General features: G+C 42.6%; 2 protein-coding genes across 2 annotated transcripts; one reads left to right on the top strand and one right to left on the bottom strand.

Annotated features, from left to right (window-relative positions):
* Nucleotides 1–23,901: 23,901 nt before the first annotated feature.
* Nucleotides 23,902–58,015, top strand: LOC134222512 (cytochrome P450 18a1). Its single transcript, XM_062701662.1, has 5 exons — nt 23,902–24,714; nt 45,190–45,311; nt 45,443–45,872; nt 45,969–46,233; nt 57,156–58,015. Exons 1-5 carry the CDS (start codon nt 24,330–24,332, stop codon nt 57,553–57,555), a joined length of 1,602 nt encoding a protein of 533 aa, XP_062557646.1. The 5' UTR covers nt 23,902–24,329; the 3' UTR covers nt 57,556–58,015.
* A 1,588-nt stretch (nt 58,016–59,603) lies between these two features.
* On the bottom strand, nt 59,604–113,355 carry LOC134222520 (cytochrome P450 306a1). Its single transcript, XM_062701671.1, has 6 exons — nt 113,131–113,355; nt 98,021–98,330; nt 96,326–96,471; nt 95,972–96,177; nt 82,828–83,317; nt 59,604–59,995 (listed from the first exon to the last, which is right to left on the bottom strand). The coding sequence occupies exons 2-6, from the start codon at nt 98,328–98,330 to the stop codon at nt 59,636–59,638; spliced, it is 1,512 nt and encodes a 503-aa protein (XP_062557655.1). The 5' UTR covers nt 113,131–113,355; the 3' UTR covers nt 59,604–59,635.
* Between the last annotated feature and the right edge of the window lie 30,824 nt (nt 113,356–144,179).

Genomic DNA, 144,179 nt, shown 5'->3' with positions numbered 1-144,179 from the left:
TCAGAACTTTCGAAGATGTGCCAATTTTTTAAGTCGTTGTTGAAAAAAGTTGTGAGTTTTTAGAAATCGCTTGTTGAGAAATGTGAAAGCATAATTGATGCAATCTAAACGGATAGCCACAAGATGGTCCTGAGGTTCTGAGGCTCTAGAAAATCCAAATGAGTGGCCAATCGTTCAAATACATAAAATAATGCAGCGACTTTCAATAAATCGTTCGTTCACTTCAAGTGGTGGAATAAAATAGGATAGTACGAAATCGTCTTATGACAAGTGAAGACACTCCACTAGAAGCTCTAAATAACCTATGACTGACGTATTGTAGAGCTCCATAATTGTCAATCTAGAGTGATGTTCCTCGTTCCTTCAGTTTTGCTAATTGTTTAGGATTCGATTCCACCGCGAGCAGCAGCCAGCGTGTTCGTGGCCTTCCACGAAGTCGCTGGCCTCTATCCGGATATCTGGTGAATATTGTTTTCTGCTATTCTTTTTTCCGACATTCGCACTAAGCGACCAGCCAACTGGAGTTTGCCGTATTTTATACGATTCACAATATTTTCTTTTTTATACACTTGATACAGCTCGTGACTCGTGCGTCTGCGCCACACATCATTTTTTAGTTTCCCATCGAGAATTGTACGTAGCACTTTTCGCTCGAAAGCCCCAAAAGCTTTCCGGTCCGCCTCTTTTTACATCCTTACGAATCAAAGCAAATTTCGTTTCCAATATTCGAGGAAGCCCCTATTCGCAGCAGCAATACGTCTTTTCACTTTACAGGAAACGTCATTGTCACATGTCACAAGTGTTCAAAGATAAACAAATTATTCAACAACTTCCCCATCAAGCACTATCTCAGCACTAACACTAATAGGTCTACCTTTATCTTCACCCGCAACCATGTACCCAATCTTGGTAGAGTCGATGGTTTAGCCTATCCTCGCCGGCTTCCTTTTCATTAGGGCAAAAGCCTCCACTACTGCCCTGCGATGGTTACCAATCTAGTCAATGTCGTCCACAAATATCAGGATCATTACGACCATATGATGATAGTGCCATTCTTCTGCAGAAATAGTTATTCTAATGCTTCTGTCATTTTTGTCATAGATTGAAATTAAGGACTACACCCACCTTGATTTCTGATAGCAATCTGGACAGAGATGTCAAATGAAACATGAGTATCACTAGTTTCCAGTCCACGAAATAATTTATAGTAATTTATTTGTTTTCCACATTTTTTTAATTATACTTATTTTTCATATTTCATTATATTTATTTTTCATATTTTAACATTTTAAGTTTTTAAGTTTCCATATTTTTATAATTTTATATGTTTACATACTGTTATTTTTTTACTTACGTATTTTATACTTTCCTAATCTTACACATTCAAGTTTCATTATTTTTGTGTGTTAAAATTTTCATATTATTATGGTTTTATATTATCATATTTTCATATTTCTTTAAATTTAACATTACGCTTTCTTATTTGATACTTCATGTTTTAATATTTTTAAATAATTACGTTTCATATTTTTGTATTTTCATATTCATATAATTTCATGTTATTACACTTTCATATTATCATATTTTTATATTATCATATTTTCCATATTCTTATATTTTTCTTATTTTTATACTTCTGTATGCTCATATCATGATACTTTTATATTTTTATATTTTCATGCTTTCACATTTGTTATACCTGTATATGTGGAAATGTTTATACTTTTGTATTTTTAAATTTCAAGTTTCATATTTGAATCTTTTGTATTTTCATAAATTTGTATTTTCTTTTTTCATGCTATCATATTTTCATGATTTCTAATATTTAATTTTAATATTTTAACTTTTTTTATCTTTCTTATATCCTCATACTTTCATGTTGTTATAATTTAACTTGCATATTTACATATATCTATATTTTTCATGTTTCCGTTTGCATATTTTTTTATTTTTATTATTCAATTTTTTATACTTTCATATTTCCATGTTATATATTTTTGTGTTTTAATATTTTTATATTATCTTATTTTCAGATCTTCATATTGTCATATTTTCAAAATTTTATTCTTTAATATCACCCTTTATATTTTCAAATTTTCAATATTTCTCGGGTACTTATTCAAAAGGACGTGTGTGATTTTGTAGACAAGGATTCCAACGTCGATTTGTCCAATCTGATGGCTCTCCCACGCAAAACGACAACACTAACAGGCAGTCGAAGGCTTCCCCTACCTGTCTGTGGTGATGATTTGCGTGGGAGTGCTATCAGATTGGACAAATCGACGTTTGAATCTTTGTTTGCAAAATCACATGCGTCCTTTTGAATAAGTACCCGAGATTTTATGTTTTTTTGTATCTTCATTTTTTAATTTCATGTTTTCATTTTTTTTTTTCATATAGTAATTTTAATTCTTTTATTACATTATATTTTTATGTTTCTTATTTTTGTATTCTAAAATTTTCATATTTTCATGCTTTTATATATTTATATTATTTTATTATGTTCCTTCATATTTTCATGATTTAACATTTTCATAGCCCACTTCAAAACATCCCAGGACGGAAAACTTCACAACCTGCCATGTAACCTTTATGCAGACGACGTCCTGGCACATGACCTGCTATTTGATACTCATAACATTCTAAAAAATAATTAAATTCTTTACAATTTCCAGCTTTTTCTACACGAGATGTACATCCCGGGTTAACTATGGCTCCTAGTTGATGTTATATTCTACAAATATATATAAAATTTGATATAATTTCTTATTATAATGTTATTCATTTCACTACATATTTATATACAACTACCAAAATAAGAACTTAAAAAGAACGCGGTGCGTATGGTAAGGTATGTCCACGCATCCTTCAACCCCTGTAGATATGTACCATGTTGAAGTGACTACTTGAACACGATACATGTCGAAGAATCATCTCTGCGGCAAACACAACGCAGTGGGCCTGGCCGCTTTGAAGTTTATGTCATACCACTGGTATGCTGTGAGCCTCAATATTGACAAGAAAAATAATTGGGCGTCATCTAACTCAATGATTTTCCAGGATGCTTTCTTTGTACTGGCTGCGTTTGTGTTCGATTAGATTAGATTAGATTAGATTTGTCACAAAAAATAATTCACGATAACGCAACTGTTGAAAACAAAATGTAAGAAATGACAATTGCTTCGGGAATTCCGGTATTTCAGGGTGACTTGGTGGCCACTCGGGATCAATGAACGATATTCGCAATCTCGCGCTTAGAATCATAGGGGCGTAGCTGTATTGATCGATTTATCTTCGACGATGTTTTCTTTTCATCAATGTAGTGAATTGCGGTAGTTTGCCAAAGTTTCATGGTTGTGATAAAGAATGATTGCATCTTCCACCTCTGCTTATATACTCCTATTACAAACGATTTTCGAAAGTTTCTAGAACGAACTGCAATAATTGACCACTGCTCCGGATGCCCCTGCACTTCTTGAACACCAAACAAATGACGAATTTCAAGAATTAACCACTGTTCCGGATGATCCGGAGCTTTCCAAGGAAAACTTAGTGTTCACCTGGAGTCGATTAGTGGCCCTGGACATTACTTTACAACGGATTGTTTATAAAAAAAGGCCCAAATTTCTTGAACAAACTTTCGAAGAGTAGTGCATGTATTGGTTTTAATGTGACAATGTTAAAACAAACGGTTTATGAAAAGTCACATCTGTTTAGAATAATTTCTTGAATTGATCATATCTCCGAGTGTCCGGAATCTTATGGTGGGTCTCCTGCTGGTCACCCGGCGTCAATGAGTGGTCCTTGCATTGATTTTGCACTCACCTTGCTAAAAAAATTGATTTAAAACAAAAATGCGGCTTTGAAAAAGTTTATGAACTCGGAGGTGAACTAGCCTTGGGCTAAAAACCTCTTTAATAAAGATTATAATAATAAAGTTTATGAACATTCTTGACTCCTCAAGGCACCTATTCCGGAATTGGCAATCTGGGGTAAACTTATTTGATGATCCCAAATAGATCAGAAATAAACACTTGAGACAATTTTAAGAAGTTTGACACCCATATTGTTGGGGTTCCAATGAGAAGTGTTTTTGGCCAACCCTGGCTCAATAAAAATCAATCTACTGATGAAATTTCAAGAAGTTTGATACCCATATTGCTGATTAGCTATCGAAATCCACGATCAGTATCATTTATGCAGGACATGTTCCTGGAAATCCGGATTTTCCGGGAATCGAATTGAGCTGATAACATCTTGATACAAGTGAAAATTATGAATCGAATAAGCCCAAAATTGTTGAAATCGGTTGTAAATTTCCAGAGATGTAAGCATTTTTGTTTCGTGGTATCGCTGCCTCCAAGCACATTTTTTGTAGATTAGATGCGATATTCTAGGCCCTCCAAATGCCCTTCTGCAGTGTGGACAGTCCTCAGTCCTCTAGTCCGCGTTCTCAGAGCCCACGTTTTGTACATGAAGATGCGATGTTCTAAGTCCTCCAAATTGTCCTGCAGTGTGAATCAAATTTAAGAATTTTTGAAGGTATATCTATGTTTTTCTAAGGACCAAAAGGGAATGAACCTTTTAAAAAAAGTTATAACAGATCTTTGGCTACGCGTGTAAACCTTAAGCTACCGTGCAAAATCATATTTCGGACGCTTAAGGAATTTGTAACAATAAAACGGGTCAAACACACCAACTATTAACCATTTCCTTTCAAACACAATTAAATACAAAACGTAAGGGACACAGTATAGGGTTAATTGTTTATATTCATTCGTTTGATTCTAGAAAATTCATTATCTTTTAAAAAGATTGTCTTCAGCTGTAATCTTAATTCGGACACTTGCAGACTGCGTTTCTTATTTCGGACACTTCAAACTCGAACTTCGGACAGCTATTCCTAATGACACTAGCAGTGAAAACTTTGATTTTTTTTTCCATAATTTGTTACGTACGACATTTGAATAAACAACCGATTTAAATTAACATGGCTAACTATGGTTGCAGTATGTAATAATTACGATTTAACGTGCGCTCCTTTGAACGAGCTCGTTGACAGATTTCAAGTGAAATATTTCAAAAAACTTCCCATACAAAGTCTGCTGTCCGAAGTTAAAACGCGTCCGAAATATGAGTTTGCACGGTATATGATCTACTGAATTCTTGGATCACATGGTATGCAACCATTTTTGGAGATGCCAGTTTGTTTCTCATGTTCACAATTTGGTTCTATGGATTAAAAAGAGCATGAACCATTTTTGAAAAAAATACAACAACCCTTTGGTAATGCGTGTAGATATTGGAGCCTACACTGAAGAGAATTTTTTGATGACCTGGAATGGAATAATTGTTGAATGCGTATCTAATATGTATTTATGGATCAAAAGGTGATGAACCATTTAAAAATAATAATCCTGTAGACCTTAAGATCGTTACTCACTGACTTTTCTTAATTACCTGGAACGGAACAATAGTTGAAGAGGTATCTAATTTAGTCCTATGGATCAAAACGGGTATGAGCAAGTTTTTTTTAAAAGAGATAACCGCCTTTTGATATTCATGGATGATCTGCAATGGAACAATAGTTGAAGCCGTATTCACTTTGGTTCTATGAATCAAAAAGGGCATGGCCTAGTTCATGTGTGACTGGATTTAGTCACAATTAAATTGCTACAACCTAACTTGTACTGCTCGGGTTGTTACCGCGGCTGGGGACATCATGATTCGGTTGGCTTATTCGGCAGACTATTTGATTCAAACTTCAAAACAATTTAGAGACCTTACAACATCTCATACGCCTAGATATAAGAGGCAAATGAAAGACAGTTACTCGGAGAACATAATAGGGTTGATACCATGGCTGGGGACATCATGGAAGCCTTGGTTGATTTGGCAGACCATTTGATTCAAACTCAAGGACAATTAGGAGATCTTAAAACAGCCTGAATTTGAGACGCGAGCGAAAGACAAATACTTGGAAGACTTAATTTGGCGGTTACCGTGGCTGTGGACAGCAGGAAAGATTTGGTTGATTCGGTAGACCACTTGATTCAAACTCCAGGAAAATTTGGAGATCTTAGAATAACTCATATGCCTACATTTGAGACGCAAGTGAAAGATAAATACTCAGAGGACATATTTGGGATGAAACCGTGACTAAGGAGTCTAGGGAATTTTTGAATGACCTGGAAAGGAACGGCTGCTTAAAGCATATTGGATTTGGTTTAATAGATCATATAGGGCATGAATCATTTTAAAAAGAGATAACAGCCTTTCGGTTACGCGGGTAGACCTGAAGACCTATACTCCAGGAAATTCTTGGATGACCTGGAACGGAATTTGGCTTAATATATTTAGCTTTCAAGGGAAGCCTCGGCAGTGGTCAATGTGCCAAGATGCTCTGCAAATTACTTTTATTGTATTTGTGTTGCAAAATCGTGAAGATACATGTGAGTTAAGCTGGGTTTCAAAACTAATTAAAAAAAGACCATTTCATTGGGGAAGGGCACCAGTTTCCCAGTGATTCTCCAGATATGACCAATGTGCTCAGATCCTCTGCAAATGTCTTCTATTGTATTTGTGTTTCTAAGTCTTAAAGCTGGATTTGTCGCGAGCTAGTATTCAGAACCATTCGAAAAGTGATCGCTTCTCTGGGGGGCACCAGGTTCCTATGAATCTTCCGGAAGTAGCCAGTGTGCCAAGATGGTCTGCAAATGTCTTCTATTGTATATATGTATGATGCAAAATCATGAAGTTTAATGTGTCACAAGCTGGGTTTCAGAACCTTTCAAAAAGTGACCCCTTCCGTGGGGAAGTTTCAAAGTGCTCACGTTTTCGAGGGCAGACCACTCGATACGGAGGCATTTCCAATATTTCTAAATAATGAATAAAAACGATTGCATCATTATTGGGATCATTTACTGCTAGTTATTTACGATTAAAAGGAGGTTGACCTATTTTTGACCCCTTTTGATCCAGGGGGACCCTCGATAAAACCGTCTCAATGGACCCTATCACCAGATTAATACATCTACACAAAAATATAGAGTATAATGCATCTTTCTCCAAATTTCATGTTAATCAGTTAAATTACAAGGGAACAGTGAATTTTATAATTTGAAATCGTAGCCCGGAACGCGTTAAGCTTTAGACGTACGATTTGCAATCCAAATTATTTCGTTGCAGATTTTTAAGTGTTGCACATTTTTGTGGAGTAACTCAGTATGTTAGGATTTATTACCAGGCATTGTTGATCTGGTATACCAAATGATATAATCTTCAGAACTATTTGGAGAACCTAGAGAATCTGGCTTTGGCTAGATTAAATAACGGGTTATTCACAAGAGCGATAGGGACTTACATGCACATGCTGAATTGCTTGATGCCAGGCTTAGTTGATATGGTAGACCAGTTGATCTGAACTTTTGGAGAATTTAGGCATCACAGAACATCTGCTATCGGCTTATTTGAATAGTGAATCACTCGCTTGGAGTTTGGGGACTTGGAATTGCATGCTGGATGGCTATTGGTATGATGCCTGGCGTAGTTGACCTGGTAGACTAAATGGTCGGTATTCCCGATCAAATTGGAGAGCCAGTTGTACTATTTTTAATAGCAAATTATACGAAAGGGCTTCAGATTCTTGCATGAAGATGGTGAGTTGCAATTGGTTTGGTATCAGGCGTAGTTGACCTGGTTTTCTAATTTATCTAAATTTCAGAACAATTTGGTGAACCTAGAACATCTGCTTTGGACTTTTTGGAGTGGTGAAGCATCTGCAAGAATTCCTTGGATTTAAATGGACATGTTGGATTGCTATAGATAGGTTCATGCTTCATGTACATAAACCCTCCATTTATTGAGAAAAGCTTCCCCACAGATTTCCTGATGTATTGGAAGCCCTAGAAAACACAAATGCACAAATTTCATACAACTGAACCATAGTGACTCATTCTGGTCAAACGGATTGAGTCAGGACTATCAGATCGTCAAATATGACCAGTGATATTTAAAACTGCCTAAAATTACGCATCAGAGCCACCTAAGTAGGTCTCTCAAGCATGACAAGGAAAGAGGGTGCGAAGGGGAGGTTTATTTGTATAAATGTATTGCTATTCCCCTTGATTTTAGTGAAAGTTTCAAGCAAATATATACCTCCAGAATCCTCCGAGATACATGAATTGCAAAATAAAAGGTTCGTCCTGGGTATTTATGGGTTACTATAAATAGATTGAATAAGTTTTATTACCCTATGAAAAGTTTTTTTTCTAAAACCTACTGAATCCGAGTGAATGACCTATTCGGGTAGTGACCGAACAAGCTGTAAGCATCCGAGAGCCATCGTCGTGATTCATTGGCACTCGAAAATCGTATCTGTTCCCAACAAGAATCTCTTTCAAAGGGTCATATCTACAGCTGATTGCCTCTCTCCTTGCCGCTATCAGCAGATTCGTTTTGTCAAGTGTTCAAGGAGGAATAAAATTCTTTTATGCTACCGCCAACAACCGACGACGTACGACAGATATATTAAATATTATTGGGGAAGTGTCGAGTGCTTCCATTCTTCGAACAGGACGCCCCACCGAGGATGGACGGAACGTGGAAGGCATCCCACCGTGGGAACGCGGGCGGCGGTGGACTTTTTTCGGTCCCCGGTGAATACTCTCGGCCAGGGTCACTGAACGGTTAACAAGCTCGTTCGAGATAGAGGTAAAATAGCTCGAATAGTTGCCGAGTTTTGCCAAAGTGGCTGATAACACGCCGCTATTGGCGATGGTGCAGCCTAGACTTAACTACTCCGGACATCTGTATTAGCTAATATTTATTGCTCTCTGTTCTGCCGCTTCTGTGGCGACACTGCCGTTGTGCGCGGATCTTGCCCCCGTGACGATGATGATAAATGCGATGCGGTTCCGCGAGTGAGCGGCGCAACTTTTTGGACGACGGCACCGGCGCAGATTTCGGTATGCAAATCGTCGTTGCTCTGAAGGATAATCATTAGCCGGTCAGTCTCATCGCTAACTTGCATTAGCGATGAACTTCCGTCAACTCTGCGCGGACATAAACCGGGCATTGGCTTCGTGGGTGTGTTCGGGAGATAACGGTTTCGTGATACCGGGCCGCCCGTGCTCGCTGGTTTTGAGGAAGCGCTTTGTGCAAGTGACCTTTCCATTGTTGAAGTGGGAAGCAGAGTATGAGAAACTGCGACACTCACTGGGGGTATTATTAGGATTGATGATTGGTCTTAATCGGCTACACGTCGAAATGTAGTTCAAGGGTTCACAGATCAGAGAGTGTTCTTCTGAGCAAACTAATCTTGATTAGTGAAAGTGAATCGGGTTAAGGCTTGATCCATTTAAGGAAAGTGTTACGGTTTGTCGCGTCACTGGCACTGCTGCCTTATCTTATCAAGCAAAATGATGAAAAACAAATTAACTTAATTCATACGTCATATATTTATTCATGTGCGTTTGTGCAACAATTGGGAAACGTGATTCGAAGAACTTTTACAATGATGATCTCTAACTCGATGGTGAAGGTACCACTAAACGGTTTGCTTTTCAATTGGATAATTTCAAAATTATCAAGATGTTATCAAAATGCAGCAACAAAATAGCAAAAAAAATCCAACAATAATTACAGAGAAGTAAGATGTGGAATTAAAGTCATATCGATGATAAAATGTGCCGGAAGACGGCTTCCCTGAATGAGTAGAGACAAAAGATTAATATTTTATCGCACATTTAACTTCATCTTAAGCTATGATGCATATAGCGAAAGAACAATACATATCACCGCTTTTTCGGGAGAGCAATTACCGAAACGAAGAGTCATAAACTTTATATGATCCGCAATTCGCATGCCAGACAAAGGCAGCATTTCGCGAAACCATCAAATCCTGGTGCATCGCCCAGAGACTTCCTGCTATAGATGCAGAAACCGGCGAGTCACCTCTTGAATTCGCATTCTGATGGCAATAGCAGTCCGGAGATTAGTTGCACTCGAAGCGCCAAATTAAAAAGCAAACATTGCACACCGGCATAGTCACCCGGCCCAAAAGCATCCAGACTAAGTCTAAGTGTTCAAAACCAACCGAAGCGCGATACAGCAGCAGACTATAAGAAGATGACGTCCGATTGCGATTGGTCCAAAGTCAAAAGTGTCAGACGATTTTTTTTATCGCTCGGTTACCGGCCGGTGTGGTGGCTGCGGCCATCCAGCCGTTGAAGAACCGTCGGTCGTCAGTCCACGCGCGAGGAGTCGGTAATGAATTACGTAGATGCCATTCTTGGAGTTTCATTCCACATCGTGAAATCGATTGAAAAAAAGTAGAATTTACTCGTCGTTGCGTTGGTAAAAAAATATGCAAAATGTTCGATACGAACGATTCTTGTAGTCATGAGCGATATGCCATGGGAAGCATATGTTACCCTATCAATGCACAACAAAAAAGAGCTAAGTCTGGGTAAGTCGTGCATTTTAGGGTATTCTAACTAACTTTCGTTCAAATATCAATTGCATACACGAAATATGTGCTTTGGCAAAAATCTAGCATAAGAACGCTGTGATCTACATGATGCAATATTTGATTTGTCGAATGTCAGTAATCGGCATTTTTGACGATTTGACACTCGAGCCTACTGCAATGCAAGTGTCTTCAATATAACATCAAACCGCGAGCATGCGCCTCCGTATCAATGTGACGGAATGATGGATTCATTTTTTGATGCGCCGCTCGGCACCCCCGCGATGCAGGACAAAATGGTTAAATAGCTTATAATGATGATTTATTGAGTGGTGCCAAATAGCCGGATGAACTCAGCTCGTCATTGTTTTGGTGTTGCTTCTCGGTACAATCAGCGATAGCATTTTAATTTATATTCAGAATATTTTGTTTTATGTTAGATTCTGTATAAAATATTTCATTTTTTCATGTCTTTTTCTGACGGGAGAATGGGGAAGAAGGGAGATGTCTCAATTCATCTCTCCTTTTGTTAACTAATTTTTTTGCTAATTATCTAATACATACTTGATGACCAGCTTTTTTAAATTCTGAGTTTGAGACAAGTTAGGAACGCTGATATTTTTCCTTAGTTTGTTGTAATTATTTATTATAAAAACCCTGATTAATCTACCTAGCGGTGATGGTGCCTTTCTCGTGCATTATAAAAATAGTATTTTGCCCATTACTCTTGAGCCCATAGTCCGATCTGGCCAATTTTCAATAGGGAACAATGGGAGAGTATTCTGCGTCGAATGCAACTTTTTGCGAGTAAATCGGTTAAGGATAAGTGCCTGAAAAATGAGTGATATTTTTTTTTGGGTGGGTGCGCACAGACGCACACACATACACACACACACACACACACACACACACACACACACACACACACACACACACACACACACACACACACTCCCGATTGCGCGATCGGCTCTGAACACGGCCATATAAGTGCGCCCGTGTCAACCCTAGCATGGACCTCACTGCTTGCAAAGACAATCCATGGATCATAAGCGACTACGTATGACGGGTGGAGATAACGGTTTGGAGGGGGGACCCTATAGAATGAGTAATTCGACAAACAACACAGAAGCAGATGCAGGAGCGGCGAACCCGTTCGCCAGTAGTGGGTTGGTGAGATCACCGCCACCAGCGACAGTAGTGCTACAGCAACAACAGCAGCAGCGGCCTGGGCAAAGTGAGTTAAACAAGCCCTCACAAAAGCCGAAAATAGTGGCAGCGAAGAAATTGGTAGAAGAGCTCCACACTTTCGTGGATGGGAGGAACAACGTCCATAAGGAGATTAAGGACATGGTTCACAAGATCCGGAAGGCGCTAGTATCGGCAACGAATAAAATCGATACAGCAGCATGTAGCGGAGCGCACATTAGCGCTGACTAAGGCCCCTGCTGTCTTAGCTCCACCGGAACAGGGCCATATCGGCACAGTTCCGTTATACTCTTAGAAGCAAGGGAAAGAGAAACTGGCTGGGGTGGGGAGTACATCAGTCTCCATGCCTCCCAAGAGGGCCAGAACCTCGCTGGGAAACGGGAGACCAGGCGGACTCAAGCAACAAACGCGGGAGGACGCAGTCGAAGGAACAGACGCTACTTCACAGGGAGAGGGGTGGAGTACCGTAGTAGGCCAGAAGGAGAAAAGAAATAGACAGTTGAAGCGAAAAGAGGCGAGAAAAATGGAGCAGTACAAGAAAGGAAAGCCTCCGTTGCGTCAGAAACCGTCTAAGGGACAAGCCGTACTTGTCAAGGCCAAAGACGCTACGACGTATGCAGCGCTCCTGAAGAAGGTTAGAGAGGATCCGGAGCTGAGGGACTTAGGCGAGAACGTAGTAAGGACCAGGCGCACTCAAACCGGAGAGATGCTCTTCGAGCTAAAGAAGGACCCTACGGTTGATAGCTCGGTTATGCAAGAGCGTATTGCAAAATCGCTGGGCGCAGAGGCGGAAGTTAAATCCCTGACTCCAGAGATGGTAATAATGTGCAGGGATCTAGATGAGATCACGTCGGATGAGGAGCTCAAGGATGCACTAAAGTCACAGTGTAATCTGGGTGAGGTGCAAATGACTATCCGAATAAGGAAAGCATACGGAGGCACACAAACAGCGATGATTCGTCTGCCAGTAACCGCTGCTAAAAAGTTCTGGAGGTAGGCAAACTGACTGTTGGATGGTCAAAATGCCCATTGAAAGCCGCCCCGCCAGTGAACAAACAAATGGAGAGATGCTTCAAATGTTTGGGCTATGGACACCGGGCAGGAGCTTGCAAAGGTCCGGACAGATCCAACAAGTGTTGGAAATGCGGAGAAACAGGTCATTTTGCGAAAGACTGCACGCAAAGACCCAAGTGCATGCTTTGCACACCAGAGGACGGAAATGACCATCAGACGGGTGGCTACAAATGCCCTGTATATCAGAAGGCGATCGCAGGTCATCAGTAGTGGACATAATTCAGATTAATCTGAATCACTGCGATACCGCACAGCAACTGTTATGGCAGTCAATAACAGAAACGAGGTGTGACGTAGCGATAATTGCAGAGCCGTATCGAGTTCCTCCTGATAACGGAAACTGGGTGGCTGATAGAACGGGAATGGCTGCAATACAAGTTATGGGCAGATTTCCTATCCAAGAAGTGGTAGAGAGTTCATGTGAGGGATTCGTGATCGTCAAAATCAGCGGCGTTTACGTATGCAGTTGCTATGCGCCTCCAAGATGGACAGTGGAGCAGTTTAGCCAGATGCTAGAGCGGTTAACCGACAACCTGATCGGACGAAGGCCGGTAATTATGGAAGGTGATCTCAATGGCTGGGCTGTGGAGTGGGGCTGCAGAGTCACCAATACGAGAGGGTATATTCTCCTGGAAGCTCTGGCGAAGCTAGATGTACGACTGTGCAATGAAGGCTCCGTAAGCACATTTCGAAGAGAGTCTATTATCGATGTCACGTTCTGCAGTCCTTCGTTGATGGCGAACATGAACTGGAGAGTTAGCGAAGAGTACACCCATAGCGATCACCAGGCGATTCGCTATTGTATTGGGCGACGAAACCATGCGACAACACAGAGAAGAGTGACCGCTGAGCAGAAGTGGAAGACGAAAGCCTTCGACAAGGACCTCTTTATAGAGGCACTTCGACCGGACAACAGTTTCGAGAACGACGATGCGGCTGAACTGGTAAGAAGGATGGTAGCGGCTTGTGATGCCGCAATGCCGCGAAAACTGGAGCCTAGGAGCAATCGGCGTCCAGCCTACTGGTGGAACGAGAGGCTCAGTGCACTACGCGCTGCTTGTCTTAGATCCAGGAGGCGGGCACAGAGAGCGAGGACGGAACCAGAGAGAGAGGAGCGCAAGGCGGCGTTCCGGGAAGCTAGAACCGCATTGAAACGGGCAATCAAGATTAGCAAGTCAGATTGCTACAAAGAGCTATGCCGAGAAGCAGACGCCAATCCCTGGGGCGACGCGTACCGCGTTGTAATGGCGAAGATTAAAGGCCCGTCGACGCCAGCTGAAACGTGCCCATACATGCTGAAGGAAATCGTGGAGGGTCTCTTCCCGAAACACAATCCGACTACGTGGCCACCGATACCGTACGGAGAAGAAGAAGCAATTTCCGAGGGTCGGCAAGTGTCCAATGATGAGCTGGCAGATGCTGCGAAGCGCCTGAAAATGAAGAAAGCACCCGGTCCAGATGGAATACCAACCGTGGCCCTGAAAGCTGCAATTTTGGCATATCCGGATATGTTCAGAACGGTACTCCAGAAGTGCCTAGACGAGGGTAACTTTCCAGAAATGTGGAAGACCCAGAAGCTGGTATTGCTGCCAAAACCAGGAAAGCCGCCGGGACATACGGCCTCGTACAGGCCTATTTGCCTGATAGACACAGTTGGGAAACTTCTGGAGGATCATCCTAAACAGACTGACGAAGTGTATGGAGGGTGAGCGTGGACTGTCAAACATGCAGTTTGGATTCCGCAAAGGAGTATCGACAGTGGATGCAATTCGCACTGTGCTCGAGAGTGCTGACAAAGCATCTAAACAGAAGCGAAGAGGAGATCGATACTGAGCAGTGGTTACGATAGACGTAAAGAACGCGTTTAACAGTGCCAGCTTTGAAGCCATTGCCGCTGCGCTGCATAGAATGCGGGTTCCTGAATATCTTTGCCGCATCCTGAAGAGCTACTTTGAGAGCAGAGTCCTGGTGTACGACACGAACGAAGGGAAAAAGTCGATGCGTGTTACAGCGGGTGTTCCTCAGGGCTCCATACTCGGCCCAACCCTCTGGAACGGAATGTATGATGGAGTCCTGACATTGCGGCTGCCCAGGAAAGTGAAAATCGTGGGTTTTGCGGACGACGTGTCATTAACAGTAATGGGCGAGACACTCGAAGAAGTGGAGGCGTCTGTGACAGAGGCAATAGCCACGATCGAGAGCTGGATGAATGGAGTTAAGCTACAAATAGCTCACCACAAAACGGAGGTGCTATTAGTCAGCAACTGCAAGGCTATCCAGCGGATGGAAATCGTCGTCGGAGGACATGCGATTGCTTCGAAGCGATCACTGAAGCACCTGGGTGTGATGATCGACGACCGGCTAAATTTCAACAGCCACGTTGACTACGCCTGTGAAAAGTCGGCGAAGGCAATGAACGCAATAGCGAGGATCATGCCAAACGTTGGTGGCCCACGAAGCAGCACGAGGCGTCTGCTAGTTAGTGTCTCGTCATCGATACTGCGGTATGGGGTTCCTGCCTGGGGCAAAGCACTGCAAACCAAGCGGAATCGGGAAAAGCTGAAAAGTGTGTTCCGGCTGATGGCCATACGAGTTGCTAGTGCGTATAGAACGATATCGTCGGAGGCAATATGCGTTATCGCCGGGATGGTACCCATTTGCATCACCCTGGCGGAAGACATCGAGTGCTACCAGTGGAGAGAAACCGGAAACATGAGAAAGGTGGCGAAAATTCGTTCGATGGCGATGTGGCAGCAGAAGTGGGACAGTACTGATAAAGGAAGGTGGACCCACCGGCTCATTCCAAATCTGTCGACGTGGATGAACAGAAAGCATGGCGAAGTAAACTTCTACCTGACGCAGTTCCTGTCGGGTCACGGATGCTTTCGGAAGTATTTACATCGGTTCGGACACACCAATTCCCCGCTATGTCCAGAATGTGAGAATGTTGAAGAGACGCCGGAGCATGTGGTGTTCTACTGTCCGCGGGTTGCGGAAATTCGTAGAGAAATGCCTGTCCCAAGCGCGGATAATATCGCAGAGCGAATGTGTCACGAGAAAGACACGTGGAATTCGGTAAGCAGAGTCGTGACGCAAATACTGTCGGAGCTGCAGCGTAGATGGAGGCGAGATCAGCGAATAAGTGCCAATTCTGGGGAGTATTCAGCGCGGTGAGCAGTGTTTGGCTTCGGGTCGTCGCGGCGCCGGTGAACCGGAAGTTTTCTGCCAACCGGAATCGTCGGACCGACCTCGGCACTCGAACAGTCAACCTGCAGAAGAAAGAAGAAGAAAGCGATTTGGGTACGTAGGGCACCTGAGGACGATGTCGAGGCAATGCGTGAAAGTGTCCCCTGCGATAGCCGCCGGTAGTCGGGGCACCACCAGTGCGGAAGTTTCCTTCACCGGAACTGGTGGACCACCCTCGACGCCGGGGGGAGTCAGGAGGATTCGAGTCAGGAAGTTCGGTGCATGGCCGTCGAGGGATCGAGACTACGTTGCAGTGGAGCAGTGGATTAGTCAGCCAGTCGGCGAACTAGCCTAAGCTAGGGGCCGGAATTTTAGAAGAAGTGCATGAGCACAGCCCCCAAGTAGTCGCAGCATCCCGTGGTCCCAGGGGATCGAGGCAAGGAGGATAAGGGACCCGGTTTATCCGGGAGGCACATTTTAGCAGGTCAGGAGGAACCCATCCCTGTTCGCCTTCGAGCATAGTGTGGATGCTCGAGGTGTCTGTCGTGCAGATTTTGATGGCCTTTAACCCTTGTAAAAAAAAAAAACACACACACACACACACACACACACACACACACACACACACACACACACACACACACACACACACACACACACACACACACACACACACACACACACACACACACACACACACACACACACACACACACACACACACACACACACACACACACACACACACACACACACACACACACACACACACACACACACACACACACACACAGCGAGAGTGCTGAGAAGGCGTCCAAGCAGAAGAGACGAGGAGATCGGTACTGCGCAGTGGTCACGATAGACGTGAAGAACGCGTTCAACAGCGCCAGCTTTGAAGCCATCGCGACGGCGCTGCACAGAATGCGGGTCCCCAACTATCTGTGCAATATCCTGAAAAGTTATTTTCAGGGTAGAGTTCTGACGTACGATACGAACGAAGGACATAAATCGATGCGCGTTACAGCGGGTGTTCCCCAGGGCTCCATACTTGGTCCAACTCTTTGGAACGGGATGTACGACGGAGTGTTGACTTTGCAGCTACCCAGGAAAGTGAAAATCGTGGGTTTTGCGGACGACGTGTCACTAGCGGTGATGGGCGAGACTGTTGAAGAAGTGGAGGTGTTGGTGATGGAGACGATAGCCATGATCGAGCGCTGGATGAGCGGTGTTAAGCTGCAGATAGCTCACCACAAAACGGAGGTGCTATTAGTCAGCAACTGCAAAGCGATCCAGCGGATGGAGATCGTCGTCGGAAGCCATGCGATTACTTCGAAGCGATCACTGAAGCACTTGGGAGTGATGATCGACGATCGGCTAAATTTCAACAGCCACGTTGACTACGCCTGTGAAAAGTCGGCGAAGGCAATGAACGCAATAGCGAGGATCATGCCAAACGTAGGCGGTCCAAGAAGCAGCACGAGGCGTCTGCTAGCTAGTGTCTCGTCATCGATACTGCGATATGGGGTTCCTGCTTGGGGTAATGCACTGCAAACCAAGCGGAACCGGGAAAGGCTGAATAGTGTGTTCCGGCTGATGGCCATTCGAGTCGCGAGCGCATATAGAACGATATCGTCAGAGGCTGTATGCGTTATTGCTGGGATGCTACCCATTTGCATCACCCTGGAGGAAGACATCGAGTGTTATCGGCGAAGAGACACCAGAAACGTAAGGAAGGAGGTGAGAATCCGATCGATGGCGAAATGGCAACAAGAGTGGGACAGTACGGAGAAAGGGAGGTGGACCCACCGGCTCATCCCAAACCTGTCGGTGTGGATGAACAGAAAGCATGGTGAAGTGAGCTTTCACCTGACGCAGTTTCTGTCGGGTCACGGATGCTTCCGGAAGTACTTATATCGGTTTGGACATACTAATTCACCGTTATGTCCAGAGTGCGAGAATGTCGAAGAGACTCCAGAACACGTGGTATTCGATTGCCCAAGGTTTGCGGAAGTACGTAGAGGAATGCCTGCCCTAAGGGCGGACAACATCGCAGAGCGAATGTGTCACGAAGAAGGCACGTGGAATGTGGTCAGCAGACTCGTGACGCAAATACTGTCAGAACTGCGGCGTAGATGGAGAAGTGACCAGCGAATAAGCGTAGTCTCGGGGGGAAATCCAGTGTGAGTCCAGTGAGCAGTGTTTGGCCTCGGGTCGTCGGGGCGCCAGCGAACCGGAAGTCTTCTGCCAACCGGAATCGTTGGACCGACCTCGGCACTCGAATTGCCAACCTGCTGAAGAAAGAAGAAGGAAGTGCTTCGGGTATGTAGGGCACCGCCAGTGCGGACGTCATCCACCACTGGAACTGTCGGACCACCTCTGCAACCCGAAGACGAAGACGGCGCAATGCGCGAAAGCGTCCCCTGCGATAGCCGCCGGTAGTCGGGGCACCATCAGTGCGGAAGTTTCCTTCACCGGAACTGGTGGACCACCCTCGACGCCGGGGGAAGTCAGGAGGATTCGAGTCAGGAAGTTCGGTGCATGACCGTCGAGGGATCGAGACTACGTTGCAGTGGAGCAGTGGATTAGCCAGCCAGTCGGCGAACTAGCCTAAGCTAGGGGCCGGAATTTTAGAAGAAGTGCATGAGCACAGCCCCCCTCCCTCCCCCGAATTAGTCACAGCATCCCGTGGTCCCGGGGGGATCGAGGCAAGGAAGATAAGGGACCCGGTTTATCCGGGAGGCACATTTTTAGCAGGTCGGGAGGAGCCCATCCCTGTTCGCCTTCGAGCATAGTGTGGATGCTCGAGGTGTCTGTCGCGCAGATTTTTGATGGCCTTTAACCCTTGTAAAAAAAAAAAAAACGCACACACACACACACACACACACACACACACACACACACACACACACACACCCACACACACACACACACACACACACACACACACACACACACACACACACACACACATTCGGACACACCAATTCCCCGCTATGTCCAGAATGTGAGAATGTTGAAGAGACGCCGGAGCATGTGGTGTTCTATTGTCCGCGGTTTGCGGAAATTTGTAGAGAAATGCCTGTCCCAAGCGCGGATAATATCGCAGAGCGAATGTGTAACGAGGAAGACACGTGGAATTCGGTAAGCAGAGTCGTGACGCAAATACTGTCGGAGCTGCAGCGTAGATGGAGGCGAGATCAGCGAATAAGTGCCAATGAATCGCCTGCTTTGAGCGTAATTACAGCGGCACACTAGGAGTTAACTTTCTGAAATCAGTATGGCGAAAGGCATCTAAGGTTCGATTTCTCAAAATTAAGCACCTTCATCGAAAACATATTTGGTAGGTGTAGTAGCGGACACCTTCCTACATAACCGGTACCAAATAGTTTTTCATGAAAAGTTCGTAATTTTGAGAAAACCCGCGTTAGATGTCTTTCGCCATACAAATTTCTGGCGGATAACTCATGCTGGCTATTTGCGCATATACGATAGCGCCTGGATGTGGAAGCGGCGAGTAGGAAATCAGCCACTGCCAATAATTCATTCTGGGGAGTATTCAGCGCAGTGAGCAGTGTTTGGCTTCGGGTCGTCGCGGCGCCGGTGAACCGGAAGTTTTCTGCCAACCGGAATCGTCGGACCGACCTCGGCACTCGAACAGTCAACCTGCAGAAGAAAGAAGAAGAAAGCGATTTGGGTACGTAGGGCACCCGAGGACGATGTCGAGGCAATGCGTGAAAGCCTCCCCTGCGATAGCCGCCGGTAGTCGGGGCACCACCAGTGCGGAAGTTTCCTTCACCGGAAAATGGTGGACCACCCTCGACGCCGGGGGGAGTCAGGAGGATTCGAGTCAGGAAGTTCGGTGCATGGCCGTCGAGGGATCGAGACTACATTGCAGTGGAGCAGTGGATTAGCCAACCAGTCGGCGAACTAGCCTAAGCTAGGGGCCGGAATTTTAGAAGAAGTGCATGAGCACAGCCCCCTCCCCCCGAAGTAGTCGCAGCATCCCGTGGTCCCGGGGGGATCGAGGCAATGAGGATAAGGGACCCGGTTTATCCGGGAGGCACATTTTTAGCAGGTCGGGAGGAGCCCATCCCTGTTCGCCTTCGAGCATAGTGTGGATGCTCGAGGTGTCTGTCGCGCAGATTTTTGATGGCCTTTAACCCTTGTAAAAAAAAAACACACACACACACACACACACACACACACACACACTGCACTGGCCCCCCTTTGAAGCATTACTTTCTGGTTGTACCGAAGGGACTATGGGCTTGGCGGCAATGGAAACGGTTTAGCGGGTCGAGATGTAGTCCTGCCTCCCTCGGTGATCCCTAACCCCGCACTTCCTGGTCAACCCAGGATGTCTGTTGAGCAGATTCCCCCTCCATTGTTTAGGAAGGAAAAAAAAACACACACACACACACATACACACACACACACACACACACACACACACACACACACACACACACACACACACACACACACACACACACACACACACACACACACACACACACACACACACACACATTTTGGGGTGGACACCCTATTCCCGGATCCTAGCTCCTGTTGGCCTGCCTGGTTCTCAGCAGCCTTGGCCATACTGCTGGTACTGGCGCAGGCAGCAGTAGCAAGTACCAGCAGTATGGTCAAGGCTGCTGAGAATCAGGCAGGCCAACAGGAGCTAGGATCCGGGAATAGGGTGTCCACCCCAAAATCGGAAAGTAGTGCTATTCAGGAGGATCTACAATTTGGGAGGTCCAACCTGATGGAGGTGCGGAAGCGAGTCAACGAGCTCTATGACTTCGTGAAGGACAAGCAGAATGTTCACACGAAGATCAAGCTTCTAGTGACGAGCATCAAGTCCGCCGTTAAATCTGCTGAGCACGAACAGAACGCGCTCAAAAGAAGAGCGGAAGCAGCTGAAAAATCAATGAAAGATGCAGCGGAGCATACAACAGTCGAGGCACTGCAAACACCAATGAGCTCCCGAAATACTCACTTTGGAGAAGCGAAGCAGGGACTCTCCAGGAGAGCAGGAAATCCCGAAGAAGCAGCGGAACGTGCAAGATTGTGCTAGCGTACTGAAGGAAGGCGTCAAGAACAGTGATTGGCAAACCGTGGAAAGTCAGCGGGAGAAGAGAAAGAAGCAGAAGGAGTACGTGGAAAAGAAGAAGGAGCAGAAGAAGAAAGAAAAACATAGCTCTTCTCGTGAGCGGGTCAAGGGGGACGCCTTGATAGTCGAAGTGAGCGACAAGACGACATACGCAGCGATATTACGGAAGGTGAGAGAAGACCCGGTGCTCAAGGACTTGGGTGAAAAAGTAGTGAGGACTAGGCGTACTCAGAAGGGGGAATTGCTGTTCGAGCTGAAGAAGGATCCCACGGTCAAGAGCTCGGCCTTCCGGGAGCTCATTGCCAATTCCTTAGGTGGTGAAGGAAACGTAAGGGCTTTAACGCAGGAGGCCGTGGTCGAATGCAGAGACCTGGATGAGATCACTACGATAGACGAACTGAGGGATGCACTGATCTCACAATGCACGCTGGGCGAAGTTCAGATGACCATTCGGTTGAGGAAAGCGTACGGTGGTACACAAATAGCAGCGATACGACTACCGGTAGATGCCGCCAACAAAATGGTGGAGGTGGCCAAGGTGAAGGTCGGATGGTCTATGTGTCCGTTGAGACTCACCCCTCCCTTCCCCTACACTGTCCACACTCGCATATTGGATTATTAGTCCCATATCGTTTTTTCGTATTTCGGAAATCGCAACTTCCATATAAAACTTCAAAAAAATCTAATAAATTGAAACATCGACGGATCTTGTTGAAATTTTGATGAGTTGTTTATTATTCGATAGATTACTCTGAATTGATTTAGTTTTATTGAATTTGTTTAGATCCGTGCAGGTCTTAATTGTACTATTTTGCGGGTGTTTTCGATATGCGGGTATTTTCAATAATTCAAAGTCAAATAATTTCAGTTTTTATTATAATTTATAGAAGTAGGGAAGTACATTAGGAATGAACACTGTTCCTTAGGTTAACTCAAAAATGATAAAAGTCAAATGTGACTTATACGCTAGCAAAAATGAGCGGTACAGTGTCACTATCTGATTTTTTGTAGAGAAGCCTGTAATCAAGCAACATTTTTTTTCCACGACCTTTTGTGCTTGGTCCGCAACTCGATTTTGCAAAACCCTGCTCGACATCGGCGTTGTCATGTGATGCAGCTAAAACTGTCTGCATTATCTTAGTTACAGGAAGATATTCATGCTTATCAGTTGCAGTTTTTAAATAAAAAAACTGGATTCTACACTACTCATTTCTGTACTCTGTACTCTAGGTCTGAAATTCGTATTTTAACAAATTCCATTCGTGAAGAGCAAGACTATAGTTGACCTGAATCGAAAGTAACCTGGCGATTCTCACAATACTCCCCGGAAATAATTATTCGCTTATTTTCATACAAAATTGTCACGTTTGTGGAAAATGTTTTGATATTTAGCGATTCAATTGAGGACATTTTTGGCATCACAGCCTTAAATAATCTAAATTTTTAATTATTGATTGTTTTATGTATGCATGTTTATTGAAAAGGCACGTTTTATAAATTATTTTGTTGTAAAATATAATTGGAAATCATTATAAAGCCACTCCACTTGTATAGAGTTTCATATGGAAGAGGTGGCTTTATAATTATTTCCAAACCAAACGTGCCTTAAACATGCATACAAAAAACAATCATAATTTGGGATGCCAAAAATGTCCTCAATCTGATCGCTAGAACTCGAGATAGTGGTCCTCAAACATGACCATTTTGTATGAAAATCAGCGAGTGTTTTACAATTATTCCCGGGGGTGTACACTTGACGCTTTTAGGATAATACTTCAAATTTATACATTACTACCAGATTTACATTTGATTCAGTTGATAATAAAAGTAGATACAAATGATTTTTATTTTGATCTTTTTCCAATAGGCGGTGCAAAAATAGTGACTTTAGTGACCATTTTCCGAAAAATAGTGGCCTTAGTGACTTTTGGATGCAAATAGTGACTTTTTAGTGACTAGCCTCAAAATAGTGACCAAGTCACTAAAAAGTGACTTGCTACCAGGCCTGTGCAAGAGAAAAAGGGTACCTAAAATGTTTGTCTTGTTACAGATGTTCATGTAAATTCATAATGATAATGATGACTAAAACAACACGGAAAACAATGAATTTTTAGTTATCTGTTTAAATGGTATTTATTGCTTGCAACAATAAAAAAACAAACCAGCGTCATACATAAATAGGTCGGCGGGTACGATTGTTCTACGCATTGAACATACTTCGCTCCACCTGAACGGTTCGTCACCTCTGCACTAATGATGTGCTTAATTCATGCATGCCCATGTATCCACCCATGCCAGCCCAGCCGGAGATGCAATGCGGCAGATAGCGCGCAACCTTCTGTCGAAGAAAACGATCTTCTGCCTTTCGCCCTGGATGTGCGCAAACAAATCGCGACGCTCTCCGTTTTTCTCTCTCCGCCCCCACCATCACCAAGTGAAAGCGGGGTCGGGCATCCCCTTCGAGGGGAACCGCATCGCGCGCGAGAATTGATCACTCATGCTCGCGAGTGAGCGCGCAATCTTACACACGCGTTCGTCGATCCACGTGCTCTGTTCGCACCGAGGCAGTTGGGCGCGACACCTGGGGATCATTCCCCGTGCGATCGCTGATGCGATCGGATCGCGTGTGTAGGCGAGGATCGTCCGAGCACATGGTCGATCCGCTTCCCCTCCGTAATCACTCACTCTCGCTCGCTCTTTCGCTCAAGAGAGTGAGAAAGGGAAAACAGCATCGGGAGGGTGCGCGCTCTGGGTGCTCTCGCCGATGGACCCCCACCGCTGTCCTCTCCGGACTCGCGCATTTCTCTAGTTGCCGGGCCTATAAAAGTAGCAAGGACATATAACTCTACTATAGTAGTGCTTTTTATCGCCGATGCCGACTGTTTCAATTGCTCCGTGCCGTTCGTGCGAGTGAGTCGCGTTTTTTGTTCGCTCCTCCCTTCAACAACCAAAGTGGTGGACTCAACAAGTGTGCGAGCTGTGTGTGATCTGTGTTTGGCTGAAACTCTACTTGATTGAAGTTCGAAAAATCTAATGAATCTGAATCTTTCCCAACACTGTGACCCATCAGAGATCTCAAAAGCTAGAAAGCAAAGTTATCGGTCCTGAAACCAAATGAACAAACCTAGTGCAGATTAAGTGATATTGATTAACAATCGAAGATTGGTGTGATACGATTAACGAAGACAGTTATCTGCCAAGGCTGGGCTTTGGAAGTTCCTAATTACAAGAATCGAGTGTGCGAGAGTTGGTTGGTTTCGATCGGAGCGCAAGAAAATGTTCCTCGACACGTACCTGTTGGGCGTAGTGCAGCAGGAGTTCTTCGATGCGTCCAAGGCGCGCAGCACGCTGCTGGTGTTCTGCTGCACGCTCAGCTGCGTGGTATTTCTGCAGTGGCTGTTCCGGCTGATCTGCCAGATCAAGAAGCTTCCGCCGGGGCCGTGGGGAGTGCCAATCTTCGGCTACCTCACCTTCATCGGCCACGAGAAGCACACACAGTACATGAAGCTGGCCCGGAAGTACGGGTCGCTGTTCAGTGCGAAGCTCGGCGCCCAACTAACGGTGGTGATCAGTGACTACAAGATCATCCGCGAGGCGTTCAAAACGGAGGACTTCACCGGGCGGCCGCATTCGCCGCTGCTGAAAACGCTCGGCGGTTTCGGTGAGTATTTTTATGACCGATGGATGGATGGAAGGCGATTTGTGATGGCGCAATGCTTGACGGGTGAATGTGAAATTTTGAGTGCGTTATGAAACGTGATGATTGTTCTTCGTTTTCGAGGCCGGGGCTAGTAGCGATATACAAAATTCAAAAAGTAATTTTTAATGTGATGGACAACAGTGAGTTCGAAAAAAAATGTGTTTATTAGTTGAAAATGGTTTATAGGGTCACCTCCGAGTTTCGACTCAAATAACAAAACTTAGTGATTAGGTTCGTCGAATTTAGCTCCATACAAAGTAAATATATTTTAAAAACAGAAAAATAAGTTGAAATTTATTTTAAGAGATTTCAAAAATTTAATAGTATTTTTTATATTGAGTTACGGATCATCAAGAATTAAAGAATATATAAAAAATGAATAATCTAAACCAACAGATTTCGATTGGACCATTGATGGAATAGAAGACTTGCTATAAACAGACATTTTGTGCAAACTTTCATCGATATCTGCTGACCTCGGCATGTGACTACCTTTTTTTTCTAAGTTATACTGAAAAGTGGGGAAAGATGTGCGAAATTTGCAGAAAAAATTATCACAATCATGTCTGAGGAATAAACAAAGTCCATGGTGAAATTTGTTATCAACCGATCATTTCTCCATTTGATTGGCGAATCAGTTTCAAATAGTGATAATTTACAAACATTGTTCCACTTCTTCGGTGATTCTTGTTTTGGTGTTTTATAGTCGAAATGAACGTCAGCGAATAATATCATCCGATTTTCTGATACTTTAAATATTTTTCGGGTAATCTGTCGAGTTTGAAATTTCTTAGTTGTATTCTAACGGTGTTGCTTGATCCGCTAGTTTTTTTTTTAATTTCATAAATTTATTTCGATTTATCTAGCTATTTCATCTGTTTGTGATTAGAAAGGTGCTAGTGCTGTTAGTGAATTAAATTCAATCCGAACACGTTTGAACACGTTTATGTAGAATCTGTGAATGCGTTCAATGCATGCTGCGATCTAAAAAGAGATTTTTTTAAATTATTAGGCTATGTGATTATTGTACTGAGAGAAAAAATAGTATGCTGTGCTTGCGAACGGACGCGTTTCAAACTTCCTGTCACGGTTCAATTTTTCTAAAATATTTTTTTGTAATTTGAAAGTATCGGATGGGTGTGCTACGTTATCCAAAGTATTTTGCGCGTTCAATGTTAAAGGTGTGCTAGTGCGGTTTTATTTTAATTCAAATAGATAATTAGGTTTCGAAAGCGCAGTTTAAATTACGACTGTGGCAACCGTTTTGAAATCGTTCCCGTTTGTAAATTTTTGTCGAAAAAAATAGAAGCTTTTTCCAGCTAGTATATGCACCATGAAGTTTCTGGTCTCCGGATATGGATAAATTTGGTGAGATTGTTTCAAAATGTTGCTTACTATTCGAAGCATTCGGAAGTTTGCTTGTGGAGCCATTATCCAATTGATAATGGTAGCATAAACAGGCGGGGCTTATTGTGAGCAAAAGTGACCTCGTACTGGTCATGAAATGCCAGGCAGTCTGAAATGGGTCACTGGAGCTGCAGTAGAGCTAACAGTTTCTAACTCCTGGAGTAAATCTTATTGTAAAATTATGTTAAACAGACAGTTTTCTTCCGTAACATCATGGCCAGCAAGTGTTCATTGCTGACAAAATCACAAAAATGAGAAACAAATCAAATTCCATTAAAAATTGGAGCTATGAGATGAAGTCCAGGAGCAATAACCCTATATCTCGGTGAACATTGCGAAATAATAAAAACTGGATCTATGAATTTTTGCAGAATTACACCGTGGACCTGAGAAAAACCAAGTCCCTGCTGGATAAATATTTGCATTTGTACGCTTGAACATTATGAATTCCATCATTTGTAGTTCTGTGTCCGAAGAATTCACCAGGTTTAATAGGTTGATATCTTACATAAAATGTATAACGTTCCGCTCAGCCAGTACATTGTGCCGTAAGGTGGATGTCGTGTTATTGATATTGATGGCAATTCAGGCAGCTTGGAAGATATGATAGTTGTTGATGATGTGGTTTGCCGTCAGTTGAACTTTTCATGCTAAGTTAATATTAATCCACTTTAGGGGAACATTACTGTCTGAGACAGCTTCATTTGCCTGTATGTAAAGAGCCTCGTCAGAGGCAGAAAATAGCCGCGGCTTTCTTCCTTTCTTCCTATCGAGCAGAGGTTTGGCAGATGGTACGAATGATCTTCTAGGCAACAAAGGTGACACCAATGCCAACTCTCCCTTCGACTCTGTGAAACGGATTATGGAATCCAGGGATTTGATCGAAATTCGGTTGTTGAACAGGGCCACAGGCTAGGGGTTTTCTTGAGACTTCTTTTCAGGAAAATATTCAATTTGGGTCCTATGTTCCGCCAGCTTATAGCTCGGTCGCGTTAACAGAAGCTTTTTTCTGGTGCTTTCCATATTACCGATTGTTTTGCTACACAGGGCTGGAATGGCCTTGAACCGGAATGGCACCAAGCAAGCCTCGGTGGTTTCGAAGGGAGGAGTCCGAAGGTAATCCTGATGGCACGATCGTATCTAGATTCTAGTGTCTTCAAAGATTCCGGGAGCTTCATATTTACCAATTCCAACGTCGTAGAGAAGTCGGCTGATGATAATGGCGTCGGTGACTCGCAACCGGTCGCTTCTATTCCTTCCTCTAGAGAAGCATTTGACCATATTGATCCTGGGCAAACAATCTCTCCAGAGTCCGGACCGATTAAGATGGTCATGGAAGGTCGGATGGCTGTTGGCTATGGTGCCCACAATTATAACAGTCTTTCTAGTGGCCATCCATGGTGATGGGCTTACTTCTGACAATTTTCTGCCGATATTTATGTTAGATTAGATTAGATTTTTCTGCCAACATTTGGAAGCCGGCGGACTTTACCCACCTTGACACGGTGCTAACAGCAGTTTAGATCTTTCTCGGGTGCATTTGAAATGCTTTCGCAGTCGCAATTAAGTGATATCGCCGTGAAAAACTCTTCGAAACATCTACGGGAAACTTTTTGGAGTTTTTGCGGGAAGTGCTTTGAAATTTCCAGGAATTTCTAGGAATTTTCACGCGAAGGTTTTCGCCGAAAAATATTCGACCGAATTCCTTGGACGAGTTGAGCATTTGACCGACGATAACGGCAAAAATCGATAGCGGCGCCGGTCTCATATGTACGTGTGTACGTGTGTTAGGAAGGAATACTAGTAGGTAATGTTTGTTATTTAGAGACCGTGTTTATCTCTGCGTCTTCATGAAAATGATTTTTTAGTGGGCTGGTATCGTTGAGCGAGGATTCACACTGATAAATGGTCAATAGATTTATCGACCACACAGAACCGAATCAAATATTCCGATGATCGTGCTATCGTTCTGCGTGCATAAGGAAACAGGATGAAACGAGCAAGCCCATTTACCCGAATAGGTCGTTTGGCATTTTCGACCAAATTTCGGGCGAAATGGTCATTTTCGCAGAAGTTGATGTTGCCGAAAATGACGTTTGGCCAAACGTTGATGAATACGAAAAGTGTGATATGTTTGATGATAGATGAGAAGTGAGGTGTAAGAAGTGAGATGAAAAAAGTTATTTCTTTCTACTCCCTTCTCATATCTCATTTTTAATTTATTACTTCTCACTTCTCAATTACCATTAATCGCTTCACTATTTTCATATTCACTTTTGTTCGACAAGACAATATTCTCGGCCATATGACACATTCAGCAATCGACAATCACGGTAATTTACCACATGACATTTTGTTCGAATGCTTTTAGGCCGAAAGTCATCTTCTGACTGGGGTTTAATCACCGTGGACACTTATCTGTTGTTTTAATTGTTATTTTCCGGTGACAATTAAAGAAATTGCTGTTTTGATTTAATTGTCACCGAAAAAAGCCAACTAAAACAACAAATGAAAGTCATCTAGCCAAGATCCATTCGGCCGAATTGAGCATTTGGCTGAAACGACCAAAAGGCCAAAAATGGTTTGGCTAAAAATGTTACTTGGCCGAAAGGGCCGAAGATGTCGTTTGGTTGAACGGGTCTTTTGGCCGTAATGGTCGCTTGACAGAAAATTCAGTTTGCTGAAAATGTTGTTTGGCCAAAAATGGGGTTTGATTATTTGGTCAAAAAAGACATTTGGCCCAAAAAGTCCGAATGATCGTTGGTAGAAAGGACAATTTGGTCGGAAATGTAATTCGACCGAACAAGGCATACCACTGAAAACGTCATTCGACCAAACAGTTCAAATGGCCGCACGGGTCATGTCACTATGAATGTCGTTTGCTGAACGAGTTTTCTGGACAAAATGTCATTTAGTTCGCGATTTGGGCGTAACTTATTTTGTAAACAAACTTCGAACGGCTAATTCCTGCTAATACAAGCACTTCCTAAAAAAAAACCACGGCATGTATCAGGCAGAATAAGCTTTCCTCTATCAGATAAGAGAAAAAGTTTTGAATAAAAATGCTTACATTCTACGGAATCGATAAAGCAAAATTTGGTTACAAAATAAGCTACGCCCAAATCGCAGATCAGTTCCGAATTATTGGAATTTGGAGTGAAAGTGCAAAATGAGAAGTGATAAAATTGAAATCAGAAATTCGGAGTAAGATATGAATAGTGAGTCGTGTCACTGTTTAATCTCGCTTCTCATTTCTCATTTCCACTGTGGAATGTACGAAGTAAGAAATGAGGTGTGATGAGTAAGAAATTTGAAGAGAGACGTCTTACTTCGGACTTCTCATATCTCTTTTCTCTTTTTAACTTCTCACAATAACAGGTGTACAATAACAGGTCCACTTTTCATTTCTTATTATGATAAGTGAGAAATACGAATCGTAAAGTGAGAAGCAACACCTGAAGGAAAGGAGTGAAAAAAATACATCTCACATCTCACTTCTTACGTCTCAATTGTTGCTTCTCACTTCTCTTTTTTTCTCACTCACAGTAAAAAGTGTGCGATGAGAGGTAAGAAGTAGCATATAAGAAGTAAGAAATGCGATATGAGATGTGAGAAGCGAGAAACAAAAAATGAAAAGTGAGAAGTGCAAAATGAGAAGTGCACTGCTAAAAAAGTTTACACACAAAAGACTTTGAAGTATGCTCTTTTGACTATAAAGTATTTAATTATGACTTCAAAGTACGCTCTTTCGTGGGAGAATGGGACTACACACAAAAAGGAATAAATATTATGCATAACTAGCAGACCCGACGAACTTTGTTTCGCCTAAAATTGATTTATTCTCTGATTAGTTCTCAAGTTAAGCAGAAATGTGTGATCCATTTGTATGGGAGCCCCCCTTTCCAAAAGGGGGAGGGGTCTCAAACCATCTTAAGAACCTTCCCCGACCCTAAAAACCTCTGCATGTAAATTTTCACGCCGATCGGTTCAGTAGTTTCCGAGTCTATAAGGGTCAGACAGACAGAAATTCATTTTTATGTATATAGATTATGACTATCTTATATTCACAAATGAATAACATTTATGCATAAAAACAGGAAAGTGTGTAAAACTTATTCTTTTTATGCGTCAAATTTTACTCCTTTTGTGGGTAGTCCCATTCTCCCGCAAAAGAGTGTATTTCTGCCGAAAAGAGCATACTTTCAGCTGTGCGTGTGAGAAACTAAATGTGGGAAATGATTTGTGAGAGATGAGAAGTGAGACGTTCCACTTTTCAATTCCTAATATGCATTTCCTCATTCTCACTTCGCATTGTAAAATGTAAGAAGTGACTAGTGAGAAATGAGAAGTTATAATTAAGATATATTTTGGGTTTTTCAGTCTGATATATTCAAAACGGGTTTATATTTGCATTGCCCGACGTTTCGGCCCGTTTATTGGATATTTTTTAAGGGAAAAGCTGTCTGCCGTTCTTCGTACACTCCAATCCTAACATACATGTTTATAGTTGTTAAGTGTACAAAGAACGGCAGACAGCTTTTCCCTTGAAAAAGACCCAATAAACGGGCCGAAACGTCGGGCAATGCGAATATAAACCCGTTTGAATATATCAGACTGAAAAAGCCAAAATATATCAATAAACACCCCAGTCGGACTGTACTCAAGTTATAATTAAGTGTTGGGAAGTAGGAAGGATGTACGAAGAGAGACGTGTCACTTATGTCTTCTCACATCGCATTTCTCACTTGTACTTCCAACCTGATACTTCTCACTTCTTATTTCTAACTTTTCACTATGATAAGTAAGAAATGAGAGTCGAAAAGTGAGTAGTAACAACTGAGAAGACAGAAGTGAGAAGTAATACGTCGCTCATCTCACTTCATAATACTCGTTATTCATTACTTCTTAATTTTCATTTATCACAGTGCAAGGTGTGCAATGAAAGGTTAGATGTAACAAGTGAGAAGTAAGAAATGTGAATTGAGATGTGAGAAGTAAGAAGGGAAACATATATCTCTCAACTTCTTATTTTTCATAAGTATGTGATAGGGTAGAATACGGCTTTGGCAGGGTGCGACATTTGTTGGCACCCTCAACAATATTTGCGTTTTCCAGCAAACATACACTATTTATGAACATAAATTTTATTCAATCACACAATTTCAAGTCTGGGCTTTCATTTGAATAAGTTGTTTGTGTAAAAGTGGCAAGATTTGACGAATTAATCACCGAAACAAATTTGCACCTACGAAATCCTTGCCATTATTGCATTGCCCAAGAAAGCAGCAGACGAAAAGCAAACTGTTACTTACTTTTTTGGATCGCCTGTTTCTTCTCTTTATCGTGTATGATACGACAAATTAGGTACCTAAACTACTTTTTACACTTTATTACCACTTGATTATCACCACAAATATAGCAAATTTATCCAATATTTGCTCTATGTTTCACTAAATAAAATTGGGACTGTTCGTTTTCTTTGGCAGCAGCGCACTTCGGAATAGAGCGAGAGAATGTGTTTGTGAGCATATCAAACACACGCTAAAAAAATACCACGCACAATTCCATGTGATTTGATTTTAGCAAAACTACGAACAAAATATCCGGCGTTGGCATTTATTTTAAAAAAGTGTTAGAATACAAGTGCTTCTATTCAGATTTTTACTCAGACCATGAATTATATCAAAAGTGATAGCCACACCGTAGTATTTTAAGCCTTATGTGGCTGACAGAACCGTTTTCCTTTTGCAACTTTAATACTTTCCAAGCTAATCAAAAAAATCATAACCATTCCCGTTCCTACTTAGCGCATTTCAACCATAAATAATTGCCTACTTTTAGGGTATTATCAATTATTCAACTGTGAAACGTAGTGTACGAATGAGGTGGCTCCAGCTCAATCTTATGTGTATAGATTTGGTTTTACATAGTTTACATCGTTGTACACAACCCCCATGATTATTTTGATGAAACAAACATATCATGTAAAGACCTTCAAATCTAAGGATCGTAAAGAGCAAGTTGTATATTTGAAACTGGTTGATAGACTTTTGCTTACGCGTGAAGACTCTAAGGCATTACAAAAGACAAAAGATTTAAATCTTGGCAGTGGACGAAAAGTATGTATGTTCCCTTCTCCAAAATGGCCAACATTATTCAAATAGGTTAAAAATGGTAAAAGTTATGAAATTGTCAATATCTGGGTACACGGGTACCCTATCTGCCATTCACGTCTGTTTTTTGTTGGCCGCATAAGGGGTAAAATTTGTTTTACAATGTGTTAAATGTTTTTGCCTATCTTCCACGTGACATAAAATTGATGCCAAAGCTAAAATTCATGTTTTGTTTTAAGCCAGTTTTGATAATTGTTAAATTTTCTTCCAAAATTGAGTGAAGCGAGATGAGCGTGCGGCCGATTATTATGAATGAATTTTACTACTAGAGGATATAAACAACCAGCATCTGGCACCAATACATTACTAGTTTTCTACTTCCATGTCTAGTTGCTGAAGGGAGCAAAATCATTGCTGATAATAGAAATTGCTATGCCAATAGAAGAAACGTTGACTTGTTACTTTATATTAAATTTACTAAGTTTGTGGTAAAAGATATTATATTAAGTGAACACCAATCATCAAAGGAAGAGCATACGAATGTATACCAGTTGAACTATACCTGTGTTTTAGTGTAATTATTCATTATTTTTATCATTCAATTTGGCGAATGTCTTAGACTGCCAAGAATAGGTATTTTCCCCTAAGTAAGAAGAATCACTTTTAACTTCTTATTCCTCATTTCTCACTTCTCTCTTCGCCCTTTTCACTTTTCACGGTGATATATGAATTGTCTTATTTCTTAGATCCCTTTTTCATTGCTTATCACCAATTTCACACTTCTCACATCCCAAACGTAATTAGAATAGGGTTGCTTTTTATGCGGTTGTTTTTCGTCAATTTTTCGCTCTACCTCATTATCTACAACATTCAAAATGCCATTTGATTTTTTCTTCATTTTCTGTGGATTTCTACGTGGGGTAAACTCAATCTTTTATTAACTCCTAGGGCCACAAACAACCGAATACACAAAAGAAGAAAGACAAAAGACATTTTCAGCCATATGACCCGTACAACCCCAAAATATATTTTCGTCCATATGACATGTTCGGCAAAACGAAACCCTCGGCTGTATGATCATTACGGCCAAATGACATGTAGGGCCAAATGTCCTTTCCTTTTCTGCCAAACGACCATTGCGAGCAAATGAGATTTTCATTTTCATGTACTTTGACCAAATAACTTTCGGCCAAACGACCCTTCCCCAATATTTCCACCAAATTACCAAGTTGAAAAAGTTCGGTCTTGTCTGCCGTACTAAATTAATTGGTGTAGTGATATTGCAGACGCACTAGAGGTGCCGTCCGACGTTGCAATCAAACCACTTGCAGCGAGAATTTTGCTTTCAGAAAGTGACATTAGTCAAATATTTTTCAATGTCTGACTACACTGAAAGTGATTGCATCTGACAGCTGGCATGCAAACGTTTGCTTGCATAAAGTGATTACAAAAATTGCAACTCATAGAAACAAAATTACGCTTCAAAATAGCACTAGCAAATGTTTCACTCGCAAAATAAAAAGTTTGTTGGGATGCACTATTGCACTGCAAAATATAAATGGGACTCAACTTTTAAACTACCTAATTTTAATTAGATTTTAGTTTTTGTTTACACTTCCATGAGAGTTAATTTAGCATTTGCAGAAAGTCAAAAGTGCTGTCCAATGAGCAGCTCGAAGTAGCTCGAAGTTGTTCCCGTCCTGCTAGTTCTTTTTTGTCAACAAATGGGCATGAGCAGGACAGGGAGAAACTTCGAGCTACTTCAAGCTCTCATTGGACAGCACTAAAATATGCTACGTGTGACGTGCAGATTTGCTCTGAGAAATCATTCGCTCGCATCTGGGGCTCGCATAAGCGATTTGCTTGCAACGTCTGACGGAGCCTTAACCAAACACCGAAGAGAACTTTACTCCGCAGGGTCCTCAATATTTGACGGTTAACATATCGACCTGACATTTTGGGCTCATGATGAGTTCGAGCCGAAATGATGCCTTTTTAGCAGCAGAAGTTGCTCAGCCTCGAACTTTTCCATAATGACAATCCGAAAATGACTCTGCCACAATGCCCGTCTAAATCCTCGACTCGCGCTTTGAAGGTAAAAAATCTCGAATAATGAATGGCCAACAAACCTGAGAATAATTTCTTTAGCATGCTGCATCTCACTTTAGCTTATTGCCAGAATTAAAGAAAGATCGATTCATGTATTTCGACGATGTACTATTGTATGCAACGAGATATGGCTCTCAGACCCTTCTTCAGGTATAATGAAATGTAATTTCTTAGGTTAAGGCGTGAGTCAAATGACTATAGGTTAAGATTCACGTTAATAAATGAACAACAACAACAACAACAACCCTTCTTCAGGAAATGTGTTTTAGTTTCAACTGAATGAAAATTTATTTGAATTTATTTCCACAAAAAGTTCTTTTGAACTTTTTTTAGGAAGTTCCTTTGATTATTACATTCTTTTGATTTTTTACAAGTTTTTCCATTGGAACTTTTTTACATGGAACTGTAGAGAAAATTGAAAAAAAAACATGTTAAGGGGGATTACTGACTAATAGGCAATGTGACTTGTCGAATTGATTGACTGACTTTAATGAATGTTGAATATTTCGAGTCACACTGCATCAGACCAGTCACTAAAAGTGAATTTGTATTCCGTTGCATTGATGCAAAAACCAAGGTGCAGCAAAAACCACGAATGCATGCTTCTCTTTTTTCATTTGATCGTTGTTCTAATGCAGTTACATCATTAAAGAATAGTGACGGGGTATTGTGTCAAACATTGCTCATGCCATACGCACTTTCGTTTGCAAATCATTTCACCACAAATATAAAGTGGTCATCAGTGATCATAGCACAGCTACATCTTCAGTGATTGCACCTGCACCGCTAGTAAAATCAGTGGCACACCATCCGCCGCTGCTCGTCGTGGTCAACCTCGGATTGACGCATGATTTCAATACCTCTTATGAATCCGTATCTTTCGATTTCCGCAAAGCCGACCATCATAACAGCACTGAGCTACTGTCTTCCATCGATTGGCGTAACATTCTGGACCTAGAAGATGTGAATATCGGAGCGCAAACTTTTTGCAATGTCTTGGCGTACGTCATTGATCAACACGTTCCAAAGAAAGTTTGTCGTAAGATAGTTAGTCCTCCATGGTACTCCAGCTCGCTGCGACGGTTGAAAACTACTAGAAAAGCTGCTTTACGGCAGTTTTCCAAGCATCGTTCAGTCTCACTGCGCAACCATTATGTTAGGCTCAATTATGAGTACAAGCGAGCCAGTAAGGAGTGTTACTCTCGATATCAGCTTAATATTCAACGCAACCTCAAATCGCATCCTAAACGCTTCTGGCAATACGTCAACGAGCAACGCAAGGAATCTGGATTACCTTCCTCCATGACGCTCAATGACAACACGGCATCTACGACCCAGGACATTTGTTCGCTCTTTTCCGAGAAGTTTTCGAGCGTGTTCTCAAACGAGGTACTAACAGCCGTGGAAATTGAGAACGCTGCGATTACTGCTCCGACCGTCAACCAAACTCTTGGCGCCTTCGACATTGATGCAACGATGGTTATCAGTGCTTCTTCTCGGCTTAAATGTAGCTTCTCTCCGGGACCCGACGGTTTTCCCTCGGTTCTACTGAAAAGACATTTGGACGTTCTGGTGACCCCGATACTTTTTCTCTTCCAAGCATCAATCAATAGTGGTATTTTTCCTGCTTGCTGGAAAACTGCAAACATGTTTCCGGTTCACAAGAAGAGCAACAAACGCGATATCAATAACTACCGCGGGATCACTTCGTTAAACGCTGTTTCCAAATTATTCGAGCTGGTTATTTTGGAGCCACTTGAGGCCCATTGCAAACCGTTTCTCAGTAACGACCAACATGGCTTCACGTCTGGGCGATCGACAGCTACTAATTTGCTCTGCCTGACTTCCTTTATAACAAATAGTATGGTACAACGTGCGCAAACCGATGTGATTTACACGGACCTGGCCGCTGCTTTCGATAAAGTGAATCACGACATTGCGATTGCAAAAGTGAACAAGTTCGGCATTAACGGTAGCTTCCTACATTGGTTCCGTTCATACCTTACAGACCGCAAGACCGCGGTTATCATTGGAGATAACCAGGCTCCCAGCTTTATTCCAACATCAGGGATACCTCAAGGTAGCCACTTGGGTCCATTCATTTTTTCTATTGTACTTCAATGACGTGCATCTAGCTTTGAAGGCACCACGATTGTCATTCGCTGACGACCTCAAGATGTTTTGTCTAATTCGCTCAACATTCGCTTGTTGCTTTCTCCAACAGCAGCTTGAATTGTTCGCTGATTGGTGCAGACTCAACCGTATGATGGTACACCCGAAGAAAAGTTCAGTAATTTCCTTTTCGCGGAAAAAAAATCCGATTCACTTCAGCTACCGTTTGTTGAACGCAGATATCGTACGCGTGGACAATATTAAGGATCTGGGAGTTATCTTGGATTCCCAACTCACATTTAAACAGCATGTATCGTATGTTGTAGCTAAGGCTTCTCGATCTCTCGGATGCATCTTCAGAATCGCCAAAAACTTCAGCGACATCTACCGCCTGAAAGCGTTATACTGCTCTTTATCGCGCTCCATCTTAGAATACTGTTCTGAAGTCTGGAGCCCAAACTACAACAATGGCGTTGAGAGAATCGAGTCGGTACAACGCAGATTTTTGCGCTACGCACTACGCAAATTACCATGGAGAAACCCTGTTCATCTGCCGAGTTACCACGATCGTTGCCAACTAATACATCTGGAGCCCCTGTATGTGCGTAGGAATACGGCGAGGGCTTTGTTCATCGCCGACGCTCTTCAAGGTCGCTTAGACTGTCCAACGATTGGGCATGTGAACATTGACGGTCTTTGAGAAATAACCTCATGCTCCGTTTACCTTTCCAACGCACCAACTACAGCATGCACGGTGCGATTACTGGATTGCAAAGGATCGTCAACAGAGTGGCTTCAGTGTTCGACTTTAGTGTTAGTCGTCCTAATCTTAGACGAAGGTTTTCCAATTTGTTTGCTATTCGTACATAGTTCTACTTTTCGTTTATTTTGTAACTTGTTGAACCATTAAGAGCCTGTACGCTTTAGTATTAGTTTGAATAGCATTATATAAAATCATTTGGGCTGTAAGACGCCTGTTGATAAACACATTAAATAAATAAATAAATACCAAAGCAAAGGTCATGAAATAAGAGGTTCGAAGATCAAAATTTAGTCAATTGTCTGAGAGATGAATGTTTTACGATAAGAATCTTCAACTCTTGCTAATAGTTGCTTAATAGTTTTGATACGATTTTCACATATATATAAAAAAACAACATTAAGTGCCAGCAGGCTTTTCAATTGTCACAGCGCGCTGCAGCGGCACTAAGTGTCTATCCAAATATATGCAAAAAGCAAAAAAAAAACTTCGACGAAGAATCGAACTCTCATTTTACAGTCTGTCATAACTGGATACTGATGATGTTAGCTAGAAAACCACATAGAACGACGGCTCCGAGGGTTGAGTGGTAAGCGTGACTGCCTCTCACCCCAGCGGGCCTGGGTTTAATCCCAGTAAGTAAGGTAGGATGTCCCGGCTCATGTGTCGAGGGGTATGATATTTAGGGTCCAGTCGGAGTTGTCATCGTGGCGTCAGTGGCTGTCTTCGGGAGAAGACAGGCCGACAAAAAAAGCGATTAAATAAAACACTTATCCATCTTTTAATTACTCCAACGTGAATTAGTTTTTCAAAAATCTGTTTGATAATTTGTTATACACAAATTTAATTATTCTTTCCTTAATTTTTATTCAGAGCATTCTAAAAATTGATTACTAACTGTGCGTTAAAGTGATTAGCCGAATTAAAGTAGGGGAAGAGGCCCCAAAACGCTTCTCGATGCAAATCGCCTTTTGGGTATTTCCTCATATTTATCGTGTTTGGAATGGCCGTGAAAAAACTAGACCTAAAGTTATGCAGGATGGGTGACAAAGTGTCAAAATACTAGATAGGAAGGTAGGAAAAACCGAAACTTCCCCATTTTGATGAAATATCTAACAAATCGGCAAGGCAAAACGCCCTAGTGGGACTCACTTACAATGTACAACACGTCTCCACTCACTTTTTATACCACAATGCTGATTTTGCGTCGTGTGGTGCGTTGTTACCTGCCAGAGCTGAAGAGCTGCCAGCTAAAAGGCGTTTTCCGGCAACAAAACACCCCCACTTTTTTAAAATGTGAATTATCAATATGATTAAAATTTTCTACAATTTAAAGATGGCATCAGATAAAAATATTACTTAACCCATACGTTACAGCTAAGAAATCAAAGCAGCCTTTGCTTAGCTATGGCATATTGTCCCCCTTCTCCTAATTACAAGAAGTCACTGAAAATAAGTTCCTAGCCCTGATCTAACTGTTGTTTCAGATTTATTTTTAGGGAACCGAATCGAAAGTTCAAGATTATTTATATTGATTTCGACAAACGTCCCTCATCAGATCAGCAGGTCAATGAGTCAGTCTTGATGTTGTTCACACCTAAATACGTGAGTTGAGGAAGGTCGCATCGAAGATTTTTCGAACTGATTACAGCACCAGACTGCTTCAGTCAGCACACGATATAACATGTTTACCAACGGCTGCCCTTGAGAGTGGAAGTCACAGGAGAAGCTACCGAATTGGTTCTACTGATAGAGGCGATAACACGATCATAAAGTAAATTCAGAATTTGATAGGCAGCTGATTAACGCACTTGTTGCGCCTCGCCGCGATTAGTCACACGCAAGTCAAATGAGTGAAAAACAACGCCAGTATCCCACCGTCGATCGATCGGATTTTACGCGGCGGCCCCATTAATTGCGCGAACAAGAGTGTGTTATTTTACGCGGCAGGGCCGAGCCTACTTTTCGTTTGACGTCGAAGAAAGCAACACCGACTGCAGCTGGTGGTTGCAAAAGTTGACCGGTGGACAAAGCAGGCCGACCGCGCCGCGACACCACACAGTGCAAATGTTTGCTTTACTACCGAATTGACCGAACACACGGACTGCGATCGGCAACAACGACAACTGCGCCGCGGTTTGGTGACTGTCACTTGAACCACAACGCGGAGCAGCCGCACTCGACGACGGTGCGATTAAATGGTGTTATGTCATGTCGTCATTCACATGGGCTTGGGCTTCTCTCGGATGGGTGTAAACAAGCGCGGGCTGCTGTGTCGGTCGCACTTGTTTGTGTTTATGCTTTACTTTTTGATGAAATCGCGCAAACAGCAGATCAATACAATGAGCGATCGCATCTCAGTGGAACTCTTTGTTTGGTGGAGTTATGTAAGGCTGTAATTATTTGTAATTTGCACCTTGAATTATTTGAACAAGTGAAGTGCGTGTCTTACCGTTAAACAGATTGCCGGAAAAGTTGTTCAAACATTTATTGCATTTCTCCTTATGACAAACCTTTATGCGAACTAAACTTTCATGTAAAGATTTGATAATAATTGAACAAATCAATTATTTTATAACAAATTTGTCTCACCAAAGTCTCAAGAAGAACATAACTCAAACGAGTAAGAAAAAGTAGCGTCGCACAGTCTGTAGCCGGGGGGGGATTGCACTGTTCCCACTTCGGTTCAACATACCCAATGAATGGGATCGGGTTGTCTTGAATGAACGAACGTACACACATCGATGCAGGGTCTTCTTCGTCTTCTTACACCTCTTCCATCGCATTGGTTACGTTCGAAAAGATCCCATTCATGCGACTTTTTTCAACGGCTGAAAGGCGATAAAATCGCCTTTAGGTCAATATGCGTAAGGGTGAATCACCGCGTGGACAATAAATCAATCCTTTAGGTGAATCAATCGGTGGTTTCATTTTTCGAACCCTGTTGTTAAGTAGTATTCTGTTCGACCATTCATCAGGTGTGATGATGATTATGCTGTTCGCCGTACACACGCCATCGATGGTCAGCGAATTGGCCACCGAAATCGCATGACACAATCGACCGAAGAGCAAAAAAAAAATGCAGTTACGGTGCAGCTGAGGTCACCTGATACGACATTACTGAAACGTTACTGTTACGGGCGTGAGTTGGCAGTTTGTCGTCGGTTCCGGTGTCCGAGGCGGGAGTAAGAAATGCTTGAACTGCGGACGCAGCACGACCGTAACTTGAGAGGTGCTTCGAGTTCCTTCACTTTGTGTTCCTCCTGGAAATACTACGACTTTGTTCGAACTGATTGGGATAGGTGTTTTACCGAGAATTTAACTGTCTTATCGGACTAGGCTAATAAGTGCTGTTGAACTCAGTTTATTGCTGTCTACCGTGTTTATTGATTCGAATGTGACAGATAAGTCGATGTGTTGTTGAGCGCCTCACAGTTGATAAAGTTCGTCAAGCTGTGTGTGGGATTTCCCGAAGTTTCTGAACGTTGGTGATGTCAGATGTGAGAAGAGATGGGATTATTTTCATTCCCCAAGAGGATAATAAGCGGGAGATTAATCGAACCCTATTTTATTGCCAATATTTGTTTCAATGTTTTTGAGCACGATCGTTGTTGTAGCATTAACATTTTTTTCACTTAATTAAGGCCGTTTACCACATCTTCCTCAAAACGTCTGCAATGCTTTCGATGATAATTACGCATTAATTCTACACACTGATAACATTCTTCGCAGGAGGGCAGACTATTCTAAACAATAATAGCTTTCAATTGTCGGCACTAGCAATCGTTCGTTTCTAATCACCAACACAAGAAGAACCTGCTGACGTTGCTTTGTTCTCATTCCTGTTATCAAATAATTCAACAGCTCTTTGCAGCGTAATTCAAATTCTTCAGAATTTCTTCAAAAAATTAATCGGCATTTGTTTCGAAAAGTTTTCCGAATATGTTCGGTAAGCTCTTCAGAATTTCCACAGAAAACATCTTGGAATGTCCTCAGGAAATTCTTTGAAACTTTCTAGGAAAATTCTTCGGAATTTCCTTGGGAAATTCTTCGCAATTTCCTTGGGAAATTCTTCGCAATTTCCTTGGGAAATTCTTCGGCATTTCCTTGGGAAATTCTTCGGAATTTCCTTGATAAGTTCTTCGGAATTTCCTTGGGAAATTCTTCGGAATTTCCTTGGGACATTCTTCGGAATTTCCTCGGGAAATTCTTCGGAATTTCCTCGGGAAGTTCTTCGGAATTTCCTCGGGAAATTCTTCGGAATTTCCTCGGGAAATTCTTCGGAATTTCCTCGGGAAATTCTTCGGAATTTCCTCGGGAAATTCTTCGGAATTTCCTCGGGAAATTCTTCGGAATTCCCTTGGGAAATTCTTCGGAATTCCCTTGGGAAATTCTTCGGAATTTTCTCGGGAAATTCTTCGGAATTTCCTCGGGAAATTCTTCGGAATTTCCTCGGGAAATTCTTCGGAATTTCCTCGGAAAATTCTTCGGAATTTCCTCGGGAAATTCTTCGGAATTTCCTCGGGAAATTCTTCGGAATTTCCTCGGGAAATTCTTCGGAATTTCCTCGGAAAATTCTTCGGAATTTCCTCGGGAAATTCTTCGGAATTTCCTCGGGAAATTCTTCGGAATTTCCTCGGGAAATTCTTCGGAATTTCCTCGGGAAATTCTTCGGAATTTCCTCGGGAAATTCTTCGGAATTTCCTCGGGAAATTCTTCGGAATTTCCTCGGGAAATTCTTCGGAATTTCCTCGGGAAATTCTTCGGAATTTCCTCGGGAAATTCTTCGGAATTTCCTCGGGAAATTCTTCGGAATTTCCTCGGAAAATTCTTTGGAATTTCCTCAGGAAATTCTTCGGAATTTCCTCGGGAAATTCTTCGGAATTTCCTCGGGAAATTCTTTGGAATTTCCTCAGGAAATTCTTCGGAATTTCCTCGGGAAATTCTTCGGAATTTCCTCGGGAAATTCTTCGGAATTTCCTCAGGAAATTCTTCGGAATTTCCTCAGGAAATTCTTCGGAATTTCCTCAGGAAATTCTTCGGAATTTCCTCGGGAAATTCTTCGGAATTTCCTCGGGAAATTCTTCGGAATTTCCTCGGGAAATTCTTCGGAATTTCCTCAGGAAATTCTTCGGAATTTCCTCAGGAAATTCTTCGGAATTTCCTCAGGAAATTCTTCGGAATTTCCTCAGGAAATTCTTCGGAATTTCCTCAGGAAATTCTTCGGAATTTCCTCAGGAAATTCTTCGGAATTTCCTCAGGAAATTCTTCGGAATTTCCTCAGGAAATTCTTCGGAATTTCCTCAGGAAATTCTTCGGAATTTCCTCGGGAAATTCTTCTTAATTTCCTCAGGAAATTCTTCGCAATTTCCTCAGGAAATTCTTTGGAATTTCCTCAGGAAATTCTACGAAATTTCCCCGGGAAATTCTTCGGAATTTCCTCGGGAAATTCTTCGAATTTCCTCGAAATTCTTCGGAATTTCCTCGAAATTCTTCGGAATTTCCTCAGGAAATTCTTCGGAATTTCCTCAGGAAATTCTTGGAATTTCCTCGAAATTCTTCGGAATTTCCTCAGGAAATTCTTCGGAATTTCCTCAGGAAATTCTTCGGAATTTCCTCGGGAATTTCTTCTGAATTTCCTCGACAAACTCTACGGAATTTTCTCGGGAAATTCATTGGAATTTCCTCAGGGAATTCTTCAGAACTTCCTTGGAAAATTCTTCGCAATCTCCTCGGAAAATTCTTCGGAATTTGCTCGGGGAATTCGTCGGAATTTCCTCGGAAAGTTCTTCTGAATTTCTTCGGGAAATTTTTCGTAACTTCCTCGGAAAATTCTTCGGAATTGCCTCGGGGAATTCTTCGGAATTTCCGCAGGAAAATTCTTCGGAATTTCCGAAGGGAAATTCTTCGGAATTTCCACGGGAAATTCTTCGGAATTTCCTCAGGAAATTCTTCGGAATTTCCTCAGGAAATTCTTCGGAATTTCCTCGGGAAATTCTTCGGAATTTGCTCGGGAAATTCTTCGGAATTTGCTCGGGAAATTCTTCGAGATTTCCTAGGAAAATTCTTCGAAATTTCCTCAGGAAATTCTTCGGAATTCGCTCGGGAAATTCTTTGGAATTTCCTCGGTAAATTCTTTGGAATGTCCTCGGGAAATTCTTCGGAATATCCTCGGGAAATTCTTCGGAATTTCCTCGGGAAATTCTTCGGAATTTCCTCGGGAAATTCTTCGGAATTTCCTCGGGAAATACTTCGCAATTTCCTCGGGAAATTCTTCGGAATTTCCTCGGGAAATTCTTCGGAATTTCCTCGGGAAATTCTTCGGAAATTCCTCGGGAAATTCTTCGGGAATTCCTCGGGAAATTCTTCGGAATTTCCTCGAAAAATTCTTCGGAATTTCCTCAGGAAATTCTTCGGAATTTCCTTGGAAAATTTTTCGGAATTTCCTTGGGAAATTCTTCGGAATTTCCTTGGGAAATTCTTCGGAATTTCTTTGGAATTTTCTCCGGAATTTCCTCGGGAAAATCTCCGGAATTTCCTCGGAAAATTCTTCGGAATTTCCTCGGGAAAATCTCCGGAATTTCCTTGAGAAATATCTCGGAATTTCCTCGGGAAATTCTTTGGAATTTCCATCAAAACAGTTTTTCGGAATTTCCACGGGAAATAAGAAAGTCAGCCGAAATGTAAAATTTTGACCTCGGATTTATTTTCTACAGGGAAGTGTCGTTTGGCCGAAACCCAATCGGGTGAAAGACATTTGGCCGAATGCCACTAGGCCGAACCGACCATCTGGCCGAAAATTATTTGGCCGAACGTAATTTGGCCAGGCTGTTCGGCCAAATAACGGCTGTATGACCATTTCGGCCAAATGAATTTTAGCTCAAGGGTCTGTTCGGCCAAACGGTATATTCGGTCGAACAACTTTCGGTTGGCCAAGTGGCATTCGGCTAAACGGCCCTTCCCCATTTTCTACAAAAAAATAAAAAATCATGCCTTATTTAAAAGTCGTAAGAACCGACCAACGTTTGACCCTCGTTCATTTACTCATTCTGGTCTTTTAGATAACAGCTTTGGAGTTTTCATTGACTCGCACTGAAGCATTGTTTTGTCGTTCAATTTTTTTTACCAGCATGATTTTTCATTTTTGCAGTTGTCAACGGCTCAAAACCTTCTTCTAAAAAAAATTGAATTACCTTTGCCAATATTTCGCCGGCAGATGTGCGCACATTTCGCACCTTCGTACGGCGATTTGGCGTTACGTAAAATAGCAAAAGTGCATGTGCGAGTGCGTCACCACCACCACCCGTCTTCGGATGCCATTCGTAGCGTGCCAGTCGTCTTGGCAACAGCGAAGCAGATCGCAGTAGCAGGTTGCAAACTGTCGGTCGTGCCGTTGTTGCAGAGGTGCATTTGCGGGCGCGAAGTCATTGCACTTTGCCTGCGTCCCGGTGTGGCCTTGAGCTTTTCCCGCCTGCTGCCTGCGCCTGCTTCACTGCGGCCGAAGTTTACGCGCGCGCGGGCCGCTCAATCACCCACCCGGGGGCGCAACGGTTATACTGCACCTTTGACTGCGTTGCGGTGCGGTTGTTTGGCGTTCTCGCTCTCTTTCGCATGCCCGTTCTCTCTTGTCGGGTGGATTAGCCGCGGACTTAGCTGGGGCTTAGCGCACACGTGAAGGAAGCTCGATATCCAACCTGAAGGGTGGCGCGAGCGTCAGTGAGTGCATGCACGCTGCAATTGGGAGCATGTGAGTTCTTCGCTTGATGTGGTGAATGCATTTCTCCGATTTTCTTCACACGCATCACGCGTGGTTGTGTTGGTTTGAGTGTATTAGCTGGCTGGGAACGAATGCGTGAGAGGGGAAGAAAAACGTCCGTTGAGAGATCGATCTTGCATTGTAACATGTTCGCACTTGTTTCTTTCATTCATCAACAGGAATCATCAACAGCGAAGGTCAACTATGGAAGGATCAACGGCGGTTTTTACACGAGAAGCTACGTCACTTCGGAATGACGGTGCTTGGCAACAAGAAACACCTCATGGAGAGCAGAATCATGGTGAGTGCTCCCGTTCTTTATGCTCAATTTTCTCGAGGGGGTTCGTACTAGACAGTTTGGCGATCCACACGCATTGGCAAGCACCTTTTCTGACAATTTCTTCTTTTTGTTGCGTCGTTTTTTCGTTACAGACCGAAGTCGCCGAACTACTCACCTCGCTGAACGAGGTTGGCAACCAGTCAACCGATCTGAGCAAGTACCTTTCCGTGTCGGTCAGCAACGTAATTTGCAACATCATTATGTCGGTGCGGTTCTCACTGGAGGATCCAAAGTTCAAGCGGTTCAACTGGCTGATCGAGGAGGGCATGCGACTGTTCGGTGAAATTCACACCATCGACTACATCCCGCAGATTCAGTACCTGCCGGGTAATATCAACGCCAAGAACAAGATTGCCAAGAACCGACAGGAAATGTTCGACTTCTACCGGGAAGTGATCGATGAACACAAGCGATCGTTCGACGCTGAAAACATCCGCGACATTGTCGATGCCTACTTGGACGAGATCCAAAAAGCGCAAGCTGAAGGCCGCGACCAGGAACTCTTCGAAGGCAAAGACCACGGTTAGTACTGCACGCGTTCGCGGAAAAAGTATCATTGACCCAGTTTCTAATCAATTGGATGTGTCCCCCTTTTTTCTCTCCATTTTCCTTCCGCAGAGATCCAAATGATGCAGGTGATTGCGGATCTCTTCTCGGCCGGCATGGAAACCATCAAGACCACCCTGCTCTGGCTGAACGTGTTCATGCTGCGGCACCCGGATGCGATGAAACGAGTGCAGGACGAGCTGGATCAGGTGGTCGGTCGCAACCGTTTGCCGAAAATCGAAGATGTACCGTACCTGCCCATAACGGAGACCACCATACTGGAGGTGATGCGCATCTCCAGCATCGTCCCGCTAGCCACTACGCATTCCCCTAAAAGGTAGGTTGCTGACCGAGTGTTGCCTCTTTTGGCTCTAGCTCTATGGCTTTGTCCATATTTGTCATATCGTGGCTGTCTGGTGCGAGTGCTTGCCATTTTTTTCGCACTGATGATTGCGTACAATTTGAATATGAGAACGCTTATACCCGTATCCAAATCTACCAAAACGAATTCAGCTACCAGACTTTCTACCAAACAAAATTAAATTCAGGAAAACTCTAAAACATTGGGAAAACATCAACTTATTTGGCAACACTTTCCCCCACATTGAGTACACTCTTTGAGGAGTTTTTTTGAAATTATGGTGGGGCAGTTGCGGGGAAGTCCGACACTCGCCCAAAGGTCGCGGGGAGTTCGACGCGTCCGAGAACAACATCGTGCCGAGAAAGACAACAAGAGAACACGCAACCGTCAAGAACTAGAAGTGGGGATCGCAACCACCACCACCACCGATACAGACAAACAAAGAAAGAATGACGATCATCGCGCGCCGGTCGTCTGGTGGGCAGTCTGGTCCGGTTAGGTTCTGAACCGACTGAGAGCTCTGCGTCGCCTCGCCGCGCCGTCGCGGCTCGTCTTGCGCTGGTGCTGACGGCACCACACGGAGTTCAACGGGAATTCTCGTACGGAAGAACTATAAAATAAGCCGATCGTCTCGAGTGGAGTTTCCATGCGAAGAAATGAGTTGGTTTCGGTGGGCCGCCACACGGAGGCTGCCGGCGGGAGCGGGAAGTTCTTTCTTTCTTTTGCTTGCGCCATTATATCGGTCGTAGCCGCGCTCCAAAAGTGGGGTACATCATCGAGAAACTGGTCAACGAGAGTGAAAGTTTTCCTTCCTTTAGTGGGGCCGTTCTGACGGCGTCTGTAGGCTTCGCAGACGGATTGACGCACTTCACTCCGCCCGGTCGGTTCGAAGCAGGTGCGAAGCGCAGAATTGCAGCGAGAGGGAAGTTCGTTGACCCAGCAGAGGGCCGCAATCCAAGGAGCAAGCGGTTTCGTTAATTGTTGAACGTTTTTATTTGTTCTGAAGTGTGTGAATTTTGGGAAATGCAGAAAAGTTTGATTATGATTCGAATTAGCTTGGCTCAAATTAAATTCTAAATGGATTATTAAGAGAAAATGCATGAAACAAAATTCTATCAGACATTTGTTTGAGATTATGCAGAATAGTTGAATTTTTCAAAGTTTATTGCTTCGCAAATGTAATGAAAAATGAATATTGTGCTGAAAAAAATTTCAGGTAGGGGGAATGACGGCTTTGGCAGGTTTTGTTCTATTATTGGCAGGGGTTTTTTATGACTGACTAGGCTCAAATTTGGCCTAAACATTCTTTGCATATCAAAGAATATTGTGGCCAAATTTCATAAAATTCGGTCGACAAAAACCCCCTGCCAATAATAGAACAAAACCTGCCAAAGCCGTCTTTCCCCCTATTTCAGTATTTTTTCTAGATATACTTTTCACTTCCCATACTCCCTAATGTTGACCTAAATGATCGAACGTGCGCAAGGCAAGACTTCAAATGCTCACGTCTTTGTATTTATATTTTCTTGCTGTTGATGTTTCTTCTTCTGTAAGCTGCTACGTCCAAGTCCAAATGACGCAAAACCAAACGAAACATTGATCTAATTTTTCTGTTGTTTGAAACGCGCTGTCCTTTTGACCGAATGTCGCTTTAACGGTGTTTATTAGGACTTATCGTGTAAGGCCGTAGATGATTGAGCATTATTCTACGCTCCATACGTAATGACATTTGTTTGGCGACAATATCTCAATGAAAATAGAACAATGAAGAATACTTTTATTTGGTGAATATTATCTAATATGTCTAATATTTTTAATAATTTCAAATAGCAATAGCATTCATTTTTCCAAAACAAAACAACATTCTCCACTACATTTAAATTGGAAATCCGGATGAATTTCCCGTAGAAAACCAGTAGAATTTTTTGTTTTAACCCGAAAGATTTTTCCGTCGGAATTGCGAATTTGCTGCAGAAATTTTTAGAGTTGTGAAGATTCCGAAAATTCTTAGACATTTAAGTACACATTTTCGTGAAATGTATTAAATATTTTGGAACTTTCGAAAAAATTTAATTTTCTCGACCAATAATTACATAATTTTTGTTGTGATCTCTCTGCGAAGTTGTGATCTCTCTGATCCACAATTATATTTTTTTCTTTCGGGCGTCCCGCCAACGTAGAGAAAGAAACTTCTGCACTCGATGCAATGACAGTACAAGCGGGCACCATACCAACGGAAGAAGCTCTAGATTCAAAAACTGTACTCGCGGATATCCCATCCCCGCACAGTTGTGATTCTGCTGATCATCAATTATATGATTCATCTTTCGGACTTCCGAATAACTCAAGGAAAAAAAATCTTAAACTGGTGCCTTGAATCAATGACACTGCATACGAGTGTCCCATCATGCAGAATTATGATTGCAGAGAAGAAATCAAGACAAAATTTTCAAAACGACTTATCTGCTTTTGTAAACAAAGATTCAAACGACGATTTGACGAATCTGATAGCTCTCCCACGCAAACCAATACCACCAATAGGTAGGTGAAGGTTTCCGCTACCTGTTGATGGTGTTGGTTTGCGTGGGAGAGCTATCAGATTCGTCAAATCGTCGTTTGAATCTTTGTTTACAAAAGCAGATAAGTCGTTTTGAAAATTTTGTCTTGAAGTTTTTTACTCAATAAAACCATCCATGATTCATCTCGCAGACGACCAAACAATATAATCAACGATAGTACATACGAATGTCCCAACTAGCAGATTTGCGACTCTCTTGATCCGTAATTACACTATCCTCTTACGAGTGTCCCACTACGCATAATTGTGGTACACTAAATCTACAATTACACCATTTTCCTTGCAGGAATCTCAGTAACGCAAAGAAAGGAGCTCTTGCACTTGGTTCAACGACTGTACATGCGGACACCACGCAAAACTGTGATCACCCTGACTATCCTCCCCACCAAAATGGGACGAATAATCTTGCTGACGTCCAGACAACTGAGCGAAATAAACTCGTGCATCAACGTCTCGAATTAATTACCGAACGTACGAGTGTCCCATTATGCAGAAATGTGGTCTTCTCAATCATATGACATTGATGTATGATGTATGTATGACATCCCCCCATATTGGGACGCTGATATGAAACCACCTTATGCGAAAATTCGTTGTTATCGAAGATCGTAATTCTGCGGGGCGGGGCGCACGCATGTACTGCCATTGAATCGAATGCAGGAGTTTCTTCTTCTTGTGGATCAAGAAGACCACAATTCTGCATGAGGGGGCACTCGTATGTTTGGCCATTGATTCGAGACGCTAATGCAAGAGTTTATTTCTTGTTTTGCTTTCTGTTTCTTGCTTTCAGTGCCTTACTATTCGGAACACCTTTGTAGATTAAATATTTAACTTTTATTTCTAAAAATATAGTTTATCTATTCTCGTAAATCTGCATCCTGGAATATTTTCAGCAAGAAGCTTGTTGAGATTCAAATTCCTACAAGAAAAAAACAATTGAAAGAGAAAATATTGTAGATTTGACATTTAACAAAATGCTATATTTGTTAGGAAGAAAGACTTTGATGGCGAATGATTCCAATGGTGAAAATAGTCTGCAACGGTAAATAAACATGTGGACCAAAAACTAAAATGTTAATTAGAACAAAAAAGTAGCCAAGGAAACCAAGCCTGGAACTTTGTAGCCTTCACAGCTGAGAGATTATTGGATCGACAAGGTTTTTCAGCTTGAAAATCTACAAGGCTGAAAACCTCATTCGTCTAAAGATCATTTTATTATTATTTTTATGTCGTTATCAGAAAGACTTGCAATCTTTGACTAGCTTGTCTCTAATAGATCATTTTAATATTAATTGGGGATCAAAAGTGAGGTACGTTTTGAAAATGTCCAAACTTTGAATAAATTTTTAATCGAATTGGCCATTTGGCCAAACATAAAAACTCCACCTAAAAAAATAGAAATTTTTCATAAAAAATTCAGAAATCGCCAATGATTTCCTTTATTTTTTAATGTTTTTTTCTGTTTTTTTGGTAAAAATTTTATAGGGGGAAAGACGGCTTTGGCAGGTTTTGTTCTATTATTGGCAGTGGAGTTTTTGTCGACCAAACTTTATGAAATTTTGCCACAATATTCTTTGATATGCAATGAATGTTTAGGCCAAATTTGAGCCTAGTCAGTCATAAAAAAAACCCCTGCCAATAATAGAACAAAACCTGCCAAAGCGGTCATTCCTCCTAATTGCTTATGCGAATACATTGTGGGCAATTTTGTAATAGTTTATTGCCAACATTGATTTATTTGTGAAAATTTGGTCTTTTCTGTTAAATGCTTTCTTTATGGAAAATATTTTTTTAAAATGACAATTTTTGTGTTCATCATTGGTTATGCCTTAATAGATTTTGGATTATTTTCTTACATGTATAAACAAATAAGTCGAGTCAAGTACGAGACACTGAAGACGGCCTTACTTTTGAGGTCGAAATACGTATCTGTCAAGATACAATTAAGTGGTGGAATTCAATGGGATTGTATAAACTCGTCTTATGACAGGTGAAAACATTCCACTAAAAAGCTCAAAATAATTTTCTTGTCCTTTAGTATTATCAAGGGAGAACTTTTACTTATTTTTCGCTTCTACCAGGATATTTAAATTGGAAATTTCTAGACCTTTTAGCCTATTGACCTGTTCGACCAAAAACATTTGTGGGTAAACGACATTTTCGAATAAATTATATTTTCAGCCTAATGACTTTTTCGACCAAACGACAATTTTGGCCAAACGATTTATTCGGACAAATGGCTTTTTCGGCCAAATGACATTTGCAGCCAACTTTCGTTTTCTGTCATATGATATTTTTGGCCAAATGACAATTTAGAACGAATGACATTTTCTGCCAAATGACCTTTTCGGCTAAATAACTTTTTTTAGCATATTGACCAGTTCGACCAAACCACTGTTGCTGACAAACGACATTTTCGGCCAAACGATATTTTTGGCCGAATGACTTTTTCGGACAAATGACCTTTTCGATAAAACGATATTTTCTTGATTAATTGCATATTATTCGGCAACTCAGCCGTACGAAAATCAGATGCAAAGCCAAGATATTTAAAAAAAAAAAAAAAAGTTTTTGCCAAATGGCATTTTCAGGCTAAATGAACCTTACGGCCAAACGACGTTCTTGGTCAAATGACCAGTTCTGGCAAAAGACATTTTCGGTCTCTTTACTAGTTCGACCATAAAGCTTCTTCGGCTAAATTTCGTATTCGGCCAACTAGTTTAGCCAAGTGACCTTTTCGACCAAACGAGTATTGAGCTTTTCGACCAAAACAACTTTGTGGCCAAACGACATTTTTGGATAAATGACATTGTCGACCAAACGACCATACGAATTTTAGACCAAACGACCTTTTCGGCCAAGCAGCAGTTTTGTAAAAATGACATTTCCGAACGAATTACATGCTCTGCCAAATGACCTTTTCGGCCAAACGACTCGTCTTTTTAGTCTATTGGCCTTATCAACCAAACCATATTCGCAGCTAAACGACATTTTTGACCAAATGATATTGTCGATAAATGACATTTTCGAAAAAATAATATTTTCTGTCAAATTATATTTTTAGCCAAATGACTTTTTCGGCCAAACGGCATTTTTGGCCAAATGACATTCTCGGATGAATGACCAGTTTTCAGCGTTTTCGGTCACCTGACTTGTTCGGCCATAAAGCCTGTTCGGCTTAATGACTTATTCGACCAACCAGTTATCGGCCTAGTAAACGATTCGATCAAATGACATATTTGCATAAATTACTTTTTCGGCCAAATTACGTTTTTGGGCAAGTGGCCTTTCCGGTCAAACGACTTTTTAACCTTCTGAGCTGTTCGACCAAAGGATATTTGTAGCGAAACTACATTTTCGGATAAAAATACATTTTAAATTAAATGACATTTTCGGCCAAACGGCATTTTGGCCAAACGACATCTCGCTCGAATGACTAGTTCTGGCCAAAGATATTTTCGGTCACATGACTTGTTCGGCCATGAAGCCTCTTCGGGTAAATGACTTATTCGACCAACTAGTTTTCGGTTCAATAAACGATTCGATCAAATTACATTTTTGGATAAACTACATCTTCGGCAAAAATGACAGTTTGGCCAAGTGACCTTTCCGACCAAACGACTTTTTAGCCTTTTGAGCTGTTCGGCCAAGCCACATTTGTGGCCAAACGACTTTTTCGGATAAATAACATTTCCGGCCATTTCCGGCATATTTGCTCAACATAGCTTACGCCTTTAAAGTTTTTGGAAAATTGTTTTTATTAATGGAAAATTTATACTTATTTATTTCTTTATTGGAAAGTTTTTAATTTTTCGGTCAAATGGCCGTAAATATCGATTGGCCGAACAAATTATATTACCTAGAAAAAACATTCCGTATTAGTCGAACATATTGATTGGTTAATGACAGTTTGGACGTATGTCCCTTTCGACTACATAACGTTTTCGGAGAAATTACTTTTTCGGCCTAATTACATTTGTGGCCAAACGGCATTTTCGGATAAGTGATATTTTCGGTCAAATGACTTTTCAGACCAAACGACACTTTTGGCCAAGCGATTTTTCCGGACAAATGACATTTTCAATCCAATCAAGTTTTCTGTCAAATGACATTTTTGGCTAAATTATTTTTTCAGCCAAACGGCATTTTTGGTCGAATAAAAATTTCGAACGAATGACCTGTTTGACCGAACTACATTTGCTGCCAAACGGCATTTCCGTCCAAATGACTTTGTCGGACAAACGACATTTTTGGCCAAACGACTTTTTCGGACAAATGACATTTTCGAAAAAAAATTTTTGGTCACATTACTTGTACGGCCATGAAACGACTTATTTGACCAACTAGTTTTCGGTCTAATAAACTATTCGATCAAATTACATTTTTGAATAAACTACATCTTCGGCCAAATGACACTTTTGGCCAAGTGACCTTTCCGACCAAACGACTTTATAACCTTTTGAGCTGTTCGACCAAACCACATTTGTGGCCAAACGACTTTGTCGGATAAATTACATTTCCAGCCAAACAACATTTTCGGCCAAACAGCAGACAAATGACATTTTCGAACGAATTACATGTCAAATGACCTTTTCGTCCAAACGACTTTTTTAGTCTATTGACAGCAAACCATATTTGCGACCAAACGAAATTTTTATCCGAATGACTTTTTCGGACAAAAGACATTTTCGAAAAAAATGATATTTTCTGTTAAACGACATTTTTAGCCAAATGCCCTTTTCGGCAAAACGGCATTTTTGACCAAATGACATTCTCGGTTGAATGACCAGCTCAGGCCAAAGACGTTTGCGGTCACCTGACTTGTTCGGCTAAATGACTCATGCGACCTACTAGTTTTATGCCTAATAAAATATTCGTTCAAATGACATTTTTATCCTATTGACCTGTTCAACCAAACCACATTTGCGGCCAAACGACATTTTCAGCTGAACGGCTTTTTCAGACAAATGACAATTTCGAAAAAAAAAAACGACATTTTCCTCCAAATGACATTTCCAGGCCAAATAACCTTTTTGGCCAAAACATATTCTCGGTCAAATGACCATTTCCAGCCAACTACTCAAGTAATCTCCAAGCATTAATTATTGCATGTCATCAATCACAAATCAGCATACTAAATGCTAAATGCATTAGATTAGTTTTAACGACGTGAAGATGCATTTATTCATCAACTTTCAGACAACAATACACTAGTTCAGCATTGCGAATGCAGCGATGCTTTACTTATGCTTTATTTCAACATGTGAAAGTAATGGAGCATTATTTCGGTCGTAAAAGGGCCTTTTTCCATTGAAAGTCAACTTAAAAGGTTATATTATCTACAAGCATATATAGCTTCATGGTTACTTGGGTAGTTTTCGGCCTAATAAAATACATATACGATCAAATGACATTTTCGTATAAATGACATTTTTGGCCAAGAGATGAGCCAGCCAATGAGCCACAAAGAATAAAAAAAATATTCTCGGTCAAACGACATTTATGGACAAACGTTTTTTTTGTATAAATGACATTTTCGGCTACACAACTTTTGAGACCAATAGACATTTTCGGCCAATTGAATTTTCTTGGCCAAACGACATTTTTGGCCGAACAACTTTTTTGGACAAATGACTTTTCCAGCTAAATGACCTTTTTGACCAAACGACATTCTCGATCAAATGGCCAGTTCAGACCAAAGATGTTCTCGGTCACCTGACTTTTTCGGATAAATGACTTATTCGGCCAACTAGTTTTTGGTTTAATAAACGATTTGGTTCAACGGTAAGATCCGACTAATGCATTTCGCATTTACGACTTTCGACCTAACGGAGTGTTCGGCCAGTTGGAATTCGGCCGAATGACTTTCTTGGTGTGGAATGTAGTTTTTGCAAAAAAAAAACTTTTGCTTGATGATTTTATATTCAGTTTAAAAGACGGCCGGAGACGAAAGACTTCTGAAGATAAATCGATATCAAAGTGTAGATAAATAGAACAATAAACTTTTCACGATAAGATGTTTGTTAAAAGAAAGAAATGCTAAGGAAAAAGATTTTTTTTTAAAACGAAAGGTCTTTCAGACTTAAAATTACATTTTTTTTATAATATGTTCATACTACGGACCTTTAATTCTAGATGCTAAAAGTTCAAATGCTCAAAAACTTTAAACAAAAAAAGTCTTTGTAGCAAAAAGGCTGTTAGGTTGCAATAATCGTTGAAGTAAACGGGTTCTGCGACGTGACCCGATTATCTAAGGCAGAACGTCTTCTATAAGTGCTTTTCGTAATTAAATTCTTCTGCAGCAATTGCTATTCGTCGGTAAAGGGAATTTTTCCTTCGATTTTCTTACCGAACTACGGTAAAGGACCTCCAAAACAAAACATATAATAGAAAAAAATAAAGGCCACATGAATTGCTATTGAAATGTAGTTGGAGCAGCATTTGTGGGAGGAAAAAGTTCAAAATGAAATATAAGAAATGCGGAATAAGAAGTAAGAAGTGGGTCATCTCACTTTCCACATTTCATTTCTCACTTCTTACTTGGCAATTGCTTCTTCTCACTTGTTACTCCTTACTTTTCTCATTCTCACTTCTCACTGTGCGGAGCAGGAAATGAGAAGTAAGAAGTAAAAAGTGAAATGTGGGACGCCTCGCATCTTCACTTTTGCAACTTGTAACTCACTCCTGTCACTTCACATGTCTTATACTTCACAGTGAGGAGCGAGTATGAGAAGTGAAAAGTTGGAAGCGACAAGGGAGAAATAAAATGTGAGAAGTTAGCCGTCTCACTTTTTATTTCCTAATTTTTACTGATTTCTTACTTCTCACTTGGGAGGGAATAAGGAGTGAGATATCCCTTTTCTAATTTCTCATTTCTCACTACTCATTTAGAAATTCGAGATTTACGGTCATGTTTAGCCAGATGACGTTTTCGGCCATATCCGTTCGACCAAACATCTCTTTCTGCCGAAAGACCATTTCGGCCGAGCGGAATCTTCGCCCAAACGACCATTTTTTTGTCTAACCGTTTCAGCCTAAGAACCGTTTCGGTCAGACCTTCCCCTTGTTCAATATGGGATAGTTATTGGCATTAGTGTATTTTTTTAAACTGGAAGATCAGATCTCTGGGAAAGGCTGCTTATGCGAATAATTTTTTTTGCCATGAGATTGGCATTCATGCTATAAATGTAGGTTACTGAACGGGCCATATAGCCGAAAGATTAGCTTGGCCGAACATTAGTGAATGCGAAAAGTGCGAAGTACATAATTTTGGATAATTGAGAGGTGAGAGTGAGTTGTCTCACTAAGCACTTCGCACTCTCACTGCTAACTACGAAAAGTTGGATGTGTGAAATGAGAAACGAGAAGTTAGGAATAAGTGAGACGTTTTGTTTCTCACTTCTCATAGGAAGTGCAAAATGAGAAGTGAGGTGACTCACTTCTTTCTTCTTACACCTCAGTTCTCACTTTTTTTTCTCATAAGTTATTTTACTTCTTAAACTTAAGTAAGATAGTGAGAAACAAGAAGTGAGAGGTAACAAGTAAGAAGTAATAAGTTGGATGTAAGATTTGAGAAGTAAGAACCTTCTCGGTACTCATTTCTCACTACACATTTCTGACTTCTCACTCCTCGCCTCTTACTACGGACTTCTCACTTTTTGCATTAAGAAGTGCGAAATTCGCACCGAAATTTCAAAAGGGCGAAATTGCTTTTGTAAACAAGAGCAGCTCACGTCGCTGACGGGACTGGTGCAAGAAGAGGATTCGCTGCTTCCATCAGTGGCCTATTTTGGCCAAATGACCGGTTCGTTTGTTTAAGCCAATAAGTTTCTCAACCTAAGAACCGTTTGACAAATGAAATTCGGCGGGATGTCTTCCTGCTAGATCAGAACCCTCTTCATGGTATGCTGCATACACGATGGCTTTTTGCAGTTGGAGAGGGCCTGAGGGCGCTTAATTTTCCAAGCGATTGGAAACGATTGGAGCAGGCTCGAGTGCATCAGAGAAGAATACCCATCGAGGTGTTTGCTTATCGAGAAAAAACTATTCGTCAAAAATAGTAATTTTTTTTTTTAATACAAAACGTTCGTGTTGTTTACGCCTGTCAGGATATTCATCAGCTTCATGTTCTGACTTTTCACCCAACAGTCATCTTTACCTCATAGCATTTTATTTGCACAAGTTTTTCGAAATCTCACAATTTTTTAGCGCGTATGAACTTCTGATAGCCACGATAGTCAAACTGGACATCTACCTCTCACCAGCATGCAATGCAAAAATAATCATTTTCCCCCTTTTACTATTCCACTCGTTCGAACAGCGATGTCGTCATCAACGGTTATACCATCCCAGCCGGCTCGTACGTTGTGCCCCTCATCAACAGCGTCCACATGGACCCAACCCTGTGGGACCAGCCGGAGGAATTCAACCCGAGCCGCTTCCTGGATGCCGAAGGCAAGGTCCACAAACCGGACTTCTTCATTCCGTTCGGTGTGGGCCGCCGGCGCTGTCTCGGTGACGTCCTCGCCCGGATGGAACTGTTCCTGTTCTTCGCCTCCATCATGCACACCTTCACCATCGAACTACCTGAAGACGAACCGATGCCAAGTTTGAAGGGCATCATCGGTGTCACCATCAGCCCCCAGGCATTCCGCGTCAAGCTGATCCCGCGACCACTCAATTCCGACCTGGATCGGCTGCGGAATGTGGGTGGCTGTTGATGGACCTCCCACCAGTGGTGAGGACCCGTCGTCCCAAAAGAGCACGGTATGTTCCTACGTTACACGCAAAAACAAAAAAAAAAAGAAACGCAAACATAATATTTACTGCAATGGGCGAGAACACAAATTGCGCGCGAAAAGCAACAAACTTCAACAAATTATCAAAACGAATCATTCGAGTGCCTGCAAAACTGAAGCAAAATCGATAGTACATTAGCTAGTCATGCGTTGTTGTTCGGAGAGTAATTTTGTTGAATCATTCTTTTACAATGTTGAAGTTGTTTTTATTGCCTTTAGAGAGATAAATCCGCATTTTTAATCGCATTTTAATGACAGTTAATTATTTATACAAGTGCCGAGTTGGTCGAAGCAAAAGCAAGCGTACAAATGACTTCGGTCGAATTGCACATACATACGGACACTCACACATACACACACAGCACTCGGAGCAGCAGAAATACGCAGAAATAAAAAAAATAAAACATTGAACCATGAGAGTGAGCGAAACATTACTCGAAAGTGCCACAAACAAACATAAACACATACACGATCACACACTCACATGACAACAAGGGACCGCGCCCTTGGCTTGCGGTTTGCCGGTTTAGTTGTTTACAGATTGGTTTTCCAAACGGAACCGTATCGCTAGATTTATTTAATATTTAACAAGAGTTGTGAGAGCCGCTATTTACAACGAACTCAGCAGTGAAAACGAATCAACTTGTGACCGATGCCTCCCAAAATACGATGTGTTCAATAATATTTAGAGAGATACAAAAGCCGACAAATAATTCCATTTTCTAGCATTATTCGTAGACATTAGTGAAACTGTTTTATTTAAACGTTAAGCAGGCGAGTTAGGGGGAAAAGCACATATTTATTACACTATTGTGTGCAAAACCCCAGGAGACAAATCGAAGTATTGTTTTGCAGATAAGGCACAGATGGAATGAAAAGTAACATTTTCATAAATTGAATAAATTTTATAAATTTCTGATTGCAAGATATGAAAACAAATATGAGTAACACATAATAGGTTGAAACTCAACCGACCCGATGATGATGGTGATGTTCGCGAACACTCGCGAGATAAATCAACATCTCATCCTTTGGACTTATTTTTCGGACTCAGCCGGATGGCCCATTATAGATTTGTAGGATATATTAGGTAATATATTTTGTAATACTTCACATAACTAAAAGACATGCGCACGTTTTTGGCAAGACTTTTGTCTCACTCGTTCGGCCCACTGTACTGCTGATGGCGTCCAAATCATCGATAACAGAAGAAAAATTGATTTTATTTACAACGGTTTATCACTCGAATCCAAAACCAATCAAATTTTACAGTAATTGAATTACATTTCCATTTCCAACCGATTATGAAACGGTGCCAGCAGTTCGACAAATCCGCTTCTCGCCCATTTTTGTTTTATGTGTACTGCGGTTTCGTCGCCTGCTGTCGTTGAAGTCACGTTCTTCAGCACGCAGACACCCTCCACCAAATTTGCCATCTCCCGCAGACGAAAGACGCAAGCGCGAGATGCGACGTGATGTGCATCGGCCGAACGAGTGAGGAAAAGAAAGAAACATAAAAAGCACTCGCGCGCGTGCGAAAGAACCACCAATAAAGAAGGTTGAAATCAGTGCCAATTTCGTTTGTTGAACACAGAAAAAAATAATCATCAAACAAAGCATGAAATAAGCGCAGATATTAAACGAATGCAAACAGTTTGGGAGATTACTCAATTTCCCACACACACACACACACACACACATGCCAGTGCGAATGAAGCGCGTAACGAATGCCAGGGAACGAATGAAACAAAGGCACGGAAGAGATATGTCCGAACGGAAGCAGAATGATTAGTAATAAAAAAAGTAGTATTAAAACTTGAGAGACAGAAAGAGATACGTGTTATGTGATTATTTATGCATTAAAGTTGTTTTTAAAATTAGTAATTATTTGTAAGGTTTGACGGTAAGAGCTTGCTCGATATTGAGCATTGACGGCACTGTCGGACGAAATAAATTGAATAAACTTTCAATGAAATCAGACACGTCAGTTGTGGTTTTATTTCTACTTCAGTGAACATTCCTTGAAGATAATCTCAAACTGCGGTGGAGTGAGGGTTATTCCGCAAACTCCTGTCAGATCCAGCGCTTCCGGATTGTAAGCGGCCAGCTCGAAGTGCCAGAACAGGCGAGCCGTGTAGAGCAGCAGAATCATGCGGGCCAGTTCGTCTCCGAGGCACATCCGCTTTCCGGTTTGGAACGGCATGAAATGGGCAGGGGCGGTGTACTGGCCTGCGTCGTCCAAGAAACGGTCCGGGTTGAAGCGTTCAGGGTCGGGCCACAGCTTGGGGTCCATGTGGACTGACCACAGCAGGGGGATGATCATGCTGTTTTTGGGAACTTTGTAGCCGCCGATGGTGATATCCTGGTGGAAGAAATTCGAAAGGTGGGTATTTTTGAAAAAAAAAAAGCTTAGAATTGAATATCATTTTCTGGTAGAGTATAGTGAATAATGATGGGAAGTACTATTTTGTAGCTTAAAATAAATTTCAACGCAGGACCAGCACGAGCGGTAATGATGCCTTTCTCGTGCATTATTAAAATATTAATTTTTTATAGAAAACATTGGGAACCTAACCCAAAAAAATCCAATAAATTCCACATGAACTCGTGGCAAGTGCAGAGGTATATTCGGCTTGCATTCGCGAGTGATTGCATCATCATTTTCTTCCTATTTCCTACATTGGCTTGCACTCTGGCGTGGCAGGTGCCAGTGTGATCTAACTATTGAGATCATCAGTACTTGTACATTGAAGATGAGTGCTAGTCCCAAGCAAACATCTGTTGGTTCTCTGTGCAAGAACAGCTGATCTGGTCATAATGGAGTAGCAACTACGGACAGTCAATCAAGTTCAAGCCTAAGCTCAAGCTACTGGACCACCCGACTTGGACATCAATTTATAATTTTCTGAAAGCTCAGACTCAGAGGGTCGTGGGTTCGAGTTCCACCGAAAGAAAGTGGTTACCTCCAATACATTTTTCAAATCAAAATTTTCCATATAATGTAGGTACATATTGGAGTGGGGCGCAGTTGTATAAAAAAAACATCGTCCAATCAAGTGGAATCAGGGTTTTTCTGAACCATTTTGGGACCCCAAACAACTGTGCGAAATATTGACTTGATTAGTTGCGTCCTCGCTTTCCGCATCGCGTTTTACTTTTATATAGAGATTAGTATGGGAAACGTACTTTTGAACATTTTTTGCTCTTCACGGCTTAAATTTATCGTCAATCACAAGACTTAATACATGAGCATATAGTCTGAAAGATGCCGAAAAACTGCCGAAGATGGTACGTTGCTGGCAGGTCTACAAAAAATGTTATTATACGCTTCGAATGTAGATTGTTCATAAAAAAATGCAAAAAATCAATATTTCTGCCTGCACTATTAGACAACCTATAGTTGTCAGAGGGCAAAACCTATCTTCCTTTTTGTTGGAATTTTTGCTTTGTGTAATAATTCCGAATAACGTCGTTTAGCAAAAAGAAACATTTGGCCGAATGGTCATGTAGCCGAAAAACTCGTTTGGTCTAAATGGTTGTTTAGCAGAAAGAGCCCCTGTGAGAAATGAGGAGGGAAAAGTAAGAAGTAAGACATCTTACTTCCCACTCATCATTTGTACCTGCACTCTGTGGAACATAATAAGTAAGAAGTGAGAAATAAGAAATGAGATGTGAAAAGCGAAATATCTCATTTCTAACTTTTCACATATCATTTTTCACTGCTTACTGCCAAAAGTGAGAAGTATAAAAAGAGAAGTAAGGTATGATGAGTGCGAAGGGAATCGTGTCACTTAACACTTCATATTCTTTATTTACCACTTCTCACATCTCGGAAGTCTCTTCACACTTCTTACTTTTTGCAATGAGAAGTGGGTAATGAGGAGTGAGAAACGAAAAGTGAGAAGTCTCACTTCTCATTTCACACGTCTCACTGTAAAGTGAGCAATGCAAAGGGAGAAATGTTGAGTGGAAATTGTGTCTTACTCTCACTCATCATTTCTTACTTCTCACTGCGAAGAGTGAGAAGTATGAATTTAGAAGCGGGAAATGCGATGCATAGTGGCACGTTTCACTTTTAACTCCTCTTTTTCTCAATTTTTACTGTGAAAAGTGAGAAGTGAGACGTTTTCTTTCTCACTCATCATTTTCTACTTTTCATTTCTCAGTTTTCGCAGTGCGATGTGAGAAGTGAGGCGTGGTAAGTAACACGTCTCGTTTTCCATTACTCACTTTTCACAGTGGTATTTCGTGCCTGACGACCACTTAGCCAAACGACAATTTTGGTAATATGACCCGTTGGGCCTTTCTGCCAATCGACCATTTCAGTGAAACTTACGCTGAATGCATTGAAGACAAAGTTCCTGCTAGTGGGCGGAGCTGAGCTGGACAGAGCCCGCCTGAGAAGTGTTACGACAGACTGGGACACTTTCGAGGTGATCGATGAATGTGTCTACCTTGGATCCATGCTAACTGCTGATAAAACTGTTAGTCGTGAAATACGATATCGCGCCATTTGTGGAACTCGGGCATACTACGGGCTCCAGAAGAAACAGCCGTCAAAAAAGTTTCACACCCACACCAAATGTGTCATGTGCCAAACGCTCATAAAACTGGTAGTCCTCTACGAACATGACCATGTTCGAGCAGAACTTGCAAGCACTTGGAGTATTTGAGAGACGGGTACTTAAGACCATTTTTGACGATGTGCAAGATACGGTGTGTGGCAGCCTAATTCTACGTTGAACCCATTGAGCCATTGAAAACGAAGAAGAGGCGAACGCTGGAAGAGTACGATGGGCAGGGCATGTTGCAAGAACACCAGAGTATTAGCTTCCGACCTGATTGGTACAAGAAGGCGTGGAGCGCAGCAAGTGAGGTGGTCTATCCAAGAGATGGAGAGATGTGGCTTAAAATCGTGTATTGTGGCGTCAAATGGTTGATTCAGTGTTACCTGCTTAGATGTATTTAAGCTAAATAACTGAACTGCCTTCCGTCATCTACAATCCCCCAGGACAGGTTCCTCTTTTAATGTCCGTATGTAAGACGGGAGTGGCCGATTCCTTGATTGGACGTAGGTTTGCCGCCCACAGCGGTATTGAAGATAAGGCTAGTTTTTGGTTTGAATGCTTGGATGATGATGTGGATGGCTCTATTAGGTAAGGGTATGCGATAACACATTTTTTCCTGACGAAACGAAACGAAACGAAATTAGAAATGTTATTGTTGGTTCGAAACGAAACGAAACGAAATTCAGATTTACTTCCGAGACTTCGAAACGAAACGAAATCGAGGTCCATTTGATTCGAAATTTTACGAAACGAAACGAAATTTAATTTTTTTCCGCGGAATTTTTATTAAATAGTTTTTTGTTTTGCATTATATACATAATGCAAAAAACGAATAAAAAAATCCGCGGGGCTTCGTGGCCGTGCGGTTAGCGACGTCAATCGTCTAGACGCATGTGCTATGGAGTGTGGGTTCGATTCCCGCCCCGGTAAGGAGGAAACTTTTCGTGATCGAAAAATTCTCCACTGGTCCATTGGGTGTCCTGTCCGTTGTCTCATGCTAGGTGTTAAGTGTTCAGTCTGTACGACCTCTGGTCGAAGACGGTGTTCCTGTCTTTTTATATTTTATTATTTTTTTTTTTTTGGAAAAAATAAATTTTCTTCAATATTTTAGAGTCAAATAAGGTCGATACATATAATTAAAAAGAATCGTCTCCCACTCCCCCGCATTATTTTTAGCGGGCAACAAAAAAAATCGGGAAATTATAAGAATTCTTTATAAAATCCGAGAAGTTTTTTTTTATTTTTTTTTTCATTTTAGTATTTATTTTTATTCGCCCCCTCCCCCTTTCCGGGATCAGTAGGACATAATTTTTATTAAATGTTTGTAACGGCCTAATTGTTACCCAAATACCATAGGGAGAATCTAGCTTAATTTTACAAAAGGACATAAGTAACAGATCAGTTTTGGACCTGTTCACCATTTTCGAAAGTATGCCCCTCACAATAAACAACGTAAAAATATTCATCGCTCAATTTTTCCAACAGACCTCAGTAAAAATTGAAAAAAGCCGATTTTGAAATGCAATCAACAGATTTCATAATGATGAAATCGCCATTTGAAAAGTATTACAAATTCAAAGTGCCACCTCTCCATTTCAGTTTACATCTTGAATAAAGTCTAAACCAAATTCATGAAGATTTATTGAATCTATAATATTTTCTAAGATGGTCTTCCATCCATTACGTTTTTTCCATGGAGTTAGACTCGGAAGATAAACGAAAATCGTGATGGAAACCTGTTTTCGTTTCATTACTTCACCTCAGATCTGAATAATTAAGAGAAAAGGGGGAACTTGAGTTTACTGAAGTTGAGGGTCTTGAGGGTCTACTGAAGTTTTAGGATGAAGGTACCTAATTTTGAATATCTAAAAATAAATCGCAATATTAAAGAATACACAATCAGTTTTTATTTCTGCAGCTTAGTAAAATAAAGAACAGGCTTCCATAAAATAAAAATACGGTTATTTGCTGATTTCCAGTAAACTATTTTCTGTGTTTTAGCAATAAAACGTCACAATTCTCGGCAAAATATGTGTTTTCTGGAAGCTAGTGAAGTGAGCCGTCGTCCTCTGGGGATGTGATATCTGGGAGAGTTACCAAACGCCTTTGGTTCTACCTTAACTCTAATTTTATTATCTACTTACATACTATATATATACATGATCAGGTAACTATCGAGAGGTAAATATTCATAATTATTTACCTATCGATGAACTGCCTGGTTTTCATTGTCCTGATCTACCTTGGCGGGTAGATGCTTTGAGACAATGTAGTGGTAGATCACCACACTAGGACATGATGTGACAATTCAGTCGGTAGCTCTGACGAGGTGGTCACCACTATAACCAAATTAATTTGGTACAGAATCTTTTAAATAATATGTTTCCAAACTTGATGTTTATCTTCCTTCCTATCCATTATTTTTGTAAAAGAAGCGATCCAAACACAAAAGATTTCTCTTGGAAAAAATATGACTAAGATAAAACAAATGACAAAAGGTGAATATAATGCTTAAATCAACAGTTATAATTTCTTGCAGACCTTGCGAACAATGCATAAGCCTTTGGCTATTGAATATAAACTAATATTATGTCAACAAACTTGAACGCAGACATTTACGTTTATAGCTAAATATTGTGATTGTGATTGTGACAGAAAATCAGTGCGGTTTTGAAACCATTGAAGCCATTGCAGGGTCTAGAAAACGTGAAAAAATGATGGATTTACATGATATATGGAATCAAAAATATCTAAATATGACAATGATCTCAATCGGTAGGAGCTGAACCAGTTCCAGAACCTGAAAGAAATGAGATATCAGAGAATGCCTCAAATCTGGACCATACTTAAATCTGCAAAGATTAAAAATCTACTAAATCAAGAAAACTTCTGAAACATCACCATTTCACTGTTTCCAGACTGAATAATTTCAAAAGACAGCAGAGAACGGACAATACTCAGTAGACCAGTGAGGGATATTTCGCTTATCGAATAGTTTCCACAACTAGTGCACAAATCGCTTCACAATACATTACAAATTACATACACAACTCAGTCAACTTAGATGAAAATAAAGCATACCAAAACGATGAGATCTACAAATTATGTTTACTTCACTGAACAAAATTATTTAACTAAATCAACAGATATGCCTTACATTTTATACTTTTATAGACTTTCATCAAAACATTGAAAAAAAAATTAAGTGGAAAGCTAAATGCGTTCCTGTTGAAGATACAGAATTGTATTATGTAGTTAGATTTAGTGAATGAATTTTTATGTAGGTATAAAGTTTTGAATAGAGTTTGAAGTGCCTTATCCAGCGGCGCAGCCGAATTTTTTATGATATGAAAATTGGAATTATTATAAATTCATTTCGAAATTCCGCGAAATTCCGTTTAATTTCGTTAGAAGTATGATTTTTCTATCGAAATTTTTGAAATTTTACGATACGAAACGAAATCAGAAAATCAGATTTCGCCCCACTCAAATTCCGCGGAATTTCGCGGAATTTCGTTTCGAATGCCCTGAAACGAAATTTTTCGAAATACCGCATATGCTTACTATTAGGAGGACTCGAGAGGGATCTTCAATAGATTATTTCTTAACCGAACAGCTTGGAGTTTGCATTGAAGATAGTCTTTTTCCTTTGCATTTTTCACAAACAGAATTTTGTCGCAATATGTTTGGTCAGATTGCTGAACTTCTTCCAGTGTCCAGCATCTTCCAGTCCAACAGATTTCACTACTTAATCGATGTCCTTGCGTTGACTTTGGTGAAAGTCTTCAGCTTCATCTCGCACCACTTAAATGCCCAAGTAATGTCGGACATCCCCAAGGCAACGGATTTCGACGTTACACTTGAGCGTTGCTCCCAAGGTTTTGATGATCCGGCCATCCTCACTTGCTACAATCAGGTCATTAACGTAAACAATAACGTGACACCCCCTTCCTCTAAACTGTTTTCGATACAAGCAAGGATCCGCATCACACTATTGGTAACCAGCTAGTTTAAGGACCTCTTGGATACGATGATTCCAGGAGAGGACAGCCTGCTTTAAACCATAAAAGTTTTTCTTCGATAGGCAGACCTTGCTATCAATACCAACAACAGCAAATCCAGGAGGCTGTCCAATACTGCTTGACCATCATTTTTCATTGCGGGCAGCAGGGACTATGTCCAACGGCTTGACGATCCCTCCCCAGGCCATCTGCGAGTTGTGAAGCTTGCCTAGGATGTGGTGGGGTTTGACAGTGGGCCCTGTTAAACCTCTGTAAAAAGCTACATGTATCCGCAAGTAGGCCCTACCAAAGCGACCGTGTGCCGCTCAAAGCGCACAAGCCCAAGTCCTGGTGTTAGGTGGGACGCTAAACAGCCCTGACACGACGGTCCTCCGACGAGCCAGGAGGTTTGCGCAGGCCCAATAAGCTACCTGGAAAACCAATAATAACGAACAATATAAGAGATAATACGACTCGATATAATCGGTAAAGACCTAGGCGACGAATAAAGGATCATGATTGGAAGCTTGGAACATGGAACTGCAAGTCGCTAGGTTTCGCAGGTTGCGACAGGATGATCTACGATGAATTACATCCCCGCAACTTCGACATCGTGGCGCTGCAGGAGATTTGCTGGACAGGACAGAAAGTGTGGAAAAGCGGGCATCGAGCGGCTACCTTCTACCAAATCTGTGGCACCACCAACGAGCTGGGAACCGGCTTCATAGCGCTGGGTAAGATGCGCCATCGTGTGATTGGGTGGCAGTCAATCCACGCAATGACGTGCAAGCTGAGGTTTTAAGTCCGTTTCTTCAACTATAGCATCATCAACGCACTGCCCACACGAAAGGAGACCCGACGACGAGAAAGAAGCGTTCTACGCACAGCTGGAGCAGACATACGATGGATGCCCACTGGAGGGACGTCAAAATCGTCATCGGTGACATGAACGCACAGGTAGGAAGGGAGGAAATGTATAGACCGGTCATCGGACCGGATAGTCTGTACACCGTATCGAATGACAATGGCCAACGATGCATAAACTTCGCAGCCTCCCGCGGAATGGTAGTCCGAAGCACACCGCAAAAATATCCACAAGGCCACATGGAGAGCACCTAACCAAGAAACAGAAAACCAAATCGACCCGTTCTAATAGACGGTAAATTTGTCTCCGGCATCACGAACGTCCGCAGTGCGAATATTGAATCCGACGACTATCTCGTTGCAGTATGCCTGCGCTCAAAACTCTCGACGGTGTACAACACGCGTCGAAGTCGGACGCCGCGGCTTAACATTGAGCGGCTACAAGTCGGTAGACTAGCCCAAGAATACGCGCAGCAGCTGGAAGTGGCACTCCCAACGGAAGAGCAGCTAGGCGCAGCGTCTCTTGAAGATGGCTGGAGAGATGTTCGATCCGCCATTGGTAGCACAGCAACCGCTGCACTTGGCACGCCCAGTCTACACAAAATCGTACATCATGCAACATAGGATGCTAAAGTGGAGGCGATATACGTACATATTGTATGGGGAAGTACCTATATGGCCTCCACTTCAGCATCTTATGTGACATTATATACGATCTTGTGTTGACTGGGCGGTGCCCCCGGATCAGAGAAACGACTGGTATGACGGCGAATGTGAGCAGTTAGTAGAAGAGAAGAATGCAACATGGGCGAGATTGCTGCAACATCGCACGAGGGCGAACGAGGCACGATATAAATGGGCGCGGAACAGACAAAACTCGATTTTCCGGAGGAAAAAGTGCCAGCAGGAAGATCGAGACCGTGAAGAGACGGAGCAACTGTACCGCGCTAATAAGACACGAAATTTCTGCGTAGTTCGAGTTTCAGGGGCATTCTCGAGTCTAGTCATCAACACGTCGAAGACGAAGTACATGATTGGAAGAGGTTCAAGAGGAGACAATGTGAGCCATCCACCGCGAGTTTGCATCGGTGTTGACGAAATTGAGGTGGTAGAAGAATTTGTGTACTTGGGCTCACTGGTGACTGCCAAAAATGACACCAGCAGAGAAATTCGGAGACGCATAGTGGCTGGGAATCGTACGTACTTTGGACTCCGCAAGACGCTCCGATCGAACAGAGTTCCCCGCCGTACCAAACTGACAATCTACAAAACGCTCATTAGACCGGTAGTCCTCTACGGACACGAGACCTGGACGATGCTCGTGGAGAACCAACGCACACTTGGAGTTTTCGAAAGGAAAGTGCTGCGTACCATCTATGGTGGGGTGCAGATGGCGGAAGGTACGTGGAGGAGGCGAATGAACCACGAGTTGCATGAGCTGCTGGGAGAACCATCCATCGTTCACACCGCGAAAACCGGACGACTACGGTGGGCCGGGCACGTAGCCAGAATGTCGGACAGTAACCCGGTGAAAATGCCTCTCGACAACGATCCGACGGGCACAAGAAGGCGAGGTGCGCAGCGGGCAAGGTGGATCGATCAGGTGGAAGATGACTTGCGGACCCTCCTTAGACTGCGTGGTTGGCGACGTGTAACAATGGACCGAGCCGAATGGAGAAGACTCTTATATACCGCACAGGCCACTTCGGCCTTAGTCTGAATCTATATACATAAAAATGAATTTCTGTCTGTCTGAACCTTATAGACTCCGAAACTACTGAACCGATCGGCGTGAAAATTTGTATGCAGAGGTTTTTGGGGCCGGGGAAGGTTCTTAAGATGGTTCGAGACCCCTCCCTCCTTTGGAAAGGGGGGCTCCCATACAAATGAAACAGAAATTTCTGCATAACTCGAGAACTAAGCAGAGAATAAATCAATTTTAGGCGAAACGAAGTTCGTCGGGTCTGCTAGTAAATAATAATAATGATATCGTTGGTTTCGTTGTTAAGTAGTATTGTAGTATACAGTAGATTGCCAAATGTGTATTTTACTTTCTGAAAACTATCTCCCGCATGAAAAAGAGCAATGGTTATTATAGCTATGCGAAATTTTCCGTTTACAGTGCCAATAATCTACTTATTTTACAAAAGGTCAACAGGTTTGTCTTGTGTTTTCAGATTTATTTATCTGTTCAACACATAAATTGGCCATATCGCTCTATTACGAATTTGCTGCTTTGAATAAAAAAAATACGAATGCTTTGAATAAAAAAGTTTATTTTTTAAGTAGTGATTTATGTAATAATTTGTGTTCTAAATAGAGAAACATTCATTCGAAAAGTGAACAAAAATTGGCTTATCCTTTCCAAAACACTTTCTAAAACATTTGGTAAGAAAGTGAGCTAATGGAAAGCAGGACAAAAGCCAATGAAACAGTAAACCGGCTGTTTTCTTGTTTTATATCAGCTAACATTATAAGCCCTTTCTTGTTGCAAAAACAAAAGTTCGACAAGCAGAATAGGTCCCACTTGCCCCGTTTGAAGGGTAAATTCATTTCTGTCACTACCAATATTTTTTTGTAACTGAATAAATGGCTTAAAACACGTCTACACTTCAACAATACAATGATGTATCCATGGTTAATGTCCTGAAATGCCCTGTTTTCTAAGAATGCGTTAACAGTTTTGCTGAACTAGCGGTTTTTTAGGTCCCACTTGCCCCGGGGTACCTTAAACCCGTCGGAAACTATAACGAACATATGTGCTGATATAATGAAGAAAATAAATGCAGCGAACAAACACAGACCATTTCATTTTTATTATATAGAAGATTCACACAAACTCCCTATCATTTCTTCCGTTTTTTACAGTCTACTCTGTGTTTCGGCATTAGCGTATTGAAAAGTCTTCCTCCCCAGAAGCCTGTTCCATGCTCCTTGCCATTTGCCATTTTCCTGTTCTTATCATTTTGTTTTTACTTCATTATCCGTCAAATAAATTATGAAAAAGACATTATTAAAAAGACAAATTTCCAAAAAAATGCCGCCTAAGCCGATGCGATGTTCTGATCATTGTATCAGTTATAAACGGAAAAGGGCTCTCCGGATACTAGTCAAACGGTTGATTATGGTATCATTGATTACCGAGGAAATCATCCGATCGCTTAAATCTGAATTACTTTGAACCAGTGAATTTGAACGCGACGCAAGACTGGACACAACACTTATGGTTCTTACAAACGAAAAAGGATTTTCAAAATTTACTTTTTTGTCGGCCGGTTTTGGGCTCGATGTTGCCCATCTACAGGACGTGGTCCAACTGGTTACAAATGGGGACGATTACACCTTTGTACTTGGCACAGTACACGTCAAAAAGAGATGGAATTCACATTATTTTTTTGTTTCGTCAAGTGGAAAAGGGATGATGATATTGGCGCTTCAACTTCGTTCATTAGCGGCTGTTCAGCGGTGGCAATGTACAAGGACTCCCAGGCATTAAGTTGGGAATACTTTCGAACGCATTTTATTAGCTTAGCTTGCTTCCAATCAATAGTGTGGTTCTGGTCACTAGTGTGTGCTCCCACGCTCGAGTCATGGAACCTGTCATTGTCAACTGCGTTTTTATGTTCTTTTAAACGAACCTTCAGTTTTCGGCGTGTTCGACCAATGGCATGGGATTTCGTATATGCCAGACACTTCTTCCCTCGGAATCGTACCCAAGATTTTTTTATGTGTAGGTTATTGACAAGTCGGTCAATATCCCCAACTCAGCCATCTTGGATTTTTGTATGGAATTTATGCTCGTTTGTTTACGTTTTGCACTGAAAATGTATGTTTTCCCCCCGCGCTGGTTATTCCCATCTACTGACGAAGTCGGATAACCTGTACATAAAAAAATCTTGATCGTACCTTTGAGTTACGTAGAGGTACGTTTCACTTTACTCTCCTCATTTCTCACTTCCTAGTTTTCCATATGAAAAGTTAAAAGTGAGACATTTCTTTTCTCACACATCATTTCTAACTTCTCATTTCTCACTTTTCGCAGTGAGAAGTGAGAAATAAGGAGAGGAAAGTAAATTCCAACATGGTTCAATTCAACCAGAGGAAAAATCCTTACTGCCACTTCACTTTACTCTCCTCATTTCTCACTTCCTAGTTTTCCATATGAAAAGTTAAAAGTGAGACATTTCTTTTCTCACACATCATTTCTAACTTCTCATTTCTCACTTTTCGCAGTGAGAAGTGAGAAATAAGGAGAGGAAAGTAAATTCCAACATGGTTCAATTCAACCAGAGGAAAAATCCTTACTGCCAGAGGCAATTGAAATGTAATAATAATAACTAAAAATGAAACACGGAACACCTATTCTAAGAGATGCATGCATGTGTTAGATAATAAGCAAATAAAATTTGCTTATTATTCAGCATTAATCAGCCTTTATAGCCGTGTAGTACCGGTAGTTGAGTAATCTACGTAGATTACCAGGACGAATTTTTAAATTTGATAACCATGTATCTCGGAGGTTTTGAGAGGTTTTCACTTGCAAATTTTCACTAAAATCAAAGGGAATAGTTATACTTTCATGCACATGTAAATCCTCCCTTCCGCACGTTTAATGGTTAAGAAAACTTGGTGGCCCTTGGTGGTCATATTTGACGATTTTATAGTTTGTTTACGTACGAACAGAGATATTCCATATGACTCAATTCTATGAGATTGGTGCAAATAATGCAACAAGAACTATCTTAAGGCCTCCTCTGTAAGATTGTGGTGAAATTGTTCTAAATAAATGGAAATTTCATGTGCATGAAACTAGGATCTCCCAATTGTCCAGAACTTGAGTTCAATTAGTCTACTAGGTTAGCTACGCCTGGCATCAAATCGATAGCAACCCAGCATGTCCATATAAGTTCTGTGATCCTTTTCAAATACTTCATCATTCAAATAAGTCCAATTCAGATGTTCTTGGTTCTCCAAATTGTCTGGGATATGAGTTCAATTGGTCCACAAGGTCAACTACGTATGGTATTAAACCGATGGCAACCCACGCCATTAAAGTTCCTAGAGCCCTTGCGAATGCTTCACTATTTAAATGAGTACAACCCAGATTATCTAGACTTTCCGTTTAATGGTCTACCAGGTCAACTGCGTATGGTACAAAACCGATAGCAACCCAGCGTGTCCATATAAGTCTACAGAGCCTTCACCATTCCAATAAGTCTAATGCAGATGTTTTAGGTTCTCCAAATTGTCAGGGCATCTAATCGCTGCACTAGTCACGGTGCCTCCGGATCAGAGAAACTACTGGTATGGCGGTGAATGTGAGCAGTTAGTGGAAGAGAAGAATGCAGCATGGGCAAGATTATTGCAACACTGTGCGAGGGGGAACGAGGCACGATGCAAACGGGCGCGGAACAGACAAAGCTCGATTTTTCGGAGAAAAAAGCGCCAGCAGGAAATCGAGACCATGAAGAAACGGAGCAACTGTGCCGCGCTAATAACGCACGAAAGTTCTATGAGACGTTAAACCGTTCACGTAAGGGCCACGTACCACAGCCCGATATGTATAATGACATAAACGAAAAACTTCTTACGAATTAGCGTGAGGGTATCCACAGATCCATTACCAAGGTTTGGAAGGATGAGGTTCTGCCGCAGGAGTAGATGGAAGGTGTCGTGTTTCACATCTACAAAAAGGACGATAAGCTGGATTGTATCAACTTCCGCGCATTCACATTGCTGAACGCCGCCTACAAGGTACTCTCCCAAATTATATGCCACCTACTAACACCAATTGCAAGAGAGTTCGTGGGGCAGTACCAGGCGGGATTTATGGGTGAACGCTCTATCACAGATCAGGTTTTCGCCGTACGTCAGATATTGCAGAAATGCAGAAAAAACACACATCATCTGTTTATCGTCTTCAAAGCCGCATATGATACAATCGATCGGGTCCAGGGCATTCTCCAGTCCCTTCGAAACGCGCAGAGGGCCACGGCAAGGTGATGATCTTTCGTGTCTGCTATTCAACATCGCTTTGGAGGGGTTAAAACGAAGGGGAGGGATTGCCACGGAGGAAGCCTACATCAGACTGAAAGGCAAGCTGAAGCTCGCCAATCGAGCGGATTAGACTAGTCATCAACACGTCGAAGACGAATTACATGATAGGAAGAGGCTCAAGAGAGGACAACCTAAGCCGAGTTTGTATTGGTGGTAACAAATTCGAGGTGGTTGAAGAATTCGTGTTCTTGGGTCTGAACGGGGAACGGGGATTTTTACCCTGATATGTGATGCAACTTCTTCCCTCGGAATCGTATCTTTGAGTTACGTAGAGGTACGTTTCACTTTTCTCTCCTCATTTCTCACTTCCTAATTTTCTGGCGACAATTCAGCCAAACTACTTTTTCGGCTGTTCGGCTGCACATGGCATTAATCAGCCTTTATAGCCGTGTAGTGCCGGTAGTTGAGTAATCTACGTAGATTACCTGGATGAATTTTTAAATTTGATAACCATGTATCTCGGAGGATTTCATGGTCCGTTTATAAGCCCGTATGAACAAAGCTATTCCATATGACTCACTTGTATGAGATTTGTGCAAATAATGTAACAAGAACTATCTTGAGGCCTCCTCTGTCAAGTTCAAGTTCATACAGCTCTTGCGAATGCTTTATCATTCAAACAACTTAAACCCAGATGGTCTAGGTTCTCCAAATTGTGAGTTCAATTGGTCTACCAGGTCAAATACGCATGGTATCAAATCGATAGCAGCTTTGCGTTCCCATATAAGTCCCTAGAGCCCTCACTAATCAAATCTAGAGATTCTCTCTCTCTCTCTCTCTCTCTCTCTCTCTCTCTCTCTCTCTCTCTCTCTCTCTCTCTCTCTCTCTCTCTCTCTCTCTCTCTCTCTCTCTCTCTCTCTCTCTCTCTCTCTCTCTCTCTCTCTCTCTCTCTCTCTCTCTCTCTCTCTCTCTCTCTCTCTCTCTCTCTCTCTCTCTCTCTCTCTCTCTCTCTCTCTCTCTCTCTCTCTCTCTCTCTCTCTCTCTCTCTCTCTCTCTCTCTCTCTCTCTCTCTCTCTCTCTCTCTCTCTCTCTCTCTCTCTCTCTCTCTCTCTCTCTCTCTCTCTCTCTCTCTCTCTCTCTCTCTCTCTCTCTCTCTCTCTCTCTCTCTCTCTCTCTCTCTCTCTCTCTCTCTCTCTCTCTCTCTCTCTCTCTCTCTCTCTCTCTCTCTCTCTCTCTCTCTCTCTCTCTCTCTCTCTCTCTCTCTCTCTCTCTCTCTCTCTCTCTCTCTCTCTCTCTCTCTCTCTCTCTCTCTCTCTCTCTCTCTCTCTCTCTCTCTCTCTCTCTCTCTCTCTCTCTCTCTCTCTCTCTCTCTCTCTCTCTCTCTCTCTCTCTCTCTCTCTCTCTCTCTCTCTCTCTCTCTCTCTCTCTCTCTCTCTCTCTCTCTCTCTCTCTCTCTCTCTCTCTCTCTCTCTCTCTCTTTGCGTCTTTGCGTGGAATATTTAGAGTTTTACAAGGCACACCCTTCTTCCATAATAGCTAAAAGTGCTAATTTATTTTTGTTTTGTGAAAAATTCTCGATTATTTGTGAAAATTGTATATTTATTTATTGCTCATACCCTGATTTCTTTATAGGCAATTATCTTATTTTCAATGTAAAATTTCTATTTATTTAGATTTTTTTCATTTGCCCGTATAATCATTTCGAAACAAAAAGCTCAGAATATTTTCTGCTAACTGAACCGAAAAGATGGTGTTGTGAAAGAATTTTCTCGTATATCAAGTCTGAAGTATGTTAGTCGAAAAAGTTTTACGGGAATAAAATATTTTGTTAAAATTTTATTTTATTCATAACAATCATGTTGCACTAAAAATAAATTTGGAATAAAGAAACAAATATTGTGAATATACTGCGGCCAGCTTCACCAGTTCGAAATTGCAATGCGGCCCTCGATAGTGAACATGCTGGGGACCACTGCTTTAAAGGATTCCACCCGTAAAGCCGGCAATCTCCCAAGATCACATCAAATCCCATCCCACTGAGTCAAACTTACAAAGTTTGTCACAACTTACGAATTGCGATGAAAAATCAACAGCATCACAGCAATTCTCAACATCATTATGAATAATAAAAGTATTTTTACTTACTTATTTTCGACCAATATCTTACCAAATTATCAAACTTCTGGTAATACAAGATACAAGCAAGACATAATATGGTGTGTCCTTGGAATTGAAACCTTTTTTTCTTGAAAATATATTACTTTCTTGTTGCTCTGATGGAGCTCCGGCTCCTGCCCAGATTATCCACTTTTCTTCCACATTCCAATCGCTTCTTTCGGAAACAGGAAAGCGATACTATTTCTTCTTAATGTTGCACCTTCTTTCTTTTCAAAAATTCTTAATTTTCGCAGCTCAAATTCAGCACTTCATACGACTAATGGCCAAAGATTTGGGTGAACAACTTGACTCTATTCGGGCTGATCATTGAATGTTCAGCTGAATTGAACTATTAAAAAAAAACAGCTTAGTGACGGGTAAGGCACATCCGTACACGTCGCCGCCTACTTCAAACCTCGCCTCGAACCATGTATTGTGTGTCGGGGCCGAGCGAATATCCTTAGGACATCCGTCGAATATCTGAATTATCATGGGCTGTGTACTCACAAGTATGTTCTGACAGAAAGAATAGCTCTAGTGATACATAGACGATGTACCTAATGTTCGGATTAGTATCGTCTCGTTTTTTGTTTCGTTCTGTCAATCAAGTTCATATTCGTCTGCAAATGGGCGCCTACTATTTGAACGCCGACTGCTCCGGTTTGAAAATTCAAATCTCATTCAAATAATTCATGCTTTTATTTCGTATCTCCGATTATTATTTCAACACAATCCGCTACTACCACATTGTGGTTGGCGTCAAATTGTTGATTCAGTGTTATACTGTACCGCTCATAAAAAAATCTACTCGTCTAAGCTGAGGGATTGATTGGACCACAAACATCCGAGCGAATTCGTTCTGTTGACCTGGTTGCCCGATCACAAATTTATATAAAACGGGTCATGATAATTTTCCTCAATTTTCAACTCCATTTTCCTTCCCGAAAGTAAGCACCAGTTTGGTAACAGATTACCGCTTTCATTCCATGTTCGCTCAAACCCAAGTAACCATTAGCACTATATTACGTCAAACCGCCATATAGAGCCAATATACGGCTATTAAAAACCTAAAAGCATTAAAGCAGCACTATATGCCCGATTTGGTGGAATATACGGCTTATTGGTTACTTGGGAATGCCCAATGTGTCGATGCCACAACTGGTCTTACCTGAACTTCAGCCATGATATGTTTCCTTGCAGGCATCAAGTGATCACTATCGGTTGCTTCAACTTTTGAACTATGGAATACAGTCAGATGTCATTGACAAGATGGTCACTAGATTCCGAGTACTACAACTGCTACTAAGCTCACCAATTGCCGTTGGTTTGCGGGAGCATTTGTTTCAGCACTGGAAAAGGTTTCTTCAATTTATCACCTTTCAATTTTACTGATTTCACCGTTCCGTTCTTGCAAATTTATGTCTTCAGCCAACAGTTTTACAGCTTCGATCTTCAGATCTTACTCTGGAATCTTCTCCAAAAATGCCGTTACTAGCGAATATGGCGATGTCTGAAACAACAGCACAGTCTGGTCCACTCAATCAAATTTTACTCCAGCCGTCTTAATCTGCCGAACTAGAAAACTTAGAATTGTTTCCCACATTTTGTTGACTGTTATCTTCTCCCGAATGACTTCCAAACATTCGTTCACCAGCTAATTGACCATCAATTTTTTTTTGGAAATTCCATTGCGGATTTCTCCAGAGTATCTTACGCGCATTCCTCCAGAAATTAACCCGGAAATTCCTCCCCGAATTTCCTTCTGTAAATCGATCAGGATTTTTTGGAATTTCCAAAAGGAATCCCTTAAGAATTTCACCCGGTTATTCCTACAGAAATTTCTTCATTTCTTCATTCTTCGGATTTTTGTTTAGAACTCTTCAGGAAATTCCTCCGAGATTTCCCTCCTTATTTCCTCTGGAAATTATTTATGAAACTCTCCCGTAAATTCTTTCTGAAGTCCTCTAAAAATTGTCCAGGTATACTCCCAAAATTTCTCCATGAATTCATCCAGAAAAGAACTTATGATACTTCCCTGATTTTCCATGAATTCATCCGGAATATCATGGAAGAAAAGGCAAATGCTGGGTAAGGCAAATGCTGGGTAAAGCGTACCATTGGTACTTCGCGTACCTGAAGGAATAAAATAGACCCCATCTCGCGGTCCTTAGCCTCTTACCCAGCAACTCCTATCCCTACCTCCCCGCGGTGCTGGCCGTGATACGAGCAACCTTAGGGAAGATCGGGTAACCAACCCCGGTGGGAACTATGGTCGTATGCTGACAGGGAAGGGGGGGTTCGCTCCTCTCCGGAGGTGCAAATCTTATTGAGCGTCTGTTCTCCATGTCAGGATCGGCTCACAACAGCGTCTGTTCTCCATGTTAGGGGCGGCTGATCATCGTCCGAGTGCCAGCGAGGGACTCTAAGTGAAACTGTGCACCATGGTTCACCGGAAATAAGGAGGAATGGCCCTCCGGAAATTTAGGGGGTTTGGTGTCAGGCCCTGCAAGCCAGCCTTTAAAAAATCATAAGCAACGAACAATCAACAAGAGAGTACGGACCGGAACCATCGGCGAAGACCACTGCGACGAAAAGGGACTAGCGATTGGAAACTCGGTTCGTGGAACTGCAAATCTCTCAACTTCATCGGGAGCAGCGCATACTCGCCGATGTGCTCAAGGACCGTGGATTCGGCATCGTAGCGCTGCAGGAGGTTTGTTGGAAGGGATCAATGGTGCGAACGTTTAGAGGTAATCATACCATCTACCAGAGCTGCGGCAGCACACACGAGCTGGGAACAGCTTTCATAGTGATGGGCGATATGCAAAGGCGCGTGATCGGGTGGTGGCCGATCAATGAAAGAATGTGCAGGTTGAGGATCAAAGGCCGGTTCTTCAACTTCAGCATAATCAACGTCCATAGCCCACACTCCGGAAGCACTGATGATGATAAGGACGCATTCTACGCGCAGCTGGAACGTGAGTACGACAGCTGCCCAAGCCACGACGTCAAAATCATCATAGGAGATTTGAACGCTCAGGTTGGCCAAAAGGAGGAGTTTAGACCGACTATTGGAAAGTTCAGCGCTCACCGGCTGACGAACGAAAACGGCCTACGACTAATTGATTTCGCCGCCTCCAAGAATATGGCCATTCGCAGCACCTACTTCCAACACAGCCTCCCGTATCGGTACACCTGGAGATCGCCACTGCAGACAGAATCACAAATCGACCACGTTCTGATTGATGGACGGCACTTCTCCGACATTATCGACGTCAGGACATATCGTGGCGCTAACATCGACTCTGACCACTATCTGGTGATGGTTAAACTGCGCCCAAAACTATCCGTCATCAACAATGTTCGGTACCGACGACCGCCGCGGTACGACCTAGAGCGACTGAAGCAACCTGATGTCGCCACTGCATACGCGCAGCATCTCGAGGCAGCGTTGCCGGAAGAGGGTGAGCTCGATGGGGCCCCTCTTGAGGACTGCTGGAGTACAGTTAAAGCAGCCATTAACGACGCAGCGGAGAACAACGTCGGGTATATGGGTCGAAGTCGACGGAACGATTGGTTCGACGAAGAGTGCAGACAGATTCTGGAGGAGAAGGACGCAGCGCGGATGGTCGCGCTGCAGCAAGGTACCCGGCAGAACGTGAAACGTTATAGACGGAAGCGGAGACAGCAGACCCGCCTTTTTCAGGAGAAGAAACGCCGCCTGGAAGAAGCGGAGTGCGAAGAGATGGAACAGCTGTGCCGTTCTCAAGATACACGCAAGTTCTATCAGAAGCTCAACGCATCCCGGAAAGGCTTCGTGCCGCGAGCCGAAATGTGCCGGGATAAGGATGGGAGCATCTTGACGGACGAACGTGTGGTGATCGAAAGGTGGAAGCAGCACTACGAGGAACATCTGAATGGCGCTGAGAGTACAGGCAGTGAAAGTCAAGGCAGCGGAGGAGATGACTACGTCAGTTCAGCGGACGATGGAAGCCAACCAGCCCCCACCTTGAGGGAAGTTAAGGATGCCATTCAACAGCTAAAGACCAATAAAGCAGCTGGTAAGGATGGTATCGGAGCTGAGCTCATCAAGATGGGCCCGGAAAAGCTGGCCACTTGCCTGCACAAACTGATAGTCAGAATCTGGGAAACCGAACAGCTACCGGAGGAGTGGAAGGAAGGGGTTATATGCCCCATCTACAAGAAAGGCGACAAACTGGAGTGTGAGAACTTTCGAGCGATCACCATCCTTAATTCCGCCTACAAAGTGATATCCCAGATCATCTTCCGTCGTCTGTCACCATAAGTGAACGAGTTCGTGGGAAGTTATCAAGCCGGCTTCGTTGACGGCCGCTCGACAACGGACCAGATCTTTACTGTACGGCAAATACTTCAAAAATGCCGTGAATACCAGGTCCCAACGCACCATCTGTTAGTTGATTTCCATGCGGCATACGACAGTATAGACCGCGTAGAGCTATGGAAAATTATGGACGAGAACAGCTTCCCTGGGAAGCTTACCAGACTGATCAAAGCAACGGTGGATGGTGTGCAAAACTTTGTGAAGATTTCGGGCGAACACTCAAGTTCGTTCGAATCGCGCCGGGGACTAAGACAAGGTGATGGACTTTCGTGCCTGTTGTTCAACATTGCGCTAGAAGGTGTAATGCGGAGAGCCGGGTGTAACAGCCGGGGTACGATTTTCAACAGATCCGGTCAATTTATTTGCTTCGCGAATGACATGGACATTGTCGGCCGAACATTTGCAAAGGTGGCAGAACTGTACACCCGCCTGAAACGTGAAGCAAAAAGTTGGACTAGTGGTGAATGCGTCAAAGACAAAGTACATGCTTGTGGGCGGAACCGAGCGCGACAGGGCCCGCCTGGGAAGCAGTGTTACGATAGACGGGGATACCTTCGAGGTGGTCGAGGAATTCGTCTACCTCGGATCCTTGCTAACGGCTGACAACAACGTTAGTCGTGAAATACGAAGGCGCATCATCTGTGGAAGTCGGGCCTACTACGGGCTCCAGAAGAAACTGCGGTCGAAAAAGATTCGCCACCGCACCAAATGTGTCATGTACAAGACGTTAATAAGACCGGTAGTCCTCTACGGACATGAAACATGGACAATGCTCGAGGAGGACTTGCAAGCACTCGGAGTATTCGAGAGACGGGTGCTTAGGACCATCTTTGGCGGTGTGCAAGAAGACGGTGTGTGGCGGCGAAGAATGAACCATGAGCTCGCCCAACTCTACGGCGAACCCAGTATCCAGAAGGTAGCTAAAGCCGGAAGGGTACGATGGGCAGGACATGTTGCAAGAATGCCGGACAGCAACCCTGCAAAGATGGTGTTCGCTTCCGATCCGGCAGGTACGAGACGGCGTGGAGCGCAGCGAGCGAGATGGGCAGACCAGGTGCAGAACGACTTGGCGAGCGTGGGGCGTATCCGAGGATGGAGAGATGCGGCCTCGAACCGTGCATTGTGGCGTCAAATTGTTGATTCAGTGTTATCTGTTTAGATGTTAACTAAATAAATGAAAATGAATCATGGAAGAAAAACTCCGAAAATCCTTAAAGAATTTTCTTTCACGAGCTACTCCAGAAATTCCTTAGTGAATTCCCGAAAAAGACTCCAAAATTCCTCCAGAAATTCGTTTAACAATCCCTTACCATATCTTCCGGGTTTCCCCTCTTCCCTCTATCCGGAAGAATTCCAGAAGCAATTTTTAGGAATATTCACAGAAGTTCCTGAGAGATTTCCCGAAGCAATTCGCGGTGGATTTTATGAAGAAATTCACGACAGCACTCCTGATTATGATCTCTGTATGAATTTCCGATGCCATTTCGTGTGGATTTCCCAGTGGACTCATTGGAGGAATTCTCAAAGAAATTCCTGAAAAGGAAGTTGAAAAAAATGCTGCAGAAGTTGCCGAAGAAACTCCTGGTCTAAATCCCTGATGAAATTTTTGTATAAATTCTCGAAGCAATTTCTAAAAATATTTCTGAAGAAATTTCAGAAGAAATTCTAGAAGAAGATTTTTGAAGGAAGTTCATGATTGTTTTTACAATAAAGTTTTGTTGAATGAAATAGGAATTTCCGAAAGCGTTCTAGGAGCAGTTGTTGGTAGATCGCCGTCCAATGATTTCGATTTTAGCGGAAGTGAGAATAGAGACTGCATAATTGTGAAGGAATAATTGTCATATGAACTTGGCTGAAAATATGTATGTTTGACACAAAACTGATCTTTGGAAAAACTCAGGTACGCGCGTGTACAACACTAAAGGTAAAACATCGCTCGCGGTACGGACGAGCCTGGATGAGCGTTTCAGAACCGCGCGCGTTTATACGTCAATAGTCCTTTCATGGTCTTCGGCGTGGTAAAAACGTAGGTATTCCACGGTGCGGTGTGGTGAATTTCCATACAGCGCGCGGCAACGTAAAAAAAATATCAGTGGTGGTGGCGCACATGTCTGCTCTGGAGGCATTGCTTGTTGGTGAGGCTCCAATGACTGTGCTGGTCTAATGTATCAAAATACAAATTTAAACTTCGATTATTTCACCCCAGGTATTCGGATTTTGAAGGTAATTGTTTTAATTGAAAAGCTAATATAATATTAACTAATTTCAGCATGTGTTTCCAAATCATAGCGCTTTTAATATTTTAACGAGCTTCAAACATTTTTCGAAATTATCGCAAGCGGCACGCACGTAGAACTTGGCTTTGAGAAGGGCAAAAAAGACACTTTATATTCGTTTTTTCACGGCACCATGTTTGACCACATAAAATAGTCCAAGAAGCTTACATCTAATAAACTGAAAGGCCAATTTGCAGCCAACTCAGTGTAAAAAAGCCGCTTCGACCTTTTGAAACACAAAATTGTCCTTTACGTACATTTTCTCTAAGCTTGGCTAAACAACATTTTGTATTTCTTCCATTTTATAATAGAAAGCATCATGAATAATGCCATTCTCGATAAAAAAAAAAACGGTAGCGTGCCGCGCTAGCTAATAACTTCGCCACAATGATGAGATAAAAAAGTGTATAAGGATATTTTGGACACGGTATAGGTAGTAACAGGCTCAAGGCAACGTTCCAGGTGACGAAATGACTATCGATTCTTCCACCAAAAACAAGTGTAATGTGACGCATTTTTTTTCAAATATTTCCACGTTCATAACCAAATATCTATAACAAAATTGACAAATTCAATAAACATGACTATTATTAGTAGATTAGAACAGACGTTGGATCCATACTGTCTAAATTTATTCCTGAGATATTTAATCATAGTGATATAACTTCCATATGAACAAGAAATTCAACAAGGATAGGACTGATATGCTTTATTAGAGATGAACTCAGTTTGAAAGCGGCATTGGATAAAATTCTTTGAAAAAGTATTGAAACTTTCTATGGATTGAATCACTAGAGAAATTTCATATAAAATTCTTTAGTCGTCTCGTCTCTGTTAATTATTTAATTGGAAGATTTTCCGTTCTCAGACCGAAACCGATTAGGTTTCTTTAAACTGTGGAAAAGGTAAGTCATGAAAAAATCATATTCCCCGTAACATTCCTGTAGTTAAGACAATTTCATACTCACCGAAACTGCTCCATGTGGAATCCCAAGTGGAACGACCGTTCTCAAGCGCTGGGCTTCGGCCACGCACGCCTTCAAGTATGGCAACGAGTCCATATCATTCAGGCACGGTTCCCCCTGCAGCCGGCTAGCCATCTCCTGCCGCAGCCGGCCCTGCACGTCTTTGTCCAAGGCCAGAAACAGCATCAGCCAACGGAGAGTGGTGAACGTGGTGTCCACACCTGCCCCGAATAAATCCGCCAGCAGATGTCGAAGCTGGACGTCGCTGCAGAATGCCAGCTCCGGGCGGCCGTCCGATTCCCTTCGACGGGTTTCCCGCAGGAAATTCGACAGGATGCAATCGGGCTGGAGGTCGGTGACCTCGTCGTCGTCGCCGGCATCTTTGCCAACCAGGCGGTTGCGCTGCTTTTCGATGATCGAGTCGTAAATTTTATGGGTTTTTGCTTTGCCATTTAATAAAAATTCAATTATCCTTTTGCTTGCAGGCAGATGTCTGGTGTGGCAGAGAGTTGCACCCGCAGCCGTGCAGAAACGGTCAGGAAGAGAAAAGGTAGAAACATTAATCTTTTATGCGATCTGTCTACGGTAAGGGTATGCGATATAATTGCAAAAGATGTAGTTTACAGCGATATGTATTCAAATGTCATTCAGTCCGCATAATGTAAATAGTTCTTGTTCAATAACCAATAATAATCTATCGTTTTGATTCATATTACGAACAGTCGCTATCAAATGAGCATTTCGAACACAATCGCTTCAGTTAATACATAGTATCTCGATTTTATTCTCAATCTTGCATCATGATGTTGCATACGAAAAACCATGAAACCTTGGTTTCGGGATGTTAAAATGGAAGTGTTTAGCATTTCCAGAATTTGAGTCAAAACGGTAAGTAATAGTAGGGCAAACGATCCGATAGTCGTGGGTGTTCCTATAGTTGCGGTGGTACAGTGCGCGTCAATCTACTAATCAATCGCAGCAACCCATTACGTTCAATGATTAAACGATATGTCAACATACGAAGGAAGTTAAAACAGCATTGGTTATCTTCAAAAACTGGTAAATATCTAGAAAATACCTTATTTAATTTTCGCCTGTGCATCAAAAGTTGCGGTAGTACTCATATAGTTGCGAGTCCCGTAAATAAACAATAGGATTCGTATCTATAGGAACACGAATTAAAAATACCGCAACTATTGGAACAGCATACCAATAATTGGAGTTGTTATTTTAGGACGGAATACATGAAATACATGAGACGGAAGCATTTTTACAAAAGAATAGATGGGGAACGCTTTCGAATACATATCCAAGGTAAGCGAAATGAAATTTCGTTTAATTCTAGAAAAATGATCTTCCTTTTTCCTTCTTCTTTCTTCCTTCTTCCTTCTTCCTTATTCCTTCTTCTTTCTTCCTTCTTTATTCTTCCTTCTCTTTTCTTCTTTCTTTCCTCTTCCTTCTTCCCTCTCCTTCTTCCTTCTTCCTACTTCCGTCTTCCTTCTTCTTTCTTCGTTCTTCCTTCTTCCTTCTTCCTTCTTCCTGCTTCCTTCTTCCTTATTCCTTCTTTCTTATTCCTTCTTCCTTTTTCCTTCTTCCTTCTTCCTCTTCTTTCTTCCTTCTTCCTTCTTCTTTCTTCCTTGTTCCTTCTTCCTTCTTCCACCTTCCTTCTACCTTCTTTCTTCTTCCTTCTTCTATCTTCATTCTTCTTTCTTCCGTCTTCCTTCGTTCTTCTTCTTTCTTCTTTCTTCTTCATTCTTCCTACTTCCTTCTTCCTTCTTCATTCTTCCTTCTTCCTTCTTCCTTCTTCCTTCTTCTTTCTTCCTTCTTCCTTCTTCCTTTTTCCTTCTTTCTTCTTCCTTTTTCCTTCTTCCTTCTTCCTCCTTTTTGCTTTTTTCTTCTTCCGTTATACTTCATCCTCATATCGCACTACTCACTTCTCACTCCCCAGTTCTCATTCGGCCTAATGACCGTTCGGCCTAATGGCCTTCGGCCTAATGACCCAGCATGCTAAAAAAGATATATGCCAATAACACATAACTGAAAACCGTTTTTTTTAGTTTAGTTCCGGAATGTCAAGCGGAAACGTAGCGGGTGTGGGAATGCGTTCCAATAACAAAATTGAATCTCCTGGTGAGGGGGCTAGTTGCGGAGTGTGCCGTCGGATCGCCTTAGACTGTACTAATGGTCGGATGGTACAATGCGATGAGTGTGATGTGTGGTTCCATTACGATTGTGTGAATGTGAACGACAGTATTCGGGATTATGAATGGAGCTGTAACGGATGCGTGAGGACATCGCTGGATAAACAACGGCGAGCCTTGAGTGACCAGATGGGACTTCTTGATCAGCAGCAAAAGCAGTGTCAACAGGAGCAACAAAAAGAGCCTGAGTCTGAGGAACAGCGTCAGAAGCTTGAGCAGTGGCAGAAACAACAAGAGCTGCAGCAGCGAGAGCAGGAGCAGTTAAATTAGTTGCAGATGGGTAAGTTTCAGTTGCAGCAGCAGAAATTGCAGTTGGAAGCGGATACATCTGGACTCTGGAAACACCCCTACCGGTTTACGTCGACTTGGCGACGGTAGCTGCAAGACAGACGATAAAAGATCTCCCGAAGTTCGGTGGGGATCCTGAGGTTTGGCCACGTTTCATTGCAGCATACGAGCGAACTTCTAGAATGTGTGGTTTTAGGAACGATGAGCTGCTCGATCGTCTCGAGAGAAGTCTACATGACAAGGCATTGAACGCCGTTAAAAGCCTTCTTCTACACCCCGACAACGTTCCAGTGATCATGAGCCGATTGAAAACTCTCTTTGGTAATCCAAAATCCATCATGGAGACAATGGTCCGGAGAGTTCGGCGTCGTTGTTGACCTCGGTGTCACAGTTCAGAACTTTTGCGTGACTATACAAGTGTGTCAGTTGGACGAACGATTATACAACGTGGCATTGCTACAGGAGCTTGAGGGTAGCCTGCCATCGGCATTGAAAATGAAGTGGGCATTCCATCGAAAGGAGATTGGAGCTGCTACGTTATTGCATTTCAACGACCAAGCGCTCCAGCATAGAACGCGTCTGTAAATGCGCATCACAGCTCGTTGCCAAATTTGCTGCTGAAGTACGCGTGTGTCACGCTTCACGGCAAAGGAAGATCGATTACTACATACGCCTTCCTGGATGGAGGATCGACATCAACACTGGTGGAACACAGTTTATGGAAGGAACTCAATCTCAACGGCGAGAAGTCTCCGCTGTGCATTTCGTGGACAAGAGGGCAAGGAAGATATGAGCAAGAGTCGGTTATATTCTCAGCGGACATTTCCAGTGCTTCAAAATCAGGACAGCGCTTCCACCTTCCGGAGGTGCATACTGTACGTAGCCTAGTTCATCCTGAACAGTCAATGTCAGCGACCGAGCTAGCTAAGCATTTCGAGTATTTAACAGATCTACCAATTGACTCTTATGTTGTAGCAAAATCCCGAATTCTTTTGGGAGGGAGAAACAGCCAACGGCTGTACTAACTCGGCTAGGCTGGCTGGATGCAAAAAACGATGTTTCGTATAGCTACCACATCTGCCAATGCAAAGGACTTCATTCAGCAGTCAAGAGTTATTTCTCCCTCGATAGTCTCGGAGTACAACTCAACGGAACACCTTTGATGTCGAAAGACGACGAACGAGCGATGAAACTGTTACAAGAAAACACGGTTTTGCATAATAAACGATACGAGACCTGTCTGCTATGGCGATACAATGATGTTCGACTACTGTCGAGCAAAGCCGTGGCCCTGAAAAGGCAAAACTGCTTGAACAAGCGCATGGCTCGGGAACCAGTGCTGGCCAAGGCTCTTCAGAAGGAAGCCATGTACTCTGGACGTTCGTGATATCTGCCGATCTTTCCCGTTGTGAATCCCAATAGATCGGGTAAACAACGAATCGTCTGGGATGCTGCCGCTTAAGTGGGAAACCTTTCTCTCAATTCGTTTCTGCTGGAGGGATCAGACCAGGTTCGCCACATTCATAATTTTTCATATTTTTTCGGTTCTTTCACCAAATAAACTATGTTAGCTTTTGGCCATTTTCCTAAACGCATAGCTCGGAAATGGTTATTTTAGATATTTTGAATGAAAACGATGCAAAAAACTCAAAGGTGCAGCCCAATCAGGTTGTACGCAAAGGTGACGTAGGACTACGTAGCTATACGAAATGGAGGGTATTTTTCATCATAATTTGTATCAATTTATTAGCATTGTGCTCGGAGGTCAACCGAATCAAGAAACTGAAAGTAGCTCCCAGTTGGATGAACCAGCCGTGGAAAAGGAACGACTCATCGGCCGCAACGCCACTGAAGCCACTCGTCTATCTTTCAGTGGATATCATCAGAATCCTAGAAGACATTAGCTCAAAACTGTCCGGAATAAAGGAAAAATAAGCAGAATCGGAGGTGGCGCGAAACCAAACACAAATATATTAATTTGCAACGTTCGACTTCCGCCGGCGATGGAAGCGTACATGCATCGTTTTCTGTAGCGCTGGGGGAAAGTGAGCGGGACTTGAAGAATAAATTACAAACAGTCCTTTTCAGGACAAGAAGAGGTTTTGACCGTTGGGAAAATTATTTACCCAGGCAAACAGACTGTTCGGCTGTTTTAATGACAATGACGATTTTGGAAAGATTTATTGTTTTTAATAATGCGCCATTTGAAAAACTAAGGCAGCTAAACGTCATTTTTCACTAAGGTGGCGTCTTCATCGATTTGGCCGTCGTTGACGGAAAGTGAAATTTTCTGGCAAGATTCTTTGGTTTAGTTTCGTTAGTCATTAGAAATGATATCGGTTTTTTTTCGGGTTACTAACGTATGGCGACGACAGAAAGTTGCCCTTTGGTAGCACAACCACAAGCGCGCGTTGGAGGGAGATGATGCAATGAGTTTGTTCAAATGTATGGCGTCAGTAGCAGTCAAATGGAATTTCCTCACAAGATTTTGATTTGTTGTTGAGGTTGAATGACGACCACCAACGCAGACTTCCACCACCAATTCGATGATTTTCCTTTGAAAATGCTACCAGAGCGCCTTCGTGCTGCTGTGTTCGCTCCGCTGCGTCCGCTCTGCGTAAAATAGGAATGGGCGATACCGATACGATATATCGGGAATCGATATTTTCGCTCCGATTAATCGATATTTTGTATCGATTTTTTTAAGTTCGATATTTGACCGTATCGATTTTTTGATGTGTGATTCGATGATCTAAAATGGGAAATCTAAAGTTTTCTATTTCTTTTTTTTTGCTCGTGCTTTTAATTTTATCGGAATATCGATGTTTCAACGCCGCATCGATATTTCGATAATAAATACGAGAAAGGCAAAAACATCGATTCGGCAGTATCGATATTTTTCCGAAAAACGCCCATTCCTAGCGTAAAATCTTGCTCAACCACTCTCTGCGAAATCCAGATCAAAATGGCTCGAGCGCGCTGGAAAGCAGCTTTCTTGTATTCAATAAATTAAGCCCGTTAGTTCCGCCCCTTTGTGATCTGATATAAATGTAAATATAATGTGCACTCATAACGATAATGAAGGGGCGGGGCTAATGGAATTACTACATTAGATATAAGAAAGCTGCTTTTCGGCGCGCGCGAGCTATTTCGATCGGGGTTCCGCAGACAACGGACCGTTCGAAGGATGACAAATTCTAAGAATCCTATGAAATTTTCTTGCAAGATTCTGAATTTGTTTATGAGATGTTGTTTATCTAAGATGTGTATTGCTGCGAGGAATGACAACAGAAACTTGACTCAAGACGAAGTTTCTTCATATTACAAAACATTATCTCTTGGCATCTGTCTGTCCGAGCGACGTTAACCGATGGGTGGTTGCTGTAGATAGTTTCCACTGAGGTGGCGTCTTCATTGATTTTATACAAAAGCCACCATTTTATACATAAGAAGGTTGATCCGACTACCCGAAATAAACTTTCTTCAAAGTGTAAAACTCAATCGTAAATACCGAATTTGATAGCGCGTCGGAGGGAGATCACTAAAGGCAACCAAGCTACCACGCCAAACCCGATGCCACCGATACAGTCCATTAACGCAATTAACTCTTTTTTTTTTCCATAAAATGTTGGTCCTGAGAAGAACCAATTTTTCTTTTCCCAATGCTCCTTTCCAACTAACTGACACCACAATTTTTGGCACTGGCGGTGCGGGATCGCCACAGTGCTATTTTTATGGTCAACCCTTTCTTCATATGAAATGCTGGTTCGTTGAGGTTGAATGATCTGCAGCAACACATCGAGCACCACCACCAATGCGATGGATTTCCTTTGAAAATGTTATTAGTGCCTCCGTGATGCTGTGTCCGCTCCGCTGCGATCGCTTTGATGCGTCTGCTCTGTGTGAAACCTTGTTCAAACTGAGGATTAGATCGAAACCCGCAAGTGATTGATTTTTGATGTCTGTGCTAGTGATGCATGTACGTGATTGGTTGGTTGGTCTATTTCTAAACTTTTTATCAATTATCGATAATAAATAGTTAAAAATCAGTATTTTCAAATAAATACAAAGAAGCGTTGACTCATCCTTGATCGAATGGTCCAAAAAAATTGAAAATCCATCGAGAAACGGCTGAGATATTAAAGTTCAAAATCTATCATATTTTCGTGACGGTCCCCGATTTTCGCAATCCTAAAGTGTACCCCAATATAGAAAACACAGACGTAGTCCTACGTCAAAATATTCCAAATTTGATATGAAATTTGATCTGTCCCAAATATGGCTTTGGGTCAATTGGCATAAAGGTATTCACATAACGCCATTTGGCATAAGGTCATTTGGTGTAAAGACCATCGAGGACACGTTCTTATATATTTAGACTGATGGAAGACATTTTTCGAAAGGACGAACAAACGAAATGGCAGAACAACTTCCGGGAAGGAGATCACATTCATCATTGACTTATTCCAGGCAAACGGCCACTCCCGAAAAAAGAATTTCAATTCCCGTTGCTCGATACCGGACGAATACCTTCTTTTAAAGAAGCAATCAAATCCACCAATGCCTTAATCCAGGTAAACGCTGACTTCTCACATCAACCATTGCCTTATTTTGGGCAAAATCCATTCCATTGCCATTACCTTAATCCAGGCAAGCACCTACTTTTAGAGAAGGGATCACGTCCACAATTGCCCAGTTCCGGACAAACGCTCACCTTCAAAGAAGGGGTCAAATTAACTATTGCCTTATTCTGGGCAAACGCCTTCTTCCCGAGCAACACAAGTCAGACAACAATGGTTGCAGCAACTCGACTAAATCTGGGCACATTTGGGCACTATGGTTTTAAAGAAGGGATCACATCTGCTATTGCCTTAATCCGGACAAAGGCCTACTTTTAAAGAAGGCAACACATCTACCCTTCCCTTAACCCGGGCAAGTGTTTACTTTTCAAGCATGGATCACATCCACCATTCCCTAGCAGGGTGGTGGCATTGAGAGCATCGCGAGCGAATTTGGTGCAGTTTTTTTTAGACTTTGTTATCGTGATTTTTTATTTTACATATAAGTTCATCACGTGATTTGGTGCAGTGCGACGAACAAACATTAGACACCTAGATGAATCAACATCATCGCCCCGGTGGTCAGAGTCGGAGCGTACTACGTTTCCCGTTTGTAAGTTGTGCAACGTTCAAGCATTGATTTGGTATCGGAAGGATCGATTGAGGTATATGAGAGTCAGTTGCCACAGTTAATGCGTTGGTGGCTCTGGTGTGTCTCGACGAATGCTTAGCTTAGAGGTGGGCAAGGAGGATTCCGGGCCTCTTGAAAGGAGGCTTCCGGGTCTCTTGAAAGGAGGCTTCCGGGCCTCTTGAAACTGGCTTCCGGGCTTCTTGAAAGGAGGCTTCCGGGCCTCTTGAAAGGAGGCTTCCGGGCCTCTTGAAAGGAGGCTTCCGGGCTTCTTGAAAGGAAGCTTCCGGGCCTCTTGAAAGGAGGTTTCCGGGCCTCATGAAAGCAAGCTCTCGGGCCTCTTGAAAGGAGGCTGCTGGGCCTCTTGAAAGGTGTCCTAAGAGCCTCTTTAAGGTCTGAGGGAAGGGTTTTCCGTTAAAAAAGCACGTGGTAGCACTCTTTGAGAGAGAAAATTGCCCAATTCAGGGCGCCAGAATGTCGCTGTCAGTGTAGACAAAATTATTTCAGCATTATGCAGTTTACAATTGCTTGAGAATTTGCCGTAAACGGAGAACAAAAGAAATTGACAACAATGGGGAAGAAATATATCTCTCACGTAGTGGTTCGGCGAGAGAACAGCAGCAGCGCCGACCAATCACGCAATGCGGAAATCAAAATAAACAAACACCAGCTGGTTTTGTAAAATAAAAACATGAGCCGTTTCTAGAACAACATTAGAAAATATCGTGAGAAGATTTCTGTACAAGGTTTCCACACAAGCTTTGAAAAGGATTTAGGTGATACCAGTAGTGCTGGTGTAAGTAAGACAAATAAGACAAATAAGACAAACAAAACAAATAAGCTAAATAAGACAAATAATACAAGTAAGACAAATAAGACAAATAAGATAGATAAGACTAAGAAGGAAAATAAAGTAAGTTTCTCTAAGAACTCCTTCGGAAGTTCCTCCAGGAATTCTTTCGGAAGTTCCTCCAGGAATTTCTTCGGAAGTTCCTCCAGAAATTACTGGGGAAGTTCCTCCAAGAATTCCTTCGGAGGAACTTCCGGAGGAGTTCCAGGAGGAACTTCCGGATGAATTCCAGGAGGAACTTCCGGAGGAATTCCTGGAGGAACTTCCGGAGGAATTCCTGGAGGAACTTCTGGAGGAATTTCCGGTGGAATTCCTGGAAGAAATTCCGGAGGAATTTTTGTAGAAACTTCTGGAGGAATTCCTGGAGGAACTTCCGGAGGAATCACTGGAGGAACTTCCGCAGTAATTCCTGAAGGAACTTCTGGAGGATTTCCTGGAGGAATTCCCGGAGGAACTTCCGGAGGAATTCCCGGAGGAACTTCTGGAGGAATACCCGGAGGGACTTCCGTATGAATTTGTCTTGTTTATCTTATTTGTCCTATTTGTCTTATTTTCTTCATTTGTCTTATTTGTCTTATTTCTTTTATTTTGCTTATTTGTTCTATTTGTCTTGTTTGTTTTATTTATTTTCGATTGTTCATCTCATCAAATTCCTATATTTGATTTCAATTTATATATTTGGTATCCTCGTGTTCACAAATAGGAATACGCTTTTTTCCAGTGTCACGCTAGGTACAAAGTTGACGGACTTTCTACCGCTCTCAGCGCTCCTTTCCTGCCGTGCGCCGCAAGAAAATATGCTGTTGGCTGTTCTCCCGAAATGGTAACTTTTGTATGGAATTTAAAAAACTTGGTTGAAGTAAAAAGAGCTTCCTGCAAAATTTATTGCGGTGACATATACTTTCTATTACATCAAAATGGTCGTTGAAAAAATTCAAACTTTTGTCAGTTGGGTTTTGCGAAATTCGGTTCCTTTGTGCCTCAAATCATCGGAGAGAGTTACTGAGAAGCGAAAATTTCAGTTGTACAATTTTTCAGTATTTAGAGCTTAATTCAAATTTGGGAAATAGTAGGTCCATGAAATTTTGTAGGAACATTCCTTGATAAATTTCAAAGAGATTGTCAGTTGGGATAAGCGAAATTCGTTCCCAGTTCCGAGTTATAGACATTTTAGTACGAAAATAGCGCTCTACCGCGAGAGAGCTTCCCTCAGACCTTAAAGAGACTTCCGAGCCTTCTGAAAGTAGGCTTTCAAGCCTTCTGAAAGTAGGCTTTTAAGCCTGAAGGGAGGCTTCCGGCCCTCTAGAAAGGCGTCCAGGCCTCTTGAAAGGATGTATTTGAGCCTTTTGAAAGGAGGCTTCTGGGCCTCTTGAAAGGAGGCTTCCGGGCCTCTTGAAAGAAGGCTTCCGGGCCTCTTGAAAGGAGGCTTCCGGGCCTCTTGAAAGGAGGCCTGGCCTCTTTAAAGGAGGCTTCCGGGCCTCTTGAAAGGAGGCTTCTGGGCCTCTTGAAAGTAGTCTCTTCCGGGCCTCATGCAAGGAGGCTTCCGGGCCTCTTGAAAGGAGACTTCCGGGCCTCTTGAAAGGAGGCTTCCGGGCCTCTTGAAAGGAGGCTTCCGGGCCTCTTGAAAGGAGGCTTCCGGGCCTCTTGAAAGGAGGCTTCCGGGCCTCTTGAAAGGAGGCTTCCGGGCCTCTTGAAAGGAGGCTTCCAGGCCTCTTGAAAGGAGGCTTCCGGGCCTCTTGAAAGGAGGCTTCCGGGCCTCTTGAAAGGAGGCTTCCGGGCCTCTTGAAAGAAGGCTTCCGGGCCTCTTGAAAGAAGGCTTCCGGACCTCTTGAAAGGAGGCTTCCGGGGCTTTTGAAAGGAGGCTTCTGGACCTCTTGAAAGGAGGCTTCCGGGCCTCTTGAAAGGAGGCTTCCGGGACTCTTGAAAGGAGGCTTCCGGGCCTCTTGAAAGAAGGCTTCCGGGCCTCTTGAAAGAAGGCTTCCGGACCTCTTGAAAGGAGGCTTCCGGGGCTTTTGAAAGGAGGCTTCTGGACCTCTTGAAAGGAGGCTTCCGGGCCTCTTGAAAGAGGCTTCCGGTCTCTTGAAAGGAGGCTATCAAGACTCTTGAAAGGAGATTTTTGAACCTTGTGAAGGAGGCTTCCGAACCTCTTGAAACGAGTCTTCTGAGCCTCTTGAAAGGTGTCCTAAGAGCCTCTTTGAAGAGACTTCCGAGCCTTCTGAAAGTAGGCTTTCAAGCCTGAAGGAAGGCTTCCGGGCCTCTAGAAAGGCTTCCAAGCCTCTTAAAAGAATGTATTTGGGCCTCTTGAAAGGAGGCTTAAGGGCCTCTTGAAAGGAGGCTTAAGGGCCTCTTAAAAGGAGGTTTAAGGGCCTTTTGAAAGAAGGCTTCCGGGCCTCTTGAAAGGAGGCATCCGAGGCTTTTGAAAGAAGGCTTCCAGGCCTCTTGAAAGGAGGCTTCCGTGCCTCTTCCGGGCCTCTTGAAAGGAGGCTTCCGAACCTCTTGAAAGAAGGCTTTAGGGCCTCTTGAAAGAGGCTTCCGGGTCTCTTGAAAGAAGATTCCCGTGTCTGTTGACAGGAGGCTTTCAAGACTCTTGAAAGGAGACTTTTGAACCTTTTGAAAGAGGCCTCCGAACCTCTTGAAAAGAGTCTTCTGAGCCTCTTGAAAGGTGTCCTAAGAGCCTCTTTAAAGAGACTTTCGAGCCTCCTGAAAGTAGGCTTTCAAGCCTGAAGGAAGGCTTCCGGGCCTCTTGAAAGGAGGCTTCCGGGTCTCCTGAAAGAAGGTTTCCGTGTCTATTGAAAGGAGGCTTTCAAGACTCTTGAAAGGAGACTTTTGAACCTTTTGAAGGAGGCCTCCGAACCTCTTGAAAAGAGTCTTCTGAGCCTCTTGGAAGGTGTCCTAAGAGCCTCTTAAAAGAGACTTCCGAGCCTCCTGAAAGTAGGCTTTCAAGCCTGAAGGGAGGCTTCCGGCCCTCTAGAAAGGCTTCCAGGCCTCTTGAAAGGATGTATTTGGGCCTCTGGAAAGGAGGCTTCCGGGCCTCTTGAAAGGAGGCTTCCGAGCCTCTTGGAAGGAGCCTTCTTGGCCTCTTGAAAGGAGGCTTCCGGGACTCTTGAAGGAGGCTTCCGGCCTCTTGAAAGGAGGCTTCCGGGTCTCTTGAAAGGAGGCTTCCGGGGCTCTTGAAAGGAGGCTTCCGGGCCTCTTGAAAGGGGGCTTCCGGGCCTCACTTAATAACTCCGGAACGCAATCACCAATCTAACCAATTCTAAATAGTGGAAATTTTCTGGGGAATGCTATTTGTTGTGAGTGAATCGAACTGAAAATCGAGATGTGTCTTACATTTTGTAGTACACTTACGGATTTAGGATCATGTGGCCGAATGCCGTTTGGTATAACAGTTGATTTTTCTGTTTCTTATGTAGTGTGTGGAGGGAGAAATGAGAAATGTAAAGAGAGATGTGAAAAGTGAAGAATGAGACGCGAATAGTTAAAAAAAGAAGGTGAAGAGATATCCGAAGTGACAAGTATGTACTGAGAAGTGAGAAATGAGTAGTGTGTGATGAAAAGTGAAAGTGAGAAGTGAGTAGTGAGAAATGAAGAAAAAGAAAAGAGAAATGAGAAGTGAGGAATGAGGAGTAACAAATGAAAAGTAAGAAGTTAGTGGTGAGAAGTTAGATGTGATAGGTGAAAAGTGAGAAGTGAGAGGTAAGATGTGAGTAGGAAGGGAGAAGCGAGACTTGAAAATGAGTGGTGAAAGGTTCGACAGGAGCAAGAATAGAGATGAAAGACTGAAGAAAGAAATAGGAAGTGAATAGAATAAAATAAGAAGTAGAAAGAAGAAAAAAGAAGGAAATAAGCAAAAACAGAAAAAAAAAACAAAAGAAGAAAGAAGAAAGAACTAAAAAGTGATAAGGCAAGAGAAACCAAGAAGAAGAAGAAAAACCCAGATTAATCCACCTAGCGGTGATGATGCCTTTCTCGTGCGGTTAAAAATAGTATTTTGGGCATTACTTCTGAGCCCATTGTCCGATCGGGCCAATTTTCAATAGGAAACAATGGGGCAGGATTCTGCGTCGAATGCAGCCTGTTGTGAGGGAATCCGTTTAGGGTAAGTGCATTAAAAGTGAGCTAGACATTTTTTCGCGCTTTTTTCTGAGAAAAAGTATTTTGGCCATAACTCCCAAGCCCATAATCCGATCCGGCCAATTTTCAATAGAAAATAATGGGGCAGAATACTGCGTCAAATGCAACCTGTTGCGAAGAAATCGGTCAAGGGTAAGTACAAAAAAAGTGAGCGAGACTTTTTTACGCGCTTTTTATTCCGCTAAAGTTATTCCAAGACCCAATTTTTTGGCATTTTGTGCAGCTTCGATCGTTTTGGAGTAGCAACTCCGAATTTCATGAACATCCTGCCTTCGCTCATAATAGAGGATTTTCTGTTAAACGGGCACAAGTAATATGGGTAATATGCAAACCCACAACATGAACAAATGCGTCTTCACCAGTAAAATGGTAAACGATGGAGGACATATTAAGTGGTTTGAATTTGGTTACCAAACGTCCTGTATCGCATACCCTTAAACACTGGAGCAGTGTGATGCTAAGCCGGCTTGTGCTCATTCGAACTTACCTCAGGAACGGTAGAAAATTAACCGCCATCGAAACTCCGATATGCTTGACGCCTTCCTCCTGGAGGTGCTGCAGATACTGCCACGTTGCATCGTCCCGTTCGTACTTCAGTCCGAACACGATGTCATTCATCAGATTTCCTAGAATGTGATGCACCAACGGTGCAGGATCAAAGGCAAACACTTTCTCCGATTCCCTTTTCAAATCCTGCCACCGAAGGTCACAACAAAAGAGATCAAAAGCCATTCTGGGAAATTGAATTCAGGAATTCGATAAACAACTCCCGAGGAGGGTTGGCGTTTGCCGCATCGCCGTCGGAAGGAGGCGCAGGAGAATCTACACAAAAATTCCATACCTGTAAAAGTTCATTCACACCGGCCAAGATGCGGGCTTCGAGCGTTGAGCGCGTTGGGCCAAATTTCGTCATGCCCATCTTGCGCAGCCATTCGGTTGAGAGACGCCGTTGATCTCGCCATAGATTGCCTTCTGCGCAGATGATTCCTGGAAATGAGAAAAAAAGAACAACCGAAAAGGCAAATGCATCATCATAATCGTTCTCGTTGGTTTCCATTCCTTTCCCAGAACTAGTGCATATTTTGGCCTCGAAAGGTGCAACGAACACTTCTCATACATTCCCGAACGCGTGATCGTTCCAGGAATCGTCTTCATGTATCATGGTCGGATCTGGGAAAAAAGGCACCGGAAATAGCGCACATAATTGGCCCCGTTCTTCGGGATCTCAAGAATGTTACATTAACCTTGAAAATTGGGATGATTCACCTCAATCGTTTCCATCGGGCATTTTGGATGCGGTGAGTCAGTTGCTCATCGCACCTGGCTTTGCCGCCAAAATATCAACGAATTAATTGAGAGTGAAAGATTATAAAACAGATTTTTTTTCATTATTAAGATGCCTTTTGGACAATATGACTTGTTTCGGGATGGTCCGGTACAATTCTAAGCCTAGCTTGCGATTTACCACACATCCTGATTCGGCAAAGTGAGATCAGTCTCAATTCCTTGCCCAATATTTGAGCAATAAGCTGCATTCGATCTGAAACATTTCTATTGGATAATTTATTCTTATCACCGCCTTCGCCAGATCCGATAGTCTAAATTTACTTTTTGCAATTGCAGGTCGTGTATCGAAAGCTCCATAACATCCTCAAACGACTGCAGCAAGCCGTAAAAATAAAAATCCAACCACACAACCGAAGCGCCTTAAACCAGAATCTTCTGTCAAGCTACCCCACCATTGCGGGCGCCCCATCATCCCTCCCAACACCCGACCGGTGGTAACGCGAAGTTGTTTGTTCCGAATGACAGACGCTTTCGGTGTATATCAAGATGAGTCAAGAACATCAGATTAAAACCGAAAGCGAATTCTTTCCTTCGCAACCGCACCGCACTGGATTTTCATTTCATTTAGCACCGTTTTCACTTTTGTGTGCATATCGCTCCTTTCCTGTGCGTTCTTGATTGAAACCGCAAGTTGCACAAGAAAAGCAAGAAGTTTGAATGTGCTGTTGTGAGTTCTGATGAATGTATAGGAAGAATGTGTATGTGAGCAAGTAAATTAATGGGAATTATTAAAAAATAAATATTCTAATTATGCCGTTACATATATTATTGAAAAATATGTTCTAATTCTAAAAAAACATATGACCTAATGTCCTAATTCGAATGAACAACCTTGCAAATAGAAAATTCAAAAATAAAACTAACAAATAAACAACAAAATTAACAAAAAAACTAAAATGTTGGTAAAAGAATGCTTTGGAAATAAAAACATTTAAAACACATTTCTGATCTAATGTAATGCGCGTTGAAAATCGATTCAACAGGCTTCTTCTCTCAAACACCTATGGTGTTGTGTTCAACAACGCTTCCAAGAATCGTGGCCGTTAGAATTTTCAAGAACTTTCATGAATGACTCAGGACGCTCCCGACCGGCAGCATCTGTCTGCGCGCAGGGTTGTGTGTGTGCCTGTTGAATGATTCGATTGCTATCCCTCCTAATCACCTAAACCAATTAAGTTGAGTCGCTTACCGTGTCCTCCCATTATTCCGTGGGTGATGAACAGTGGTGCACGTCCGGTTGTTTCCTCGCGTTTTAGGGTGTCCCTAATGAGGTCCGGAGAGGTTAGGACGACCGCGTCTACCTGTCCCATCTGAAGACTAAAGATGGGGCCGTACATTTGGCCGAGATTGGTGAGCGTTACGTACGGTTTGGTGGAGCTGATGAATGGCAAATATCCCACTATGGGAAGCCCCATCGGGCCGGGTGGTTTTCCACGGCGACTCACGGCGTTCCATAGTAGGTATGATAAAAATGATATAGCTGCGAGGATTAAGTACATCTGAAAAGAAAGGTCAATGAGATGTAACAACTTATCGGATCTTCATTTGTGAATAATAAAATTCATATTAGGATTTTCTTATATGTTTCTATGATTTTTGGCAAACCCTGCCTGATTGAAAAAAAGTACAAAAACGAAATATAAAAATAAATTGTAAAAATTACGCATTATTCTGGCCTTTTGCATATCGCCTTACTAAACAAAAAAAATCGGCAAAAGGTTTATGAGCAGGGGTGGTAGCGACCGATGTCGCTCAAAATAGTGACCTTAGTGTCAAAAGCTGATTAAAAAAGGGACCAAATAATGACTTTTAGTTTCAGTAGCAAGTTCGATGAGATGAAATCAAGCGTTTTTGGGTCAAATGAGAATTTTTTTTCGAAATTTGTGGCGGAAAACATCTTTCATTCACCACTCTTTTCTCTTAGAACGAACTCAGAAGAGAAACGAAAATCGTACACACACACTAGCTTTTATCTAATTAGTGACTATGTAAAATTATATTGCCCTCTCTTTTAATCCCACGGAAATTTTACTCAATATCTGTCAAAAGCAGTACTATTCAAAACTATAGACCGTTCCGATAATAATAAATACACTTGGTTTATTGAATAACTCCAATTTTTTTCAAGTAATCTACTATTTTATGGTTACATATAGCCCAACATTTTATTTACTTTCATGTAGCATCGAGTATTGGAGAATGTTTATAATATTTGTCATGTTCTATGAATTTTTATTTCCCATTGTTTTGAGGAATTTGCACAACATGCTTTAATAACCTCCCACACAATCCCAAAACCTCCCGTGGCACCTATGAGAGGTCGTAGATTTCTCTGCATCTTTCTTAATTAGGTGTTCAACCAACCATCCTTCCCCTTCCTCAGCATTCGCAAGGACGTGGCCAGGACAGACCTCGACTAGTACAGTACGACTATGTACGGAGAGTACATTGCTTCCATCTAAGAGGTGATTAGTCCAAAATCAATATCTGTGGTAACGGATGAAAGTGATGCTACTCTCATACAATAATCTTGACTTGTACCACCTACGAAATTGTGCGAATTGCTCAATGCTAATGCTAATTTAACAGTTCAACTTTTTTTCTAGGTAATTTACCAAAAAACACGTTCCAAAAACATCCCATTTTGTGCAAAAAATCACAAAAATGTGTGTTGTGTAAAAAATCAAACCTTCATATTTTCTTAATTTTCAGCAAAAAAATCGGAACTAATATATCACGTAAAAGTGTATTATGTAATCTTTAAGAGGAATCGACATTTTCATAAAATATCAAGCGCCATTCCAATTGCCGATTATTTCTTAGTGTATTTATAATTATCGGAACGATCTATATGAGTAGTCTTGCGAGCAAAACATGGTTATCACTCATAAGACCTGTTTTTATTTTCCGAAAAATGATTTCTCTGCGAAAATCTGCGTGAATGAGCATTCTCTTCTCGTGAGAATGAGTGGAAATTGCGTTCACGGGATTAGCTGACCACCTACTTGAGAAAGATGCAGAGAACTCTACGATTTGTCATAGGTGCCACGGTAGTTTTTGGAATTTTTTTGTGCAGAAGGGACAACAGTACGGATCGTTTTGAAAGAACACGAAATAAAAATTATGAAGATTCAGATACAACGAACCTGGAATTGAACGCTCAACCTCCTGCTTATAATGCAGAATTATGCTCTCTGAACTTTTAAATATTTTTCCTCCAAAATACGCGGATTTTCTAAACTTGCTGTGTGTATTCATGAACAATTTTTGCTATCGAATTCGATAGCGCGTGCAATCTTCAGTTAGAGAGACATTCCCTCTTTATGATATCTACTCAATAATTTTTGCCTTTCGCGTATACTAAGTATACGTAAAGGCTATAGGATCACTCCAAAATTATGTATGTGTGTAATACACAGGAAAGGCACCATCACCACTAGGTGGATTATTCTGTTTTTTTTTTTTAACAAACCCTTCATTAGATCTGTCAAATCTACAAAAATATAGTCGCTTGAGAGTATCAATGATTAAGTCTCCTTCAAAATCCAATTATCCTGAAATTGTGGTGGAATGTTGACATTTTTATCCGTGAAGGTCATTAAGCATTTAAACGGCTTTGTGTTGTGAAAAAATGATAGCTGTTGGGCGACAATAGACGAATTGATAAGTTTGTGAATTTATTGCTGATGGCTCATTTGCCGTGAAGCGTTACGGAGCCGGAATCAGGTTTAACAATACATTTCTTGATTCTTATACATAGTGTTAGTTTTGGGGAACCGAAAGACTCGCGGTTTAGTCGAGGTTAGGGAATACAATAATACAGTAGGAAGGAAAGGATTTTAGGGTACTTAAGTAATTACAATGCTGATGTTCACAAAGTTGACATTCCTCGCGATGTTTCACATCTGTAACGGGACAAACAAACTTTTGACGTAGGACTACGTCTGTGTTTTTTTTTTGGAGACAACGACGAGAAGAAGGCATACGGAAGGGATTGAATACAGACATTGAAATGTAAAATAAGAGGAAGACATTCGTAATGGGGTTCGACAGACAAGGGAATGGGTAGACAATGATTACAGTCTTACATCAGCAACTTTCAAAAATTGGTGGACCACGGACATGTACTCAAGATGAAGGCCCGACAACACTTCCCTAATAGGCTTTGGTTGTTTTCCTCGGACCCGGAGATGTTCAGTTAGCGCAGATCTGGGGCCACGATGCTCCTCGCACGCCCATACGACATGATCGATGTCCTGATAATCCTCTCCGCAAACACAGAGATTGCTTTCCGAGAGTCCCACTCTGAAAAGGTGTGCGTTTAAAGTGTAGTGATTGGACATTAGACGACACATGGTTCGAATGAAGTCTCGTCCTATATTCAATTTGAACCATGGACGCTTCGACACCTGCGGGCGAATAGAATACAACCATCTACCAATCTCCCCATTTGTCCATTTCTGCTGCCAGCTGATCAAAGTTTCCTGACGAACTAATGAGAAAAATTCATCGAAGGTGATTTGCCGATCGTAAATATCACCTTCCATAGCGCCCACCTTAGCCAAAGAGTCCGCTTTCTCATTTCCCGGGATCGAGCAATGAGAAGGGACCCAAGCCATGGTGATTGTGAATGACCGTTTCGATAGAGCACTCAAAGCTTTCCTTATCCGCTTTCGGTGATACGCTGAGTGCTTCACCGGTTTCATTGACCGAACAGCCTCCAATGAACTTAGACTGTCGGTGAAGATGAAAAAGTGGTCAGGAGGTAGGGATGCGATTTGTTCGAGTAAATAGTGTATAGCTGCTAGCTCAGCAGTATACACGGAACTAGGCTCTTTGAGCTTAAAGTAGGCGCTATGAAAAACGTTGAAAACACCGAAACCAGTGGAGTCATCCATTTTTGACCCGTCAGTGAAAAAGCTTCTCTTGTCGCTGGCATGCCCGTATTTGCTTGCAAATAATAGAGGTATGACCTCCGCACGAAGAAAGTCTGGTATTCCATGAACCTCCTGCTTCATGGACAGATCAAAAGTAACAGAGGAACTGTAAGAGTCTAAGAAGTTAGCACGATTGGTGTCAACCGAAGATGGGCTTACCTCCAGCGTCATATACCAGTGGTAAATACTCATGAATCGAGATTGAGGGTTTTGTTCAAGCAGCTTCTCGAAGTTGTCAATGACCAATGAATTGAGAACCTCACAGCGGATGAGGAACCGGAGCGATAATTCCGCGAAACGATCTGTTAGTGGCAGTACTCCCGCAAGTACTTCCAAGCTCATTGTATGTGTCGAATTCATACATCCTAACGCGATACGGAGACAGCGGTACTGAATCCTTTGAAGCTTCAGCATGTGTGTTTTAGCCGCGGACTGGAAGCAGAAACTACCGTATTCGAGGACCGACAAAATGGTTGTTCGGTACAACGTGATAAGATCTTCGGTTGAAGTTGACCCGTTTCTGGCATTTTTGTGCCAGATACACAATGTGCTTCCCGAAGGTGCATTTTGAGTCGAACCAGACCCCGAGGTATTTAGAAGACATGCTATGAGTGATTGTCTTACCCATCAGTTGAAGCGAGAACTTAGCCGGCTTATGTTTTTTTGAAAAGACAACCATTTCAGTTTTTTTCGGGGAGATGAATACCCAGCTTTAAAGCCCAAGCAGACAAATTGTCCAAAGTATCTTGCAATGATCCTTGCAGATCAACCGCTGTTGGCCCCGAAATGGATACAAAACAATCATCTGCAAGCTGTCTCAACGAGCAATTTGGCATGAGACATTCATCAATGTCTCTGACGTAAAAATTGTAAAGTAGGGGGCTCAAATATGAACCCTGGGGGAGACCCATGTAGCTAATTCGTGAAGTTGCCGAGTCACCATGAGAAATACTCATACGCTTCTCTGACAACAAATTGTACAAATAATTGTTTAAAATTGGTGAAAGTCCACACGAGTGGAGTTTGTCGGATAAGACATCGACGCAAACTGAATCAAAAGCCCCCTTAATGTCCAAAAAAACTGAGCCCATTTGCTCTTTTTTAGCGAAGGTAAGCTTAATTTCTTAAGAAAGCAACGCAAGACAGTCGTTCGTTCCCTTGCCCCTGCGGAAACCAAATTGTGTATCTGACAAAAAACTATTCGATTCAACCCATTTGTCTAGCCGGAAGAGGATCATCTTCTCCAACACCTTCCGAAGGCAGGAAAGCATCGCGATTGGGCGATACGAATTATAATCCGACGCAGGTTTTCCGGGCTTCTGGATGGCTATCACCCTCACTTGCCTCCAATCATCCGGAACAATGTTGCACTCCAGTAACTGGTTGAACAAGCTCAATAAGCGCCTCTTCGCGACGTCTGGGAGGTTTTTTAGCAAATTGAACCTGATTCGATCCATCCCTGGAGCGGAATTGTTACATGAAAGGAGAGCAAGTGAGAATTCAATCATCGAAAAGGGACGATCCATATCATCCCTGTCAGCAAAAGCATCACGTAGCTCTTGCCTCACCAGTACCGAATCCGGACAAACTTTCTTTGCGAAGTCGAGTATCCACCGCGACGAGCTTTCACGATCTTCGTTTACGGACGACGCGTTGCGCATTCTCCTCCCGACGATCCACAGAGTTTTCATTGAAGTCTCGCGCGATAAAACTTCAACAAAAGTGTGCCAATATCCACGTTTCTTCACTTTGACCAGCTTCTTGAACTGGATCTCGAGCGCGATGTACCGTTTGTGAAGAACGATCGATCCGTGTTTCCGAAATTTCTTAAATGCGTTAGATTTCTCACGATAGAGCTGTGTGCACTCGGTGTCCCACCACGGACTATGTGGTTTCCTACGAACCGAAGCTCCTGGCACCGGCCGGCGTTGTGCATGGAGAGCGCTGTCAATAACCAACTGAGATAGAAACTGGTACTCTTCCCGCGGTGGAAGTGTTTCTATCGACTGTATGCCATCAATGATGGCCTCCCCATTAGACTGGCCCAGGATACAAAAAGTCGTCCGATTCTACGGGGCACCCCCCAGGATTTTGCCTTTGGGTAAGAAAATCATTCTCTGAAAATTTCAGCATGATCGGTTATTGCATAGGCTGGCGCAATTGATATGAAGTTAATATGGGAGTTTCAGCCGAAATATATGGGAAAATACACCTCTGTTACTATTTCGTACAGGAAATTGGATGGAAGAGCCCGATTGAGCCCAGATTTGCAGGAAATGAAGTTAACATGCCAATGAACAATTCGACATAAAATCCTACTATGATTAAATAAGTTTTTAGCTGATTTATTTGGGGTTTGGTTGAGCACTTTGAAATTCATTAATTGCCTTGAAAACAAGCGAATGTAATCGAAGGTAGCTGCGATATGTGTTGTGGCGCGCCTGCAGTTACTTATGTTTCAGTGCGCGCGAAATCACGCATCGCAGGCACCTTTGATTGCATGCGTATGTTTTCATGGCAATCAATAAATTTCAAAGTGCTCAACCCAACTCCAAATAAATCAGCCATAAAGTTTATTTAGTAATAGTAGAATTGTATGTCGAATTGTTCATGGGCATGTTAACTTCATTTTCTGCAAATCTGGGCTCAATCGGGCTCTTCCATCCAATTTCCTGTACGAAATAGTAATAGAGGTGTATTTTCCCATATATTTCGGTTGAAACCCCCATATTAACTTCAAATCAATTGCGCCAGCCTATGCAATAACCGATCAGGCTGAAATTTTCAGAGAATGATTTTCTTACCTAAAGGCAAAATCCTGGAGGGTGCCCCGTAGAATCCGACGACTTTTTTTCTCCCCATACTAGGCTGGGCCACTCTACTCCCCATATTTTCCCCAATCGATGTGGTTTGTGAGGTCATATGAGAGGTCGATAGAAGCGGATTGATTATGTCCATTGGAAATTAAAACTTCGATCGGCAAATGATCACTACCATGGGGATCTTGGACCACCTTCCAAGTACAGTCCAACGATAATGAGCTCGAACAAATAGAAAGATCTAGACGGCTATCTTTTGCTGGAGGAGCCACTCGTGTAATTTCTCCTGTATTCAAAATTGACATATTGAAGTCGTCGCAGAGGTCGTATATCATTGATGAACGGTTGTCGTCGTACAGTCTCCCCCAGCCTGTTCCGTGGGAGTTAAAATCGCCCAGGAGCAACCATGGCTCGGGCATAACCGAGCAGATGTGCGAGAGGTCTCTGCGAGATATCGCGGTGTTTGGAGGAAGATATATCGAGGCGATACTGAGGTCTTTTCCTCGAATAGTCACCTGACATACGACAGCTTCGGTGCCAGACATCGGCGCAAGATCGACTCTATAGAATGAGTGCTGTTTTTTGATTCCTAAAAGCACCCCTCCATATTGATTTGCCCGATCGCGGCGGATTATGTTGAAATTAGGAAAATGAAGGTTCACACCTATTGTTAGCAATGTTTCACATAAAGCAAAAACATCGCATTGTAGTTTGTTTACTAAAAATTTAAAAATATCTAATTTTGGAAGAATACTTCGACAGTTCCACTGTAGAATCGAAATCATGTTACCCTTATTGACTAAGTTAGCCATCGAAGGATACAAATGACTCGAGGAGGGGCATTTTTGAAGCCAGCTGCTTCAGGAGAGGAGTCAGAATAGGAAGAACAGTTTTGACCATGTTCTTCACAAGGTCAGAAGCATCAAGGAAGTTGAGGATGAGCTCCACGATGCCAGAAAGTGTGAACATTGGAGCGCTCGGGAGTTCTTCTGCTCGCTCTCTATGTTCTCTTTCCGACTGAGGAATCGCAAAAAATTGGGGCACCTGGGATTTTAGATGTTCCCGGAAGCGGTGGAAACTCTCGATCATCCCGATGTGAAACCACAAAAGTTGAACGTTTTTGAGTTTTTCCACCCGCTTTGAATTTAACCATGTTGGATTGGGGCTCACTTTGAGACTGTTTTCTAGGCTTTTTTTTAGGGTCGCTGGCGCTGTTCTATTCTCTTCCTCGTTGAGCCATTGAAAACAAAAGGGAATCCCATTTCCAACCTCGGAGTCAGAGCTACCTTGATCGTTCAAAGGAAGAGACGAGTAGATGGTGTCAGAAACGAGTGGAGGAGCGGCCTTCCTCAACATTTCGGCGTAACTTCGCCGAGAACGCTGCTGAAGGACCGCTTCTGGTGGATTCGCTGCTGTATGTACGTTGCCGTATTTCGGTGCCGTCTTGCACGCGCCCTCCACATGCTTCTCTCCGCATGATGCTCAGCGAGGTTTATTGCAGCAGTACTGAGCGGTGTGACCCAGCTGCTTGCAATTAACACAGTTCATCACCTTCGGTACATACAGCCGAAGAGGTAGACGAAGTTTGCCAATCACTACGTAGTCAGGCAGTGCGGACCCGGAAAAGGTGACGCAGAAAGAGTCGGACGGGGAATGCGGGATGCGTTGAGCTTCTGATAGAACTTGCGTGTATCTTGAGAACGGCACAGCTGTTCCATCTCCTCGCACTCCGCTTCTTCCTGGCAGCGTTTCTTCTCCTGAAAAAGGCGGGTCTGCTGTCTCCGCTTCCGTCTATAACGTTCTACGTTCTGCCGGGTACCTTGCTGCAGCGCGACCGCCCGCGCTGCGTCCTTCTCCTCCAGAATCTATCTGCACTCTTCGTCGAACCAATCGTTCCGTCGACTTCGACCCATATACCCGACGTTGTTCTCCGCTGCGTCGTTAATGGCTGCTTTGACTGTATTCCAGCAGTCCTCAAGAGGGGGCCCGTCGAGCTCACCCTCTTCCGGCAACGCATGCAGTGGTGACATCAGGTTGCTTCAGTCGCTCTAGGTCGTACCGCGGCGGTCGTCGGTGCCGAACATTGTTGATGACGAATAGTTTTGGGCGCAGTTTAACCATCACCAGATCGTGGTCAGAGTCGATGTTAGCGCCACGATATGTCCTGACGTCGATAATGTCGGAGAAGTGCCGTCCATCAATCAGTACGTGGTCGATTTGTAATCCTGTCTGCAGTGGTGATCTCCAGGTGTACCGATACGGGAGGCTGTGTTGGAAGTAGGTGCTGCGAATGGCCATATTCTTGGAGGCGGCGAAATCAATTAGTCGTAGGCCGTTTTCGTTCGTCAGCCGGTGAGCGCTGAACTTGCCAATAGTCGGTCTAAACTCCTCCTCTTGGCCAACCTGAGCGTTCAAATCTCCTATGATGGTTTTGACGTCGTGGCTTGGGCAGCTATCGTACTCACATTCCAGCTGCGCGTAGAATGCGTCCTTATCATCATCAGTGCTTCCGGAGTGTGGGCTATGGACGTTGATTATGCTGAAGTTGAAGAACCGGCCTTTGATCCTCAACCTGCACATTCTTTTGTTGATCGGCCACCACCCGATCACGCGCCTTTGCATGTCGCCCATCACTATGAAAGCTGTTCCCAGCTCGTGTGTGTTGCCGCAGCTCTGGTAGATGGTATGATTACCTCTAAACGTTCGCACCATTGGTCCCTTCCAACAAACCTCCTGCAGCGCTACGATGCCGAATCCACGGTCCTTGAGCACATCGGCGAGTATGCACTTGGCGATTATAGTTTGCGCAATAATATCCGTGTTAGTGATAATAATTCTTCCCACTAGAGGCGGACGGGACCAAAACAGAGTACATAATGAATTATTTATTCCATACTCAAAGACTTAGTTTTGTAAATAAGCCAGCTGATCGAGACTTCACCAGTGGACGGCTTGGCGTTTTGTTTTGGTAAATTTGTATGGCAACTATCATCATTTAGTCATCATTGTCATCATTGCGTTTCATTTTCGCAAGTGTTCCTTATAAAAAGTAAATATTAGTGTTAAGTCTCCTATAATTTCAACCGTTTCGTAAAGTAGTAGTAGAATTCTTCTTTATTTAAAACTAGTCGACCCGGCAGACGTTGTCCTGCATAGTAGGCGAAAATGCGCGTTGTGCACTGCCCAAGTGAAATTTCCATACGATTCTTAGTTTTAGTTTTTCACGATTCAAACAACTTAACTCGTGATTTTCGTATGAGGAAATATCATATAAACCCGTCGGAAACGATAAAGAACATATCTGCTGAAGGAATGAAGCAAATCCATCCAACCGTTTTGGAGTTATGTGTATAATTCTAATATGTCATGACGGCCTTCAGGAGGCGCTAGTGTGTTTTAAAATTTGATAACCTAACTACTATGTACACTAATATTTACATAAAAATTTGATAACCTAGATTAAAACTAGCGCCCTACTTGGAGCCTGATCCGAATGCAAGCAACGGGCCCTAAACTTTTCTTTACACTCACCAAAGCGTTCATGTAAGGTTTTTATCCCGGCCAAACGGTGGAAGTTCTTGTCCAGGAAGGCGTGTTGAGGATCATCCTTAGGAATTTGTTTTGGACCCGTTGAAGTTTAAGATGTTTTTAGCGCAGCTCTCCCAGACCGGCATGCCGTATTCGACCACAGAGAGGATGATTTGCTTGTAGACAGCAAGCTTATTTTTCAGGGACAATGACGACCGACGGTTGATCAAAGGGTAAAATAAGCTCGCTGTCGAGGGTCAAGCCAAGGTAGTCGGCCTCATTTGCCCATTCCACAGTCGTGCCATTGAGGATGATTTTACAGTCCCCAGGCTGAACATGTTTAGGGGATTTAGAGTGGAGGAAAATGATGACCTGGGTCTTCGCCGCGTTGATACAGATCTTCCAGCAGGTGAGGTACTCTGTCAGGGCATCCAGGCCTCGTTGGAGTTTTGCCACTAGTGCTCTGATCACTCTACCGTTGTAAACGATGGAGGTGTCATCTGCGAACAGAGACAGAATGCCGCCTTCTGGAGGTTCTGGCATGTCGGAGGTGAACAGATTGAAAAGCAGGGGCCCGAGGATACTGCCCTGGGGAATGCCTGCGACGATGTTGTGCGCATTGGAGCTCGCTCTGCTGTTTGAGACCCGGAATGTCCTTGCCAACAGGCAATTGTTGATAATTTTCGCCAGGTAGCTGGGAAGATGGTAGCGTTGTAGTTTGTACAGCAGACCATCATGCCATACATTGTCGAATGCCTTCTTAATATCGAGTAAGGCCATGGTGGATGCTTTTGAGACAAACTTGTTCCGTCTGAGGACGTTGGTAACTCGAGTCTGTTGATGTACGGTTGACCGACCGCGTCGGAAACCAAACTGTTCCTCGGGCAAGATGTTGAGATTTTCGGCAGACTAAAGTAACCAGCAATGAATGGCTTTTTCGAATAGCTTGGATAATCCTGAGAAAATTCTGATGGGACGATAACTTTTGGGGGAGGAAGGATTCTTCCCAGGCTTCCGGATGGAGATGACTTCCGCTGACTTCCAGAACGATGGGAAGTAGCTGATCCGGAGACACTGATTAAAGATCAGCGAGAGGTGCTCAAAGAATGGAGCACTCATGTGTTTGAACTCGAGATTCAGGATGCTGTCGAAGCCTGGGGCCTTCATGTTCTTTGATGATTTGATATAGGCCGTCAATTCGCCAGCTGAGATCTCCAACTCCTCCGAAAAGTCGTTGGGTATCAAATGGATGTTGTTAACATGCTCGTTGACAGCTGCTTCGTGTGGAATGACATTTTTCTGCCCAAGATTGTGTGAGCTGACGAAATGACGACCTATTTCAACGCCATTCTCTGCAGGAGTTATCAAGCGATCCTTAGTGCCATTATTGTCTATGGTGCAATGGGCCGAGGTTTGGATTTTAGTATTTTGGTCATTTTCCAGAACGGCTTAGAATAAACTGAGAGAGTGCGGCTCTCATTCGAGAAATCGTTATTTTTGAGGTCCACCATTCTGGCTTTGATAACTTTTGTGATTCGATTGCAGCGTGCCTTGAGCTCAGGCAGTCCAGACCGCTAAAACTGCCTGCGAGTGACATTCCGCTATGGAATCAAACCTTTGATGAGTGTATCGATGTTTAGGGTGTTGCTTACCTGCCGAGCCGTCGGTACATGTTGCTTTCGGGCCACCGAGATCGCCTCCTCGATGGAACGCAGTTGCCGATCGATTGCTTTAGGCGTTTCCGGTCGCGCCTCGTAGTCGACGTTGTTGTCCATACACCTTTGGAACTGGCACCAGTTCACTCGGTGGTAGTTTCGCCGGAACTGCTAATGCCGATTGACCGAGGAGCCCACTTCAGGCACCACCGGATAGTGATCCGAACTGAGCTCCTGGCAGACGACCGGCTGCGCGACGTGGTCATTCATGTTGGTAATGTACAAGTCGATTGTCGAATGGATGCCGTATCGACTCAGTCGAGTGGGGCATTCGGGCTTAGGATCGTGAAGTGGCCTTCCTCCATGTCGTTGCTCCAGATGGTGCCGTTTTGGTTGCCGCGACTGTTTCCCCTAGGCTTATTGCTTGGCATTCAGGTCGCCGGCAATGATGAACTGGGCTTATCTCCGCGTCAACTTGACGATGTTCCTCCGAAGGGCGGCCGATAAACCATCGGTTTTAGCTTGAGTTTGGCAGTACGCCGCGATGAGCGTGATTGTGCCAACGGAAGTTGTCACTTCGAAACGGATTGCTGCCGCTGCCAGTCGATTGTGCGATTGTAACGGTGGGAGGATTGGAATCACTCGACGCGGATCCGCGATGGCCGGATAATTCACCTCGTTGACTACAGGAACACGGTTCTTCTTCGAGAGGTTCCTGGTGGAAGCCTTCTTCCGGATGGTTTATGGTGGCCCGATGTTTGTCGCCACAGTTGGTGCACTTTGGATCGGCCACCTCCATCTTGTCGCACTCGTCAGTCAGATGGAGTTCACCACACTTGTTGCAGCGCGGCTTCATGCGGCAGTTTCTGGTTCCTTGCCCGAAGTTGAAGCAGTTGGTGCACTACGTAACGTCCCGATGCACTGGGCGATATCGCACCCAGTCAACGACGGTATGGTTGATTATCTCAATCAGCTTCAGGTCCTGGAAGATGGTGGAGCCATGCTACAGGTGGACCATATCGTCTTGTCGTGACGAGTCATTTTGTGCACCGCGACTGACCTGACTCCGCTGCCTTCCAACTCCTTATCTGTAGAAATCGAGAAACTCCACAACTGACTTGTAATGGTCCGAGTTGGTGGCCATCACCTTAACGCCTACACTGCAGAGCCGGAATGTGCAGTTTAGGCCTTTCGCGATCAATTTCCGAAGCTTTGGTCGCAGTTCCGGCGGGTCGCCTCTGATGAAATCTGCGTGTCGTCAAGTGGCAACGACGAGTACACGTTGCTCTGCAATACACCCAGGTTTTTTTTTACACGGTTTGGTTTTAGTTGTTTAAGACTTTCAACGTCAATGAAACAATGAGTTAACCCCACAAAAAAATTCACAAAAAATCAAAGAAAATTCAGGTGGTATTCAAAAAGCTGTGAAAGTTCGGGATAACCGAGAAATTAAAGAATTCCAACCGTGTAAAAAAAACCTGGGTGTAGTTGGTTTGAGGGGTTTCCCGCCCCTTCAAGTACCGTGCGCTTCGGCACCTTTCCCGCGACGGGTTCGGGAGGAAATAACGCCAACGCGACGAGGCGAAAACGAGAAACGAATAAAAAACATTTTGAAAAAATGCGCGAACAAAAAGCACGACTTTGGGGGGGTCCCGTAGCGTAGTTGGCTACACGTTCGCCCTACAAGCGAATGGTCATGGGTTCGATTCCCAGCCCCTCCACCAAAACCCTCGTCAGTCGTCGGATGCGCAGCCTATGCGGTGGCGTATTAGGGTGCGCGCCTTACCGACACGGCTGCCTGATGACGACTGACAACTTGTTCTTCTCGGAGGCATTCCTCCAACGTTACCCGGATAAATGGCAACCGAACAAGGCAATGATCTTATTGGATACACGACATGGACAAAACGGACACAATGGATTCACAATGAGATGGACCAGCAACGACAACAACAATGAATAATAAATAATTCTGGCTGCAGAATACCACAGTAGATCTCGGCACAGTAGCGGTTAACTAACACAGAGTGCCTACCAAATAAAGAAATGAATAAAAAAAAAAAAAGCACGACCGATCGTGCTGCTGCCTCGGACTGGAATGGTGTAAATTGCTCTCATGATGTTCTGCATAATTCTTTATTAGCGATTGATGCAAAACTAACACTTCTGTCTGTTATGTACTTTTCATACATTCGTGACAAGTAGTATTCACTAGAAAATAACATAGATATTGTTTTCTACGTTTTTATTTAAATTTCACTACATTTCTTTTTGGTTTGCATATAACATGTGAGTGAGTTTTTTTTATATACAAGTAAGATCGAAAAAAATCGATGTTTGAAGCCTACCTGATTTTTATAGTAGAAATAAAGTGACAATTATTTTGAGTCTGGCAGAAGACCCAACTCGATATATTGGGCTGTTCACACTTAGTTGAACAACACAATTTGAAAGTGTTACGGTTCCGAACTGTGATCAAACGTGTGACGGTGCAACGGACGAAAACAAACGGTGTGATAATCAACTGCTCTTGTTTTGAACATTTTCTTCTTTTGCTGGTTGCGACAGGATCACCTGCGACGAAATGGGGGATCATCCAAAACGCCTCGTTAAGCTTTTTTGATGGTTTAGCCAATATAAACATGGATATTATATCATTTAAACGTGCTGACATAAAATTTACAAAAGTAGTTATATACCACAAACATTTCTTTTCGCAAATAAAATAGGGTTTCTTAAGTTTTCAAAGCAGTATTAAAACATAGGCCTCAGGCAAAATGCACTGCGGTGGATAACGGCATACTCTCATGAAAAAAATGAGGACACGTGATTATTTGTAAACATTATTTGATTGATCAAAAATTTCACGGGTGAGTTGGAAAACCACACATTGTTGATTTTCGTTGAAAATGCCCCATGCCCCATGGGTGCATTCTGCACTGTTCTCCCCTACTAAGAAACTGCAACATAGTGATGCTGCAAGAAAGTGGCTACGTGGTTGCTTGAGACCGTCTCTGGTAAACTTTCTAGATATATTTGTAAATTTCGATGGTCTCGGTCTCTTCAATCCACACACAATGTTGCTTTATACATCGATAACTTTCCTATCTCAAAATCCCTCTATCTGGATATGTTTTTGTTCAGACTTCTCTCTTTTTATCTTTATGTTGATATATTCGAATTCTTATGTTAGAAAACAACAGGAAGTGACATTTGTTTTGTTGTCATTTTTTACAGTAACGAACTTTTTAACTGTGATAAATATATTTTTCTAAAAGTTATTGTGCGCTTGCGCTAACCAAAAGATAATTTAATTTAAATTAAGATAGACGCTTATTACTTCAAAAACGAGATACTTACTGCCGAGATCACCAAAACTAACTGTCGACAGAGCCACACCAAAATGAAAACTGATCACTTCTGCTACCAATTTCTCTGTTAGATGCGCCCTACCCCTATACCATAAATATTTATAAATTGTCCAACGAAGCTTGTTGATTTTACTTTTAAAATTATTTCACTTTCCTCGCAGGCCAAAACGAACGCACACCAAACTGAACCACAACAACAACATCTGACAGTTCGCAGATCGGAGTTCAATCAACATCTTCGAATTTCGAAAATCTATCACCCTCTCTCTCTCGGTCTTCTCTGATCGTGTTTCGAAATTCCTGTTAGAACTTCATTTGAGATCCGGCGCGCGTGCGCGCTCAATGGGAATTGAGTTCCATGGATGAGGATTTTCTCGTTTTGGTATTTAAAAATGAGGCGAACAAGCGTTACCATAACCGCCAAGCTAGCTGCTAGAGCGGAAGCACATTTTGCGACGTTGCTGTTGATCATATGTCGAGATTTATGGCGCGCTTAGCCAACGATCGGGGGTTGTGTTTTGGTTTAGTAAATAGTTACGGCAGATCGGACGATCGGATCAGATGGGTTCATTGAACTACGACGCATGGGCTCTGGTGGTTGGTTAGTACCGGTTAGTAGTTGCAGCAGTGTACTGTCGTCCGTGCGATGTTGGGGGTGGCACTGCACTAGTGGGATCGTGGTTGGCATATTGAGTGCCCACAGTGGTGGGTGTACAAAGAATGGTCGACTTTCTTTTGCAGAAGGCAAGTGGCTGATAATTGTTACTACCTAGATCAGAAGATTGGAATTTGATTTGAATTTTTACTTTTCTGATTTTGAAAACAGTTAGCAGAAATCATCCTCTAGCAGTCGGTTTAAAAATGTGGCGATGAATTAGTAATATACAGACAGTTTGATTGATAATGTTGAAGGAAGAACTTATGAGTTTGAACACCAGACAGGAAATTTAAAATAAGTGACGTCAGGATCAATGGCGTTTACGGTTTAGTGAGGTCTCTAAGAAACTTTGTAGCTACGCGATTTAACGCTGAACTATGGAAGGCCCCTTGGTAAAACAATTTCACTAAAAGAACAGCGGAATATGTATCTTTGTTATCGTTCTAAAAAGCAGTCAAAACAAATGCAAAGTTGCAGGTTTCGGTGCTCTAATGATGTTGCCCTCATCGCAGCTTAATCCTTTAAAATAAGTACAACTTCGGCTGAACATTTATCTTCACGAAGCAGGGCCCATTCAATCCAGGCAGATGCTGCCCATTCGATAATGTTGAATATCCCCGCTCTCGCCGACTACGCGACGGCCACAAAGAAAGAACGCATCAGGCAGCAACGACGGCAGCATCATCGATTCGTTCTGCCGGGCTGGATGTTATCCGTTGTTCGTGTTCCCGCGTACTCCAATTTGGAAACCGGCAACCGGCAAGGATCATTATTCTCAGAAGTTTATTGCCACCGAAGACAGAAGTCAGCGGCAGGACAGCGCACCAGCAGCGGACCGACCCGATGCGATGCGATGGCGGCCGCGGTAGAGTTCGCTGCCCGGCTAGGAACGCGCGCGCGCGCAACAGGCGCAGGCTGCGTTGCATTCAGAAAAAAAGGAGGCCGTTGCACTTGGCTTTTTTGTGTTGTTCGTAGTTTTTATACTTTTTTTTTTATTTCAAGTCTGGACCGAAGCGAGAGCAAAAGATCAGAGGAAAAAGGTCAATGAATCGAGGCTTGTCTGGTAGAGGACAATGGCTCTCGTGGGATTACTTTACCCAAAGTGGTTCGACGCCAGCTTTGTAGACTGAAGGGAATAAAAATTGAAATGATTTTTCTGGTTTACTTGTGATGATAGCCAGTTACATTTTCATATAAATAAAATTGAAATCTTTCGGATATAAATGAAACAATGTTTTACGATTTTTCTCATTTGATTTTTTTCTGATCCTCTATATATTTCTAAATATTATAAGATCCTTATGCTGTTGGTAGTGTCTAACAGTTTTTCAATATCGTCATTGGCATCGTTTGCTTTAAAGAAAATGTCTCCTCCAGTAGCAATAGTGTTTAGTGGAACACTATGAAGAGAAAACATTCTCACAGCAGACTTGAAAACTACGATACGTAAAAAAGCCGCGGCACAGGTAATTGTCGTCAAAAGGGAATTTGATGAGCATCTTCAAATCTCAGAAGAATTGGCAGCTTTTATCCCATTGAAGTGAACGATTACCGAAAAAGTCCTGTATGAACCTGTATGAACGAGCATGGACTCTCCTTAAAAAACTTAAGGTAATCAAAAACTAATAGAGCACCGGCAATTATCGGAAAGAACACGGGTGTTGTAACATTTATAAGTAAAGAAAAGCAATCGCAGCAACAATATTTCCCTGCACATTGCATTACTTTCCAAGAAATTATGTGCGAAATCGATCCATATGCTTAACGTATTGACCCTCGTCATTACGACGATCAACTTTATTAACAGAAGGGAACTCAACCACCTCCAAATGTTGAAGGAAATGAAAGCATTATACAGAGATTTGCTGTATAATTGCAAAGTTCGTTGACGAAGCCATGTTATGCTTAAGAGATTTTATACTCTACGACGTTTGAGATCTCGAAGTGAACTATCTTGCAACATACACATTATACACAGCTGAGTTGATAAGCACGCCAAACATTGAGCTGGTATACAGCGTGCATAGTGATGGTAAAAATGTAAAAAATCTTGTTTTATAAAAAATATGACATATTTTTTCAATAAGAAAATAGACACAAATGTGAAAGTTGTTTATTAAGGAAATGGAGCGGAAGTTTGTCACTAAGGAAACGCTAGTGATGGAATTTTTAGTGATTTCAATATAAAAGGGGATATTTCTGGAAAATTAAGAACTTTCCATAAAAATACACAAAGTCCTGCCGAACAGTTTTCAAAATCCCTACCAGTCGTGTCTCCTGGGAAACCCATTTTTGCTTAAGAAACACTCGTGAGGGCATTTAGATATCGTCATAACTTAGTAGGGTAAACTGGGGTAAAACGCACCCCCGGGGCAAAACGATCTTTTGCCATTTTTGGCGGTGTTTCAGACATATTTTCAGGAATGTTTACTGCTGGACTGGTAGTTCGAGATCCGAACTACATGCGCTGTAGCAAATATGCTTGAAAAAATGCTGAAAATGTCTTCAAAAACGTCAAAAGGTCGTTTTGCCCCGGGGGTGCATATTACCCCAGTTTCCCCTATTTTAATTTATATGAATATGCAATCATGCAAACATGCAAGTGACTTCAATGCCGTTAAAGCGAAGTACCTTTTCCTACTTTGTGACCAAATAATTTTGGAATTTTCCCATTTTTCAGGTACAGGCCAATCCTGACCCAACGAAAACCTTCCCCAATATCCAACTCCATGGTACTTATGAGGGTGAAGTTGAGTCGGTGGCCTCTTGCTGAGGTAAGCTGGGACACGATAGGGCACATTTTTTTTTCTTCCTAAGCAATGGAGGGTGAATCTGCTCAACAGACATGCTGGGTTGTCCAGGAAGTGCGGGATTAGGGGCCACCTCCAACAGCAAACGAGGGAGGCAGGACTGCATCCCCGACCCGCTAAATCGTTTCCATTGCCGCCAACCCCATCGTCCCTTCGGTACAACCAGAAAGTAATACTTCAAAGGGAGGCCCTCGAGGTGCAGCATCAAACATCGTGACTCGCTTTTTTAGAAGAACACCATGGTATCGTGCCAGCGCATTGCAGGCTTTCCAGGTGGCCTTACCACGGCCTATGTCCTCGGAAGGTGGGAAGGGTCGAGTTCGCGCCTGCTTCCCTCTGCACGACTGGTATCAAGAATGATGATGCCGCGTGCACCCCAAATTGACCTCTCTGCGATAGGGCCTATTCGCCAGAACACAGAGGGACTTGCCGACGCGGTGCCTTTCTGTCCTCGGGCTCGGAACCCGCCCGGTTGACCGACGCCGCGAAAGCGACGATACCATGTTGTTCTTCACGCGACCACTTGTTCGATAAAAGGATCGAGTTCGACCACAGGGCACCGGTATGACCCATGAAGCCGACTCCGAACCCTTGGACCACCTCTTATTTGCGCCTGAACTAGCCTTTCCTCGAGTCCACGCGCCACCTTCTGTGTAGCTCCGAGACGATTTGGATGATAGCCGATAAAACGGCGTTCCAGCCAACTTCATCTTTACACATCCTCCGAGCTAGGTTGGCCGGGATAGTGTCCAGACCACATGTGGCAAGCATGTGGTCACGCATTGTGCGAAAACGCGGGCACACGAACAACACGTGCTCCGCCGTTTCCTCTAAACCTGCGGACACCGGACACTCGGGCGAGGCCGAGTGTCCGAACCGGTGTAGATGATGATGATGATGATGATGGTCCCGCCACATACCCCTACAAAGGTTTGAGCTGGACGAGTTATCTTTAAGATAATTAAATCAGATCAATGTAATCGGTTTTGCAAACAAACGATCCGATTGTATATACAGATATAAAATCCAAAATAAAATTCCATACTGTACAGCAAAAATAAATTGGTAAAATGATCTAGATGTATCTCAGTAAATGATCTAGATGTATCAATTGGTAAAATGATCTAGATGTATCAGAAGGCTTACTACTAATTCAAGAGCATGATTCAATAGTTCGTAATATGCAAGTTTTTAAATAAATTCAAAATCATTCATGTCTGTAATCCGCGCGCGATGCTCAAACTGTTGTAGACTACACAAAGAAAGGTTCAAAAATAAACTACGTCAATAAATTAAAATCCATCATCATCATCGAGGCGAACGTTATAGTTTATTAATGCCTCAATAAATAATAAAAGTAAAAAATGGTCCATAAAAATAATCCGTTGTTAAAAGCTTCGTCAAGATACATGTGTTAACGGGTAAAAAATTGCCGGGTAGCTGTTCAAAAGGCAGCTTCGACATGTGAAATACATTGTCTCTTAAACTGCGTTAGCGTGACTGCACGTTTGATGTGTGAAGGCATCGAATTGAAAACATTAATACCTTTAAAAAACAAAGAGTTTTGTGAAGCGCCATACAAAAAAAGAATGTTCGCACATTGTCCGCGAGTCTAGTATTATATCTATGAATATCACTTCCTCTTTCAATTCGATCACTCAAATATCGAGGCAGTAAACCGTTTATTACTTTAAAAATGAACACCATAGTCAAGTACACTATTCTTTGCTTCACTGACAGACAGCCATTGTAAGGCGTCCAACAGAAAAGTTGAGGAAGTGAATCTATCACATTTTAAAATCAAACGCATTATTTTATTTTGTAAGCGCTGCAATCTCGATATTTGTGTTTCGTTAGCCAAGAAAAGGATGGAAGGGCAAAAATCCAGATGAGGAGAGATGATTGATTTATACAAGAGTATTTTGCTACCAATAGTCAAATCGTGTTTTAATCGACAGAGCATTCCATACTTCTTGGCTATTTTCTTGATAACATTGTCAATATGTATGTCAAATTTTAGCTTGTCATAAATAATTACGCCAAGATATTTAATATCGCGGACGCGATCAATTGTCTCATCATCAATTTTAACAGAGACATCCTCATTTACTCGGGTTCGCGAAATTATCATGTATTTTGTTTTATTATTATTCAATTTCAATTGCTTGTATTTCAACCATCTACTTAGAGAGTGTAAATCCTCGTTCAAGCGTGAAACGGCATCTGCTAAATTTTTAGCTGCAATGAATATCACGGTGTCATCAGCAAAAAGATTTATCACAAAATCGTAAGACTCGTCGCATGTTATTTATGTACATAATGAATAAAATAGGCCCTAATACACTTCCCTGTGGCACTCCTAGCGTGTTCTCCACGGGACTAGAAACAGAATCATTAAAAGCAGTCCTTTGAGATCTGTCAGACAAATAGCTTTCAAACCAATTGTATGCAGATCCCGAAATTCCAAAGCGCTTGATTGTGCTCAACAATAAGGGCCGAGAAATTGTCTCAAAAGCGCGTTTTAGATCCAAGAACACAGCAACAATCGTATCTTTACGCTCTACATTTTCCTTCCATTTAGCTAATACTAAGTTCAATGCGGTTTCACAAGAATGACCTTCTCGATATCCCGATTGTTCCGGTATCAGCAAGTTATTTCTATTCAAATACTCAACCAGCTGGCCTTTTACTACATGTTCCAAAATTTTCTCTAATGTGTGCAACATATTGATAGGACGAAACTCTTCGGCTTTAATCGTCCCAGCAACTTTTTGAATCGGAATCACTAGAGATTCCTTCCAAACTTGTGGCACGTGCCCAGTTCGTAAAGATTCATTTATAAGGTCCAGCAAGTTGTGTCCGATGACATCAAAGGAGTCTTGTATTACCTTGGCATTAACATTGTCGACTCCAGCCCAAGATGAATACACCACTAGGTGTTCCAATCTGCCAAATTCACGATTCAGCCATCTTGGATTTTAGTATGGGAGAGCCAGCCGGTTTGTTGTCGTTTTGCACTGAAAATGAATTTTTCACCCCCGCCTTCTTCTCTCCCATAAACTTGGGAGATTGGAGCACCTACTAGTGTATTCATCTTGCTCCAGCCGTTTTTCCAATAGAAAAGCAAATATTTTCAAGTTCTTCTAATGTTATTGGGTGAAATCCATCAAATCTACAATTAAAATTAATCTAATTACTAATAAATAAATTACTGTCTGTAATTTATATATAAATAAATTAATAAATTATATATATAAATTATATATATACATATAAATTATGTATATATTTATATATATATATATAAATCATAAATAAATTAATAAATTACTGTCTGAAGCAACCATGGCCTGTAAGGACCTGGGTCAGGTGGAAAGTGATTTTCCCATGGCGCCTCTTGACCCACGTACCTATCTCCGGTATCAACCTATGTGTCCATCTACCCTTAGTGGAACCGTCCCATGCACGCTGCCATTTGACCACTGAGGCCAACCTGACAGTCCTACGGATGCCTCTCGTGCCGCGCATTTCGAAGCACTCTATGTCTTCACCGATAACGATGTCAATAGGCATCATACCGGTGATGACGCAAAGTGCATCGTGCGACACGGTACGGTACGCGCTCGTAACTCTTAGGCACATGAGCCTATACGTACTTTCTAACTTCGTTCTGTAGCAGTTAATACGCAGGGCCGTGCCCCAAGCTGGCCCCTCATACCTCAGTATGGACAGAGCAACGCTAGCCAGAAGCTTGCGCTTGCTGGCATAAACCGCAGAGCTATTGGACATCATCCGGGACAATGCCACTATAGCTGTGGAGGCACGCTTGCAGGCGTAATTGACGTGGCTACCAAAGGTGAGCTTATCGTCGATCATTACCCCCAAGAGTTTGATGGAGCGTTCAGAGGTGACCGTGCAGTTGCCTGCCCTTATCACCGCTTGTTGCTCCGACTTTCGGTTGTTAACAACAACCACCTCAGTCTTGTGGTGAGCCAGTTCTAACTTCCTGGAACTCATCCACTCCTCCACAATTGCGATCGAGTGGACTGCAGTCAACTCCACCTCTTCGATCGATTCGCCGTAGACCTCCAGCGTAATATCGTCAGCGAAGCCGACGATTACCACGCCCACCGGGAACTTCAACATCAAGACGACGTCGTACATGACGTTCCATAACACCGGACCCAGTATGGAACCTTGCGGAACCCCTGGGGTTATGTCAACGCACTTCCGACCCGCCTCCGTGTCGTATACCAGTACTCGATTCTGGAAGTAGCTTCCGAGAATCTTGTACAGGTACTCGGGAATTCCAAGACGCAGGAGCGCATCTGCAATAGCTGCCCAACTGGCACTATTGAAAGCATTCCTCACGTCGAGAGACACTACTGCACAATAGCGAGCTCCCCTCCTCTTACGCTGGATAGCTATATCCGTGGATTTGGTAACCAACAAGATAGCGTCTACGGTCGACTTACCCTTTCGGAAGCCAAACTGGTTACTCGATAGACCATCCGCACCCTCCATGCGTATCAACAACCTGTTGAGGATGATCTTCTCGAGCACCTTCCCCGCCGTATCAAGCAGGCATATTGGTCTATATGCCGACGGATCCACCGGTGGTTTTCCCGCCTTTGGCAATAAGACCAAGCTCTGCCTTTTCCATGCTTCAGCGAAGACTCCCTCGTCCAGGCATCTCTACATGACAGATCTGAATGTCTCGGGAGCCTCAGCAATGGCCGCTTTGATGGTGAGGTTCGGAATACCATCCGGTCCTGGCGCCTAACCTACACTAAGGGACTGTGCAATCCCCGCAAGTTCCGCCACAGTTACTCTTCCCTCGTCGGCAACCCTGGCCCCTGGCAGCTCCACAAAGGGAGGCCAGGGACTTGGGTCGTGACGTGTGAAGAGCCCCGCGATGATCCTCTCCAGCATCTCTGGAGACCGCTCTGTAGGGGCCATCGCCCCACGTGTCTTGGCCATTACGACCCTATAGGCATCACCACATGGATTCGCGTTGGGACTTTGACACAGGCCCTCGAAGCAGGCTTTTTTGCTTGATCTAATCTCAGTCTTCAGAGTGGCTCTAGCAGCCACGAACGCCACCCGTCGTTCAACACGCTCCTCTTCTGTGCGTGCTCGCTGCATCCGCCTCCTTGCCCGTAGGCAGGCGCGGCGCAAGTTCGCAATTGCTTGAGTCCACCAGTAAGCCGGTGGCCTTCCATTCCTAGGGTGGACTTTCGTAGGCATGGTGGCATCGCATGCACGCGAGAGTACTGTTACCAGCTGCTCGACGCTCAGACCGAGAGTATTGTGCTCGCGGCGGAGCGCTTCCTTAAACACCTCGTCGTCGAAGTATGATGTCTTCCACATACGAGGGCTAGGCCTCGCCCCTTCTTCCGTCCGCTGAATGCTGGTCGTATAGTCGATACTGTAGCGAACCGCCAGGTGGTCGCTGTGAGTGTAGCCATCATCTACCCTCCAGTTCGAACTACTCGTTTGGCCAGGGCTCCAGAACGTAACGTCGATAATCGACTCGGCCCCGTTCCAGCTGTAGGTACTTTTGGTACCGACATTAGCCAAGTCCACATCCAACATGGCCAGTGATTCCAGCAGGATCTACCCCCGTTGATTCGTGGATCGGCTTCCCCATTCCACGGCCCAAGCGTTGAAGTCCCCCGCTATCACCACCGGCCTACGCCCCATCAAGTTAGCCGTCAAAAAATCTAGCATACGACCGAACTGCTCGATCGACCATCGAGGATGCGCGTAGCAGCTACAGAAGAAGACCCCGTTGACTTTGGCAATGACGAAGCCCTCGTGTGTCGAAGACACCAACTCTTGGACTGGCTATTTCCCCGTTGTCCATATCGCCGCCATTTTAGACCCATCGGTGACCCAATTACCGTTGCTGGCGGGTATGATAGGGCACATCCCAAGGCTCTGTCTCATTTGGAGAATTAAACTTAAAAGTAACAGTTCAAAAATTAGCAAATAACCCAGTCATAAGAATGGCTGGTGCTACCCAGCAATTCCAAGAAGACATCGATGCAAAATGATTCGATATCTGTCAAAAGTAATCTTGCTCTGCGAGCAGGGTTATTTGATAATTATTGAATTGTAACTTTTAAGTTTAATTTCAGTTTAATTCTCCAAATGAGACAGAGCCCAAGTAACATTCGCACAGCTCTTTGGCATTCTGTGTTATTTATTGCGGTTTTATTGCAACAATGGTCATGCTCTTCAGTCTAGAAAAAGCATTTAACATGCATGAATTATGATCCTTCTATAGGCCGTTTTCAAAACTTTTTGAAGCAGATTACAAATTCCGGATACTATGAAAATTTAAATATGAATTTATTGAGGCACTCCATGCCTTGATTAAATCCATCAGAAAACTAATAATAAAGCTCTTTGATTTCTATTTTATTTGTTATTACTTCTTAAAGTTGTTTTGTAACTACAAATGTTACTTTCGATACAATTGGATTCACACGAGATCTATTGGCATTTATGAATGCTACAAGCTTTGCAGAAAAAAAAAGCAAAGTGAAAACGAGTAGTAAGAGCTGAAAACTTCATTCTTACAACAAATATATTATTATGCTGCGTGTTTACTCACAATATGCATGCTGACACATTTTCATCTACATCAATCATCTCGATATCGAAATTTTAGTTCCAAAAATCGCGAGGTGGCTATGTAATTGGTGAGACACTAACGATAGAGGTAATAACATGGTGTGCGTCACATTTTCTTTGGCGGTAGCACGGCACTATGCATTTCTGTTTCCGATTGAGTGCCGTCACAAGCGGCAACCTAGTATAGTATTTTATTTTTTTACTTACGTGTATTAATTAATTAATCCGTGCCGAAAACTTCCATTTGTTTATTATTGTTTCCAAATTTTGAACTATCAAATTTTCTCTTATTATGGTCATCATATATGTTGAAAAATGACTAATCGGCATTTGTAACAGCTAGTCGATATAGTACATAAGCAATTACGCATTGAAAAAAGCTTTTTTTTTATCTCACATTTAAACATTATGATTGTATAGTTGATGTCATCGAAGCGAAACCATTTGAACAAATGGATATCCAAAAATCATCTCGGATGCCATCGCCATATTTTTTTCACTTAGCTTTACTTAGACGTTACATCCAAACATGCATTTATGCTGCATCACAATCATCGTATTTTATAAAGGAATTAGCTATGAACAATAAGAAAACATAAATAATAACAATGTAACAGAAAAACGTTTTTTTTTGTTTTCCAAAAAATTAGTATTTTGAAAAATAAATGTAAAATCAAAGTTTTCTGAGAGCGCATCAGTTATATCAATGTTTTTCGCAATATGACACAATAAATCTGATTCGGCACCTAGAAATTATGCACCATACAGCAGCTAGTCAATTATTTTTATCGATGATTCAGAATATTTCATTTGCATATTTGATTATGGCATTTTATGGTTTCATGTAAAATAAATTTTCTTTTATTTTGTTGAGACTGAACTTATTTTATTATTTCATGTGATTGTTTGAATAAAGCTAGATCTAGAGAATTCCGCAGGCATCGAGATGAGGTAACTTAGAAAATATTTTAGATAATGCCAACTATCTTTTATAACAGTTTGCAAATTAATTTCTAAGGGTTTTTGATGCCGTGTTTTTGTTTATGTTTTGTCAGATTCTGATCATGAATTTCGTCTTACATTTACACTTAGAAACCATCGCAAGAGTGGGCCAACTAGGCAGATACTACTCTTCAAGAGGTTTTGGTGTAAGCGATTAAGAAACAAATACCTTGGCTATGGTTTTATTGTCATAGGATTCAAATACTCTTGTAGCAAATCATAAAACTCAAAATGTTACTTGGGATGACTCACCAAATCGAATATTTTCCCTGAAATTTAATTATGTACCCCAAAATTATTTTGAAAAAAAAAAACTGATTTTCCTAGAATTTCTTAAGGCTATTTCAGAAAGAATTTTTTGATTAATATTGGTATTTCCCTAGACATTCGGATAGGTATTCCTTCCTAAATTTCTGTAAGAGTCCCTTCGGAAATAAGTTTAGCGATTACTTTAGAAATTTCTTTGCCAAACATTTCCGACGAAGGACTCTTCAAGCGGTCTCAATCTGTTACTCAGTACTGGTACTCAGTCGATACTCTTTCCGCCGACAATCGCTGGATATTGTAACGCATCGTTCGCTGTGATCTTTCGTTCGATACAGTTGACAACCGTGATCGAATTTTACTGACAACGAGGTAGTGATCAGAGTCAATGTTCGGACCTCTGAACGTCCGTACATCGATAACATCCGAGAAATGGCGCCCATCCACCAGAACATGGTCTATCTGGTTGCAAGTTTCACCATTTGGGTGTCTCCAGGTGTGCTTTCGGATGTTCTTTCGTGCAAAGTAGGTGCTACTGATGGCCATCCCTCTGGCAGCAGCCAAATTTACTTGCCGTAGACCGTTGTCATTGGTAGCGGAGTGGAGGCTCTTCCTACCGATTATGGGACGGGAAAAGTCCTCTCTACCGACCTGAGCGTTAGCGTCTCCGATAACAATTTTCACGTCATGGTTTGGGCACTCTCCATAGCCTTTATCAAGACATTCATAAAACGTGTCCTTCCCGTCGTCGGATTTATCGTTTGTCGGTGCGTAAACGTTGATTAGGCTGTAATTGAAGAATTTGCCCCGTATCCTCAACACACAGATTCGTTCGCTAATGGGTTCCCACCGCATCACTCGCTTCATCTGCTTGCTTGGGTCGGTTGCCAAAAATAACGTTCTCTTTTTCTTCTATCTCCATTTCTCGTGGTATTTGCGGGGCTTCAGTAAGCTACCTTACCAGGGTCGCGTTACCTATATCGCGATGATGGGGCTGCCACCTTAGGTATAGTTGACGCGATACAACATTTCGTTAATCAGCCGCTGGGTACCAGGCAGCCGCTGTTCGAGCCGCACCTCCTGGTGAACAGACGCTCGAGGCGTACCTTCTCACTCTAGCTGATGTCAGAAGGACAACAGTGCCCAGGCTGCACTACCAGCTAAGTACACAACCCTTAGCTGGCGGTCTTCTGTCATCGGACGACCCGTGGAAGCGTGAGATAGGGACTTGTGGGGACCAGAGCTCTGTTGGGCGCTCCTTCTTTGATGTCAACCCACCATTTTGCAGTTGTGTATTGGGACTGACCAATACACAGCCGAAATTTGAAGGCGAATCGGTTGCAGCACCGATTGCAGACGTCCTGGGACATCGTCAAGTTAACGCGGAGACAAGGCCAGTTTATCATTGCCGGCGACCTGAATGCCAAGCACCAAGCCTAGGGGAAACAGTCGCGGCAACCAAAACGGCACCATCTGGAGCAACGACATGGAGGAAGGATATTACACGATCCTGAGCCCGAATGACACCACTCGGCTGAGTCGATCCGGCGTTCGACAATCGACTTGTACATCACCAACATGAATGACCACGTCGCGTAGCCGGTCGTCTACCAGGAGCTCAGTTTGGATCACTATCCGGTGGTGGCGAAAGCGGGCTCCTCGGTCAATCGACATCAGCAGTTTCGGCGAAACTATCACCGAGTCAACTGGGGCCGGTTCCAAAGGTGCGTGGACGACAACGTCGACTACGATGCGCGGCCGGAAACGCCTGAAGCAATCGATCGGCAGCTGCGTTCCATCGAGGAGGCGATCTCGGTGGCGCGAGAGCAACATTTACCGACGGCTCGGCAGGTAAGCAATACCCTAAACATCGATACACTCACCAAAAATTTAATTCAATTGCGGAATGTCACTCGCAAGCAGTTTCAGCGTACTGGACTTCCTGAGCTTAAGGCACGCTGCAATCGAATCACAAAAATTATCAAAGCCAGAATGGTGGACCTCAAAAATAACGACTTTTCGAATAAGATCAGCACTCTCCCAGATTATGATAAGCCGTTCTGGAAAATGAACAAAATACTGAAATCCAAGCCTCGGCGCATTCCACCTCTGATCCTATTAGACAATAATGACTCTAAGGATCGCTTGAAAACTCCTGCAGAGAATGTCGCTGAAATAGGTCGTCACTTGGTCAGTCCACACGAAGCAGCCGTCAACGAGCATGCTAACAACATCCATTTGATTCCCAACGACTTCTCTCTTGAAGGCCCCAGGCCATCATCCTCAATGGCACGACTGTGGTATGGGCCAATGAGGCCGACTACCTTGGCTTGACCCTCGACAGCAAGCTTATTTTCAGGCAACAGGTTGACAAGACGGTGACGAAGTGTAACGTTTTGTTGAAACTGCTGTACCCTTTGATCAACCGTCGGTCGTAATTGTCCCTGAAAAATAAGCTTGCTGTCTACAAGCAAATCATCCTCCCTGTGATTGAATACACCCAATTTTTTTGTTTTTTACACAGTTGGTATTCTTTAATTTCCCGCTTAACCTGATTTTTCACAGCTTTTTAAATGCTGTCTGAATTTTTTTGTGAATTTTTTCATGGGGTTAACTCATAGTTCCATTAACGCTAAAGATCGTAATTAACTAAAACCCACCAGTGTAAAAAAAGAACTGGGTGTACGGCATGCCGGTCTAGGAGAGCTGCGTTAAAACCCACCACCTCAAACTTCAACGGGTCCAAAACAAATTCCTGAGGATGATCTCAACACCCCTCCCCCAACACACACAGAACAAGAACATTCGAGGTCCACCGTCTGGCCGAGATAAAAACCTTACATGACCGCTTTGGTGAGTGTAAATAAAAATTTAGGGTCTGTTGCTTACATTCGGATCAGGCTCCAATTAAGGCGCTAGTTCCAATCTAGGTATCAAATTTTTATTGTAAATATTAGAAAGAAATCAAAGATGAAGGGCCGAGTGGCCACCCAAAAATGCTAAAAATAATGTAATCAAGTTCTATCAAAGGTAATTGCCTATTTCCGGGGATTAAACCACCCGACTTGGACGTTAATTTACAATGTTATGAAAACTCATATGTGAATATGTACGTTATGTGGAAGATATTAATTTGGAAAATGTATTGGAGGTAACCACTTTCCCTTCGATGGGACTCGAACCCATGACCCTACAGTACGCTAGACTGGTGCTTTAACCAACTAAGCTACGAAGGACCTCCGTCGGCCTTCGCAACCTAGCGGCTACTGAACGAGCTCGAGATTCCCAAATTGGACGCATAGTCAAATCACTCGCAATCCATTTCTCAAGGCAATACTTCCACATGTGTATTGTACACGTCCACATTAGAGGAGCGTGAGTATTTAGAATGTCTGGCGGCTATACACATTCTAGGGTAGGGTCATGGGTTCGAGTCCCATCGAAGGGAAAGTGGTTACCTCCAATACATTTTCCAAATTAATATCTTCCACATAACGTACATATTCACATATGAGTTTTCATAACAATGTAATCAACAAAAATTAAAAAAATAAACGAATTTAAGTAATAAAAAAAAACACTTTCAACTCGGTGAATTAATGGAATATGATTAATTTATCGACATACATATATCTTTTAAAATAATTCAGAAATTTTAGAAAAATATATTAAGTTCTTTTAGTGGAATGTGTTCAACCGTCTAAGACGAATTAAGTACTGTCCATTTAATTCCACCAGTTAATTTTCGTTATCTTTGCAGATACGTATTTCGACCACAACTGTGTGGGCGTCTTCAGTGTCTCGTACTTGACTCGAGTCGAGTCGAGTCAAGTACGAGACACTGAAGACGCCCACACAGTTGTGGTCGAAATACGTATCTGCAAAGATAACGAAAATTAACTGGTGGAATTAAATGGACAGTACTTAATTCGTCTTAGACGGCAGAAATTTTAATTTAAAAACAATCCGCAACATCCTTTCATGGCTGCCTTTTATGCGAAATTGATCAAAGAATCCACGTTTTTTTTCATTTGGTTGCCTGAGATAGAAAAGGGCGCCTTTCTTTCTGTCTTATGACGATCACGGCCTTTTGCAGTACTGGAAGCAACGAAAAAAAAATACTTCTCTAATGGAACCGAGACACCATTGGACATTGGACAAAGTGAAATGAAATAGAATTTTTTATTACTGAATTGTAATAATATTTTCCTCGCCCACGTCGGAACTCCTCTGATCGACCCCAGCTTGTCAAAAATTTACTCCAAATACTTCACAACCTTCAGAGATGAAACAGCCTTGGGTTGAAGTTCTCTCTAATAAAGAACAAAGCAAATGGGACTGATGAATCATTTTGTTAGAGTACTGCTGAATGATTCACAGCCATTGATTTCTCTGAAAGAACAATATCTTTGTCGGCCCAATATTAAAATAACAGCCGAAGTGTTGTCTGAACCACAAATTAGGTCCATACTCCATGCTTCAGGATGACGGATTCCTAAAAATCTTCAACTTGGACGTAAGGCTGTTCACAAATTATAAGGATGTAATCGGTAAAATCGACTGTAAAGTAATGTTTGAACATAAACAAGTTCTATAAAACAGTGGACGATTTCGTTGCAGTATTGATTTTGGCTTCATACGGTACAGTTTTTATATCCGCTTAGCGCATGAGAAAGGCAAAAAGCATTCATAGACTGATTTGTAATACACAGTGATATAACTTTTTCCAGACATAGCATAATGGGACTGGAGCAACAACTGGTCTCCGACTGAGCCTGCTACGAAGCAATTTCCTGGAGGAAGTTGATGACCTATTTGTGAACAACTGGAACGAAAGTTGCTCTCCCACTTCGAGTTTACGTTCACAACCATTCCTGTTCAATTACTGGATCTTGCGGTATCACCCCCATGATGTGAGTTTATGTTGTCGTGATGGTTCCGTAACATCTTTTGCCACCCACCTGAGAACTGTTCGCGCCAGCAGCTAGCACAACGGCCCCGCCAGGTCAGCACATCATTGTTGGTCCGTTTTCTGGGTTACGACAAGATCAACCTCCTCTCATCCGTAGCGAAGGAAAGGCATAAGATGGCATCGACCCAATGGTATGCATTTGGGACGAACGACGTGCTTTTGGTCGAAACCATAGGTCCTACAGTCGGAAAGAACAAGAGAACACAATAGTCACCCCAGTTCGTGTATTTGATGTTTTTGCTGTTCATTGGATGGCTTACCTTTTTCTTTGATAGACCTGTGCACCAAAAACAATTTGAACGGCATGCTGTAGAACGTGTAAAACTTTTTTTTGCCTTTCTCGTATGCTAAGTATACGGAAAGGGTATAGAACCGCTCCAAAACCAAACTTTTGATAGAAGGCTCGACTCAGCTTGACGTTTTTTTTTTATGTACGCTAGATAATGATCTAAAACGTGTCATTAGCCTCAAGTATGAATTGTAACAGAAGCTTTATTACAAAACCAAGAATAACCCTCAGTGGTTAGTTTGCAATCACCGCACATCAAGCTTTGCCAAACTGATTATGCGATGTAAATGATTATGATTAATGAACCAACCAAATAGAAACAAATCTTATTTCATGGCGAAACAAAAAAATGCAAATTTTGAAAGAAGTTTACCGCTCTCTGAAAATTATCCGCGGCGCACGGGTCTATTTCTCTCGAAACCTTCACCGTTCGGTCCGTGCCGTAATAGTACCGAAATTGACCTAAAAAGTGTTACGCTTGTAGCCCATTCCGGTTCCCCTTCGTCCGATCCGTCGCCGGCGACACCATCTTCGCAATTGCCCATAAAATAATGACGACCCGCGGCAGAGGAAATTGAACATACGACGAGCGAGAATGGGTCCCGCGTGTGTCCTACTTTCGTGAGACCTCCGGGCTGCCGACACGACTCGACTGGCACCAGTGACCCAGTGAGAAGCAGCCCGCTGCTCTCGAGTCTCGGTGATGGGGGTAATGGTTCCCGGCTGGATGACTGCCGTACGAAATGGAATGGAAATTCCGGAATGGAATGGCTCCTTTTTTTCTGGATGTGATCAGGCATATACGCTTAAGCGACAAGTTGGAATCCATGATGAGGTTTGTGTTGTAATCCCGAGTAAACATATTAAAATATAAATATTAATGCGAAATCAGTTTTTGTTTTTTTCCTCGAGTAATTTTCTTGAAGTTCCGCTTCAGGAAAATTACACGAGGAAAAATTTCAGTCATCTCAAACATGCTCTCAAACAGCTTTAGCATTTTTTATGCAATTGATCTAATTAAATACTCCAGTATCTCCTTCTCCGCGGTTCGATTTCGGTCGATCATAGCCTCCAACTTCAAAGAATCAATGAATTGTTTCCATGAAAAAATCCACGAACAATCGAGAATGACCAGATCATCACTGTTTGGCGAATTCTTAAAAAAAAAAAATGCTGTGAAGTGCAGCGAGCTAAGTGGGCAGTCCACGTACGCAACGATTTGGTTATCGTGGAAGGCAACCGAGGATGAAGGGATGTGCCGCGAACCGAGCTGTGTCGCTAGAATGTATTATTCTTATCTTACGCGTCAGAACCCATGCTTCCTGAGTACGTATGGACTCCGAGGGGACAGATTATGAAAAGCTCCAAGATTGCATTAGAATAGAGATGGTCGGGTTTCACATTTTGTAAACCCGAACCCGACCCGAACCCGATTTAGAAATTCCTTTCAAGAGACTTTCAGCCCGAGGCTGGCTCGTCTCCGAGGAACCCGAACTATTTTTTTGGCGGAAAACTCAAACTGGATATTTTATATTTCTATTCACACCCAAAAGAGCATAGGTCCAAACAACGAACAAGCCTTGAATTTAGCAGAAACGAATAAAAAAATAATCCTCGACAAATTTACGGCGAATTTTGATAGGACGTTTTAAAGAACCTTGGCCAAATTTCATGAAAAAATTATCGAGCATACCGAAATAATTACCGCTAAAGTTATCATAAAAAGCTTCTAAGCCCCTTGACTGAATTCCTCCATATTTGGAACACATATTCTCTGTGTCAAGGAGATAACCATAGTGGGATGGAAGGGTCATTGGCAATGAGGAGGGGTGATAGGAAGAGGGGTATTGTTTAGTTATCGAACCACTCACTGCAACTTCTGAACCCCTTAGCCGATTCCAACTAAATTTAGAACACATGTTCTCTGTTTTAAGGAGACGATTATAGTGTTGGGGGGGCTGCTTTGTGCATTTGAGGAGGAGGAGGAGGAGTTTTTGGAGGAGGAGTATTGTTTAGTTATCGATTAATCAAGTGTATCTTCTGAACCCCTTTACCAAATTGCCCTAAGTTTGATACGCATATTCTTTTTCTAAGGAAGACGACATGATTTCTTCTTCAGAAATAGGCATTTGTCCGGAATAAGCCAATTGTGGATTAGATCCTTTTTTTAAATCAGTCAATGTTTTCAAAAGTGAAGTCTGCTTCTTTTTTATCAAATGTTGAAGCATCAATAACACACCACCTTCCCTTTATTTTTTCTCAGAAAAAAAAATTCCTTTTATTATTTACCATTATTATTTCCCTTAATTTCCTCCCTTTATTGATTTCGCAGTTATTATTGGAAAACTGTTTCAGGAATCCAGTGAAATATTCTCAGAACAGCATTTACGTACTTCTCGTTTGAAATCCTAGTTTAACGGGCAAAATCGGAATAAAATAATTTATTTATTTATTATCAGACTAAGGCCGGAGTGGCCTGTGCTGCATATAAAAGTCTTCTCCATTCAGTTCGGTCCATGGCTGCACTTCGCCAACCACGCAGTCTACGGAGGGTCCGCAAATCGTCCTCCACCTGATCGATCCACCTTGCCCGCTGTGCACCTCGCCTTCTTGTTCTCGTCGGATCGTTGTCGAGAACCATTTTCACCGGATTACTGTCCGACATTCTGACTACGTGTCCGGCCCACCGCAGTCTTCCGATTTTCGCGGTGTGGACGATGGATGGTTCTCCCAACAGCTGATGCAACTCGTGGTTCATTCGCCTCCTCCACGTACCATCCGCCATCTGCACCCCTCCATAGGTGGTACGCAACACTTTCCTTTCAAAAACTCCCAGTGCGCGTTGGTCCTCCAAGAGCATCGTCCAGGTCTCGTGTCCGTAGAGAACTACCGGTCTTATAAGCGTTTTGTAGATAGTCAGTTTGGTACGGCGGCGAACTCTATTCGATCGGAGCGTCTTACGGAGTCCAAAGTACGTACGATTTCCAGCCACTATGCGCCTCCGAATTTCTCTGCTGGTATCGTTATCGGCGGTCACCAGTGAGCCCAAGAACACGAATTCTTCAACCACCTCGATTTCGTCACCACCGATAGAAACTCGTGGTGGGTGGCTTACATTGACCTCTCTTGAGCCTCTTCCTATCATGTACTTCGTCTTCGACGTGTTGATGACTAGTCCAATCCGTTTAGATTCGCTTTTCAGTCTGATGTAGGCTTCCTCCACCCTCTCAAAGCTACGTGCCAAATAACTGGACGGACTTCGTGAAAATCGTACCACTCGTGTCAATCCCTGCCCTTCGTATTACTCCCTCCAAAGCGATGTTGAATAGCAGACATGAAAGACCATCACCTTGCCGTAACCCTCTACGTGTTTCGAAAGGACTCCAGAATGCCCCTGAAACTCGAACTACGCACATCACCCGATCCATCGTCGCCTTGATCAACCGTATCAGTTTATCCGGAAATCCGTTTTCGTGCATTAGCTGCCATAGCTGGTCCCGATCGATTGTATCATATGCGGCTTTGAAGTCGATAAATAGATGATGTGTGGGTACGTTGTATTCGCGGCATTTCTGCAATACCTGACGTATGGCGAACACCTGGTCTGTGGTAGAGCGTTCACCCATAAATTCCGCCCGGTACTGCCCCACGAACTCTCTTGCAATTGGTGTTAGTCGACGGCATAAAATTTGGAAGAGTGCCTTGTAGGCGGTGTTCAGCAATGTGATTGCGCGGTAGTTGCTACAATCCAGCTTATCGCCCTTATTGTAGATGGGACACACGACACCTTCCATCCACTCCTGCGGCAGAACCTCATCCTCCCAAACCTTGGTAATCACCCAGTGCAGCGCTCTAGCCAGTGCCTCACCACCATGTTTTAACAGCTCTCCTGGTAGTTGGTCAACTCCAGGGGCTTTATTGTTTTTCAGCCGGCCGATCTCCTCCTGGATTTCCTGGAGATTCGGAGCCGGAAGTCGCATGTCCTGCGCGCGTGCTCCTAGGTTCATTACCATACCGCCACCGTTGTCTACCATATCGCCATTCAGGTGCTCTTCGTAGTGCTGCCGCCACCTTTGGATCACCTCACGCTCGTTCGTAAGAAGGTTCCCGTGTATGTCCTTACACATATCGGGCTGTGGCACGTGGCCCTTACGTGAACCGTTCAACTTCTCATAGAACTTTCGTGCATTATTAGTGCGGTATCGATCTTCCTGCTGGCGCTTTTTCCTCCGGAAAGTCGAGTTTTGTCTGTTCCGCGCCCGTTTGTATCGTGCCTCGTTCGCCCTCATGCGTTGTTGCAGCAACTGCTCACATTCGTCGTCATACCAGTCGTTTCTCTGATCCGGAGCCACCGTGCCTAGTGCAGCGGTTGCGGTGCTTCCAATGGCGGATCGAATATCTCTCCAGCCATCTTCAAGAGATGCTGCGCCTAGCTGATCTTCCGTTGGGAGTGCCACTTCAAGCTGCTGCGTGTAGTCTTGTGCTAGTCTACTGTCTTGTAGCCGCCCAATGTTTGGCCGCGGCGGACGACTCCGACGCGTGTTGATCACCTTCGAGAGTTTTGAGCGCAGACATACTGCAACGAGGTAGTGGTCGGATTCAATATTCGCACTGCGGTAAGTGCGTACGTTCGTGATGTCGGAGAAGAATTTACCGTCGATTAGAACGTGGTAGATTTGGTTTTCCGTTACTTGATTAGGTGATTTCCAGTTGTCCTTGTGGATATTCTTGCGGGGGAACCACCATTCCGCGGGAGGCTGCAAAGTTTATGCATCGTTGGCCGTTGTCGTTCGATACGGTATGCAGACTATCCGGTCTGACGACCGGTCTATACCTTTCCTCCCTTCCTACCTGAGCGTTCATGTCACCGATGACCATTTTGACGTCCCGCAGTGGGCATCCATCGTATGTCTGCTCCAGCTGCGCATAGAACGCTTCTTTCTTGTCGTCGGATCTCCCTTCGTGTGGGCAGTGCACGTTGATGATGCTATAGTTGAAGAAACGGCCTTTTATCCTCAGCTTGCACATCCTTGCGTTGATTGGCTGCCACCCAATCACGCGTTGGCGCATCTTTCCCAGCACTATGAAGCCGGTTCCCAGCTCGTTGGTGGTGTCACAGCTTTGGTAGAAGGTAGTCGCTCGATGCCCGCTTTTCCACACTTTCTGTCCTGTCCAGCAGATTTCCTGCAGCGTTACGACATCGAAGTTGCGGGGATGTAATTCATCGTAGATTATCCTGTCGCAACCTGCGAAGCCTAGCGACTTGCAGTTCCATGTTCCAAGCTTCCAATCGTGATCTTTTATTCGTCGCCTAGGTCGTTGCCGATTGTATCGAGTCGTATAATCTTCTATGTCGTTCGTAATAGTTGTTTTTAAAGGCGGCTTATTAAGCCTGCGCAAACCTCCTGTCTCGTGGGAGGGCCGTTGAGTCAGGGCTGTTTAGCGTCCCACCTAACAGCAGGACTCGGGCTTGTGCGCTTTGAGCGGCACACGGTCGCTTTGGCGGAGCCTACTCGTGGATTCATTCAGCTTTTTATAGAGGTTTAACAGGGCCTACTGTCAAACCCCACCACATTCTAGGCAGGCGCCACAACTCGCAGATGGCCTGGGGAGGGATCGTCAAGCCTTTGAACATAGTCCCTGCTGCCCGCGATGGGCACAATGGATATGATCTCTTTTTTTAAATGAAGGCGTGTGCTTGGCATAAGGCTATGGTGGATGTGACCCTTTCTTTAAAAGTAGGTGCTCACACGGATTGAGGCAATGATTGATGTGATGCCTTTATTAAAACTAGGCGCTTGCTCGGATTAAGGCAAATGTGGATGTGATCACTTTTTGCCCGGATTAGGGCAATGGTGGATGTGATTCCTTCTTTAAAATTAGGCGTTTGCCCACAATAAGGCGATGGTGGATTTGATCCCTTTTTCTTTAAAGTAAAGGTGATTCCTTTTGTGGAAATAGATAGGCGTTTTTTGTAGTCGTTTTTTGTAGGCGTATTCCCGAATAAGGTGGTGAATTTAATCCCGGGCGTTGGCCCGGGTAAGGCAATGGTGAAAGTGATTCCTTCTTTGAAAGTAAGTATTTTCCCGGATTGAGACAATCTTGGATTAAATCAATTCTTCAAAAGTAGCTGTTTGTCGGAAAGCAAGGGGAATCAAGAATTTTTTTTTGATGTAGGCGTTTTTCTGGAATAAGTCAATGACGGATGTGATCCCTTTCTCGGAAGTAGTGCTGCCGCTTTGTTTGTCCGTCCTTCGAAAGAATGTCTATCGTCAGTCTAAATCTATAAGAACATTTCCTCGATTTACTCTAACTGTGTGAAAAATACATCAAATAACCCTTTTCCTTTAACAGTTCCAAATTATGCCATATGTCCGTTATGCCAAATTACCCACTTTTTTGTTGCAGTTCAAAGTTATGCCAAATGTCCGTCAAGCCAAATGACCGTTATGCCAAATATCATTTATGCCTAATGCTAAATGACGTTATGCCAAATGACTTTATGCCATGTGACCCAGACCCGAAAGCTTTCCGCAAATACCAAAACCGATAGTATGACTCAACGGGCACAGGCTGATGTCATCTACACGGACCTGGCCGCTGCATTCGATAAAGTGAACCATGATACTACGATTGCAAAAATGGAGAAGTTCGGCATTAACGGTTGTTTTCTAAGATGGTTTCGTTCATACCTTAAACACCGTAATACTGTGGTTGTCATCGGAGATTACTAGGCACCAGTTTTATTTCAACATCAGGTATACCTCAAGGTAACCACTTGGGTCCGTTCCTGTTTCTACTGTACTTCAACGACATGCATCTAGCTCTGAATGCTCCACTGCTGTCATTTGCAGACGACCTGTCGCTTTCTCCAACAACCGCTTGGTGCAGGCTCAACCGTATAATGGTACACCCAAAGAAATGTTCAGTATTTTTTTTTCACGGAAAAATATCGATTTGCTTTAATTATCGTTTACTGAATGCTGAAAACGAACGCGTGGACCATATCAAGGATTTGGGAGTAATCATGGATTCCCAACTCACATTTAAACAGCATGTATCGTACGTTGTGAACAAGGCTTCTCGTTCTCTGGGATGCACTTTCAGAATTGACTAAATACTTTTACTAAAAAAATTACTGACATCTTTTACCTAAAAGTATTATACTGCTCCTTATTGCGTTCCATCTTAGAATCTTAGAGGTATGGAGCCCAGATTAAAACAACGGCGTTGAAAGAATTGAGTCGGTATAACGCAATTCTTTTTTTTTTTTTTTTTTACTAATTTTATTTGCTAATTATCTAATACATGCATTCATCTCTTAGACTAGGTGTTCCGTGTTTTCTTAACACTATCATCCTTATTTGCTATGTTACGCTTTTATTTATTATTAATACATTTCAATTGCCTCTGGCAGTTAGAATTTTTCCTCTGGTTGAATTGAACCATGTAGGAATTACAATGTTTTCTACTTAAACTAAACTTAACCTATTTTATACTAAGGGTACAAGGAGTTAATCGTTGCAATAGAAGATTGCAACGATTTTTGTCTAAAATTGGAAATTATTTTGTTGGACATTTGTTGCAATGTCTCAATATTAGAAATTCTATGAAGTTCATTGGTACTATACCACGGAGGCAACTTCAGAATCATTTTCAAAATTTTATTTTGAATCCTCTGGAGTGCCTTCTTTCTGGTATTGCAGCAACTAGCCCATATTGGCACAGCATACAACATGGCAGGTCTAAAAATTTGTTTGTAAATCAAAAGTTTGTTCTTAAGACAAAGTTTTGATTTTCTGTTTATAAGTGGATATATGCACTTAATATATTTGTTACATTTGGCTTGAAGGCCTTCAATGTGATTTTTAAAAGTTAATTTTTGATCTAGCAGAAGTCCTAAATATTTAGCTTCGCTAGACCAATTAATTGGGACCCCATTCATAGTGACAATATGTCTGCTAGAAGGTTTCAAATAAGAAGCTCTCGGCTTATGTGGGAAAATTATAAGCTGAGTTTTGGAAGCATTCGGGGAAATTTTCCATTTTTGCAAGTAAGTGGAGAAAATATCCAAACTTTTTTGCAATCTACTACAAATGACACGAAGGCTTCGCCCTTTGGCTGAAAGGCCCGTGTCATCTGCAAACAAAGATTTTTGACACCCTGGTGGTAAATCAGGTGAATCAGAAGTAAAAATGTTATACAATATGGGCCCCAGTATGCTGCCTTGGGGGACACCAGCCCTTACAGGTAATCTATCAGATTTAGTATTCTGATCGTTTACCTGCAGTGAGCGATCTGATAAATAATTTTGGATCAGTTTAATGATGTACAGAGGAAAATTAAAATTCATCAATTTTACAATCAAACCTTCATGCCAAACACTGTCAAATGCTTTCTCTATATCAAGAAGAGCAACTCCAGTCGAATATCCTTCAGATTTGTTGAGCTGAATTAAGTTCGTAACTCTTAATAACTGATGAGTGGTTGAATGCCCATGGCGAAAACCAAATTGCTCATCAGCAAAAATAGAATTGTCATTAATATGAACCATCATTCTATTTAAAATAATCTTTTCAAACAGTTTGCTTATTGAAGAAAGCAAACTGATAGGGCGATAACTAGAAGCCTCAGCTGGATTTTTGTCCGGCTTCAAAATTGGAACAACTTTGGCGTTTTTCCATTTATCTGGAAAGTATGCCAATTGAAAACATTTGTTAAATAAATTAACCAAAAAGGATAAAGAGCTCTCAGGAAGTTTTTTGATAAGTATGTAGAAAATACCGTCATCACCCGGGGCTTTCATATTTTTAAATTTTCTAGTAATAGATCTCACTTCATCCAAATTAGTTCCCAACGAAGGGTCAAAAACATTCTCTTGATTGAGAATGTCTTCGAAGCTCCGTGTAACCTGATCCTCAATTGGACTAGTGAGACCTAGACTAAAATTATGGGCACTCTCGAACTGCTGAGCAAGTTTTTGAGCCTTTTCGCCATTTGTTAATAAAATTTTATTTCCCTCTTTAAGCGCTGGAATTGGCTTTTGAGGTTTTTTAAGAATTTTTGTTAATTTCCAAAAGGGTTTTGAACTGGGATCCAACTTCGAGACATTATTCTCAAAGTTGGCATTTCTCAGAATAGCGAAACGTTTTTTAATTTCATTTTGCAAATCTCGCCAAATAACTTTCAACGCGGGATCGCGAGTTCTTTGGTATTGCCTTCTTCTCACTTTTTAAGACGGATCAGTAGCTGAAGATCGTCGTCAATAATAATGGAGTTGAATTTAACTTCACATTTCGGAATTGCAATGCCTCTGGCTTCGACAATTAAATTTGTCAAAGATACGAGAGCATTATCAATATCACTTTTGGTATCGAGAGGAATATCAACATCAAAATTCCTATCGATATACGTTTTGAGAGAATCCCAATCAGCTCTATGATAATTAAAAGTAGAGCTGATTGGATTATAAATGGCTTCTTGTGAGATTTCAAATGTCACAGGAAGGTGATCAGAGTCAAAGTCAGCATGAGTTACCAATTGGCCACACAGCTGACTTGAATCCGTTAAAACTAAATCAATTGTAGAAGGATTTCGACTGGAAGAAAAACAAGTAGGGCCATTGGGATATTGAATAGTATAATATCCCGCAGAACAATCTTCAAATAAAATTTTGCCGTTGGAATTGCTTTGAGCATTATTCCATGAACGGTGTTTGGCATTGAAGTCACCAATTACGAAGAATTTTGATTTGTTGCGAGTCAGAATTTGAAGATCAGCTTTCAACAAATTCTTTTGCTGCCCATTGCATTGAAAAGGCAAGTAGGCTGCAATGAAGGAAAATTGTCCAAAATTTGTTTCAACAGAAACTCCCAAGGTTTCAAAAACTTTGGTTTCAAACGAAGAAAATAATTTATGTTTGATACGTCTATTAATGACAATGGCGACCCCACCACAGGCGCTGTCAAGACGATCATTTCTGTAGATAAAATAGTTTGGATCTCTTTTAATGGAGAGTCCTGGTTTTAAATACGTTTCAGTTATAATGGCAATATGCACATTATGAACTGAAAGGAAGTTGAATAATTCATCTTCCTTACCCTTTAGAGAGCGAGCATTCCAATTTAGAACTTTCACACAATTATTTGGATCCATTGAAACGGAGTCCGATAACAATTTTTTGTGTGTACTTTATACCAACCTGAACAGCTTCAGGAACGGTATTTGCTTTGAACATTGCATCAATCATGTGATGCAATTGTTCAGTTAAAAAATCAAAATCGGAAGCAGTCATGCTACCTGAATCGGCAACATGACCATTATTTTCCGTTGGGACATGGGTATAAACCTCATTTTGAGAAGAGAAATTTTGTCTACCAGCAGCGATGATTGCATACGTAGGTACATTCGAAAAATTGGAATTTACTGAAGTGCTTGCTACCCGTTGACGAGCGGCAAAATTTGTTTGTGAATTGTGGTGGGTATGAATTGCTCGACCGGTAACCGGTTTCGAAATTTGAGCGTTTGAAAAATTTCTACCCGTCGAATCTGGGATCCGATTGGAATTTCCCGTCATCAATTTTGCACGGGAATTCAAAACTTTTTGCGTGAAGGGCATTCCCAGAAATTGGATTTATGATTGCCCCACAATTTGCGCACTTAAATTTATTGGAATCTTCTCTCACAGGACATGCATCCTTGGCGTGAGAGGTTCCACCACAAATCATGCATTTAGCATCCATGTGACAATGTTTGGTTCCATGACCCACTTTTGGCACTTACGGCACTGGGTAGGGTTTTGAAATTTCCCCAGGCCTGCGGAAATGTTCCCATGTAACACGGACATGAGACATAATACAGGCCTTTTCCAAACTTTTCATATTATTTAGTTCACTTTTGTTAAAATGAACTAAATAAAATTCTTGAGAAATGCCCTCTGGGAAGTACCAGAATGGGATTTCTTTTTCATCTTAATTACTTGGACTGGTGAAAATCCAAGTAATTGAGAAATTTCAATTTTAATCTCATCCAGTGATTTGTCATCACTGGGGAGACCTTTCAAGACGACTTTGAACAATCGCTCAGTTTTGTCGTCGTATGTGAAGAATTTATGGCGCTTCTCAGTTAAATAGTGAAGAAGACGTTTGCGATCGTCAAAGGATCCCGGCAAAACGCGGCAGTCACCCTTCCTAGCAATCTGAAATGAAACCTTGATCCCCTGAAGGTTACTCAAAATCTCATTCCGGAAGCCAGAAAACTCGGCAACAGATACCACAATTGGCGGAATCCTTTGCTTTTCGCATGAATCGAATCACCTGGGCTAGAGGTAGATCTGATTTGCTCAATTTCATCATTAATCAAATCGAACTGATTGCTCAGTTCGATTGGAGAAGAATTATTTCCGATATTAGAGTTAGAAGGAATATCTGAATTCTCCAGCTTCCTTCTATTTTTTCCGCGCTTGGGCAGGACGGTCTTGAAACCTTGTTTCTTTGAAGGAAGTGGAGAATTCAGAGACTCCCCTTCCTCTTGTTTTTGTTAATACTCATTGCTGAGCGTGGAGACGTGACCTTCTAAGAGGTTTTTTCCCAGAACGGTGTCCCTGCAGGATTACCACCGCTTGTCGGAATTTTACTTCCGCAAACGGGTCCAACGTAAAACGAAGGCACGGGTCCTTGCAAAGATCGTAACGGGATCAGTGGGTACAAATAGCGCTAAGAAGCACCGTTGAAATTAAAATAGCTTCGGGTAGTATTAAAAACTTCCTTCCGCAAAGAGAGAAAGAACCGCACAGCACGAAAGCACGATGCGGTCACTCGGTATAACGCAAGTTTTTGCGCTTCGCACTACGTAAGTTACCCTGGAGAAACCCTGTTCAACTGCTGAGTTACCAGGATCGTTGTCAACCAATTCATCTAGAGCACCTACATGTGCGTAGGAAGACGGCGAGTGCTTCGTTTATTGCTGACGCTCTTCAGGGTCGCTTAGATTGTCCATCGCTTCTTGGGCAAGTGGTCTTGAGAAATAGGTCTTTGAGAAATAACTACTTGCTCCGTTTACCGTTTCAACGTACCAATTACAGCATATAGGATGCGATGACTGGACTGCAAAAAATATTTAAATAGTCGTTTCAGCGTTCGACTTTAGTGTTAGTCGCCTAAACCTAAGACGTCGGTTCCAGTTTGTTTGCATCTTGTGCATAGTTCTACGATTCTGTTTATTTTTGTAACATGTTAAACCGCTTTAGAATTAGTTATTGTAGCCTTATTTAACATCACTTGGACTGTAGGATGCTTTTTGATATTCATATAAATAAAAATACAAATCGCTTATAAGATCAAGAACTTCTTACTGAACTTCGACAATTTCTGTGTTCGGAAGTTCTCTGAAACATCATACTTATCCTTGGCAGTCACATACAGGTTTCCTGAAATCTGGTTGAAGTCCCCCATCACGGTTTAGAAACTACTGAACCTTAAACGTACGTAGTTCAGCTAGAGTTGCTTTTTCTCAGCCACATCTCGAACTGAGTTTCCGTTCAAAGGCCCCAACCACGAGTTTTTGATCATTATCGTTCATCTGATGACTTTTTTCTGGATCTTTGCTACTAATCATTGATCAACAATGAGACGTTCTTCGAACTGTTTTACAATACCAGACACCATAGAATCTATTATTCCCAACTCAACTTTTCCGATGCGACAGTTCTCTATTCTCAAAGTACTCGTGCAAAACTTTTTCTATTATTACTTCAAACTTCTTACATTTACTTTTCACTTCTCATTTCTCAATTCACTCCCTACCTCTCACGTCTTGTTTTTTTTATGAGATGTGAGAAATGTCTTATTCCTCACTTCTCACTGCACACTTCATATAATACCCTAGCACAGCGGTTCTCAACCTGGGGTACATGTACCCCTGGGGGTACCTTCGCTGGCCCTAGGGGGTACCTCGGACAAAAATGCGTAATGGCGGACGTATTATAATATCCATCAAAATTTATTGATAAAGTTTCGATAAGTAATTGTGTATTTTTTATTTCAAAATTTTGTCTTGTACATACTATGGATGGCGATCAGTAAATCAAAGCCAATTGAATCCTGCCCTCTACAACCAGCACAGTGCATGAAGGGCTGCGGAACAAAAGATCAAACGGAAAAAATGTAGAATGCGCAAATTTTAAAAATCTTCAATGCAATCTACCTGATCTAAGCGAAATGTTGACTAATATGTCAAGAATATGTTGAGAAAATAAATTTCGAATCTAAAGGTTCGGAAGCTTCCGTTTAAGAGGCATGAAAGATTGTTTTTTTCAGGAAGCCTCGGTTGCTTCGTTCTTTTTCTTCTATGGCTCTACATTCCATCTGGAACTTGGCCTGCTTTTCAACTTAGTACTCTATTAGCATTTGCTCAGTTATTAATTGAAAGTTATCTATGTCCGCCATTGCATGAGTATGTATCTTGCATGACAAGTACAATGGATACACTATGCCCAGAGAGTCAAGAATGTTTCCCACCAAAAAACATCCTGGACCAGATGGAGAATCGCACTCGCCATCTCCGGATTGGCAATCTTACGCCTTTGCACGCAAGGCTATCTGGAGACCTCGTTGCATCCTTCTACGCTTCTCGGAAGGCTTCTCCCAAGCAGCTCGAAGGCCTTCTTTCAAGATGTCCAGAAGCCTTCTTTCAAAAGGCTTGGAAGCCTCCTTTCAAGAAGCTTGGAAGCCTCCTTTCAAGAGGCTTGGGAGCCTCCTTTCAAGAGGCTTGGGAGCCTCCTTTCATGAGGCTCGGAAGCCTCCTTTCAAGAGGCTCGGAAGCCTCCTTTCAAGAGGCTCGGAAGCCTCCTTTCAAGAGGCTCGGAAGCCTCCTTTCAAGAGGCTCGGAAGCCTCCTTTCAAGAGGCTCGGAAGCCTCCTTCAAGAGGCTCGGAAGCCTCCTTTCAAGAGGCTCGGAAGCCTCCTTCAAGAGGCTCGGAAGCCTCCTTTCAAGAGGCCCGGAAGCCTCCTTTCAAGAGGCCTCAGAAGCCTCCTTCAAGAGGCCCGGAAGCCTCCTTTCAAGAGGCCTGGAAGCCTCCTTCAAGAGGCCCGGAAGCCTCCTTTCAAGAGGCTCAGAGCCTCCTTTCAAGAGGCCCGGAAGCCTCCTTTCAAGAGGCCCGGAAGCCTCCTTTCAAGAGGCTCAGGAAGCCTCCTTTCAAGAGGCCTGGAAGCCTCCTTCAAGAGGCTCGGAAGCCTCCTTTCAAGAGGCCCGGAAGCCTCCTTTCAAGAGGCTCAAGCCTCCTTTCAAGAGGCTCAAGCCTCCTTTCAAGAGGCTCAGGAAGCCTCCTTTCAAGAGGCCCAGAAGCCTCCTTCAAGAGGCCCGGAAGCCTCCTTTCAAGAGGCCCGGAAGCCTCCTTCAAGAGGCCT

The sequence above is a fragment of the Armigeres subalbatus genome, chromosome 1 (assembly GCF_024139115.2).
Source record: "Armigeres subalbatus isolate Guangzhou_Male chromosome 1, GZ_Asu_2, whole genome shotgun sequence".
Taxonomy (NCBI): Eukaryota; Metazoa; Arthropoda; class Insecta; order Diptera; family Culicidae; genus Armigeres; species Armigeres subalbatus.
This window is presented reverse-complemented; position numbering and strand designations above follow the sequence as displayed.

Bases quoted from the DNA above. Each gene is read 5' to 3' on its own strand.
- LOC134222520 (XM_062701671.1), bottom strand. From the start codon at position 98,330: ATGTACTTAATCCTCGCAGCTATATCATTTTTATCATACCTACTATGG. The intron at 83,318-95,971 runs GTAAGTTCGAAT...CTGCCACACCAG, and splicing joins AATTTTCTACCGTTCCTGAG to ACATCTGCCTGCAAGCAAAA. The intron at 59,996-82,827 runs GTGAGTATGAAA...TTCTTCCACCAG, and splicing joins TTCCACATGGAGCAGTTTCG to GATATCACCATCGGCGGCTA.
- LOC134222512 (XM_062701662.1), top strand. From the start codon at position 24,330: ATGTTCCTCGACACGTACCTGTTGGGCGTAGTGCAGCAGGAGTTCTTC. The intron at 45,312-45,442 runs GTGAGTGCTCCC...TTTTCGTTACAG, and splicing joins TCATGGAGAGCAGAATCATG to ACCGAAGTCGCCGAACTACT. The intron at 45,873-45,968 runs GTTAGTACTGCA...TTCCTTCCGCAG, and splicing joins CTTCGAAGGCAAAGACCACG to AGATCCAAATGATGCAGGTG.